General features: G+C 48.8%; 4 protein-coding genes across 5 annotated transcripts; 3 read left to right on the forward strand and 1 right to left on the reverse strand.

Moving 5' to 3' along the window:
• Positions 1–4,387: 4,387 nt before the first annotated feature.
• On the forward strand, positions 4,388–27,965 carry LOC132075970 (hexokinase HKDC1-like). 2 transcript variants are annotated; one of them, XM_059476766.1, is made up of 18 exons: positions 4,388–4,610; positions 8,102–8,264; positions 12,625–12,773; positions 13,230–13,349; positions 14,186–14,281; positions 14,919–15,018; positions 15,626–15,809; positions 17,095–17,250; positions 17,975–18,208; positions 19,567–19,871; positions 20,138–20,286; positions 20,376–20,495; positions 21,911–22,006; positions 22,091–22,190; positions 23,005–23,188; positions 23,868–24,023; positions 26,672–26,905; positions 27,521–27,965. In XM_059476766.1, exons 1-18 carry the CDS (start codon positions 4,548–4,550, stop codon positions 27,663–27,665), a joined length of 2,754 nt encoding a protein of 917 aa, XP_059332749.1. In that variant the 5' UTR covers positions 4,388–4,547; the 3' UTR covers positions 27,666–27,965. The 2 variants fall into 2 exon arrangements, with proteins under 2 accessions (XP_059332749.1, XP_059332750.1); XM_059476767.1 differs by lacking the exon at positions 14,186–14,281.
• A 17,655-nt stretch (positions 27,966–45,620) lies between these two features.
• Positions 45,621–85,328, forward strand: HK1 (hexokinase 1). The gene is made up of 18 exons (XM_059477546.1): positions 45,621–45,781; positions 51,964–52,126; positions 56,872–57,020; positions 61,281–61,400; positions 65,442–65,537; positions 67,300–67,399; positions 67,482–67,665; positions 67,834–67,989; positions 69,615–69,848; positions 73,228–73,532; positions 74,429–74,577; positions 74,678–74,797; positions 75,655–75,750; positions 76,447–76,546; positions 78,633–78,816; positions 80,516–80,671; positions 81,323–81,556; positions 82,223–85,328. The coding sequence occupies exons 1-18, from the start codon at positions 45,719–45,721 to the stop codon at positions 82,365–82,367; spliced, it is 2,754 nt and encodes a 917-aa protein (XP_059333529.1). The 5' UTR covers positions 45,621–45,718; the 3' UTR covers positions 82,368–85,328.
• A 1,392-nt stretch (positions 85,329–86,720) lies between these two features.
• TACR2 (tachykinin receptor 2) lies at positions 86,721–94,838 on the reverse strand. Its single transcript, XM_059477244.1, has 5 exons — positions 94,435–94,838; positions 91,787–91,981; positions 89,205–89,361; positions 88,322–88,518; positions 86,721–86,913 (listed from the first exon to the last, which is right to left on the reverse strand). Exons 1-5 carry the CDS (start codon positions 94,836–94,838, stop codon positions 86,721–86,723), a joined length of 1,146 nt encoding a protein of 381 aa, XP_059333227.1.
• A 7,083-nt stretch (positions 94,839–101,921) lies between these two features.
• TSPAN15 (tetraspanin 15) lies at positions 101,922–120,218 on the forward strand. The gene is made up of 8 exons (XM_059477125.1): positions 101,922–102,056; positions 106,496–106,681; positions 108,398–108,472; positions 110,878–110,973; positions 112,382–112,498; positions 114,788–114,835; positions 116,149–116,265; positions 119,484–120,218. The coding sequence occupies exons 1-8, from the start codon at positions 101,961–101,963 to the stop codon at positions 119,625–119,627; spliced, it is 879 nt and encodes a 292-aa protein (XP_059333108.1). The 5' UTR covers positions 101,922–101,960; the 3' UTR covers positions 119,628–120,218.
• Positions 120,219–139,823: the final 19,605 nt, after the last annotated feature.

Consider the following 139,823-nt stretch of genomic DNA (forward strand, 5'->3'; position numbering starts at 1 on the left):
GTGTGTGTGGCAGTGGCCGTGTGAGTGTTGCGGATTTTCTGCTCTGCAGATGAGTGGTTCAGCTTTGCTTTCCCAGAACAGCAGCACCATTTGCACAGAGTGCAAGCTTGCATTAACCCTTACAGGTGTGTTGTGCTTGCTGCTGTCACACAGCTTGTGTGATGTGGCTTGTGTGGTGGAGTGCTATCAGCTGCTCCCTGGCACTCACTGCAAGGGAAGCAGTAGTTGCTCGAGCCTGAGGCACGTTTTGCCCTCATGTGTTGTCCCACTTACCCCTGGGACTGCGCTTCCCCAGGGTGGATGTGCAAACCACTGTTTGAAACCCCCTGGGCTGTCCACCATGGACAACTCTCATTTTCTCTGGCTTGTGGGAGACCCACACTGATACTGTGCTTTTGTAAGGCTGAATTTGTGCTTTAACCACACAGTAAGCTGAGTGCTAGTGTATATTTTTGAGCAAGGAAAGAGTGTCTGGGACTACAGGGTGTAAGCCAGCCTTGTGTTTCAGCACCAAGCCCTGCAATAAAGAAGCTAAATGGCTATAAGCATTCTTTTTTGTATTTTGCTGAGATTAGCACTTTGCTTAACTCGCTGCTTGTTTCCATAGGGACTCCATAGTAACTGTTGTAGGAGCTCTGAAGTTTATTCAGGCGTTTCCAGGCTGACTTTATGAAAGTTTTCTTTTCTTCTGAGCTAATGGTGTGGCTGTCATTGACTCCCATTAGAATGGCTGCCAGATTGATCCCATGTGCTGCAATCTGGACTGCTGTGGTGCAGTTACCCCAACTACCCATTTTTAACCTGCCTTGTGGGGCTGTGCTGAAGCTTTATTTTTAAGCAACAACCATGCTATTCTCTTGATCTGGGAATCACGTTTGCAAAACTATTTTGGGCGTTCGGATTTCCAGATTCATTTCAGGCATCAAAATTAGAGATGTTTGGAAGTTTATTCATTAATTGTTTATTGCTGTCCTTCAAATGTAAGATGCTGACTGTAACAGCACTGCTTGGTAAAATCCTTCTGTCTTTTAAGCCCAGTATGCTCTGTCCTGTCTGTGCTGTTTCCATCTCTATTCTGGTTTTTCCAGTCAGTCCCCTCAGGTGTTCTGCCTTACTTTGTGTGCTGATGTTGCCCTAGGAGTGGAATATGCAGGAGGAATGGATATGGGGACCCCTTTCTCTCCTGAGCTTTGATGATTTTATGGGAATATAATGGGGGATGAACCTGCTGCTCCTGCAGGGAAGGGGGAATGTGTTCCTAGGGATTGGTTTTGGAATCACTGATGCCTTGTGAAGGTTGACTTTAGAACAGAGGCTGGACAGAGTTAAAGAATAAAGCAGGGATTTATTAAAAGCATCTCCTCAATGGATCCACCTTGGGCAGCACCAGAGCCCAGCCAGGGCTGCACCTGAGATGAACCAAAATGGACACCTGGTCACAGGGTCTCTCACTCTGATCAGTTCTGCTCCATTTGCACCTTGCAGTTCATTGTCCCATTCCAGCTTCAGCCCATGCAGTCCCACCCTGCTTGTTTTTCTCTCTCCAGCCCACGCTGTTTGTGCTCCTGGGCTGAGATTTGGATCATTTGTCCTTGGTGCCCAGCTGGAGCAGGAATTGTTTTGTCTCCCTGCTCTGTGCACAGAGGTCACCATCCCCTGATGTGAAGCCCAGACCCACACAGTAGAGCAGCACAGAATCTGAAAAATATAAAAGCTAAACCCTGAGGCATCATCATAAACTGTAACAAAGAAGGATTTCCCCTGATGACTCACTAGTAACCTTTCCACTGTCTCTTTGTTAACCTGGACACCAAATTTAGCAGCCAGCATTGCTACTGCCTTTGATACCTCACCAAAGATAGGTGAGTTTATCTCACAATAAAATGCTTATTGATGTGGTACCTCTTTCTGGGGGTAACAAGGGCACGTTTAGCTGATGTACTCAAGACTTTTTTGTGAGTTTCCCCATTGTAGCTATGAGCTCCTTTTCTCTGCAGGCCTTTGACTGCAAGGCTGTGGGAGGCAGATGTGCACCAGACTCTTCAGGACTCTCTTCAGGATTCTCCATGGGGTTTGGAGGCACAACTGCAGGAGAAGAACGTACAGAGTGAGGCATTACAATTTTAAACTCTCGTTGGCCCTTGCAAAGCAGGGAGGGAAGGTTTCTGAATGACTTTTATTGGTGCAGGTCTAACAAAAGGGAAAAGCAACATCCCCTCAAGCTTCCAAGCTGCGTGAGGTTGGAGCTGATCTGGGCTGGTTCCCCTGTGCTGGCCAGGATGGGTACAAAGTGGCCGTGACACTTTTGGGTGTTGGGTGCTGTCTGGGTGGAAATGAGATCATGTCTTGTGTTCTCTTGCACAGCAGCCTGCTGGAAGCTGGGAGGCACCGAGGGTGAGTGAGCAGCTGACACTGATTGTGACAGGTCAGGTATTTCACACAGCCTGCTGCCAGCTCAGGAACACCGAGATCTCTGAGACCCTTTTCCAGTCGTGTCCGCCAGAGAAAGAAAGAAAAGAGAGAATGAAAAATAAATCTACTGTATTACAGACACAATGAGCTCTGGATCAAAGGGGGATGGAGCTTGAAAGGTGATGTTTTCAGTTTTGCTGGCCAGAGGGGTTGTGCCTCGGATGGCATGGGTAAACAATGAGGAGAGAGACAGTCCCTTTGGGAGTCAGTGTCTGACTTAACGAGCCAGCAGTTATTGAGAGATGAATAGAGGAGAAGTGAACCGTGCTTTCTGGCTGCTAGTGTGGCTCATTCTCTTCTTTCTTTTCTCTCTCTCTCTCGAAGATCAAAGGCCTAATTTTAGAACAAGCCCTATTTATGGACTGCTCAGCCACTCTGTCTGCTTTACTCTTGTTCTAGAATAATGGAAAATAAATAGAGCTGGCAGGATCTCCCAGTGTCCAGAGCTCATCCCTGATGCAAGGCAGGAGGAGAAAAAAAAGAGAAAGACCTTTCCTAGCAGAGGTTCTGCGTGATTTGTCTGTGCAGAGGGAATTCCCCTCCCTCAGCTCTTTCAGTCTTTCCTCGTGATCAGAAGCTGCAAAAATGTGACCTGTGAGTGCTCCTGATGCTCAGCAGAGCAAACTCCTCCTGATCCCTGCCACAGCTGACAGGACTGGGCAGAGTCCTCTTTGCAGGGCTGCTGCTGAGTTTGAGCTGAGTGTTGGTGTGTGTGCCTCTGGATTATCCTCCTGTAGATGCAGCCCACCACGATCAGTTGTACTTTTTTCTTTTTACAATAGCATGAGATGGTTGGGTCCACTCTAAGCTATGAACTGATGTGGCCAGACATCCTTTCTACTGACTGGCTGCCCCTGCCCTTCTCTGGATCTCTAGACGATTCCTACCACTCACTAGTTCTTTGTGTTTCCTCACATTACTTGGCACTCCCCCTTTCCTCTTCTCCCCCTGCTGTTTTTCTATCTATTGAAATAATTTTTAATTGTTACCTTGTTCTGCAAAATTCAGGGTGACAATTGTCTGCAGTGGCTGTGCTCAGTTCAGCTGAACAGTTACTGGGGGGAAACACATTGTGTGTAGGTGTAGTTTGAGGGTGAGCCTCTCATTACCCCATGAAAATGCCTTTTACTTTCTTCCTCTCCTTTGTGTCAGCATTTCACCGAGTTTCCTTGGGATGATGTTTCCATGGTCCATATCACTTGATGCAGTGACAAAATCCTGGAAACACTGGTGTATTCAGAATGGATTTGAGAGTGATGGTTAAAGGCTGTGTCAGACTCTGATGGTGTAAGGAAGCTGCTCTTGCATCCTTCAGTGGGGCAGTGTGGTACCCACGCTGCTTTCTGCCAGCTAAATCTCTCCCCTCCCCAGGTTTTGCAGCACTGAGGATCTTCGCTGCTCTGGAGCTTTGGGAGAAGGGAGAAGAACCAGCCCAAAACCTCCCTGCTGGGAATTGCACAAGAGGCATTCCAGCTGGGGGCAGGGGTCTGTGTGTCTCTGCTCTTTACACGGCTGAGGCTTAATTGGTACAAAGCTGCAGATAAGGGTGCACTGTGCAGGGCTGGAGTGAAGGTAACTCATGCAGAAGAGCTGAGCAGAGGGAAGAAGTCTCCTGAGCCGTTCAGCTGCCCAGATTGCCGGCAGCCCTGGCCGTGGTGGGAGCCTGTCAGCCCCTGGAACGGAGCAGGAGCGGGGCGGGCTGCGTAGCAACTGCTTTGAGAAGTGGTAACAATTCCCAAGTGGGGCAGTAACAAAATCGATTTTTCTCCCCTTCAGCTTGGCAGCTCTCCAGGTGCCTGCTCTGGCACAATGAAGTGTGTGGCTGGGGAGGGAGGGAGGGACTTCGGGGTGATGTGTGGGGGTGTGATACAAAGAGGCACAAGTTTAATCACTGACCCATCGCACTGCATGGATTTATTTCTGGACTCAATTTCCCAGGAACTCTGCTGTTGCACACGGGGAAAAATGCCTCTGCTGAAGTTTCTCTAGCTCCAGCTTGGTGAATAAAGATCTGTCGCTTTGGAGTTCCTCACAGCAGCTCTGTCACTACTGACTCATCCATCTGCTTCAGGAAAATGTTTGCTGTCCACTTGCTAGCTTTCCATTTCACAAAGCTAAAAGAGGATCAAATAAAGAAGGTAAGTTGCAGCGTTAGCTGGTTGCTATTTTAGGAGCTGTGTTACCCAGATACAGAGGGGTCTGCAGTGAGTAATGCAGACCATATAATGGCATTATCCACTAAAACCATTCAGCCAAATGGGGCAGGAGGTGTTTAGACCTTAAACCACCTGGTGAGTGTGAAAATAGGTCTGGTTAGTGGTTTTCCATGCACAGTCGTAAGTGCTCTCCCAGTAATGGAGCAAATTCTCTGCAGTAAGGGAAAGTGCTTAAGCTTTATCTGGCATGGTGTGGAAGAGCCCAGAGGACAGAAAGGATGACTCTGGCAATGTATCATGAATGATGGGGTTTCTCAAGCTGAGCAGGAATCAGGAGTCAGTCACGTAGCAGGGACAGGGAAAACCCCTGTGGTCTTTGGTCTGGGTCTGCTGAGATTCAGGGGAGATTTCCAGCTGATGCTGGGGTTCCTGTGCCTCCTCTGTGGTTATCCAAAACTGGCTAATCCCTCTGATGTTTACAATTGGAAAAGCTTGAGATGGCTCAGACCTGGAGCTATCAGTACTGGGAATGAGCTGCCTAATGGTTGCTCTTCCCCAGTCTACTTTCACGCCACGCTGAAATGGGTTTTTGGGCTTGTGTCCATCATGAGACCATGTGAGACCTGTAAGCTCCATGGCTCAGAGGTCCTCTGCTTTGTGGACATGTCCCCTCTGTATTCCTGGGGTCCTCACTGAGTGCTGGCAGGTGCCATTGCTGCCAGGCTCCATCCTCTGGTTTCTGGGAAGGTGGGAGCTGGGGCTGTCTGTGGGTGTGGTGGGAGATCCAAGGTCCTGGTGCTTGGATCTGCTTCCATCACCGAGCTCATCAGCAAAGGGAGCAACTCCAGCTTCTCCTGTCTGTGCCCAAGACATGGAGTGGCCTGTTCCAAGGAGGACTTCTTCCATTAATTCTGTTTTGGAGAGAGGCATTCTGAGACAGGTTCTGGTATCTCAACAATCAGATGTCCCTGACTCAGTCCTAGCCCTTTTATCCCTGGGATTTAATGTGATCAGAAAAAGGCCTCACTGCCCCTCCCTTCTATGAGGGGCTATCTCTTATCTAGACAGAGCTATTTCTTCATTCTTTTCACTAAGGAAGAGAAAGACCTTGTGGAGCAGTGCTTGGGTGGAGTGGGCTTTGCGGGGAAACATCCAGCTTGCAGTTGAGTGAGGACAGTGGAGACGAGGGAGCAGAGGAATTCTGGCAAACAGAGCAGAGGAATTCTGGCAAACAGAATTTTGCTGCTCTGGCAAACAGAGCAGAGGAATTCTGGCAAAAAAATTTAAGGCTGCATTAAAAAAAATCAAAAAGTCTTTCTGTAAGGTGCAGACTAGCCCTTCCTGAAGGCAAGAAACCACATGCTCCTCAGACTTCTCTTACAGGCAGCCTAGGGTAGGATTTACAGAACAGAGCTGATTCCTCGCTTATCAGAAAGAAATGTCTTCCCACCTCTCCCTCTCCAGGCTTATTTACTCTGTGGTGGCAAAACCCAGAGCCTCCTGCCATGCAAACAGAGCTGTTTCCATAAATGAGGCAAGGCCCTGTTCCTGTGCCATGGGAGGGGGTGACCAGTTTGGTTTAGCACAGCCTGGCCGTTCCTGTGCTCACCAGTGAATGGTTCTGAGAGCAGGGCCTTGCTCAGGCTGTGAACCAGCAGGATTTCCTGGGCTCTGCCTTATCTGGTTCCTTGGAAAGGACTGTCTGCTCCTGGGGTTGTAGGTAAACAGGGTGGGAATGCAGTGTCTGGGCAGCAGGGAGCTGGTGCAGGTTCTCTGCAAACAGACACGGTAATTTTTATTACTCTTGAGAGCTTTTCCCCCACAGGGGTTTCTGTCACAAGGCCATCTGGGTCTGTGTCAGAGTGCATGAGTGCTGCATGTCTCCAGTCACTGCATTTTCTCCAAAAAATCAGTACAGGTGCATAGGCTAAGATGATGCATCCTACACGGTGGTGGAGCTTCAAAAAACCATTGGAGGAAATCAAATACTTGCACAAACAAGGACTACAAATACAAATCTGAATAACAGCCTTTTCAAGGCACAGCTGTATCCAAAGACAGCTGCTGCTCTGGGACAATTGGATATTGTAGTTTAATATTTTCTCCTCTGTGTGTGTGTTAAGTGAGTGCTGGAGTGACTTTCAGGATCCTGGCTCTTTCTGGTGGGTCATTGCTGACCATCAGTTTAAAATGGCACTGTGAATAGGTGATTAGTTTGTACCTCATAAAAATAGGTAGTAAAATAGTCCAAACTGCAGCAGAGACCAACTTAGCTACAACCTGCATTGCCCTCTGTTTAAACAATGCAGCCTTTTAAATCCAACCATGGTGGGACTTTGTATGTATGTGTCAGTGCCAGCAGTGTGTGCTCCTTAAGGAAAAAACCTTTCACTTTGCCCTGATGAAGCTGTTCATAAACACTGATTAACCTCTCTGCCAGTTTATTTGAGCTGCTTCACAGATATTTGGAATTCTTTTCTATTCAACTGCCTTCTGTTTTGATGTATTCTGTGAGTTACAGACCTTTAACAAAGGGTATTGATTGTACCCAAAAAAATCTGTTTTAGATGTAATCCTAGAATCACAAGAGAATGGAGAGCAGAGCTGGAGTGGGAAAAAGGCTTTGAGTTCCAGCCTGGCATGCCAACAAAGTTAATTGTCTGTGGAGTGAAGCAGTAGCTGAATAGACATTTTTGGGCTGTGGCTGACACGCTTGGGTGCTGATGGCATTTTCTGGAGAGGTCAAATTCTCACCAGATTGACACACTTTGCAGTTCTAGCTCATTGCATCTCTAGCAGGAGAGGGTGGTGTGGAAACAGCTTGTCAGGGTACCAAGCAAATCTCATGGCTTACATAGATTGTCAAGTTACTGAGCCATCAGAAGAGCTGGCCAACTTTTGGGCAGTGATTCACCAAGGCTGCACTAAACATTTCCAAACCAAAGTTTCTTTAGAAGAGTGAATGTCCTGATGATGAGCTTGCTTACAATGACAATCATGAGAACTTCAGCACTGAGGCTGAAAATATCTGGTGGAGTTTGAGGGTCCCCAGGATAAGGGAAGAGATGAGAATCTTGACTCCAAGTTCTCAGAAGGCTGATTTATTATTTTATGATATTATATTAAAAGAAAATGATATACTAAAGAGAGAGAAAGGAGACATCAGAAGGCTAGCAAAGAATGATAATGAAAGCTCATGACTGACTCCTCAGAGTCTGACACAGCTGGACTGGGATTGGTTATTAAGTAAAAACACTTCACATGGAACCAATCAAAGCTGCATCTGTTGGCAAGCAACCTCCAAACCACATTCCAAGCAAGCAGATAATTATTGTCTACATTTCTTTTCTGAGGCCTCTCAGGAGAAAACTCCTGGCAAAAGGATGTTCATAAAATATGTCAGTGACAGAAACTGAAGCGAGCAAGCAGCGCAAGGAGCCTGCATGGCTGAGTGCCCCCCTCCCTCCCTGCAGGTGGACAGGTTCCTGCACCAGCTGCGCCTCCCTGATGATGTCCTGCAGGACGTGGCAGCTCGTTTCCAGGCTGAGATGCTGAAGGGGCTGGCCAGGGACACCAACCCCACGGCAGCAGTGAAGATGCTGCCCTCGTTCGTGCGCTTGCTGCCCGACGGCTCAGGTGAGTCCCTGCCCAGCCCTGCTGCCAGCAGCACAGCACAGCACAGCACAGCACACACACAGGGCAGCCAGGGCACCCACTGAGAAAGTGTGTGCGCTGATACTGAGCCTGGGGATGGGATGGTGGGGAAGATGGAACAGGAAGCCTTATAAATATGATTGCCTGGCAAAAGATTTTGAGAATATGGAAACTGTAAGGGAGACTGAAATGAAAGCAAGCTTTGAGATCCCTCAGTTACTGAACAACTGGAAAACTGTGGTGTGGCTGCCTGCAAGTAATCCCCTTTTGATGGAACAACACCCTCTGCTTGCAGACAGGCCCAAGGGTCAGAGCAGACCCTGCCAGCTTGGCAGAAGGGGCCCAAAGAGGAGTTTTTATGGTTTAAAATGTAACACAGTATGGTAATGTAATGATTCTTATAAGCTGTATGTATATGCTGTAGGATTTGTACATTGTACCAGATTGGTTAGTGAGAATCAGAATATTCAACACAGAAGAAGATTTGTGGTATTGTAACGGGAACCTTACTCTCTTACCCCTTTTACTCTCTTATGCCTTTACTCTTTTACCATTTTACTCTCTCACCCTCTCACCCTCTCTGCCCCTCTCTCCTCTCGGGCCTGCTCCAGCTGTGTCTGGCAGCTCCCAGCAGGGCCCTGCACCCAGGCCCTGTGCAATAAACCCCAAATCCCAGCAGGGCCCTGCACCCAGGCCCTGTGCAATAAACCCCAAATCCCAGCAGGGCCCTGCACCCAGGCCCTGTGCAATAAACCCAATTTCCTGACCTGGCTGCAGAGATCTCTGCTCTCCATCTGTCCCGACCATCCATCCCTGTCACTCCTACACTGGCAGAGTGGTTTTTCCCTTGCAGCAGGTGGATTTTGGCCTGGAGCTGCTTGTTGGAGGAAAGGAGCTGGGACGTGCTCAGGAGCAGCGTCTCCCATCTGTGCTGGCGCAGGCCTTGCTGCAGGAGCTGTGGTGGACATGGCAAGGGCAGCCTCTACAGCCCAGAGCCTGCGGTGCACTCTGTCTGCTGGGGCTCTGGGATGTGTGACCCGGCCTTGGGGCTGCAGGGAGGGCAGGACGCTGCAGTGAAACCCCTCAACCTGCCAAGGGACGGCAGCAGGGCGTCCTCAGAGCTGGGACCCACAAATTCTGCACTGCTTCTGCTAATTCCCCAAAAAGTGATCACTTCTGCCCTTCCCTCCTTGCCTTCTCCATTGGGATAAACTGCTCCTGGATGGGGTCTGCCAGGAACTGCTGTGCTTCTTCAGCTGAGACTTGAACAGAGAAAGTGCAGTGTTGTCCTCTGGGAGGATGTGACATGAGATAGGAACTAAAAGCTCATCTTGTTTGGAGAAGCATGCACATCCAAAATAAACTCCTCAGCTGGCTCCTGGCAGTGCAGGCTGACAGAAAATGGCATTTTCCCCAGGTTTAACCAAGTTAATTTGTGCAGGATTCTGTGTCTCACCAAGATCAGGACTCGGCGTAAACCAGCTGTGCAGAAAGCTGAAATGTTAGCTTTGTACCTTTCCACATGACTTTGTTCCCTCTGATGGTAATTTCCCTGCAATTAAATGAGGAATAACAGCTTTAATGGCATAAAAAAGGCGTTTGAAGGTAAGTGCCTTGAAATGAGGCACGTCTGAGAGAAGCTATACACAAACTGATGGAAGGGGGCACTCTTCCTTTGCTGCTGGCTTTGCCGAAGAGAAACAAGTCCTTTTCTAACCCTTGCAATCTCAGTGTCAGTCACTGGTCCTGGGGTCTCACAGGTCTCAGATGCTGTTTTGGAACAGCAGGGAGCCCCTGGGGCCAGGAGACCTGGAAAATTGCATGTAGGGTCATCAGCAAGAGCTGATGTCCCCCAAGGCCAGGGTTGGATGGTGCTCTCCTGGTCTGTGTGGCCTTTCCTGTGTGCCAAGGACATGCTGCAGCATCAAGCTGGGCTATATCCTACTGACACGCTGCCCACTCCAAGTAGCACACTGATTTTTCTGTTTTTGCCCTCTGGAAAAATCCTTGTTGGTTATTTTGCTGCCAGACTGGCTAAAAATTCCAGCAGGTTTAAACCACTCAAACTTGGATGGTTATTCCTCCATTATTTATTATTATTATTATTGAGTCGTCCTCCTTCTCCTCCTTCTCCTCATTCTTCTTTTATTACTATTACTATTATTATTATCTTAGAGATTTTTTGGTGCCCTCAGTGTTGCTGCCTGAAATGACTCATTTAGAGCATCTTTCATAGTTTAGGGATTAACAGTCTGACTAATGTCACAGTTTACTGAGTAACCCAATCTGCCTCCTCACCTTTGATAGCAGACCATGGTATTACAGGTAGAATTTCCTGCTTCCTTCCCTTTCAGGACCAGATTTCATCATGTTTGGACTGTGGAACAAAGATCATGCAAGGCTAGGCACATACCCCACTGTGTTTTCCTTTTGGGAAGGGCATTTTCCTGTGTGTGGGATAAACAAATTTTATTGTAGCAGCGAGGCCAAGCTGTCCTTCCATCTGAGGTTTGCTGCTGGAGATGTGTGTGTCTGAGCAAGCCTGTGAAACCAAATGGGGCTTTCACAGAAACACCAAAAGAAAAGGAAAAGGATTGTGTTGGTTGGCTTTGGGTGGCAAATTGGCTTTGCCCCACTTGGAACCTGACTTCTGCACTAGAGCTGAGTCTCAACATAGGTCTGCAAATCCTGCATCCTCTACTGGATACAGGCAATGACCTTGTGCCACGCTTCAGGTGATGGTTTGGCAGCCCCTGTGTGCAGGGGGAACAGCCCCAAACTGCCAAACAAACATCGAATTAGCTGTTACACAGCAGGCTGAAAGGAGAGACCTGATCTTGCTGAGGGTTTCTCAGCCCTCCTGATGCTCCCAGGCCCATCCAGGATCAGGATTTGCCATCCTGGGGCAGGAAAGGCTCTGGCAGTGCTGAGGGAGGGCCCTGGGCTGTGGCCATCAGCAAAGCACCTTGTTGAGCCTTTGCTTTTTTTGTTAGGGTCAGGATTAAATGTGGGAGATGGTATTTCTTGTTCAGATTCAGATGTTTGTTAGCTCTTATTTATACTGCAGTTTTATAAACTGTGTGTTCTACAGCACCTCACTGTAATAAACTAAAAATGGAGACCTATCTCTCTCTTTACAAGGCTTTTCAGGGGTAAATGGTCTAATTTAAAATTAGACAGTTTACCCTTAAAAAATAAGAAATGACACTTATATTATTTTTACTTTTAACCTAATAACTAACTATCTGTGGCCCACAATGTGGACTCTTTAATCTAATTACATAATACTGCTTAAACTTGTGAAGAAGGACTAGTTTCTGTTTAAAAACTTCTATCTTGTTTTATGTGTATTCTATCTTGTTTTATATATCTTATTATATTCTAAAACTTTAAGTTTTCTACTATGTGATATTACACACTTCTATTCAAAAATGGAGACCTATCTCTCTCTTTACAAGGCTTTTTAAGGATAAGTGTCTAATTAAGAAATGTCTAATTATTTTTACTTTTGACTTAATAGCTATCTGGGGCCTGCAATGTGGACTTTTTTTTTCTAATTACATAATACTGCTTAAACTTATGAAGAAGAAGGACTGGCTTCTGTTTTAAAACGTCTGTCTTGTTTTATGTATATTCTGTCTTGTTTTATGTATATTCTGTCTTGTTTTATGTATGTTCTATCTTGTTTTAAGTATATTCTATCTATATTGTTTTATACATATTCTATCTTGTTTTATATATCTTACCATATTCTGAAATGTCAAACTGTTTTCGACTATGTGATATTACACACTTCTATTCAAAAATGGAGACCTTTCTCTTTCTTTACAAGGCTTTTTAAGGATAAAGTGTCTAATTAAGAAATGGCACTACAATTATTTTTACTTTTGACTTAATAACTATCTGGGGCCTGCAATGTGGACTTTTTTTTCCTAATTACATAATACTGCTTAAACTTATGAAGAAGAAGGACTGGCTTCTGTTTTAAAACGTCTGTCTTGTTTTATGTATATTCTGTCTTGTTTTATGTATATTCTATCTATATTGTTTTATATCTATTCTATCTTGTTGTATGTATCTTACTATATTTTAAAACCTTAAACTCTAAGTTTTCTACTATGTGATATTACACACTTCTATTCAAACTACACACCCATAACTTCAGTCCTGTTATTTAATTTTGGAAGTCTTCTATACAGCCTTAGGTTAAATGTAGTGTTCTTTTGGGGGCCAGTGCCTGTCAGCACACAAGGTCTCAGATTGCCAGTTTCCAGGGAAGTCCAGCAGCCCCTGGGCCATCCCTGTGGCCATCCCAGTGATGCTGTTGTCCCCTGTGTTGCAGAGAAGGGGGAGTTCCTTGCTGTGGACCTGGGGGGCTCCCAGCTCCGTGCCCACCAGGTGAGGGTGTCTGATGATGGCAAGCAGAGCAGCCAGCTGGAGAGCAAGTTCTACCCCACACCCAAGGAGGTGACCCAGGGCAACGGAGCTGAGGTAGGACACTGCTGCTGCTGCTGCTGCTGCTGTGCTGTTTCTATTTTCTGAAAAATCCTCTTCACCAGGATTTCTTCTCCTGGGAAGATGAGGAGCCTCAGCTTCTCCATGCTTTGCTGCTCTAGAATGTGGTCTGGAGATTGTTTATCCAAACATGTGAATTGTTTTTAATTAATGACCAATCGCCATCAGCTGTGTCGGACTCTGAGGAGTCAGTCACGAGCTTTCCCGATCATCCTCGTTAAACCTTCTGATAGATCCTTTCTTTTTCTTTAGGATAATTTTAGTATATTATATTATAGCATTATAATACAATACAATGTAATATCAGCCTTCTGAGAACATAGAGTCAGATTCTCATCTCTCAGCTCGTCCTAGAAGCCCTCACAAACACCACACTGTGCTGCTGCTGTACCTGCCTGTGGGACACTGCCCAACCGTCCTCTCTTCCTGCAGCTCTTTGATTACATTGCTGACTGCCTGTCAGACTTCATGGAGACCAGAAACCTGAAGCAGAAGAAGTTACCTCTTGGCTTTACGTTTTCTTTTCCATGCAAACAGACCAAGCTGGATGAGGTAAGATGCATAAGAAATGCTCTTGTCGAGCTCAGCTCCTTGCAGAGTCTGGAGAAGCTGCTGAGTGCAGGTGCTGCTCTGTGGCTTTTATCTGGGGTCATGTTTAAATAGCTCTCTGAAGAAGGCAGGGATGACTTTCAGGATTTAACTAGACCTGACTATCCTTCAGTGGTTCATTTCTCATCTCAAGGCAGCAGCATCTTTAGGCTAAAGCTATTCTATTGCTCAGTCAGTACTCAATTCCACAGGAACCATGTGTCCCTGTATTAACACTGTTAGAAAGAGATGTGCACTTCTGTGTCTTGAAACATTTTTATTTTTTTAATCACTCTCAGTTTTTTGTTTGTTTGGTTTTTCTTTTTATTTTTTTTTTATTTACAGTTGATTCTGAATAGGAAATACCTGTAGCCGAGCTGCTTGAAATACTTCTTAGGGAAATAAAAATTATTTTGTGTTCTCTCATTCTAGCCTCTCTTATTTCTAGGGGTCTGTGCTTTGGGCTCCAGTCCTGCAGACGCTTTTTGCTTAATGCTCTTAGGCTGTGATCAGCATAGGAAAGCCACATGTGCTTCAAATGAAGCACAGGGAGACACATTTACAGAATTGGGACTTTATGACTGTACCTTTTTGGCTGTGCTGGTACTGACAGGCACCCCAAGGTAGGATGTGACTTGGAGGTTGGTACTGACAGGCACCCCAAGGTGAGATGTTCTACTCTGACTCATTTTGGCTGAGTTTTAATAATGGACTTCTCCACACACTTCAGTCTTGACTGGCTTTGTGGTTTGTGTGCTAAAATTGGTGTGCTTTTGGGTCACTGCACTGTTTCTTTTCAGGGGGTTCTCCTTGAGTGGACAAAGCACTTCAGGGTCCGAGGAGTGCAGGGCACAGACGTGGTCAGCTCCCTGCACAGGGCCCTCCAGAAGCACCAGGCAAGTCCATTGATGGCAATTTTCAAGGTCAGCAGTAAGAAATTATTAAATCTGCCCTTCAACTAGCCGACAGTCTTTGGATAACACCATATTTTAGTATTTTGGAAAGCCTTGCTTTTCATGTTTGATGTTATTGGTAACACCAGCCAAGAAATACAAAACATCTTTCCATATCTTGATTACTTAGTAGCAAAGAGGAAGCTGCACAGCCTCAATGGAAGGGCTCTCTGCTCGAGTGTGGTGTTGCTGCATGTTGTAGCTGCATTTCTGTGTGTCTTCTGTCCCACCTGGTGGGCTCTGCTCAGGTGGTAGAGGATGTTGTCCTTTCACACAGCACAGTATCACAACACTCACACCAACGATGTGTCACTTTCCTGGCAAATGAGGTGGGATTGGGGAAAAACAAATCCTTCAAGCAAAGAGGCTGGTGAAACACTTGAGAATGCAGAGACATTTGTACCCTCACAGGGCTGTGGGAAGAGTGTTGTAAAAGGAAGCAGCGTCTTCCAACCAAGGAGTTTTCCTGAATGAGGCCTTCAAAGTGCAGCCAGGGAATATGTCTGCATGCTGGTGTTTTATCACAGAGGAGGCTTTCTGAGCTCTTCTCCCCGTTAATCACCCATCTTTCTGCCCTTAGGACATAGATGTTGATGTTTTGGCCCTGGTCAATGACACGGTGGGAACCATGATGACTTGTGGATATGATGACCCGAGCTGTGAAGTTGGACTCATAATTGGTAATTTTTTCTGTTCACCATGAAGGGATTTTCCCCTCTCATTTGTTGAATTACTACAAATTTGAAGTAGGAGGGAGTTTCACAATAGAGGAAAGAGCAGAAAGAAAATGGAAAAAACAATGGTTGGATTTTCCAGCCTGGCTGCCTTCTGTAAAGCAGCTGTTTTTATGCTGATCACATTGCCATCAAATACCACAGTTCCCATTTTGTCTGGGCTCAGTTGTGACCAGCATACTAAACTTTTCTGCTGACTGTATAGAAAATTACTGTGTCTGTCCAGAGAAAGCTGAATTCCCCTCACGTCTGGTAGTTAGTACCAGCTATGCTTTCCACAGTTTCTCCATTTCATGCACTATGATGCCTTTTATTAGGCACACAGAAGTACATTTGAAAGAGAAAAAAATGTTTTTAAACAAGTCAAACCTTAGAATAATTTCAGTTTTTTTCATTCCCTGTGAAATGATGATTTCACGGGTGCAGGTGGCCTATATGAGCATCCTGTGCCACAGGGTTATGTGTTTGTGTTTTCTTCCAAGGACAATATACTGACTTATTCCCAAACAAAAATCACACATGGAACAAACAGTGGTTTGTCCAATACCCACAGGGACTGGCACCAACGCCTGCTACATGGAGGAGATGAGGCACATCAGCCTGGTGGAGGGGGACGAGGGCAGGATGTGCATCAACACCGAGTGGGGGGCCTTTGGGGACGACGGTGCTTTGGACGATCTCCGCACGGAGTTCGATCGGGAGCTGGATCTGGGATCTCTCAACCCTGGAAAACAACTGTAAGTGACTCCCTGTCTGAGCTCCCAGAGTGCTTTTCCAGTGTTTGCCCCTTTGGAACAGGAATTGTGTTAACAGTACCTGAGATGACGTGGTGGTGGTTCTGTGTAATCCAGATCTTTCCCTTCTGGAGAGGGTGAGTGCCTTTCACAGCTCCCTGCTGCAGGCTGTTGTGGTGGGATTTCAGGGTTTATCTCAGAACCCTGGGTCCCTCTGCTGATAATTCCCTCCCAGGTGTGTCAGTCACCTCTCCTTTTCCCTCCCCTCCCCTGGAATTCCAGAAAGGCATCGAGTGATCGGCAGATTCAAAGGATGCCCTCCACCCCTGGGGGCATTGGGCCATCCAGGTGTCCTTTGTCCCTTTGTCCCTCCCCTCCTGTCCCTGCTTGGTGGCTCCCTACCCCTTCCCTGCCCCTCTCCCTGGGGTTAAAGGAGCAGCAACCACGGGCTCAGGGAGTTCTGTTGGAGCTGGTGCTGCATTCAGAGGCCTGTGGGCCAGAATAAAGCTCTGGATCCAAACCCTCCATCAGAACCGACTCCTTTCCTTCACCATCACCTTAAAGCTTCTCCACAGAGGGAAACCTGAGGAGCAGCCCCTGTTATGGGGGGGAGCTCCATCCCAGCACCACCAGAGCTCCTGCAGGCCTGGCCTTGTCTCCATGTGGCCAGCTACAACACCCAGCCAGGCAAAAGTGTCTGTGGGGTGAAACACCACACACCCAGCCAGGCAAAAGTGTCTGTGGGGTGAAACACCACACACCCAGCCAGCCCAAAGTGTCTGTGGGGTGAAACACCACACATCCCACAGCCAAAAGTGTCTGTGGGGTGAAACACCACACACCCAGCCAGCCCAAAGTGTCTGTGGGGTGAAACACCACACATCCCACAGCCAAAAGTGTCTGTGGGGTGAAACACCACACACCCAGCCAGCCCAAAGTGTCTGTGGGGTGAAACACCACACATCCCACAGCCAAAAGTGTCTGTGGGGTGAAACACCACACACCCAGCCGGCCCAAAGTGTCTGTGGGGTGAAACACCACACACCCAGCCGGCCCAAAGTGTCTGTGGGGTGAAACACCACAGTTGCCACTATTTGGTTCAGCACCAAGGGTCAGAGAAGCTCAATATTGTCCTGTACACAATATTGGTAAACTCCAATATAGCAGCCAAGGGATTGCTGCTGCAGCTGCCCATGTGGTGTTAAATCCAGGTGGTTACACTGCTATGATGCTGTGCAGGAAAAGATCTGATGAAGACCTCCTGAATCCTTCCTGTGCTCCATTCCAGGTTTGAGAAGATGATCAGCAGCCTGTATTTGGGGGAACTTGTGCGACTCATTCTCCTAAAGATGACCAAGGAAGGTCTGCTCTTCAATGGGAAAGTGTCAACAGCTCTGCTTACTAAGGGCAAGATTGAAATGAAGCACGTGTCTGCAATGGAAAAGTAAGAACTTGTAATACACTCTTAGCCACTCTCAAAGTTAGTATTCACTGGCACAGCAGTGATAATGAAACTGTAGCTAAAATCTGTGAGGGCTAGGAACAATCCTGAACTGCTTAGCTTGATTTTGCTTTTGCCTAGGACTAAAGTTGACCTTTCTGTTAGTGGGAATTGGTGTAACATAGTTTTAGCAAAGTACCACAGTAGCAGTGTGTTGGTAACCATCCCAGATGCAAGTTGTTCAAATAACCTCTCTGGAGACCTGAGTGTGTGGGACAACTGCTGCAGTTTTCAGCCTCTCTGATGTGGAAATCCTGGGGCTGTGGAGATGTAGTACAGATTATAAATCAGCTGATGGATGACTGCGTGGAAAACTGGGATTCTGATGGTCCTCACTGTCACTCCAGGAATTATTTTCTTTGTTGTATTGAGTAAAACTGTATATCTGTTCTTGTGCTCTCCTTCTTTGGACTGTTTTATCCCGTTCTCTTCTTGACCAGCTGATTGGTGTCACCAAGTGCTGAACCCCAGGAAGTTCAGCATTGAACTCTCTCCCCTGATACTTCTGGGAATGCTGTGGGAGACACATTAAACACATGGTTTATGGGAACCAATTATGATGCTGTCTGATAGGTTGTGTCATGTTCTCCTCTCATTTCTCTTTGAGCCAAGCTATTGATTTGTGAGTTTTTGCATTTGGTGATGAATTCTCTTGTTTTGGGGGCAGGTACAAGGAAGGCCTGAGCAACACAAGAGAGATCCTCGCCGAGCTGAAGCTGTTTCCCTCAGAGGAGGACTGCGTTGCTGTGCAGCACGTCTGCACCATCGTCTCCTTCCGCTCGGCCAACCTGTGCGCCGCCGCGCTGGCCGCCATCCTCACCCGCCTCAGGGACAACAAAAAGCTGCTGAGGATGAGAACCACCGTTGGCATTGATGGGGGGCTCTACAAAACACACCCCAGGTGAGCAGCAAAGAGGATTTGATAACGGCTATGAGCCTCCATCTGCACACGTGTGTCTGGCTTTTCACAGAACTGCTGGTTTTGCTTCAGCTTTGGGGTGAGGTCTAAGTGGCTTTGGTATTGCAAAGCTGTCCCAGGAGCTGTAGAATCTGGAGTGGGGTGGGAGCTGGGGGTGCTCAGCCTGGAGGAAAGGAGACTCAGGGGTGCCCCCATCACTCTCTACAGCTCCCTGAAAGGTGCCTGTGCTCAGGTGGGGCTGGGCTCTTTCTCCAGGCAGCACTGACAGAACCAGAGCACACAGACTCAAGCTGTACCAAGGGAAATATAGGTTGGATATCAGGAAAAGAGTGATAAAGTTCTGGAATGGCTGCCTGGGGAGGTGGAGTCCCCATCCCTGGATGTGCTTAAAAACAGCCTGGATGTGGCACTGGGTGCCATGGTTTAGTTGAGGTGTTAGGCATGGGTTGGACTCCATGATCTTTAAGGTCTCTTCCAACCTCATAAGGGAGGAGGCTCCATCCCACCACCACCAGAGCTCCTGCAGGCCTGGACTTGTCCCCACGTGCCCAGCTGCAACACCCAGCCAGTCCAAAGTGTCTGTGGGGTGAAACACCACACACCCAGCCGGCCAAAAGTGTCTGTGGGGTGAAACACCACACACCCAGCCAGCCAAAGTGTCTGTGGGGTGAAACACCACACACCCAGCCGGCCAAAAGTGTCTGTGGGGTGAAACACCACACACCCAGCCAGCCCAAAGTGTCTGTGGGGTGAAACACCACACACCCAGCCGGCCAAAAGTGTCTGTGGGGTGAAACACTGTGACCGTGTTTGCAGGGGTCCGAGGATAAGGGAAGAGACAAGGATCTGACTCCATGTTTCAGAAGGCTTGATTTATTATTTTATGATATATATTATATTAAAACTATACTAAAAGACTAGAAGAAAGGATTTCACCAGAAGGCTAGCTAAGAAGAATGATAAGGCTAGCTAAAAAGAAAGAATGATAACAAAAGTTTGTCTCAGACAGAGAGTCCGAGCCAGCTGACTGTGATTGGCCATTAATTAGAAACAGCCACATGAGACCAATCCCAGATGCACCTGTTGCATTCCACAGCAGCAGATAACCATTGTTTCCATTTTGTTCCTGAGGCCTCTCAGCTTCTCAGGAGGAAAAATCCTAAGGAAAGGATTTTCCCGAAAATATCATGGCTACAAAACGCCGCAGTGCCGCTGTTTGGTTCAGCACCAAGGTCAGACAAGCCAAGGCACATCCCATACACAATATTGGTGACACCAACAGCAACCCATGCCCCAAAGGGCTGTGAGAGGCTCAGGGAGGGTCTCTGTGTCCCTGCCAGGTACGCCCAGCGGCTGCACAAGGCGCTGAGGAGGCTGGTGCCCACGTGTGACGTGCGGTTCGTGCTGTCGCGGAGCGGCAGCGGCCGCGGGGCCGCCACGGTCACGGCCGTGGCACTCAGGCTGGCAGCCCAGCGCCGCCGCCTCGACGCCGCCCTCGCCCCCTTCCTGCTGCCCCCCAGCACCCTGCAGCAGGTCAGGGACAGCATGAGGGCTGAGCTGGAGTACGGGCTGAAGAGGGAGGCGCAAGGCCAGGCCACGGTGAAGATGCTGCCCACGTACGTGTGCGGGATGCCGGATGGGACAGGTGAGGCTGGCTCATGAGCACCTGCAGGTGCTCAGGAAAGCTGCTTGTCTGTTTTTGGTGGGGAGGAGTATGCTAATTAATCTGGCACATCCCAGGGGATTGATGTTGTCAAACTGGTGCTTCCTGCTGTGTTATCTGTTATCTTCAGCCCCATGCTCAATGGGATAAATGCCATAGGGAACAGCGTGCTAATCATCGGTACGCTGTTCTGACTGGCAAATGTGCTAGGAGAAGCACCAAAATGAAATGCCTTTCTTCTCCTTCAGAGAAAGGAAAGTTCCTTGCCCTTGACCTTGGTGGCACAAATTTCAGGGTTCTGCTGGTCAAAATCAAAAGCGGGAGAAGAAGATCAGTGCAAATGTACAACAAAATCTTTGCCATTCCTTTGGAGATCATGCAAGGGACAGGAGAAGAGGTAATCTGAAATGGATGTTTTACTGATTCAGCCAAGCCCCAGTATATGGCATTACTTATGAAATTTTTATGCCTCTTCTTTCCTTCCAGCTCTTTGACCATATTGTCCAGTGCATAGCAGACTTTCTGGATTATATGGGGATTAAAGGTGCTCGGCTTCCTCTGGGCTTCACCTTCTCCTTCCCCTGCAGGCAAACCAGCATTGACAAGGTAAGGGCTGCAGCAGCTCTGCATCTGCTTGGTGAATGACATCATTTTGGGCAAGGCTGACTTGTGGGTCTGGAGAATTTATTACTTTGCTTTGCAAATCACTTGTGTTTCATGAGAAAATTATTGTCCTGTGTTATCCACCTGCCTATGGGAGGCAGAGCTTTCACTTTTTGTCTCTGGTAAGAGGTGGACATGAACTTGCTTTTGTTTTATAAAGATTTAGCCCTCATGACAGCAAAATGAAGTGCATGTTTTTAATAACCCAGGAACCTCCTTATGCTGCCTTAACTCCTCAATGGCATGAGATAACAAATGGCTCCTTCTGCTTGCTCAGCTACAGTCCCAGGTTGTTTTCCAAGCTGTGCTGCCCAGCTCTGACTGTGTAACTTCTGCACCACATTAGTTTCTTTGTGCTGAGTGGCTGTTGACAGACTTGAGCTTACTTGCTCAGCTTGGAAGAGTTGGCTTTTTGACAGATATAATATATTTTATCTTATCTGAAAAGACTTATGGATTTCCAAGAGGGGCAGGGGATGTTGTGCTGCTTAGTTCTAGTCAAATATGTAAGATACTGGGGAAATGAGAGACTGCTATTTTATTGAATGTTTTAATGTCCTGGTGGGGTTCAAAATAGCTTCTAAAGCTGGAAGTTAGTCTGCTCTGTCTCAATTTCCAGCTCACTGTTGAGAGTGTAGCAACAGGACTTGGCTTTTTGTGGAAACACGAATTCATGTGCTTTCTGAACCTACAGACTAGCATTTAGATCTTGACAAATGATTAGGAAGCAAATTCCAGAGTATTGATGGCAAACTGAGTGAGACACATCTGTGTCCCACAATATGTTGCTCTGTGTGTTTGGTCTTCTGCTGTTGCTAGAACTTGAGGGTGTTTCTTAATATCACCTTTTTCTCCCAGTTATCTTCTATGGGTTTTTTTCCCCCTTTGGACAGACAGTCCAGAGCCACTTAGGAAGTGCAAAGCTAATTACTTCATGTGACCTGGAAAACAACTTCTGTCAGGCCAGGTTGTTGTCTGAAAAGAAATAAATTAGTGTTGCCTGGAGTTGTGTGATCATACCAAATGTCCTTCAGGAAACAGCCCAAAAATTAACAGTAGATTCATTAATGTTTGATGGGTGATTGATGATTTACAACAAAAGCATTTTCCAAATGAGATTTAGAAGGTACTGAGTGCAGTGCCTTGACAAAAAACTGAGTAAACTTGGAGCCACTACCATCAGCAGTGGAGTAACAAAGACACACAAGCACAGCCTGCACCAGACACCCACAGTAACCTGTCCAGGGGAAATATGTCATTTGGGGGAAATAAAAAAAGCCTTGGGGTGGGAGGCAAGAAAAAGCTGATGCTTGCAATGTACAGTCTTCACTCATGGCTTTCTTTCTCTTCTGTTTCAGGGAACACTTGTGGGATGGACAAAAGGATTCAAGGCGACAGACTGTGAGGGGGAAGATGTTGTTGATATGCTGAGAGAGGCCATCAGGAGAAGAAATGTGAGCTGGTTTTTCCTGCTCATTTTGGTGTATTTAAAGCACCCTCACTCTGGCATTCCATGCTGATCGTGACTTGTGTTTCAGGAGTTTGATCTGGACATTGTAGCTGTGGTGAATGACACTGTGGGGACCATGATGACCTGTGGCTATGAGGACCCAAACTGTGAGATTGGCCTTATTGCAGGTACAAGTGGCCAAGTGGCCACTGTGAGAGGGAAGCACCATCTAGAGCTGGGCTTTGGCATCTCTAAACCAGCACCTTTTATTTGAGTTTGATATATTAGAGTATATATATTGATATATTAGTATATATTGATATACTAGTGTATATATTGATATACTAGTATATATTGATATACTAGTGTATATATTGATATACTAGTATATATATTGATATACTAGTATATATATTGATATATTAGTGTATGTATTGATACACCAGTATATATATTGATACACTAGTATATATATTGATATACTAGCGTATATATTGATATACTAGTGTATATATTGATATATTAGAGTATATATTGATATATTAGTATATATATTGATATATTAGTTGCTTGCGGTTCTTGGCAGATTGGTGTGGTGCTCAGCAGGAAACTTAACAACATCTGCAGCAGATAAGTTCCTGAACCTGTTGGATTTTTGATCATCTCTCTGGTGGTGCCTAACAAGTGTATGCAGGGTAAAAGAACACAAGCAGATAGAGCATGAATTCTTGTTTTGACAAGTTACTGTGCAGCCAGGTCACAGACTGTGGGGCAAGTAAATGTTTTTAAAAATCTGAATGAATTCTTGTTGGGCTTTTTAGATGATTCCCCCAATATGTTCCTCCAAGTTTTGATCCAGAAATATATCAAAGCATAGAATCATAAAATGGCCTTTAATTTGAGATGAGGCAAAGAGAACTTTAAGATGAGCACTGCAATCATCTTCCATAAGTTTCTGGTGCTGCTTTTCCAGCTGAAATCTTGTAATTTCTTTCCTTCCAGGAACAGGCACCAATGTTTGCTACATGGAGGACATGAAAAACATAGAAACAGTGGAAGGGAATGAAGGAAAAATGTGCATTAATACAGAATGGGGAGCATTTGGTGACAATGGCTGCATTGACCACATCAGGACAAAATATGACAGAGAAGTAGATGAAGGCTCCCTAAACCCAGGCAAACAGAGGTAAACGTGGTGGTCCTGATGCCAAGAGCCTGATGGAGTCAGTCTTCGAGAGACACTGGCTGCTTTTTAAAATGTGCTTAATGAATGAATAATCAGAAAGGAAATTTTAATATTGCATTTCTTTTGTTGCTTGGTAAGTAACCTAGATATAAAAAAATAAAAACCAAGGGAAAAGGAAAAAAACCAAAGACGTACATTGTTACCACAGCACTGTTTTCAGCTTAAAGCATTACCAAAAGTGCAGCTTTTAAGATTTCCCTGCAAAGTCTAGGTCATGCTTTGTTCCTCCTCTTAGGGTGATTTTTCAAAGGCAAAATACAACTGAAGCTTGTTGGGTAAAGACAATATTGATCAGATGTGACTCTGGTGAATGCATGCTGGGACAGGCAGGAGTTTCTCTTCAGTGTGGACTCTGGCTTTAACACAATATTCTGTTTAATATTGCAAAGGTTTTTTTCCTACTTCTGTTACCATTTGGCATAGGTAAATATATTGTAATTAATGTTTGCACTTGAAGTCTCTGCAACAGATTTTTGATGATTGAAAAATGGAGTTCCATGGCTATTGCTCTGCAAGGTTGGACTGCTTGTTTTGAGTTCATGGGGCATGTACATACTACTTGAGCTAAACAGAGCCATCTCTTTAAATGAACATTTTTATTCTTCTTTTGACCCACCAGGTATGAAAAAATGACCAGTGGAATGTACCTAGGTGAAATAGTAAGGGAAATTTTGATTGACTTAACCAAACAAGGGCTGCTTTTCAGAGGACACATTTCGGAATCACTCAGGAAAAGAGGAATATTTGAAACAAAATTCCTGTCTCAGATTGAGAGGTAAAGCTGTTAGATTTACTTGGTTTAAATCCTTAAAGTCGTCTGGGACACAGTCTTTTGCAAGTGTGGGGAGCCCTTTCCTTCAAGAAGTCAATTAAGTCAGTTACAGTTTTCTTCTTTGTCCATCCCCCACCTCCAGAATAAAAGTTAAAAATAAGAAACTGGGGAAGTCACAGAATTATTGCTGTAATTATATGAATTATCATTTCCTATCTACACAACTGGGTTATCTTGGATGCCTGAGCCATCAAGCTAAGTATTTCTTGTGGGACTTTAGACAGCACTTATTTAAGAAAGCAAGAAGTCAGTGATACATGAGTATGTGCACACCTATATATCTGTATGGTTACAATGTCTATTTGAAACTCTTTCTGCTGTGGAAAGCCTTGAAAGGAGGGTCTCAGGAAAGTAACAGTTGTGCGGCTGAGCTGGCTCTGCTCCCTCATGGCTTTGGGGTTAGGTGGATAATTACAGCTCATGATGCAGCCTAACATGGCAAAGGGCATGGCAGGAGCAGCTGTTCCATCTGAATTCAGTCAGAAACCAGCCTTGAGGGAACTGGGGGGTGTCAGAGCTGAGGTGGGCCCGTTTCCCTTGTTCCCGAGCTGTGTGAGGCGAGGAGCTGTCCCTGAGTGCTCTGTGTGTCCCTGCTGCAGGGTGTCAGAGCTGAGGTGGGCCCGTTTCCCTTGTTCCCGAGCTGTGTCAGGTGAGGAGCTGTCCCTCACTGCTCTGTGTGTCCCTGCTGCAGGGTGTCAGAGCTGAGGTGGGCCCGTTTCCCTTGTTCCCGAGCTGTGTGAGGTGAGGAGCTGTCCCTCACTGCTCTGTGTGTCCCTGCTGCAGGGTGTCAGGGCTGAGGTGGGCCCGTTTCCCTTGTTCCAGAGCTGTGTGAGGTGAGGAGCTGTCCCTCACTGCTCTCTGTGTCCCTGCAGTGACCGGCTGGCCCTGCTGCAGGGTGTCAGGGCTGAGGTGGGCCCGTTTCCCTTGGCCCAGAGCTGTGTGAGGTGAGGAGCTGTCCCTCACTGCTCTGTGTGTCCCTGCTGCAGGGTGTCAGAGCTGAGGTGGGCCTATCCAGAGCTGTGTGAGGTGAGGAGCTGTCCCTCACTGCTCTCTGTGTCCCTGCTGCAGGGTGTCAGAGCTGAGATGGGCCCGTTTCCCTTGTTCCAGAGCTATGTGAGGTGAGGAGCTGTCCCTGAATGCTCTGTGTGTCCCTGCAGTGACCGGCTGGCCCTGCTGCAGGGTGTCAGAGCTGAGGTGGGCCCGTTTCCCTTGTTCCAGAGCTGTGTGAGGTGAGGAGCTGTCCCTCACTGCTCTGTGTGTCCCTGCTGCAGGGTGTCAGAGCTGAGGTGGGCCCATCCAGAGCTGTGTGAGGTGAGGAGCTGTCCCTCACTGCTCTCTGTGTCCCTGCTGCAGGGTGTCAGAGCTGAGGTGGGCCCTTGTTCCAGAGCTGTGTGAGGCGAGGAGCTGTCCCTCACTGCTCTGTGTGTCCCTGCTGCAGGGTGTCAGAGCTGAGGTGGGCCCGTTTCCCTTGTTCCAGAGCTGTGTGAGGTGAGGAGCTGTCCCTCACTGCTCTGTGTGTCCCTGCAGTGACCGGCTGGCCCTGCTGCAGGGTGTCAGAGCTGAGGTGGGCCCGTTTCCCTTGTTCCAGAGCTGTGTCAGGTGAGGAGCTGTCCCTCACTGCTCTGTGTGTCCCTGCTGCAGGGTGTCAGAGCTGAGGTGGGCCCTTGTTCCAGAGCTGTGTGAGGTGAGGAGCTGTCCCTCACTGCTCTGTGTGTCCCTGCTGCAGGGTGTCAGAGCTGAGATGGGCCCGTTTCCCTTGTTCCAGAGCTGTGTGAGGTGAGGAGCTGTCCCTGAATGCTCTGTGTGTCCCTGCAGTGACCGGCTGGCCCTGCTGCAGGGTGTCAGGGCTGAGGTGGGCTCGTTTCCCTTGGCCCAGAGCTGTGTGAGGTGAGGAGCTGTCCCTCACTGCTCTGTGTGTCCCTGCTGCAGGGTGTCAGAGCTGAGGTGGGCCCATCCAGAGCTGTGTGAGGTGAGGAGCTGTCCCTCACTGCTCTCTGTGTCCCTGCTGCAGGGTGTCAGAGCTGAGGTGGGCCCTTGTTCCAGAGCTGTGTGAGGCGAGGAGCTGTCCCTCACTGCTCTGTGTGTCCCTGCTGCAGGGTGTCAGAGCTGAGGTGGGCCCGTTTCCCTTGTTCCAGAGCTGTGTGAGGTGAGGAGCTGTCCCTCACTGCTCTGTGTGTCCTTGCAGTGACCGGCTGGCCCTGCTGCAGGGTGTCAGAGCTGAGGTGGGCCCGTTTCCCTTGTTCCAGAGCTGTGTGAGGTGAGGAGCTGTCCCTCACTGCTCTGTGTGTCCCTGCTGCAGGGTGTCAGAGCTGAGGTGGGCCCGTTTCCCTTGTTCCAGAGCTGTGTGAGGTGAGGAGCTGTCCCTGAGTGCTCTGTGTGTCCCTGCAGTGACCGGCTGGCCCTGCTGCAGGGTGTCAGGGCTGAGGTGGGCCCGTTTCCCTTGTTCCAGAGCTGTGTGAGGCGAGGAGCTGTCCCTCACTGCTCTGTGTGTCCCTGCTGCAGGGTGTCAGAGCTGAGGTGGGCCCGTTTCCCTTGTTCCCGAGCTGTGTGAGGTGAGGAGCTGTCCCTCACTGCTCTCTGTGTCCCTGCAGTGACCGGCTGGCCCTGCTGCAGGTGCGGCGCGTCCTGCAGCACCTGGGGCTGGACAGCACCTGTGAGGACAGCATCATCGTCAAGGAGGTGTGTGCAGCCGTGTCCACCAGGGCTGCCCGGCTCTGCGGGGCAGGGCTGGCTGCTGTCGTGGAGAAGAGGAGGCAGAACCGAGGTGTGGAGCGCCTGCAGATCACTGTTGGGGTGGATGGGACTCTGTACAAGCTCCATCCGCGGTGAGTGCCTCGGTGCCGCTTCCCTTTGCTGTTTGCTTGCTTTCACTGTGAGAACAGACCTGTGCCAGCTTTCTGCTGAGAGGATTAAAAACCTGAGAGGGGGGAAGGATCGAACACCTCTCACTGCATTTTGTCACTTCCATTTCCTAGCCAGAGGATCAAAAATTGTAAAGTCAGCTCCAGTTGCCACTGGGAGGCTCTTTTCTCTGGGAAATATTTATTTTCCTAATACTTATTTTCCAGTGTTTTGGTAGATTTCTACAATATCTGAGTCTCCTAGATGGAAAGCTGTCTTGAGTTTTTGTAGTTGGGTCAGTGTTCTGTGAGCAAGGCCTAGAAACAGCATTAGCTTTTGAGCTGGGAGGAGAGAACCTCCTTCAGGATCTCTGTGGATCTCTCTAAGGTGTGGGCAGTGTGTGGCATCATGCTGAACAAAAGTGAAATGGAGAAATAAAAATTAAAATCTGATTGTGTACAAAAGTTTGCATCTTTCATGAATAGGAGAAAAAGCAAAAGAAAGCAATGGCTGAGGTACCTTGTTTGTAGGTGAAACAAAGATCTCAGATCAGAAAGCAGCTGCTGAAATGTTCTGCTCTTCTCTCCCTTCCCTTTCAGTTTTTCCAGGATCCTGCAGGAAACAGTGAAGGAGCTGGCCCCTCAGTGTGACGTGACTTTCATGCTTTCTGAAGATGGAAGTGGGAAGGGAGCTGCCCTCATTACTGCAGTTGCAAAAAGGTTGCACAAGGTTGGACAGAAGTAGAAAGGAGAGGCCAAGGAACCCCAGCCCTGCCAGGCGTGTGCAGCAGGGGTTTGCTGGGTGGTGGTTCCACAAAGCTTTGCCTACACCAGCACAAAGGTAGCTTTTATTGGGGAGCAGCTGGTTTTGACCAACCAGGATTGTGGATTTTTGGTAACTTGGTGTTTCTGCTCCTCACTAGAATTATGTCTTGGCATGGCACAGCTCTGTACTTCCTGCAGTGCATCTCCAATGCTCGTGGGAGAGTGAAAACAAAACAAAATCAACCCAAATGTGTCTTTTTACAACATCTTAATTAAGCTGCTGCACCACAACTGAGTTTATCACCAGTTTCTTAGGATTCTGTGCTTAGTTTTGCCTTGCCCTGGCTCGAAGAATATTGAGATTCTGATGTTGCATCTCATCTAGTGGAATATTTGTTCAATGCTTCACAGGTTTCACAATAAATTTGGAGGTGAAATAAATGAATGGACTGTGGTCAGTGATGCTCTCCCTGCTGCTGCACTGGTTGCAAGTGTAATGCAACACTTCCCTGAGGACAGGAGGCACGTTTAATTGATGAATGTAAAGGAAAAAAATGTGATTCCACACAAGATCAGTGTGTGCCAAAATATGTCAGGGCATCTGAGTCACATAAAGCTAAACCAATGCTGCATGGATGCTGACTGTGATTCTTTGGATCCTGAAGGACACAGAGAATGTAGAAGGAGCTACAGAGTTTGCAGTGTCTGTGTCAGGGCTACACAGAGGGTATCAAACAGGCCACCAAAATAGTGTGTAGAGGGGAAAAAAAAATCACCTAAATTTCTGAAAGTCTCCTCTTTGTTTTCCCTCTGTTATCTTCTTGCCTGTTCCTGAGAGAATTGTTTCCATTTTGTGAAAAGGAAGTTTTTCCTTGGTTTTCATTTTCTGTTGCCTGCCTGTTTGTAGTCTGTTTGTAAATAAATTTGTGTTGTTGTGAGCCTTTGCTCCTCTGTCCAGTGCATCTTCTGAGTTGTGGGAAGAGCATGCAGGCAAGTGGGAGCTTTCTTAAACCTAAACCTTTAAACCCAAACCTTCTTTTAAATCTAAATGTGTTTGTGTACTCAGCAGCACTGCAGTGATTGTGAAGGGGGTTTGTGGATGGAGCTCATGGCCTTGTGTGACCAAATGTCCCTGACCTGATCCACCCAGGAAAAACCAAAACAATAATGTGGGACAGAGAAGCTGCAAATCTGTGTCCTGCCTGTTGTCTCTTCTCAAATATTCCTGTAGCACTTTTAATCCTCTCTTTGTGGGTATTTGCTTCCTCGTGGGCTGGCAGCAGAAAGTGGGGCCAAGAAATGTGCTTGGAGCCTAGTTAGGTCAAAAGTGACTGTGGTGCAGGGGGATGAGCAGTTGGGCTTATGTAATGATCTGTAACAAGGCTGCTGCTGGGTTTAAATTTAGCAATCCCAAATCCAAAATTGGAAGCTACATCAGACTTTTGCTGTTTTGTAGCTTTTAAAAAAAAACCCCAAAATGTGTCAACAGCTCTGTGTCTGTGTTGGAGTTACTGGACGGGTAGAAGATACCTACAAATAATTTCACTTCTGAAGGGATTCCTCATAGTGCATAGCTCACTGTACCAAGTTGTTATCTCCTATTACATTTATTGTTTTTCTCCTTTTGTCAAGAAACTTAGTATTTTACTTTATATTTCAGAATCCACAGAGCTGCAGAAACCAAAGTTTCCTGTGTAATAAGGGCAGTGATCTGGAGCGGAAGTTTGTTGCTGGTAACAAACAAGTTAAATCTGGAGGGTCTGGGTGTAGAAGAAAAAAAATAATCAGATATTGAGTCTATGTGAGGCCTAGAATAGCTATTCTAGGCCATTTTAGGCCCCAAAGGGAGAAACAGGTATTTTGGCACCTGAAATCCTGTACTATCTCTGTGGTTTTGGGCCTTTTTGGGGGAGTGGATTCTGCACAAGTGCATCTGTGAATGAGGTATGTGCCTGTATCTGAAATGAGGTGATACCCCAGGATGGCCATGTGAGCATGGTGCAGAACACACTTTGTACTTTTATTTTAAAGCCTGTTCCGCACAACTGGAATGCAGATCTGTAACAAAACAAGGTGAACCTCTCACAAATAGAAAGAAATCCTATTTGCTTTGATTTTTTTTAGTCTTTTTGGGAAGTTAAATATTCACACAATTTCACCTTACACCTCAGCTGCAGTTATTCCTTTTCCTGCAGTAGATTAGGCCCACATAATGATATTTTTTTTACATGTGCAGTTTGTTTTTTCCCCAGTGAGTCTGTGGGTGTCGTGGAATCCAACCACAAGGAGCTGAAACTGCTCCCCAAGTGCTCAGCAGCTCTTGCTGAGCTCCCTGAGGCCCAGCCTTGGTGCTCCTGCCTTTGCAGTTTGGGGCTGCACATCTGGGCAGGGAGGGTGGCAAAGAGCAAAGCTTGGCTGGGCAGCCCTGGGGAAGGGCAGGATTTGCCGCTGTGGGATCTTGGCAGGAATACAGCCTTCATTTGTGTCTTGGTTTGAACAGACAGGTGGAGCCTCCCTTGAAATGGAAAATGCAAACCCCCTCCCTCTGAATTATTATAATGTTGAAATTAGGGGGGTCTTGGGCAAAGATACGGGAGTAGGAATAACAGTTCAATTAAAAATACAAACGCAATAGTACAGAACACCTCTGCCAGGGTCAGAACAGTCCCCTGTGTGTCAGGGTGGTGTCCCAGCCCCATCGCTTGGGGGCTCAGCCCTCCTGCAGTGCCAGCTGTGGTTCTGCAGCTGCAGATGGGCCTGGGCTCCCTCTGGCCATGCAGGGCAGCACAAAGCTGCTTCTCTGGCAATGCACGGGGCAAAGGCTGCTGGGGTGCCCCAAAGCTCAGACTGGATCCAGGTAGGAATGCTTGAAACCTCAGATTGTATCCAGGTAGGAGTGCTTGGCTCCTCCCCATGGATTCAGATTAAACCTCTGGCTCACAATAAAAGTATTAAATTATTAAATGTAACACAGCATATCCTGTGCTGAACAGGACGTGCTGCAGTTCAATACGTGACATGGTTAGCCAATATAAAATAAAATGGAATTGTTCCAGTTTCACATCTTAGATTTTTGGTTTTCTACTTTTATTTTTCTACTGCTTCCTGGATAGCTGTGTGATGCTTCATTTCCACCTGCCTTCCCTCCAGTTAATATATTTAGTGCTTGAATTTATCAATTTACTTGTGATGCTTCTTGAAGGCATGAACATCTTTTTTCACATCTAGGTGACACATGTAATCTGGAGAGTTGAAAGATCTTCAAATCACAGGTATGATGTGGTACAATGACAGAAGTATTACTGAGAGAAGGAAATAAGGTTTGTGCCTTTCAGAAATTCTCAGCAGGTTGTTGCAGTTACCTTTTCATCCATGGGGGAAAAATAATCCTAAATATTTTGTTTTGCCAGAGAGAGACATGTTTTTGGGGCTGCAGGTTTGGACTTGACTCATAGGCTTGGACCCTTGACTCATAACCCATAACAGAAAATGCAGTGGCAGCTCAGTGGTGACATACTCCCTTTGTCACTGACAAAGTTCAAAAGTAAATATAGGATCATGTGGAAATCCTTCAGAAATCCTGATTAGCATGATCTCATTCTTGAGAAGTCAATATTATATGGGATTAGCAGATTAGTGTAAAGGAATTTGAGGCTGACATGTAGGTAATACCAAAATGAAAGTATTGTTCCTTCCATCTTCTTTGATTTGTTTGTTTGTGCTTGGCGAAATCAACTGGCTTGGGTTTGAGGTCACCACAGGAATTAGGTGGTGAATGTTGTCCTGTTCTAGGTAAACTTGCAGGTTCTCTAGAAAGAACCACCACTGCCTTGACCTGTCACTGCAGGCTGATCTAGAGCATCTCTCAGCAGCTCTCAAGGGATAAATACATATATAAATACATATATAAATATAATACATACATATATAAATACATATATAAATATAATACATACATGTAAAGTCAGCAGCTTCTCAAGGGATAAATACATATATAGATATAAAATAATAATTATATATTTATTAATATAATAAAGTAAATAAGAATATATAGATATAAAATAATAATATAATTATATTTTATAATATTATAGAGATAATATAATATAATATAATATAATATAATATAATATAATATAATATAATATAATATAATATAATATAATATAATATAATATAATATAATATAATATAATATAATATAATATAATATAATATAATATAATATAATATAATATAATATATTCCTGCACACAGGTGGCCTGTTGAGGTGAGAGGAGGAAGGGAAGATATCTTCTTTGTCCCAGCACTGAATCCACTCTGTAAAGCAGATGTGGAAAGCAAGATATAAAACCACCAAAATTTTAATTAATGTTTTCCTTTCTCTCGTTGATACTATCACCTTGCAGGTGCACACTGAAGGTACTGCAAACGCAATGGGTCATGTCTGTCTGAGAAGGGAATGCCAAAATAATTTTGATTTGGTTGTGTGCTTTTTTAACACCCTCCAGATGCCAGCCCCATCCCTGCTGAGCATTACACTCATCTGTGTAAATGATGACAAAAACCAAACCAAAAAAGACCCCAAAAAACCAACAAAACCCAAAAGAGATGGGGAGAGACTGAGTCCGTTTCACTGCCACTATATTTTATTTTATATTTTATTTTATTTTATTTTATTTTATTTTGCTCTTTTGCTGGAAAGGAGAAAGGCTGTTTGGAGAAGAGGGGAGAGATGTGTAAAGAGTATGGCACATCAACAGCTAAAGATTCCCCATAAATTTGTTACTGCATATCAGAAAAACTTAAAAAGTAAGCGTTAATAGTGGAGAAAGGGAATGACAGCAGGGCAAGGTGTGAAACTTTAAGAGCTGGTAATTAAAAGGACAATTCAAGGGCATTAATCGAGTAAAGTGTGAAAAATGCCAATCAGTTGTTTTTAAAATTTTAAAAGTTTAATGATGATAAAATGGTTATAAAAATAGCAATATAATTAGAGTGATAATAATTTGGACAATTTGGATTAGGACAATATGAGGCGATAAGAACAAAGAGTTAGGGACAGTGTGGGTACCTCTTTCTGGGCAGGACAAACCTGAAAAAGGCCCCACGTTAACAGAGAATTAACCCTTAAAAGCAACAGCCTGTTGCATATTCATTCACCTCATCCATGATGCATAAATTCCATTCAAGCACAGGATTCTGTCTGGGCACTGTCAGCTTCTTCCTCCGAATCCTGACTGAGTCTTCAGGGCTGAGCAAGGCAGGAAGAAGTTCATTTCTTCTGATAATGGAGCAATAAATGCTGTTTCTCTGAGAGATTTGGACGTTCTGTGGCTGCTATCTGGTGCAAGTACCTCATTCCTTTCTTAAAAAAAAATATCCCACATACAAAGTTCCTATTTTAACTACAAAAGTTCCCTCTGAACTGCAAAACTGCATTTACCATACTATTAAAATGTTAATCCAGCACTACTAATCAACACAACAAAATACATATAGTAGGTATCTGCATAGAGCCATGTAACACGCACTTTTCACAGCAGGCATTCCCCCCGGGGCTCACCTGGGGCAGCAGCCACAAAAAAAGGATTGGGATGGAAGTGGTTAATGGAGCAGAAGCGCTGGGATGGACAAGCTGGGCCTGGAGGGAGCTCTGAGCAGCAGGAGGAGAAAAGGGGTGCTGGGAAGGCAGGGAGGCTGTGAGCAGGCAAACAAGGAAGGTGCTTTCCCTTTCCAGCAGGGAACACTCCAAAGTGGAAAGTTACGGACGCTGATTTGGGAGCAGCAGGTGATTCTGGAAACAAATGGGATAAATACTGGCATGAGAAAGAAAAAAAAAAAAAAAACAAGGTTGAAATGCCTGAATTGCACATCTGCTGTGGCCAGCAGTTCTGCAGGAAATGCACTGAGACCAGAGAGAGTCGAGGAAACTGGGCATGAACAGGGCTCCCAGTGAAGCCCAATGGGAGCTGAGGGCCTGGGCAGTGCCTGTGGTAACTGCTGGGAATTTGGCTGAGAATTTGGCTGAGAATTTGGCTGAGAATTTAGCTGAGAATTTGGCTGGGAATTTGGCATCCTTCCCCTGGCTCTCCCATGATGTATCTGTGTTTAACACGGGCCCAAGGCTGGCTGTGCTGAAGGATTTGTAAAGGTGTTTTGTGCTCTGAGCTCAGAAATTCTGCTGCAGCCTTTTCTGTTGCTTTCAAGTGTGTGTTTTCAGGGCAAGGTCTAAAAAGGGTTTTCAGAGCTGTAGGTCTAAAGCTCAGTGTGTTGGTCTGAAATTTGAATAATTGCATGGTCATTAAATTTTGCACAAAAAGGAATTGACTCTAAAAGCAGCTGATATGTTATCATGATTAGAGCAATAGCAATGCCTTCTTTCATCACAATGAAGTTACATTGTTAGGGAGCATAATTGACATTTTTTATTGAAAGATTAAGAAGAACTTGTTTACGGCTTGCAAACAAAGAGGTTTTAATTCAACAAACTGCAGCAGGAATAAGCAGTAAGTGGCATTTTCATCTGCTGGCCGGCTAGAGCTTCAGCTGCAGAATGCTGTGGACAGAGAAGTGTGAAGGAATTTGCAGCTCAATATCTGCACCAGAAAGCTGACGGGGAGAAACCTTGAGTGCAAAGGAACAAAGGGCTGGAGTTAATATTGGCACCTTTGGGGAGGACACCACGGACTCTGGAGAGCAGCTTCATGCCACCTGTCGTGCAAGGTATGGCATTTCTGAGGATGCTTTTGCCATGGAACCCTCGGGGTGACACCTGGCTGCTCAGCTGGCTGCTGAAGTAGGTATCTGGGTTGTTTTTGTTTCCCTGGGTTCATTGCTTCATGGTCCAACGGGCTCAGGAGCTGAGTGGTGCTGGCATTTCAAAGTGGCATGTTGTGATTGGAAGGGGCTGCTGTGGAAGGGTTTGGAAAGCAGAGCCAAATGAAGCACCACCGCCATTCGACTGCAGAGAGGCTCTTGTGCTTCCCAAATCTATTTAGGATCCTGTTTGGAACAACAACAAACAAATCCTAAACAAATATGTTTAGGACCCTGTGCTGGTGGTTGTGTCTTTGTACTTTCCAGACTGCTCTCCAGATAAAGCCAAGGGTATGTGAAATGTTTTGGTTTTTTTTAAAGCAAATTCCTCTTGTGCACTTGGAAGTCGTTTGGATTTTTTGTCCCAGCTCTGGTCAAAGTTTAAGAGCCCAAGCCAAAGCTGTTGTTCTGAATGTGGAACCAGTCCCCTGGGGGCACTTGGGGGGCTGACAAATCCCAGCAGCCAGGGCAGCATCATTGCATGATGGATGAGCCACATGAAATGACCCAGCTGGGAGGGGAGGGAAGGGGCTGGCCGTGCCCAGCATCTCACCTGTGCCACACCTGAAACCTGCCTGCCAACCTGAAAGGGCAGCACCTGATACAGAGGGCAGCTGGTGGAACAGCTGAGGGCGTTTTCTGGGTCTGAATGTTGACTGGTAGCCACAGGCTGTTGTTGCTGTCATCTGCCCAAAGCAAGGTTATAGATAAAACTTGTGATTAAAACATGTGTTTGTATCGATGCCAAATGTCAGAGTAGAAATATCCTGCAGGCAGACAGGGGTGCCCATGGGTCTGTCAGTGCTGGGTCAGTCCCAGACAGACTCTGCAGCTGTCAGAGGAGCCAGCAGGGATGAGCTGCAGTGGCCCAAGATACAGGGGCTCTTGTGAGGAAACGTCTGCTTTCCTGAAAATTGTGTGTTCTTCAAGAAAGGAAGGGAGAGACAAGCAGGGTGGGGTTATCTCTTGCTGCAGTGAGGGCTGGGACCACAGCTGAAATCTGGGGGCAGAGCTGTTCATCAGGAAGTCAGTACAGCTGAGTTCCCCGTTTAAAGCACTGAGATTACAAGAAAAGCTGATTTTTCATATTATTATTTACTATTATTATTTATAGTGTTATTTTTTATTATTTTTTTATATTAGGAAAATATCCATTACCCATCTTTTGCAGCTATGTGGTGAAGCCAGACTTTCAGGTTTCCTACCAGGAATGGGTCAGGGGGATGGAGAAACGTGTTCAATTAAAACAAGAACCTGCTTTCTGACACATACACAAGTCCTTTATTGAAATTTGTTTATTGCACCTGTGCGTGGCAGGAATCTCAGGGCACCCTGGGGCTGTGTGAGGGGCAGTGCCAGCTGCCATGTTCCCTGTTCCCACCATTCTTCTGGGTCACACCTGTGCTCCACAGCCCATATGTCCCCAATTTCCTCTCTTTCTTGGGGTGATTTTAGCCGATTTTAGCGCGTGCACCTGCTGTATCCCAGCTCTGGAGGGGTTTTTAAGAGAGCAGAGCAGCCTGCGGGGTGTGTGGCTTTCAGAGACATCCTGAGGCTGTGCAAACCTACAATTTTGCCTCTCTCTCTTTGCTGGCAGTGCCCTGTGACGGCCATGTGACAGAACAAGGGGTGCTCCTGCTATGGCCACAGGGGAAGAGCCCAGTGCTGTGGGTGTCCCTGGCTCCTGCTGCTCCCCACAGTGCCAGGTGAGTGCCTGCTTTACACCCCTGCTGGGGAGAGAATATTGGCTGCCCCTGGAGGGTCTGACTGCTGAATATTGACTGCACCTCGCACTGGGGCTTGCTGGAAAAGGAGCACAAGCCTGAGGCCTTGGCACCTCTGTGCTTGTGACACAAACTGATTTTTTGCTACCATCAAATGCTGGATGAAGGAGAAATGTGCATTTTTATGGAAACTGGCCTCTTAGGCTGGGTTGAGAGGGGTCACCTTGCCTGGTGTTGGTGGAAAGCCACAGAAGAGGGGCAGGTTGTGCTCTCTGTGCTGAAAGGATGAGCTCTTGGTTATGGATTCACTGCTCACAGAGCAAAGGTGTGTGAAAAATGCCAATCAGTGTAAAAAAAATTTAAAAGTTTAATAGTAATAAAATGGCTATAAAAAGAGCAATTGTTAGAGCAATAATTAGAGTGATAATAATTTGGATAATTTGGATTAGGACAATATGAGACAATAAAAACAAAGAGTTAGGGACAGTTTGGGTACCTCTTTCTGGGCAGGACAAACCTGAAAAAGGAGCCACATTAACAGAGGATTAACCCTTAAAAGCAACAGCCTGTTGCATATTCATTCACCTCATCCATGGTGCATAAATTCCATTCAAGCACAGGATTCTGTCTGGGCAGTGACAGCTTCTTCCTCTGGATCCTGACTGAGTCTTCAGGGCTGAGTGAGGCAGGAAGAACTCGATAATGGAGCAATAAATTCTCTTTCTCTGAGAGATTTGGGTGTCCTGTGGCTGCTATCTGGTGCCAGTCCTTTCTTTACAAAAAGTATCCCACATAGCATAGTTTCTATTTTAACATTGTGTTATAGCCTAAAACTGTATTTAACACACTACTTAAGAAAATGAATACAGCATAACTTTCTAACACAACACGTATAATATTAATTTGAATATTTGTGAGAAGCTAATCATAAAATAGGCATTTTTCCCAGGTGCACTGCTGTTAAATGGCATTTTAACAACAGTTTGAGGTTTGGCCCCTGCCATTCAGACCTGCCTGGGACAGTGCACAGACGCCAGTGAATGTCCCTGCTGAGGGTCTCTGCTTCTCCCAGGGCTGAAGGACTGCTTTGGTTTTGAGCATTACACAGTGGGTGTGTTAGAGCTAAACTTTGGCAAATGAGCTCAATGACCTGTGAGGAGCTGAAAGCAGATTTAGGAAAACTGTCTCTATAGAGTACAGTAAATTAGATTATATTTTCCTTTGTTTAAATCATTGCCTTATCACTTAAGCGAGTTGCTGGTTATGCAGCCATCCCTTTACTGGTGTTGAACTGCTTCTTCTGAAAATAACATTTGAATCCAACAACTGAAAATACTTTAAACTTGCCTCTTTTGAAATTTTAAACCAGTATGCACTCTATATTTTGCCCCTTTTTCCAGCATAATTTCTTTTAGCATTGTTCACCAGCAGTGGACATTTAGTAGATACAAGAAATCTGCACTTGTGGTCATTTCAGTTTGCTGGCATCAAGAGATGTTTTATGAAATGAAACAAAGGTTTCACCTTCTGGTCAGGAAAGGCAGTTCATTGAGTTTGTTGATATATTTCTGTTTGCATATAAATATGTGTGTGTATGGTGTGATTCATAGGTATATGAGCTGCAATAATGACTTACTAGCAACGCACTATAAAAAAATGCTTCCTTGACCCAGCAGTTCTCACTTCAATGGAAAAAAAATGTTCAACTGGTGCAGGGCCCAAGCTGAGTCAGAAAACTGGAATTGTTATTGCTTTCCTTTGCAGAGATGTAAAATCAATTTTATTTCTGACGCTGGAGAGAAGGAAGGTGCAGTGGTGAATATCTAGGACAGGAAGGGAAAAAAGCAAGAGATCAGTTTGGTTGGATTGCACTTGTGTTTCCCCTTGGTGTGTAAGGGAAGAGCAGAGTGAGTGACTTGCATGCCAAGTGCCAAGGGATGCCAGCAGCTGGACCTGAGCTGGAAAACCTCAGAGGGGCGGAAAGCAGCACAGAGTAGCTCTGCTGGGCAACACAGGAGCTGGAGTTTGGGTTTTGTGGTGGTGAGGCTCCAGGGAGCAGTTTCCTCTTTTCCCCACACGTGTGCAGATGTGGGAAGTCCTTTGCAGCATTGCTCAGGCAACCCATAGCTTTTGGAAGCAGCAGTTAACTAAATTTGCAGTAATTGGGTTTGTCCCCAGCTTAATGAACCTTGCAATCACTAAGAGGCTGAGAAAGAATCATCATCCAGACCTTCCAAATAATGGGGCTTAATGGTAAGCCATGAGGTTGGGGCTTGTGTTTATCTGGTTTCTTGGTTCCTTTTTGGGGGGGTCATGTTCTTTGCACCCCTCTGATGCTGAAGAACAGCAGCTGGTTCAAAGAAATAAAAGCCAACACAGCTGGCTGATGCTCAGGGATGGGGAATTGAGGCACAGAGCATCTCCATCTGCCCCAGGAGTGTTCCCATGTGAATCAGCAAGCATTCCTTCTTTGATGGATGTTTCCTTCTCCACTGTCCTCTCTTCTATGGCCAGAGTTGAGAGTCCAGACCTGGCTGTTTGTGATCCTTAGCTGCTTAGTGCACACCTTACAGAAGTACTGCCTGGTCTTTGGAGAGATTTCAGCCTGGAAACCCTCAGGTGTGCAGTGTCTTCAGCCTCAGATGCTCAGTGTGATTTCAGCCTGGAAACCCTCAGGTGTGCAGTGTCTTCAGCCCCAAATGCTCAGTGTGATTTCAGCCTGGAAACCCACCGGTGTGCAGTGTCTTCAGCCCCAAATGCTCAGTGTGATTTCAGCTTAGAAACCCTCAGGTGTGCAGTGTCTTCAGTCCCAAATGCTCAGTGTGATTTCAGCTTAGAAACCCTCAGGTGTGCAGTGTCTTCAGCCCCAAATGCTCAGTGTGATTTCAGCTTAGAAACCCTCAGGTGTGCAGTGTCTTCAGCCCCAAATGCTCAGTGTGATTTCAGCTTAGAAACCCTCAGGTGTGCAGTGTCTTCAGCCCTAAATGCTCAGTGTGATTTCAGCCTGGAAACCCTCAGGTGTGCAGTGTCTTCAGCCCCAAATGCTCAGTGTGATTTCAGCCTGGAAACCCTCAGGTGTGCAGTGTCTTCAGCCCTAAATGCTCAGTGTGATTTCAGCCTGGAAAACCTCAGGTGTGCAGTGTCTTCAGCCCCAAATGCTCAGTGTGATTTCAGCCTGGAAACCCACCGGTGTGCAGTGTCTTCAGCCCCAAATGCCCAGTGTGATTTCAGCTTAGAAACCCTCAGGTGTGCAGTGTCTTCAGGCCTAAATGCTCAGTGTAATTTCAGCCTGGAAACCCTCAGGTGTGCAGTGTCTTCAGCCCTAAATGCTCAGTGTGATTTCAGCCTGGAAACCCTCAGGTGTGCAGTGTCTTCAGCCCCAAATGCTCAGTGTGATTTCAGCTTAGAAACCCACAGGTGTGCAGTGTCTTCAGCCTCAGATGCTCAGTGTGATTTCAGCCTGGAAACCCTCAGGTGTGCAGTGTCTTCAGCCCTAAATGCTCAGTGTGATTTCAGCCTGGAAAACTTCAGGTGTGCAGTGTCTTCAGCCCCAAATGCTCAGTGTGATTTCAGCCTGGAAACCCTCAGGTGTGCAGTGTCTTCAGCCCCAAATGCTCAGTGTGATTTCAGCCTGGAAACCCTCAGGTGTGCAGTGTCTTCAGCCCCAAATGCTCAGTGTGATTTCAGCTTAGAAACCCACAGGTGTGCAGTGTCTTCAGCCTCAGATGCTCAGTGTGATTTCAGCCTGGAAACCCTCAGGTGTGCAGTGTCTTCAGCCCCAAATGCTCAGTGTGATTTCAGCCTGGAAACCCTCAGGTGTGCAGTGTCTTCAGCCCCAAATGCTCAGTGTGATTTCAGCCTGGAAACCCACCGGTGTGCAGTGTCTTCAGCCCCAAATGCCCAGTGTGATTTCAGCTTAGAAACCCTCAGGTGTGCAGTGTCTTCAGGCCTAAATGCTCAGTGTAATTTCAGCCTGGAAACCCTCAGGTGTGCAGTGTCTTCAGCCCTAAATGCTCAGTGTGATTTCAGCCTGGAAACCCTCAGGTGTGCAGTGTCTTCAGCCCCAAATACTCAGTGTGATTTCAGCTTAGAAACCCACAGGTGTGCAGTGTCTTCAGCCCCAAATGCTCAGTGTGATTTCAGCCTGGAAACCCTCAGGTGTGCAGTGTCTTCAGCCCCAAATGCTCAGTGTGATTTCAGCCTGGAAACCCACCGGTGTGCAGTGTCTTCAGCCCCAAATGCCCAGTGTGATTTCAGCTTAGAAACCCTCAGGTGTGCAGTGTCTTCAGGCCTAAATGCTCAGTGTAATTTCAGCCTGGAAACCCTCAGGTGTGCAGTGTCTTCAGCCCTAAATGCTCAGTGTGATTTCAGCCTGGAAACCCTCAGGTGTGCAGTGTCTTCAGCCCCAAATACTCAGTGTGATTTCAGCTTAGAAACCCACAGGTGTGCAGTGTCTTCAGCCTCAGATGCTCAGTGTGATTTCAGCCTGGAAACCCTCAGGTGTGCAGTGTCTTCAGCCTCAGATGCTCAGTGTGATTTCAGCCTGGAAACCCTCAGGTGTGCAGTGTCTTCAGCCTCAGATGCTCAGTGTGATTTCAGCTTAGAAACCCTCAGGTGTGCAGTGTCTTCAGCCCTCAAATGCCCAGTGTGGTGAGCAGTGCTAAAACCTTTCCAAAGGTGGGGAGTGTTATCCATGCCTTGATGAAGGGATGGGACTATTGGGCTCAGAAGGATTTATTGCTCAGATAAACATCAGCCTCAGAGGTGTGGGATTTCAGAGCAGTAAGAAGTCAGCCACAGCTCAGAGTAGTCACAAGTTTCTTTTTTGCAAGGCAATATGTAACATTCCAATCCAATGGAAAGTTGCAACAAAGTTTATTTTGTTTTTCTAACCTATCACCTTTACCTAATTCTGCTGCACTGCGTACATTTTTATCCACTGGGCTACTACTACATGTAAACACACATGTTTCTATTACAACTTCTAAACTCTTAGCTTACTCTATACAATTACATTACTACCCTATCAAACCCTTCAGTATCTTACTCAATATTTTCTCACTTATTTAAGGCATATTCTTATTTACAACTATAGAAACATGAGTTTATAGTATTTTGACTTAATGTTTGTGTACTTTTATTTGTGCATCAAGCCAAGCTTCTCCCAAGGCTGCAAATCAAACCCTTCAGTGTCTGTGGAAGTTTTTATCTTTCCATTTCCTACAGGGACTTCATTAAAAAGTAGCTCCCCCTTCCCCTGGAGCATTTCCAGAAGATTGGGCCAACCCACTTGTTAGTCTTCCTGCCTTCAACATCTTTTGGAAACACACTCCTGGAATGCTGTACCAGGAGCACAAAACTCACTTTTTTAAAGTGTGCAGTGCTCTGTCCGCACACGGAATGGCCTTTCCCATGCATGGAATGAGCTCCCCTCAAGGCATTCCTAGCTAATCTGAGTTTTCCATAGGGAAAGCATGAGAGAAAGCGTCCTGTGTGGTAGTGCCTGCTTGCTGTGCCCCTGGCAAGGTGAAACTGCATATCATGTGGTTAAACTTGTTCCACTGAATTGCTTATCAAACTGATTTATCTGCTGCTTTTAGATCTTCTTGGTAGCTTCTGCATTAAGTTCAGCACAAAGAAATGGTGATTTCATCTGTGCAAGTATTTGGTTTCTTACCCTGGAATGGGAGATTTCCCTCCTCAGTCAGAACTGCCCGGCAGGAACTGGGAACTTAGTGTTTGTTAGAGATGCTGCTTTCTTTCACTTTGCTTTGAGGATTATGAAAGGAAAACACAATGTGCGAGAAAAGGGGATCGAGCATTTTTCAGACATCTAAAAAAAAACCCCAGCAAACACACCTACAACTTTATTTTTTTCTTACAAAGTAGGAAGCATCTATCAGCTGCGTACATCAAAACTACGTGATAAGATTTAAACAAAAAAATCCCCTCATTGTACAGTTCAATCAGAATGCAGACTTTTATAGAGCAGTGAACATTTAATGAAGAAATTGGCAAAGTGGGGGGAAAAAAATAATCTTACCCACATCCAGGAGAGCTGATTCACAGAATTACTTCAGTCAGCTGAGACACTTGGGCAGTGTTAAGTGGGGCCAACAAGATTAGAGCTCAATGAAAATAGCTGCAAGTCATCAGGTGTCACGTTCAGCCTCCAGTAATTTGTCTGAAAGGACAGTGCCTTTCAGAACAGCCTGCTGGGTGCCTGGCAGAGCGCGGAGATGCTGGTAATTAATTGGCTGCTGGATTGATCCCTTCCAGTGAAGCAGAGGGGAGAGCCCAGGGCTGGGTGCTGCGGCAGCAGAGACTCACAGCAGTGCAGAGCTGGCTGCCTCTCCCTGGAGCCTGTGCTTCTGTCAAGTCCATTCCTCCTGAGTGCCATCCTCAACAACTGAAGACAAACCCGATTATTTGCAATTCTTGTTTAACCATCTCTTGATTGCTTTTGACTTTGTCACATTAACCCCCTTCTGCACCAGTCTAGACTTAATTATTTAATTTATTTGGGGTACTGTGATGTGTGCAGGTTTTATTTTCATTGCACAGAACCGAGTGCGAATCATAGGATATCCTTGTCTGGTGATGTTTTGAACTTACTTTTTGCTTCTTGTAGCTTAAAGGAAATCCAAGACTGTTGTTTCTGAGTTTGGATATATGTTCCAATACAAATGACCAGGGAGCCAAAGGCCACTTTAGTGATCTATGACATTCTGAATTCACTCCCAAGTTTTGGCAGACAAAAAAACCAAACGTCCTTCTCTTGCGTATCCTTGCAACAGGGTGTCATATTAAAGAGAAGACCACTGTGAGTATTTTAGCTGTCTGATTCAAATTCCTTGAGAGCCAGAGGGGATGCTTTGAATTCCTTTTATTTGGTCAAAGATTGGTTGAAAACCACTCAAGTTTGCGTCCAGGTGTTTTAAATGAGCAAGCATTCCTGCAGCCAGAAAACTGAGGGGGGTATTGTGCATGTGGGTGGTGTTTGGGGTCTCTGAGCAGCAGGAGATAGATAGTAGCACTTGTAAACCACACAGAGGCAGCTCCAGCGACACAAATCCTGCGGGAACTGAGAAGTATCAGGCAGCATTCAGACCAAAAAGAGCGAAATCTGTCTCACCTAGTGAAGCAAAAGCTGTGAATGTGTAGGGTTACCTCCAGAGTATTTATAGAAAGCCAGCACCCGCGAGTGAGGAGAGTGGTTTCAGATGAAAGACAGGGCTTAGCAGATGACAGATGGATTGAAAGCAGGAGCAAGCCAGGCTGGGAATTAAAGATAGCTTCTGACCAGGAGCGTGACTGAGCAGGGAATTACATCTGCCGGAGAGCTCGGCCAGTCTGTGCTGGGGATTGGTGCCACCGCTGGACACTGGGACGATTCACTGAGCCCCACGTCCCTGTGGCACCCCCGGGCTCCAGCTGTGAGCTCCAGCTGTGCCGTGGCAGGGCCCTGTGCCTGCAGCAGGCAGCCTGGCTGCCCTGGGGAGCACGGCAAGGGAATGAGCAGGAGGAACACGTGCAGAGCGGTGAAATGCCTGCTGGAAATCTCTCTGAGCCTGGAGCCAGAGAAGGAAACCCTGCCCACCCTGCCCGCAGTGACCAGGGCAGTCTGCAGGAGCATGTGCCTGCCAAAGCAGCTCTTGATTTTGGCCAGTGGAGCCATTTAATTAAAGCAGCACTGAAAAGGAAGCCGGAAATGCAAGAGGCAGATTTTTAATCACTTATAGTGTGGCAGGCAATCTACATGCAAATCACACCTACTCCTTTGCACGGGTGTGTGTTTCCTGTCCCTGTGGAAGGACAAGGTGCTGACATGAGTCACTTGACAAAGGCATTTAGCTGTTTTCGGACGGCCCCTGTGTCACTTTGTGAAAAATGCATGTATTTTATGATTGGCTTTTCACAAATATTCAAATGAATATTACATGTGTTGTGTTAGAAAGTAATGCTGTATTAGTTCTCTTAAGTAGTGTGTTCGATACAGTTTTAGGTTATAAAAAATGTTAAAATAGAAACTATGCTATGTAGGATACTTTTTTTAAAGAAAGGACTCGCAGTGAGATAGCAGCCGCAGGACACCTGAATCTTTCAGAGAAAAAGAATTTATTGCCCTCTTATCAGAAGAAATGAACTTCTTCCCACTGTTAGGATTCAGAGGAAGAAGTTGACGATGACCAGACAGAATCCTGTGTTTGAATGGAATTTATGCACCATGGATGAGGTGTATGAATATGCAACAGGCTGTTGTTTTTAAGGGTCAATCCTTTGTTAACGGGGGTCCTTTTTCAGGCTTATGCTGCCCAGAAAAAGGTACCCAGACTGTCTGTAACTCTTTGTTTCTATTGGCTCGTATTGTCCTAATTCAAGTTGTCCAAATTATTATTACTCTAATTATATTACTATTTTTATAACCATTTTATTGCTATTGTATTTTAAAATTTTAAAGACAAGTGATTGGCGTTTTTCACAACTTTGTGTGAGGGCCCCTCAGAGCCCTCATGGTGGTGGATATCTCCTTGGGGTGCAGGGGAATGCGTAAACATGGCAAAGTTGTGGGGAGGAGGAGCCGTCTCCATTGGTGTATTATCGTGGGATCACAGGATGTCCTGAGCTGGAAGGGATGCGCAGGACCAGAGGGGGATCCCTGTAACAATCACCACAGCACACCCTGTGCCCCTTAGGCCTGACCCCACCGTGCCAGGGCATCCAATCTTTCCTCACACCTCCCCAGGGAAGGAGACTCCACCGCTCCCTGGGCAGCCCATTCCAATGCCGAATCACCCTTTTCCTAAAGAAACTCCTCCTCGTGCCCAACCCAAACCCTCCTGGCACAGCTCAAAGCTGTGTCCTCCTGTCCTGCCTCATGCCCTCGTGGCCACAGTCTCCTGCCAGAGAGTGACCAGAGGTACCCTGAGCCTCCTCCGGGCTCAACACCCGGCTTCCCAGCCACTCCTGGTCAGATCTGTGCTCCAGACCCTTCCCCGGCTCCGCTGCCTTTCTCTGGACACGTTCCAGCGCCTTCCCGAATCCAGGGGCCCAGAACTGGGCACAGCACTCGAGGTGCGCTGAGCACGGCGGAGAATCACCGCCCTGCTCCTGGCTCTGATTCCTCCATCCTCTGCTTCCTCACGCTGTCCCTGGCACAGGCCACCATGTCACCGGCCTTGGCCACCAAGAGGGGCTTTTTGTTTCCTTTTTTCCCTCAGGGAAGCCCTCAGCCGCCCGCCTCCATGGCGGCTGTGGCGCCCCTCAGGGTGAAGCGGGGCGTTGCCCTCCTCCTCCTCCTCCTCCTCCTGCAGCAGGCCGGGCACAGCTCGCAGCCGCCGGGCGGGGCCGGGCCGGGCCCAGGAGGAGGAGGAGGAGGAGGAGGAGGAGGAGGAAGGGGCGGCGCTCGGCTGGGCTGGGCCGGGCTCGGCGCGGCCATCCCCGGGCCCCGCATCGCTGCGTGCGCGGAGCCGCCGCTGCAGCCGGCAGGATGATCGCCGCCCAGCTCCTGGCCTACTACTTCACGGAGCTGAAGGAGGACCAGGTCAAAAAGGTCAGATGGGCATCCCCCCGCCGAGGGCCGCCCCCCGCCCACGCCTCTTGGTTTTTTAAATTTTTTTAATTTTAAATGTTTTAAAAAAATGTTTTGATTTTTTTTTTCCGCCCGCGCGATGGTTTCGTTGCCTTGTCCCCAGAGCCACCCGGCTGCGGGAGGAAGGAGGGATAACCCCGGGTTTAAACTCTCCAGAGCATCGCCGGTGGGGATGGCAGCGGGGTGCCGGTGATGGATGCACAGCGGCCGGTCCAGCAGGACCTGGGGGCTTTGGCAGTGAGGGATGGGGATGTGATGGCTTTTCATGGTGTTCCTCGGCACCAGCATCCCCGGAAAGGGAATTTCTCCTTCTTTCCGAGGATGCCTGGGAGCATCCCCACTCGAGCAGGCGAGGAGCAGGCAGTTTTTGAATTAAGTGCCGCAGGAGGATCGGAATTCACAGGAAATGGTTGTCGGCTGTGCTCAAAAAGAAGCATTTCTATAGGCTTCTTTTCCTCCAGCATTACGGGGTTGCTGCCGTGTGGTTGGCACAGCGCTGGGGTCGAGCACTGCCACAAGGAAAAGGGAGCGGGGCTTAGGATAAATAAAAACATGGCAGTTAGGTCCAATATCCGAGCATATTGCAGAGCTGTAGGGAGCGGGAAGCCTGGGGCTCGGATGTGGGGACACGAATGGGGGTAATAATTGCAAATGTCGGTGTGTCGGGCTGACGTCAGGAAAGCGAGGCTTCCCCTCTGCCACCTCCTCAGGCGTGCGTGTGACCCACCTGGGCGTGTGGGCGTCCCTAAAATATTCCGGGAAAGCCTCAACGGCGGCATTAGTAGTACTGATCTGTAGTGTTCCTGGGGCTTGAGCATCTCCCCAGCAGGAGGAGAGCGCCGCAGCCATCCCTGTGGGCTGCTGGCTGTGCCTGGGCTGGCCTCAGCTCCAGTGTGTGGGTGACCCACCCTGCCCCACTCGAGACGGGCTCAGTCTCCCTCGGAGAAAACCCAGCAGAGCTCCCCGTGGTTTCCACGTCTCCTTCCCTGCTTTGGGGCTTTTGGGGGCTCTCATGAGGAGCCAGAGGCTCAGCCTGCAGCCCTGCACCTCTTCTCCTATTGCCTCTCCTGTTGCCAGGCCCGCTGTGCTCCTTTTCCTGCAGGATTTGTGAGTGCTGCTGCTGGTGCCAGGCGTGCCTGCCCGGCCAGGGCCTTCCTTCTCCGTCTCGCTGTGCGTGTTATATTTAGAAGGCCAAGATAAGCAGGAGTGTGTGTGGTGGTGAGGGCGGCAGAAAGGCTGTGGGGAAGGCACAGAGAAACTGCGGTGTTCTGGGGGTTATTTATTGCAGGCTGGTTTGGCACCGTGGGGCTGCTATTGTCTGGCAGTATGGGAAACCATTCGGCCAGGGAGCTGTAAAGCATTCTTATGGATCAAGCTGGTTTTGTCTGGATGAGCGAAGAAAGAAGGAAAACCCAGTCAAAAAAAAAGCAGGCTGCTGCTTTTAGAGGCCGCAAGACATCTTTTCCTGTTTGTGTCCTTTTGGAGCGGATATTGAGCCTCCTCGGTCGTGGCTGTCCTGTGGGGAGGATGCCTGTGGCAGCTGGTGGGCTCCATTCCCTGCTTCCCCGTGGGGCAAAAGTGCTCCTGCTCCACCTCAGCGTGCTGCTGTGGGGTCTGTGCTCCATCAGTGTGCTGCTCCCAGGGATACGTGCAGGCACGGCTTCATTTCAGGTCCCTCCCTCTGCTCCGGCTTCCGGGAGAGCAGCACTTTCTGCTGCTGGTACGTGCCAGTGGCTCCGGGCTGCCGAGCAAGGCGTGGTCCCTGCTCTCCCCGTGGGGCTCCTGGGAGCCAGGCTGCCCCTCTGCTCTGCCACGGCCTGGTGGCACGGCGGGCAGGTCACCTTCAGGATGCTGCTGTGGGTCGCAGGAGGGCTGGGAGGGGGTTAAAAGTACTGACAAGCCAAAGCTGAGCTTTCTTCTTCACTTGTGACCTTCTTTTCCTTTTTTTTTTTTTTTTAAATTCCCATCTCTGAAATGCTCTGCAGCTGCCTTTCCACGGTGGAAACCCTGTGGAGGGGCATGGATGGGGCCGGTGGTTTCAGACCCTGCATCTAAGAGCTAGTGCTTCTCTACTGGCTCTGCTGTGTTTGTGTGTACCCCCTTGATTTTTTTTTTTTTTTTTTTAAATCGTCATTATTGGAATGTTTTTCAAGATGAGTCCTGGCAGGGTGGAGGTGTAGAGTTGGAGGAAGGGGTTGCTCATAGTGGCCCCTGCAAGGAGGGAGTGTTTTCCAGTGAAACCACTCAGAATTGGCACTTCCATGCTGCTGGGCACTGTGCCATGCCCTGTGCTGTATGAGTACGCATGTGGTCCAAGCAGCTTAAGTCATCCAGATGTTTTTGCAGACACCTGTCACCTGAACGTTTGTGGCATTGTGGCGACAGAGCAGGAGCTCAGCACCCTGGCTCAGACAGGGCGCTTGGCCCAAACTCAGCTGTGGCCCCCGTTGCTCTGCAGGGCCGGTTCCCTTCCTGAGGGGCGAGGGAAACACAGAGCGTACCTGTGCCGCTGCCCCGTGTGGGGAGAGCTTTGTACAGCTTTGCAAAGCTGCCTTTTGTTCCCAGCAGGCTCGTACCTGCCCCGGCACAGGGAGCCTGCAGGTGTTGCCTGGTTTCTGTCTGTCAGGGGAACAATATGTTTTTGTTGCCTTACCTGAGCGAAGGAAAAGATCTTGCCATTCAGGAAGGAGGACGTGTGGATGTTTAACCTTGAAAAAAACGTGTTGGAATGTAGTATAAAATGTAACAACTAGTATCCAGAAGAGCCCTGTGTTGGTGACCCGCCCCTACAAAGGCTTTTTAGGAACCGATCTGATAAATCATCAGTAAGCGCAAACAATTTCCAAATGTCTAAACTACTTGTTTTAACCTGCTTTGGCTCCTGATGAATCTTCCTCATGCTGAAAGGAGTATGATTAGCTCTGCAGAAAAATGTTTTCGTGGTGAAGGGTTTTGGCATGAAGGTAAAATAGGTGCTGATGATTTCTGAAATTGTTCTGGGTGTGCTCTCTTCTTGGATGCCACTGACTGCTGTCAGTGTCTGGGGATGGAGGCGTGTGTTTAAGGAATGGCCTTTAAGCTTAAGCTAAAGGCACGGCCTGTTTAATATGTAATTATTCACGACTGCTGCAGTGGCTGGATTTTCAGAAACTTCTTTTCCCCGAGTACAAACTGCGACCGGGAAAAATTATGTGAATGTGGTTCAGACGATGAAATCCTACTTTTAAAAAATTGCTCACAGATTCTGTCTCCGGTTTGTTTTGGTCTCTTTTGAGAAAAAGACCAAAAAAAAGTGCCTGAGCTCTTAGAGGAGGACTCCCATAGTGGCGGTGCGGGAAGATGCCCTTCCTCAGGGGGTGACTCTGGGGTGGCAGCTAAATAAAGGAGTGTTTCTGCTCCTTGTCTGGAATCGTTCCTGCCCTCTGCCATCCCCTGGCAAGGAAGGGCTGGTACCTGTCTCCCACGGGAGCCTCGGTGGGGCTGCTCCTGTGCGTCCTGGGCAGCCTTTCCACAGCTTGCCCCGGCTGAGCTTTGCTTTGTGATCGGCTTTGATTGCCGGCAGAGCAGGGAGTTATTAAACCTGCACGCCATAATCCAGCCTCCAGCCCCGCCTGCCTCGGGTTATTTATGGCTATTTGCCGGGAGTTCTCCCTTGGAGGGCTGCGCTGACTCCCTTGCTGCCACACTGCTGGAATGACCAACCCTCCTCCCGCCGGGGAGAATAAAAACCTCGCTTTCTTCCCGCTATTTTATGTTTTTGGTTTTCCGTGGTTTTGAAGCCGTGCCACGTAGGAGTGACTGTTGTCCCTCGGTGTCCCCGCCCCGGGAGTCTCGGCGGTGCAGATGGATGGCCCGGGCGCCGTGCAGAGCCGGGCAGGGGATGCTCCCTGCGGGGAGCGTCCAGCCCAATTATGTAAGGGCGCTGGCCGCGCTCATTGGTCTCTCACGGCAGCAGAAAGAGCCCTCCCTCCCTTTTGCCTCGCTGCTGAGGGCAGCGCAGGGGCAGAGGTGGGGAGAATGGGCTCGTCAGTCCTGACTGTGCAAACGCCACAACCTGCGCTCACAGCAGCGCTTTCGGTGAGCGGGAACCCTTCCGCCCTGCTTTTGGGAGGAGGATGCAGCGCTGGGGCTTTGTAGAGGGGTGTATGAGTCTGACTGCGAGCGGTGTTTACTGTAGCTTTCACTGGGAGAGCTGGGGAATCGTCCCTCTGAGCGGCAGCGTGGGCTGCTGGAAGCTCAGCCTGAAAAAGAGGTTGGTTCCTCCCCTCCTTTTTAAAGGGAGTATCCTCATGCTCTGACATCATGGCTTTACACACTCTGCTAAAAAAAAACGTGGCAGGGTTTGCCATGAGCGAGAGACCTTCTTGCTTAGCCAGACTCCAGCCTCTGCGTCCATCCCCACGGCGTTTGGGGCTGCAGAGAGGGCACGTCCCATCCATCCAGGATTTTATTCTTGGAGTGGAAGGATGCCCGTGGCTGGCTGTGGTTGTTGCTGTGACACAGCAGGGACGTGGGGATGCTGCCCTGGGGTCTTGCATTCGGCCTCTGTTGCAGAGAACCTGAGCTCAGCTCTTCTGGCCTTCAGCTGTACGCCTGCACCGTCACGTCACCGCTTCGTGGGGAAAATGCACGGTCTCGTTTCACCGTGGTGTTATCAATCACGGCATTGTTCCCCTGCAAGCCACGACGCTGAAAGGTTCACGGCTTGTGCAGCCTCTGGCTGTGTCCCCTGTGGTCCCCAGCCCTGTGCTTGGGGACCAGGCTGGATGCTGTGCCCAGCAGCGCTCTCCATGCCTTCTGCCTGCCTGTGTATATAAGTGCTGGGTCATGGCAGGAGGGTGCCTGGCTCAGGGAGATGCTGTCTTTGGGGAGACCTTGAGTAGGGTGGGCAGGAGTGCTTTCTGTATGAGCAATTAGATTGGTGCTGCTTTTATGGTCAGCTGGGGGTTTAATGAGATTTTGATTGCATTTCCTTTGTGAAGGGCATTATTCATCACTTCCCGTCTCAAAGTCCCTGGTATATGGAGTGCCTGTGTGCCTGTGTTTTACATAAAGTGGTTTTTTGTGGCCTTGGTCTTGTAAGACACAAATGCCAGCTTGGAGATGAGCTGCTCTCAGGGCTTCCAGAGCAGCCAAGGAGACACAGGGAGCCTTGGCACAGAGCTGGCCTGGGGTTTAAAATGAGGTGGCTTTTCCAGTTTTGCTGAGGACAGAAAACATGGGCAGGGTTGTTTTGTTTTTTTTTCTTTTGTCTTGCTAAGCTGCAAGCAAAAGGGATCCCAAAGGTGTGGCTTCGATCAGAGCCACTTGTGGAACCAAATTTCCAAGGCAGGTAAAGAAACAAGGCAAGAATAGACTGGCAACTGAGGCAAAAAGGGTGGGTGGTGTGTTTGGCAAGAACCCCTCCAGGCCATGTTGTATTTTTCAGGCATCAAAGCATCTCTCAGTCTTCCTGACAGTGAAGGTGGTTGTAATATTATGGAAAGCAATATTGTTGGAAAACTAGAAGTGCCTCCTTTTTCCAAGGAGGTAAAGCAAGCTCCTGTCATTGGAAGCTGCAAGGGAGAAGTCAACAACTTTTGATGTTTTGTCATGAGGAGGAAGGTGCCACCTGCTCACAGTCAAGTTCTGTCTTTGCAGACCCTCTGTTCGTTGTAGCTTTGGAATGGGATAGGGAGAGTGGTCTCTCATCAAAATAATTTCTCAGCGTGTGATGTAGCCCCAAAACCACTGTGGCGAGTCATTGCCAGTGTGAGGCTTTAAGCACAAAGCACCCCTGACACCCACATCTCCCCAGCTGGGACAAGGTGCCAAAAGAGGGATTTTTAGCTCCAGCCGTTCAGCTCATGGACAGTCAGGAGAGCTGAGAAGTGGGGCAAGGGCTGGAGGTGGTGGTGGAAAGATGGTTTTGTGTGGGAGTGAGGAGGCAAATCGATGTGGGGCTGCCATGGGATGACAGTAGGATGGAGCTCACCTCGGGAGGCCTTGGACTCGTACGTTCTGTGTGATTTTGAGTCAGAAAATAAGGCATGAGGCTGTGTCCTGAGCTTGGCCAGAGCCCTGGGGCCGTGCTGGGGCTGCAGCAGCCTTGCAGTGAAAGAGAGGGCAGCCCTTGATGCCGGGGTGCTGTGTGTCCCCCCCAGATTGACAAGTACCTCTACGCCATGCGGCTCTCGGACGAAACGCTGCTGGACGTCATGGCTCGCTTCAGGAGGGAGATGAAGAACGGCCTCTCCAGGGATTTCAACCCCACAGCCACTGTGAAGATGCTTCCCACCTTCGTGAGGTCCATTCCTGACGGCTCAGGTAAGCAGCTGAGGGCGTGTTCTCCGTAGTCAGCACATTTGTTGGAAATGCACAATGTCCTACCAAGAACAAGAGGGATTTGCTTCCTGGCGAGCCCAGACAGCATCTCGAGGGCAGCCTCCCCTCTGTGTGCAGGTCTGTTCCCACTGATTTTGTGATTCCTTTGTCAAAGGCACTTTGGTGCCAATGGAAGGGCCCTTCCCGGCAGTCATTCGCTATCCCTCAGTACATTTACTCTGAGACCTGTCTGCCGGCAGTCAGTACTTCACACAGATGATTTTTGATTCATGCAGTTCACACTCACATGACCTAGAGTCCTAAATACAGTGGCTTTTAGTGATGTGCTGTTTCCTTTAACGTCTCCCCTTCTTATTTTTTCCCCAGTGGAACTGTGAACCATTACAGGCTGAATTTGAGTTTCCTGGCATTAATTTTGCATTTTGTAGCTTCCTCTTCTAGACTGCCTTGGTGGAAAACTCACAGAACTTGAGGAGGATGTAGCGTGTGGCTGCAAAGCTGCTGCTCTGTTGTGCTAAGCTTTTTCCATCTGGATGCAGGACTTGTTTTTTCCATGCCCACTGTACCAGATAAAAGTGGCACAAACTGCTATCAGACACCAAAAAGGTGTTATGTTGGTAATTGAGAACAAGATTGCCTCTGCTACTTAAAAATTACTATGTGTTTTAAAAAAATACCATATGTAGAGCATCTAAATGTATTTATAAACATTATATAATAGTGTTTATTATTTAGTAGTAACACTGGGTTTCCCTCTCATGTAGCATAAGCTGGTTAACTAATGTGGTGCCTACCACAAATTAACTAGTTTGGTGCCTACCTGTGTGCAGAGATTGCAAGACCTGCATAACAGAGTTATTACCTATTTTGAGGCTTTTTTGTTTGTTTGTTTGTTTGAGTTAAAATCGAGAATTTATTGGTGAAAGAACATGAGGCCAGGTGCTTTGTGTAAATTGGTGCTGCTGTCTGGCAGGTGGAATTCTTTGATAGCTTTGCTTTGGTGTTGCTTTCTGCCATCTCAAGCTTTTAGTTGAGATGTGACTTGCTGCCTGAGGAAAACCAAAGGGAGAATCTGTTTGAATCCTCTGTTTCCCTTAATTTAGCACTGCTGGCTGTTATGTTGAAATGTTGTGTTGGAATTTGCAGCCTGTTGAGAAAACCAGAAGCTGCCACACACACAGCTGGGTCACAGGCAGAGGCTGCACTCAGGGTTTGCACACGAGGTGACTTGAGGGCTTTTGTGTGGAATCCCAGCATTTCTACTGGGCTCCAAAATCCCTGTTTTTTCATTGATTTGAGTTCATTTGAGTAGTGCCTTGTCCCCAGTTCCCTGCTTGGTCAGGCACTGCTCAGCACCAAACCCGAGCTGCTTGCAGTGAGTCCAATGACTTTGAAAACTGTTCCATTGTACAGTCTGGGAAGATGAGAGGTGGCCCAGGAAAAGGAGGATCTGCACATGGCCAGGAGAGGTGTGAGAGGTTGAATCTGGCAAGATGAGAGGTGGCCCAGGAAAAGGAGGATCTGCACATGGCCAGGAGAGGTGTGAGAGGTTGAATCTGGCAAGATGAGAGGTGGCCCAGGAGAAGGAGGATCTGCACATGTCCAGAGAAGTGTGAGAGGTTTCTGAGCCCTGCTGTGAGCAGCGAGCAGCCCTGGCCGTGTGCAGGCGTGTCCGTGTGTCAGGGCGTTCGTTTCAGATCATGCATTACACACTTCCTTAACAAAGAACCTGGTGTGTTGTGCCCAGGGCACTCAGTTCCTGCTCCTGAGCCTGCCTGGCTCCTGCCAGCCTCTCCGGGCTGGGCACGCTGCTGGCAGTGCTTTGCAGCACGGGTCAGAGCAAGGCAGTGCCTTGCCCAGTTCTATAGCGATCTGTGTGTGTGTGTGGGGGCGGCTGGAGCCCCTTTGGATGGGTGTTAGAAATCAGGCAGAGCCATCCCGTTCTGTCCCTGAAAGGGCACGTTCTGAGGCCAGGTATGAGCAGTGTTTGCTCTGGGGGGGTGTTGTGGCGTTCCCTGCCCTGACTCACCCCCATGTGCCTGGCACAGCCGTGGCACAGGTGCTGCCAGGGCAGGTGCACAGCCCCTTCCCTCTCCCTCCCAAAGCTGCTGGGGGGCCCTCAGGGAGGTGGCTGCGTTGATGTGCCCAAAGATGGCAATTTGTGCCTTCAGCTGTCCCTCCGTGAAAGCCAGAGGCTGAAAGCCTGCCCTTTTCTCTGGCCTGTCTCTAATTACTGCCTTGTAAGCTCTTTCCTCTGAGTCCAATTATTATTATGGGAGCTGACTATTCAGAAAAATACTGTTGTTTAGTTTCAGATCTGTGCTTGTGTTCTTTTTCAACAAGGAGTTTGTGAGCAATAATTCTAGAGACTCTGGAGGTGTTGATGTTAGCAGATTTTTCCCCCCTTTCATTCAGAGTTGTTTAATTTACAAAAGCCGTGAGGTTTTTCAGTCCCCAGTGCCCAGAATGGTACCTCAAGCTAATTCAAAATGCTTTCAAAGTCCAGATAAATTCACAGCAGGTTTGATTGGGCCTTGGTGTTACAAAGCACAGATTAAATGCTGCTACTTGGGTTTAATTCCACAAGTGCACTAAGAGAAAACTCTAGTTGCATTCAGAAAGCTTTACACTCTAGTTCAGAGACCTTTTAAAGGGTGAAGGATGATTCTTAATAATTTTTTGCCTTGCAATGAGCTTGATGGTGCTGGAAATCAAGCACCCTAACCCGTTAATTTATTTACAAGGAAGGTATTTCAGAAGTGTAGTGTTTGTTTGAGGTAAACACTAAAAAGGGCCAGCTGGTCCAGTGTTGATTTTCCCATTAGTTCTTGGGGGTAATGGCCTGCACTCAACAGATGATACCCATAAGATAAAGCTTATTTGGGTATTTGGCCTAATGAGAAACTTGTGCTCGGTGTTTGACTTCCAGACTGGCTGCGGTGAAGTGGGTTATGCATTTTTTACGCTGAGCCAAATAAAGGGAGCTGCATCTCCATTTTGTGTGTGCTCATGCTTTAAGTGACATTTGTACTGGTGCAAAGCAGTGTTTAAAGCCACACTGCTCAAAAACAGGTAGGGAAGCACTGCAAGATCTGTTTTGCCAAACTCAGCTTGCCCATGTCTTGGGCAGCAAGAAGGACAAGTTGCATTGCAGTGCAGTGAAATTTGGAGATGTATTAGAAGCTGTGGGCTCCCACTGTAATTTTGCTGTGTTTTTCTGTATGGAGTTTATTGTTCTTTGTGGTTTCTCACATGACAGTGTTTTGTTTCTGTGTTACACCGCAACCTTGGAAATCCAAAGGGACATTTGCAGTGTGTTTTTGCCTCTCTTGTTCTGTTTCTGTTTAAGATCCTGTCCTGAGGGACACCTCGTGCAGTTCATCTGCTTTGCTGACTGGGATGAGGCTCCCAGAGGTGCAGGGGGTGATGAGGAGGAGCAGCTCACTAGGTCAGACTTTAGGAGTTTTGACATGAGATTGGACAGAACAATCTCAGAGGCAAGAATGGCTCTGGAAATGCTCGTGGATAAATTGCATACCTGGAATTTTCATGACAGCCTGGGGTCAGAAGGCTCTGGGAGCTGAGTGTGTTTGAGATAACACGTCACAACAATCTCCCCAGCTGCTTGAGCTTCTTCCACTTTGAATTTAGTTGGAAGTGGAAAAACAGCAATGTTAGGAATGGCCTTCACAATGTCACAGCTGATGAGCAAGATGATGAGAAAACTGCCTTTGCTCTGCTGCCCTCTGAGCAGCCTCAGCGAGCGTGGGGATGCCGTGCACAGACACAGATCCTTGCCAAGAGCCCTGGTGATTATCTGCAGCCTGGACACGCACTCCTGTGTGAGAAAGCTCTGCTCTCTGCTTCCCTACACGTTATCTTTTGGCAGACTTTGGCAATCCCTGTCTTTGCTCCCTCTTCTGTAGGGCACGAGATAGCACAGCAGGTCAGGCAAATATGTTTGCCTTGCTCTCCAGGGGTGCCAGAGGTGCCATTCCTCTGATAGCCAGCCCACGTGCCTGCAGTCTGTGACATTGCAGGCTGCTGGATTGGCTTCAGCTCTCTCCAGCACAGGGGGAGAGGGAGGTGTACCCCAATTGTTTCCTCCTGGGCAGATATTAGGAGCTCTGTGCAAGGCATCACAACTTCTGAGTAACTCCTGCAGCAGTACAGGGCTGGTTTTTTAAGCTGTCCTTTCTCTGACTTCTCTTACCTGTCTGCAGTTTGCAGTGAATCTCAGCCTTTCTGGACATGAGATTAGGGGTGGTTCCTCCTTTCATTACATCTGTGTGTAATTTGTTGATTTTAGAGGAGCCACCATCCGCTGTTACTTGCCAAAATGACACAGGTTTAGTTACAGCAAAAGGCTGCTCGTCAGTGGTCTGGCATCCCTTCATTTTACCGTCTCTTCTTTCAACATCTCTTTTGGGTCTCTCCTGAGATCTTTGCTCTGCCATCTTCATCATGAGATCTGGATACGGACTGTTCACTGTTTTGAATTCAACTTCTATGCTGTTGCCTGTGTGTCAGTGGTGGTTGGCTTTGCCATTGCACCAGTTAGGGAATTTAGGGAATCAGACTGATGGAATCAGGTTCACGTGGATGCCCTGCAGCTGCCACTGTAGGGACTGGACATTTGCTTCAGTGCTGCACTTAACCAAGCTTGGTGTTTCCCAGATTTGTGTTGCATGTGATTTTTAATCGCTCGTGTCTTGTTTTCCACATAGAGAAAGGAGATTTCATTGCACTGGATCTTGGTGGCTCCTACTTCCGAATCCTTCGGGTGAAGGTTTCGCATGAGAAAAAGCAGACGGTGCAGATGGAGAGTGAAATCTACAACACCCCAGAGGACATCATGCACGGGAGTGGGACACGGGTAAGCGCCTCTTCCTTGGCACATCTCTCTGGAGATTAGCTCCTTGGGTTTTAGAAAATCCCACAAGACTGAGCTTAGCTTTGTAACAGCTGCACCTACAGCATGCAGACTGCACCTCAGTGTCAGCACTGAAAAGGAGTAAGCAGTGTGACAGAGCATGCGTGGGTGCTGCAAAGCTGTCATCCCATGGGGGACTTCTGGATAAGAGAGGGAAAAAATGGCTTGGAAATAAAAATTCTGGCTTTTATCGTCAACTTACTTTGCATTAGTACAAATGGAGAGCAGGAAAACAACTTAGCCTTTGTAAGCAATGAGCATGACCAGCCCTGCAATTGTAGTGTTGGATGAGGGGTAGGAATCACCATGACAGCCACATCTCTGTGCTGGCAGTCTGAGCAACTCAGCATTCATGAAAAGTACAAGTACACTGAAAAAATTACGGTACAGGAAGCTGATAGAATGTGTTGGCACAGCTTCACTTAAGTTTTGTTGAGTAATTGAAAGGGTTTTTTTTTCGGTCTTCCTTGTTCCAAGAGTAGAAAATATTTGTATCGATTCACTTGGATTTCAAATTGAGCTCTTTGAAAGTATTTTTTTTTTTTATGATCAGGAAGTGGATTACACTGGCAGATTTGTCTCCGTGTCAGCCTAAGGCAAAACAAGTAATTTTCACTGTTGGAAACAACAAGGTTTCTACACTTTTTATTAGAATGAGGTGCTGTTCAGGAGTGTGAGACCTGCAGGAAACGTAAAGCTTGTTTCAGAAGAACAAGCAAAATAGGAGAGAAAGAAAAATTATGGGAACAGCATTTTTACCTTTCATATATTTTCTGTAGTCACCTTAATACCTTTATTGTCTGTGTGTAATAAGTGAGTGCAGCAGTGAGTGTAAGATGGCACTCATGGCTTGTCAGTAGAACTGATAAAAGCATTGCTGTCATATCTGAACCACAGCGGTGAAATGACCTTCTTGCAAGGACTCTTCCTAACCTCATTGCTTTGTTTTTGGGCCAGAAGGTCGTGCAGTGGCTTTCCCACAGGGTGGTTCTGGAGCTGAGCTGAGCTGCCTGTGGCTGCCAGGGGCAGGGGAGCTGGGTGGGCTGCTCAGAGGCAGGGTGGCAGCAGGGGCTGTTTGTTTGTCCATGGATGGGTGTCAGGAGCTGGAGGCTGACAGGAGCTGCAGGCTGGCTTTAGGGGATTCTGATAAGGGTGGTAAGGAGAAGCTAGGATGGGAGACATCAGGTCTGCTTTCTTTCCATGTCTTTGTCGTGTCTGTGTTTTAATTTTTCAATATCCAGAGGCCATTTGGCTGCTGGGAAGGAGCAGCGTGGAGCTCAGGCTGATAGGCTTTGTCATAGCTTTTAGGCTGAAAGAAAGGCAAGCAAGGCTTCTGCTGAGCCCATGGGCACAGTATTGAAGTGCCAGGAAAACGAGAGCAGAACTTGGAAGCATTATCAGAACAGCAGCTGGGTTTGAAGTTGTTCTGTGGTGATGTCCAGTGCTTGCTGTGTGCCCTCAGAGGGAAGCGTGGGGGATGCCCAGGGGGCAGACAGGCAGCTGATGATTTGGTTTGTGGCTGATGCCTATCCTTGAGGTTTTCTGACATGTCCGAGCCAGATTTGTGGAATACTTGGACTGAGCAGCCTGTGTAGGGTAGGCTGCTAATGATTCCCAGCAAGCTGTGTCATTAACTTTGCTGAGTTACACTCCTAAAGCTTAGTGCCTAATCAGCTTATTGAAAGATTGTGATTTATGGCTTCACCTCTCACTAACATGGTTCATTTTGGTATTTTCTACTTCACGGCATTCAAACTTCCAGTTTTGTCCATCTGTCAGGCATGGGCTCGCAGTTTTGCCAGTCACAGACAGTTTCCCATTGAAGTCAAGGGTAAAACTCTGATTCACTTCAGCAGTGTAGTAGCAGGTCTAAAATTTGTAGGAGTCCTGTCTCCTGTGTCAGCTCAGTGAATGGGAATGTACCTGAGACTTGATTTTGGTGTTGCTTTTTGTGTTCTGCCACCACTGCAGGTAACTTATGGATTTGTGGCTGTTCTCTGGATCTGAAACTGTGGTTTCCTTGCTCCTTAAAGCATCCCCACTGAGGGGCTTGGGTCTGAGCTTGGATCTCCAGTTGCTTGTCCAAGTCTCCTGTCTGCTGGCCAAATGCATCCTTGTGGAAACCTCTTGGAGCCCAAGAGGCAGCTCCTTGGTCAGGGGAATTAAGGCTGATCTGTTGCTCAGGGTCTCAGGCTGTATTGCCTCAGGTCTATAAATCAGACTGATCCTTTCCTCTTGGCTGTGGCATTCTCTCTGTCCATAATTTTGACATATGATAAAATATTTGGCTCACACTGTTCCCTACTGCAAATCTGTGGGTAAAAGAAGATTTTGATTTTTTCCTCAGTGCACCTTCCCTACTTTAATGAAATTTTACTGGATTTTTGTAATGTTGCCTCTACTGTCCAGTCAGAGTCATTTGGCACTGGTGAGGTTTGAATGTTAATGTGGGCATGGACACACACTTTAGTCTCCTCAGGAAAAAATATGAGTGTCAGTGGTAGCAAAGCCAATAAATGCCTGTCTTTTTTTCTGCTTTTGAGCCATGCCATCCCTCTCTGGTTTATGAACAGCAGAAGCACAGCCAGGCCCTGCATCAGACCCTGTAGTCCTGGAAGCAGTTGAAAGTTTAGTAGGATTGAGTATTCAGCAAGATACTTTCAGATGGGAAGCATAATCAAAACACAGACTCCTGCTGTTTCTGTGTTCCTCATGGAGAAGTTGCCATATTTTATTATGTAAATGTAGTTATTTTCCTAGTTCCTCTGTCCCTCATCTGGACAGCTGAAGATTGTCTTCCAGAAGTGCAGCAGAGTGCATTGCATTCCCAAGTTGTTTCTCTGCGTGGGCTCGGGAAAATGTCTTTGATTTGCCCAGGGCAATGAATGGCAACATTCTCCCTGGGAAACCGCTGTACTTTTCCTTAATCAAATCTGACCTCATTTAAGGCATGACTTTAAGGTGTTCAGTTTAATTGTAACATTACACACACTGTTTCTTGACCTGCTTTGAAGGACAGAATATTCCTGTTCATCCTTTGTAATTGCTGCAGTCTGTCTGTAGTACATTCCTGTCTCTCCAAGACTCTCAATTGTTCTTAATAAAGCTGTGTGGGCTAATTGGAACCAACAGATGTCTTTGTGCACTCCCTCCCAGTTATCCCCAGTCTTCTAGGCAGATTACCTCCTCTCATCCCACCAATGCTGTAGACAGGATTTGTTTCATTTTCTTTGGGTTTTTGTTTTTCAGGGAGTTAAAATGTGAGGCCCAGTTATATCCTGGGGCAGGCAGTGACTTGTTAATAGCTTGCCATCCATCTGTGGCATGGGTCAGTTGAAGGCATGTCTGGCTTTCTGGTGCTGGTAAATAGAAACCCGTGGTTTTGTTGTCTCAATTGCTCAGGCTTGATTTCAGCTTTGAGCATAGCAGTCTACCTGAGGGGTTTTCCAGGTGCTTTGTGCCTGCCTGGTTCCTGGCCTGGCTGACAGGGACACAGAGTGCCATGGTCACAGGTGCCATCTGGGTGGGAGTTGGTACCCACAAGCCTGGTGCAGGCTGCCTGCATAGTTCAACCTTTCAAAAAATGCAGAAAATATCCCCATTTTGGGTTGTTTCTCAGAACATGGGAAATATTTAGATGAATCCCTTGGGTTTCCTTTTTGTTTGCTTATTGTGTGCTTTGGGAATAGATTTGAGATGATGTTCTTTTGGGTGGCTCCTGCAAAGTGCTGGGTTCTCTGCTCTCAGCAATGCTTGAGTGAAGCAGATGTCTTCTCTACATCACTGTAAAAGTGCTCAACCTCCTCTGGGACTGGATCCCAAATGTTCTTTGGACTGGCTCCTTCCTGTTATAGAGAGGTTAAAAGAGCATTTCTGTTCTCATCAGATGTTAAGTGGAAGGGTTACAGCAGGCTTGAGAGCCACGAGCCTCTTGTTTTAGGAAGTGTTTTTATATGGGTGTAAAAGATGCCTGCAGAATTAGGTGTGTAAAAGGACAGTGCATTTCATAATGTATTAATTATTAAGGTGTTAATATGCCCTGCTTGAGAGTACTTTCATAGCTATGCCATTTATACATCTTTTAAAATCTGGAGAGCTGTTTTCCTCTTTCCCCTTACTCAGAGCAGTTTTCATATGAAGTTTGAAACATTTTCTCCCCGAAGCTGTATCTCTAATCACGGTGGTTTTATATTTTTCTTACAGCTTTTTGATCATGTTGCTGAATGCCTGGGAGACTTTATGGAGAAACAACAAATCAAAGACAAGAAACTGCCAGTCGGGTTTACATTTTCCTTCCCCTGTCGACAATCCAAGCTAGATGAGGTAAGAAGATTCACAATTTTCTTAATACACAGAAGAGCTGCCATGTCATTAAAGCAGTATCCCAGACAGGTCTCGTTTTGGGGATAAATGAGTATTATCTTTCACTGTCAGACTGTGTTTGTGTTTATGTTTCTGCCTGAAAGAGCCGGGTGACAAAAGAGGAGGAGACAGCCAATGTTTTGTGCTGAGCTCCTCAGTGTTACTGCTTACCAGGGCAAGGATGGGATAACCAGCCTGTGCAGTGACTGCAGAGATTCCCATGGCAAGGACGGGATAACCAGCCTGTGCAGTGACTGCTGACATTCCCAGGGCAAGGATGGGATAACCAGCCTGTGCAGTGACTGCAGAGATTCCCAGGGCAAGGATGGGATAACCAGCCTGTGCACTGACTGCTGAGATTCCCAGGGCAAGGATGGGATAACCAGCCTGTGCACTGGCTGCTGACATTCCCAGGGCAAGGATGGGATAACCAGCCTGTGCAGTGACTGCTGAGATTCCCATGGCAAGGATGGGATAACCAGCCTGTGCACTGGCTGCTGACATTCCCAGGGCAAGGATGGGATAACCAGCCTGTGCACTGGCTGCTGAGATTCCCAGGGCAAGGATGGGATAACCAGCCTGTGCACTGGCTGCTGACATTCCCATGGCAAGGATGGGATAACCAGCCTGTGCAGTGACTGCAGAGATTCCCAGGGCAAGGATGGGATAACCAGCCTGTGCAGTGACTGCTGACATTCCCAGGGCAAGGATGGGATAACCAGCCTGTGCAGTGACTGCTGACATTCCCAGGGCAAGGATGGGATAACCAGCCTGTGCAGTGACTGCAGAGATTCCCATGGCAAGGATGGGATAACCAGCCTGTGCAGTGACTGCAGAGATTCCCAGGGCAAGGATGGGATAACCAGCCTGTGCACTGACTGCAGAGATTCCCATGGCAAGGATGGGATAACCAGCCTGTGCACTGGCTGCAGAGATTCCCATGGCAAGGATGGGATAACCAGCCTGTGCACTGGCTGCTGACATTCCCATGGCAAGGATGGGATAACCAGCCTGTGCAGTGACTGCTGACATTCCCAGGGCAAGGATGGGATAACCAGCCTGTGCACTGACTGCAGAGATTCCCATGGCAAGGATGGGATAACCAGCCTGTGCAGTGACTGCTGAGATTCCCATGGCAAGGATGGGATAACCAGCCTGTGCACTGGCTGCTGACATTCCCAGGGCAAGGATGGGATAACCAGCCTGTGCACTGGCTGCTGAGATTCCCATGGCAAGGATGGGATAACCAGCCTGTGCACTGACTGCTGAGATTCCCATGGCAAGGATGGGATAACCAGCCTGTGCAGTGACTGCTGAGATTCCCAGGGCAAGGATGGGATAACCAGCCTGTGCACTGGCTGCTGACATTCCCAGGGCAAGGATGGGATAACCAGCCTGTGCACTGGCTGGTGACATTCCCATGGCAAGGATGGGATAACCAGCCTGTGCACTGGCTGCTGACATTCCCATGGCAAGGATGCTGTGGTGTTTTCCTCCTTTTGCTCCTTGTACCACAAATGAGTCAGCAGGCTCCTGGTACAGCATTGGTACAGCATTGCCATGGCAACGGTGTAGCAAAGAGCGCAGGAAAAGTTAAATCTGCACAAAACACACAGAGGTTGCCCTGTTAAAGCGTGACCTGCTTTTCCAGCTTGCAGCTCTCTAGGTTAGCCTGGTGCAACAGCCCCCCAGATGCTGGTGCTGAGGAGGGCAGGTGGGGCCATGATTTTCATTACATTTCATACTTGGGCAGTGCTGAGAGCTGAACCACGGGTGCTGACTAACTGAGGGTCTGAAAGCAGTTCAGAGCAGAGAGCTGCCTTTACCTGCATCAGTCAGAGGAGATGAGTTGATCCTGGGGCAGCTCTCCCACCTGGCTGTGGTGCATGGTGAGGCTCCTGACCACAGCAGAGCCGTGCTGGGGTTGTGGTTGTGAAGTTGAGTTGTCCTTGGGAAGGTTTGTTTGCTGCATGATGAAGGGTGCTTGTTTGTGGGCTGGTTTGCTCCAGCCAGCTGGGATGGAGTCCTGCTCGTGTGGGACAGGGGCAGGCAGCATGTGGGGGGCCATGGGGACACCCGAGCAGTGCCAGAGTGGAGTGGGGTAGTCACAAGGCAAGGGAGGGTTCCTCTTGAAGAGAAATCCTACACAACAAAAAAAATTATTGACAGTCTTGCTGATGTGTTTTGAGTGTTTGAAAAATGTTTTCTCTGGATTCTGTGGGCCAGGTTTGTTCTTGGAATGCTGCTTCTGTGAGGCTGTGCTAGCCTGGGTGCTGTTTCCTTGTGCTTGGGGAGCAGGAGGAGGCAAGGTGGTCCCTGTTTGCTCCAAGGGTGATAAGATGGGCACTGCATGGTTGGGCCCCACTCAACCCTGCTGCATTCCAAGGGCTCCTTCCTGCTGCCAAGGCTTTGCTGGGGAAGGAGAAATTCCTTCCAGCACAGCAGCCAGTCACGCTGGGAGGAGCTGCTCTTTGCCAGTGTGGTTTGACCAGTTCCTTATAAGAAGTTTAGTGAAACAAGGTGCCCTTTTTGCCCATGAAGGCTGTGCCAGCTTTGCCCACAGTTTCCCTGCACAGCAGCACGGGGCTTTGCTGGGTTTCTAAATGGTGCCCACAAGGGCAGCACATTGGCAAAACTTGCACAAACTGGGTTTGTGGTCAAGGGGTAGGAGAATATCTCCTGGTCTGGAAGGAGCTGCCCTGACCCTCTGTTCCCTGTAGCTGTCTCAGTTTGGAGGGAAAATTTGATTTTTAAGCTGAGATATGGGCAAACATACACTTGCGCAGTGGCTGCTTGTGCCTACAGGCTTCAGCTTTTCTGGTTTTTAGCTGCTTGGACTCCTGTTGTGGCAGATGTGAATATTGTGGTGGGTATGGAAAGCTGAGCTGGTTTGAGTTGTCCTTCTGTCAGTTGATTACTGTCAATACTCTTTTCTTTCTTTTATTATTATTTACCTGTGCACTGAATGCTCTGATTCAGGCAGGAATTATGCAAATAGCAAAAAATCAGTGTAGTCGTTACCTTGGGGGATTTGCAGGCTCCTCATGATGGTTTGCAGGCAAGGAATTCAATACCAGGATTTCCTTTTTTATCTGTGCTGTAAAGTAGGGACATGCATTGTTACATCTCCAGTATTTTCATTTGCCTCAACCCATAAGCACAATCCCGCAGTTAAACAAGCCCAGACAGATGGGAGCCCAGGCAGTGAATGTGCAGCAGCCTGATCCCCACTGCAGCTGAATCCTGGACATGCCAGCATCACATCCCTGCTCTGTAGTCAGTCCTGTACAGTCAGCTTTTTCTGAAAGCGCTCTATTTCCATGGCCCAAAAGGATTAAATGGTTTTCCAAGAAAAACTGTCGAGGAGTAGCAGGGAGAAGAGTAGGCTGAAAATACAAAATGCAAACACACCATTTTCTAGCAAGGGATGGGGGAAAAGAATTTTCCATCTTTCATCTCACTGTAATTAGGCTCTAAGATCACCAATTGTTAGAGGTCTGTCACAGACATCTTTTCTGGAAAACCCTTTCCTTAGGATTTTTCCTCCTAAGAGAAGCTGAGAGGCCTCAGGAACAAAATGTGAACATTGATTATCTGCTGCTGTGGAATGCAACAGGTGCATCTGTGATTGGCCCATGTTGGTTGTTTCTAATTAATGGCCAATCACAGTCAGCTGGCTCAGACTCTCTGTCCGACATACAAGCCTTTGTTATCATTCCATTCCTTTTCTATTCTTAGCTAGCCTTCTGATGAAATCCTTTTTTCTATTATTTTAGTATAATTTTAATATAATTTATATCATAAAATAACAAATCAGCCTTCTGAACCACGGAGTCAGAGCCTCATCTCTTCCCTCATCCTCGGACCCCTGTGAACACAGTCACAGAGGTCATGTGAGAAAAGAGACCTGAAGATTCATTTGAGGTATAAAATCTTGTTTTTAAGGAAAAAGAAAAAATCAGTGTGTGTCTTATGTTGAATGTTGCTGTGTTGTTTTCTCAGGGTTTCCTGATAACCTGGACGAAGCGCTTCAAAGCGAGCGGAGTGGAGGGGGCAGACGTCGTGAGGCTGCTCAACAAGGCCATCAAGAAACGCGGGGTAAATTGCACTTCTTTTTCTCTTTTAGCTGCATCTCAGCTTTGTCAGGGACCTCTCTTCATGCCACTCGCTTGAGCAGGTGGTCTGAGTGGTGGTGGAACTCTGCTTCCCTGCATGAAAGTGCGTGGGTTTGCTGGAGAAACGAGGCGGCGCCAGAGCCGCCGTGTGGAAGCCGTGATTTTCCTCACAGCACTGAGCTGAGTTGCTGCTCAGTGGATTTTTGCTGGCAACCTTCAGTGATTTTATCACTCTTCAGAAACTGAAGAAGTGCTGTGTGGCAGTGCTGTGGCTTTTCAGTGATACCGACACTAAGTCCCATTCCTGAGAAACTTGTTTCTCCTTTTCTCCTGGACTCAGCTGAGCTGTGCACCTGCTGTGCGTGGGAGCAGGAGAGGAGCTGAGCTGAGGAGAAGGGGATTTCAGGCTCAGCAGGCTCTTGCTCCCTGCAAGTTTCTCTGTGTTGACTTTATAGAGAGTCAAGGTGACCAGGTTGCTGATTTAAACAAATAAAAAGGCACTGAGCGTGAGAGGGAATGAATTTGGGTTTGCATGATGCTTGCAGCCTGGTCATATGCTGATTACTCAGCATCCAAAAATTCACTGGAAAGTGTGAAGTATTTGCTTTCTTTGGGCAGTTGTGGACTCAAGCAAACCTGAGTTTTGCCCTCTCCAAACAACATTACAGGAGTCAGTTACTATCATTAGACTTGGCAGAATCTCACACACGGAAGGACCTGGAAAGAAATGGCTGCATGTAATTTATTTAATTACATTATTTTAGTATGAAAATCTTCACTTGAAATAAAGCACATTGATGGTTGAAGTAAACCTATAAGAAATATTTTCTAGATTGATGCCTCAAGCAACTGCTTCAAACCATTCCATGATATTTCAGTGCAAAGTTCCTTCTCTCTCATGTATAGGCCTTTTCTTTCCTGCCTGTGTGCTTATGTGAGAGCAGGCCTGTGCTCTCTAGAGTGATCCTGGTGCTGTTTTATTGCTTGCATTCGTCTGCTCTCACTGCCTTCTTGGCTACGTGGGATGGGGAGCTGGCAGACAGAACAGGGAATATTTTAAAAGATGAGCTGTGGTATTCAGACAGATTATTTGTCTCCTGTTCCCTGTGAGACTCTTTGCTGAAAGGAAACCGGTGAGGAACAGGAGCAGCGTTTTCCAGAGCAGCCCTGTGGCCCAAGCTGTTGGAATTTGAAATGTAGGGAATTCTCAGAACTTTGGGCCTGACAGCCAAAGTTTAGAATTAAACACAGGATTTGATCTGAGACCTTGGGAAAAGCTTCCAAACTTAGGTGCTAGAAGCAAGAATGTGGATTTATAGTTTGAAGCAGAAACACTTTAAGCTAAGTGAAAGAAAGTTGAGAGTTTTAGAGTTTATAAAAGATATAAAAATGAAAGTAGCTACAAGGGTAAGCAAGAAGTTTAGAATGCAGTAATGTAGGTTTGTGTGTTATAATACGATTGACAAAGAAAGCTTACACTGTAGCATGAGTCCATAAGATGACATATTTAAGGATTGAGTCAGAAACATATATAGTGTTTTATTAGTCAATAAATCCTTAAAAGATCTTGTAACTAGGAGTCTTGTGACCTTCTGAACCACGCAGTAAAGATGTGAGCCAAACTCACCCTTCCTACCTACGTAGAAGATAAAAAAATAAACCGCACCATCAAAAGCAACTCAGAGCTCCTGTCTGTAACTCACTGAGAACTCTTTGCAAAATGCCCGTGCCCTGTTGCTCCCCAGGACTACGATGCGGACATCATGGCAGTGGTGAACGACACCGTGGGCACCATGATGACCTGTGGCTTTGACGACCAGCGCTGCGAAGTCGGCCTCATCATCGGTAACGCTCGGGGCGGGCGCGGGCTGCTCTGCCTCTGCCCCTGCCCGGCCTGCTCAGCACCTCCTGCTCTGCTTCCCCCCAGGCACGGGCACCAACGCCTGCTACATGGAGGAGATGAGGCACATTGACCTGGTGGAGGGGGACGAGGGCAGGATGTGCATCAACACCGAGTGGGGGGCCTTCGGGGACGACGGCTCGCTGGAAGACATCAGGACCGAGTTCGATCGGGAGATTGACCGCGGGTCCCTGAATCCTGGCAAGCAGCTGTGAGTCATCTGTGGACGTGTGTTTTCTGTTCTGTGCCCCATTTCCCTCTTGTGTTAGCAATTCTGCCGCTCAGTAAAGCCTTGCCTGTGGTGAGGCAAAGCTCTGGCTGGGCTCTGCTTCCCAGTGTTGCCCGTGGATTCGTGGGTGACTGCTGTCCTCTCCTGCAGGTTTGAGAAGATGGTCAGTGGGCTGTACATGGGGGAGCTGGTAAGGCTCATCCTGGTGAAGATGGCCAAGGAGGGGCTGCTCTTTGAGGGGAGAATCACCCCTGAGCTTCTCACCAAAGGGAAGTTTGAGACAAAACATGTTTCTGCCATTGAAAAGTGAGTAATGTATCCCTTTTCACTCCTGGGGCTTCACAGTGACTCTGAATGTTAATTTTCCTGCTCTTGTTGCTTTGTGTGCTGCATTGGGGATATCTGCCATTCTCTACTGCCTGCACAGAGCTGGCATGTGGGGACCCCCAGCAGACAGTCTGTGCCCTCCTCCCCGAGATTTCTCCCTTCTGTGTTGGGAGGAACTCTAAAGTCTGCCAGTCCACGCAGCTTTCAGGGTACGAGCTGCAGTACCTCTCTCACTGCTCACAGAGCTGCCACCCTGCAGCTAAACATGGCAGTGAGTTGGCTTAGTGCCTCCTAGCAAATGCTTGTGCTGCTCCTTGCTGTATCCCTGGGACTGCTGGGCAGGAGGAAAACAAGTGTGACAAGGCAGAGCATTCAGTCTCGTAGGCAGGGCCGGGTGCTGCACGGTGACCTCTGAGCTATGTGCCAGTTGGTTTCTTAGAGCGTCATCACCCCTTTGCTCAGTGCTCACAGGCTCTTCCCCCCTGTGTTTTTAAAATTCACATCACTGGGATAGTTTATACATAGTCATTGGGCTGGATTTTCTTTTTGAAATGGCAAGTAAGACTCCAAGAGAACAGCCAGTAACTTCTATAATGCCTGTTCCTCCTGCCACAGTTTATTCCTCTCCTTGCAGACCACGTTATCTGAACAGCTTTTCATTAAATTTTAGCTTTTAATTTGTTTTAACCACAGAGGTCTGTGTTGTGGACCAAAGTATTGTTGAACAGCAGTGAGAAAAAATGCAATTATTGAGAAATTCAGTAACAAAGAGGAAAAATTTGCCCTGAAATCCCACCTTACTTCCTGAAGAGGCACTTTGGTTATAAGTGGGGGGTACATGCCTGTACAGCTTCAAATTTCTAGCTGGTGCTAGCAAGATGCAAGAGTCCTTAAAAAGATGTATGGAGTGCACTTAGGGATGACAAGATATATATCCATTTTATTTTTGTGTGGGAAATGGCTGAGCTGGACAAGGAGAAGTTTGGCCAGAAGATTTGCTCTCAGGCTGGATGCTAATGAGGAAAAATAAAATGTAAGAGGCAGAGATTCATTGGGGTTGTAAAAGCCTGAAAAGAGACCCGTTAGGATGAAATTGCTTCGGCAACCTTTGCTTAGGGTTTTGTCTTTCACACTGGGCTTAATTTATCCAGGCATGCAAAGGAATGAGTGTGGGATTAGGTGTGCTGAACTGTGGGGCTGCTGCTTCATGCTCAAGAGAAGCCATTTGCAGTTTCAAGCATCACTGTAATGAAAAAACACTTGAATTCCTCCAGGTCCTCCCCGTGGTGTGGCTGCCGTGGTACCTGGGATTGGATTGTTTGTAGGTGGCACGTGGTACCTGGTACCTGCAGTGTTTGTAGGTGGCATGTTTGCACCAGGAAAACACGTGGCTTTAGCGGAAGCAGCTTTAATGGAAAGCTTTTCCATCTGTGAATGAATGCATGTTCCAAGCCTCATGGAGCGTTCTAGTCCAGATCTCTAGGAAATGTTCTTTCTGACTTTCTCAAACCCCAGGCAGGCAGGCAGGGACACCCATGTTTGGAGGTCCCCCACAGTCCTGCAGCCCAGCACACACCCACTGAGGAGTGCCCTTTGCTTTGCAGGAGCAAAGAAGGTCTGAACAAAGCCAAAGAGATCCTGACCAGGCTGGGGGTGGAGCCGTCCCCCGAGGACTGCATCGCTGTGCAGCACGTGTGCACCATCGTGTCCTTCCGCTCCGCCAACCTGGTGGCCTCCACGCTGGGGGCCATCCTCAACCAGCTGAGGGACAACAAGGGCGTGGGCCGCCTGCGCACCACCGTGGGCGTGGATGGCTCCCTCTACAAGATGCACCCACAGTGAGTGCTGCTCTCCTGCTGCTGGCACTTCAGCTGCCACGGGCTCTGCTTTGCAAAGGGGTCGTCCCTGGGCATCACCCAGCTGGGCTCTGCTTTGCCTGTTGTACCAGGGCATCACCCAGGTGGGCTCTGCTTTGCCTGTTGTACCAGGGCATCACCCAGCCAGGCTCTGCTTTGCCTGTTGTACCAGGATATCACCCAGCCAGGCTCTGCTTTGCCTGTTGTACCAGGATATCACCCAGCCAGGCTCTGCTTTGCAAAGGGGTCATCCCAGGGCATCACCCAGGTGGGCTGTGGTTTGCCTGTTGTACCAGGGTCACCCAGCCAGGCTCTGGTTTGCCTGTTGTCCCAGAGCATCACCCAGGGGTCTCTGGTTTGCCTGTTGTCCCAGGGCATCACCCAGGGGTCTCTGGTTTGCCTGTTGTCCCAGGGCATCACCCAGGGGTCTCTGGTTTGCCTGTTGTCCCAGAGCATCACCCAGGGGTCTCTGGTTTGCCTGTTGTACCAGGGCATCACCCAGGTGGGCTCTGGTTTGCCTGTTGTCCCAGAGCATCACCCAGCCAGGCTCTGCTTTGCCTGTTGTCCCAGGGCATCACCCAGGTGGGCTCTGGTTTGCCTGTTGTCCCAGGGCATCACCCAGGCAGGCTCTGCTTTGCCTGTTGTACCAGAGCATCACCCAGGGGTCTCTGGCTTGCCTGTTGTCCCAGGGCATCACCCAGGGGTCTCTGGTTTGCCTGTTGTCCCAGGGCATCACCCAGGGGTCTCTGGTTTGCCTGTTGTCCCAGGGCATCACCCAGGTGGGCTCTGGTTTGCCTGTTGTCCCAGGGCATCACCCAGGTGGGCTCTGGTTTGCCTGTTGTACCAGAGCATCACCCAGGGGTCTCTGGTTTGCCTGTTGTCCCAGGGCATCACCCAGCCAGGCTCTGGTTTGCCTGTTGTCCCAGGGCATCACCCAGGGGTCTCTGGTTTGCCTGTTGTCCCAGGGCATCACCCAGGGGTCTCTGGTTTGCCTGTGGTCCCAGGGCATCACCCAGGGGTCTCTGGCTTGCCTGTTGTCCCAGGGCATCACCCAGGTGGGCTCTGGTTTGCCTGTTGTCCCAGGGCATCACCCAGCCAGGCTCTGGTTTGCCTGTTGTCCCAGGGCATCACCCAGGGGTCTCTGGTTTGCCTGTTGTCCCAGGGCATCACCCAGCCAGGCTCTGGTTTGCCTGTTGTCCCAGAGCATCACCCAGGTGGGCTGTGAGATGATGAACCCAAACTGTGGGCACGAGGGTCCAGGTCTGAGCTGGGGAGCTTGTTGGAAAGGAGAGAGGTCTTTTAGGTGAAGAAAAGAAGCAAAAACCCTGAGTGACTGAGTACTGCAAAGTCAGGGAAAACAGCAGTGATCTGAGATAGCTTAAGGTATCACCAAGAGACCTCTTGGGAGGAGAGGAGCGTTTGTTTGTACAAAATACTACTTTGTGCCCATTGATTGGGCTGTGAGGACACCTGCATTAATTCACCTTCACCTCCATTTCCAGTTCAATTCCCATTCCTAACCCTATTTTTGCCAGTCTTTTCTCAAGATACACTTGGAAACCGGGATGGGGAAATAGCGCTTAGATTTCTGTGGCCTTTAAAAAACTGGTTTTGTCCTGTTTTCCCCATCTTGAAAGTTACACTTTTAGTGAAACAGCTGTATAGATTTATGTAGAAATCAGAAAATTATATTCATGGGGAAACCTCTGAAAGGAGAATTATGCTTAGTGTTTCATTTTCAGTTTCTCATTGTTTGTTGAAAAAGCTATTTTCCTGTGTTAAAGAAAACCATAGAACAAAAAAGTTTCCAAGAGTGCTGTTCTGACTAGCTTTTCCAGCTTGGGCAAGGTCTGGGGATTGTTAAGATAATGAACATGGACAATTTTGGTTTCTTAACTGTTTCCCACACCATCTAAACCAGTGAGTTCAGGAGAGAACCCCAGCAGGGGGAATTGGAGCAGCATTGCAGCCAGGGAGTTTCTCCATCCAGGACTGGGTTCAGGGGATGAGACTGATGCTCTCCCCTGCTTTTTGCTGGCTTTGCTTAGAAATCTGGGAGGAAGGAGGGAGGAGGAAATTAGAAATTCAGGAGGAAGGAGAAGTGGGGAAGAACTGCACTTCCCTGGCAGTTTTCCTACTTGAGAGGCTGTAGTTAGTCTGAGCGTAGTGAGTTTGCCCACTCCCCTTGCCTTGGGTTGGTGTTGGCAGTGCAGATTTGGGGGGCATGCAGCACAGATTTTGGTGGGAAGGGCAGCACAAATTTTTGGGGGGAAGGGCAGTGAAAATTTTGGGGGGTGGCACCGCAGGTTTTGCAGGGAAGGACAGTGCAGATTTTGGGGGGGAGCAGTGCAGATTTTAAGGGGGATGCAGTACAGATTTGGGGGGGGATGCAGTACAGATTTAGGGGCATGGGCAGTGCAGATTTTGGGATTTTGGGGGGGAATGCAGCGCAGATTTTGGTGGGGCAGCAGTGCAGATTTTGGGGGGGATGCACCGCAGATTTTGGGGTGTGGGCGGTGCAGATTTAGGGCCTGGGCAGTGCAGTTTCTGGGGGGGTGCCGCTCAGATTTAGGGCCTGGGCAGTGCAGATTCAGGGCCTGGGTAGTGCAGATTCGGGGGTGGATGCAGCACAGATTTAGGGCCTGGGCAGTGCACATTTAGGGCCTGGGCAGTGCACATTTAGGGCCTGGGCAGTGCACATTTAGGGCCTGGGCAGTGTAGATTCAGGGCCTGGGCAATGCAGATTCTGGGGGTGGATGCAGCTCCGATTCAGGGCCTGGGCAGTGCAGATTCAGGGCCTGGGCAGTGCAGATTCCGGGGGGGATGCAGCTCAGATTTAGGGATTGGGCAGGGCAGATTCAGGGCCTGGGCAGCGCAGATTCGGGGGTGGATGCAGCTCCGATTTAGGGCCTGGGCAGCGCAGATTCAGGGCCTGGGCAGTGCTGATCCTGGGGGCGATGCAGCTCCGATTTAGGGCCTGGGCAGTGCTGATCCTGGGGGGACGCAGCTCCGATTTAGGGCCTGGGCAGTGCAGATTCAGGGCCTGGGCAGTGCTGATCCTGGGGGGATGCAGCTCAGATTTAGGGCCTGGCAGTGCTGATCCTGGGGGGATGCAGCTCCGATTTAGGGCCTGGGCAGTGCAGTTTCGGGGGGGCATGCAGCTCAGATTCAGGGCCTGGGCAGTGCAGATTCAGGGCCTGGGCAGTGCTGATTCGGGGGGGCATGCAGCTCCGATTCAGGGCCTGGGCAGTGCAGATTCAGGGCCTGGCAGTGCTGATCCCGGGGGCGATGCACCTCCGATTTAGGGCCGGGCAGTGCCGAGGCCGGCCTCGCAGCCTCCCCTCCCCTCCCCTGGCCGCAGGTACGCCCGGCGCTTGCACAAGACCACGCGGCGCCTGGTGCCCGACTCGGAGGTGCGGTTCCTGCTGTCGGAGAGCGGCAGCGGCAAGGGCGCGGCCATGGTGACGGCCGTGGCGTACCGGCTGGCCGAGCAGCACCGCCTCATCGACGAGACCCTGGCCGAGTTCAAGCTCACCCACGAGCAGCTGCTGCAGGTGAAGAAGAGGATGAGGGCGGAGATGGAGGCGGGGCTGAAGAAGAAGACTCACGACACGGCCAAAGTGAAGATGCTGCCCACCTTTGTGCGCAGCACGCCCGATGGGACAGGTAGAGCGCGCCCTCGCTGCGGTGGGGATGATGGCTTGGTTACGGCCCCAAAGCGGGCTCCAAGTGCGGGGTTTGGCAAAGCTGAGCAGATGTGGTGCAAGCAAAGAGGAGCCTGAGCTGTGCAAAGGAGGAGATCTCAGTGCTGGCCCGTGTGCTGGTTGCTGGCAGCCTGATGCTGTGTCCTTGCCTCAGGGTGCAAGCACAGTCACAGCTTGAGGGGGAAAACCACAGCTGGGATGTCGCAGACATCTTTTATGGAAAACCCTTTCCTTAGGATTTTTCCTCCTGAGAAGCTGAGAGGCCTCAAGAACAAAACGTAAACATTGATTATCTGCTGCTGTGGAATGCAACAGGTGCATCTGTGATTGGATGTTTCTAATTAATGGCCAATCACAGTCAGCTGGCTCATACAGAAAGCTGAGCCACAAATCCTTTGTTATCATTCCTTCCTATTCTATTCTTAGCTAGCCTTCTGATGGAAACCTTTCTTCTATTCTTTTAGTATAGTTTTAATGTAATATATATAATAAAATAATAAATCAGCCTTCTGAACCATGGAGTCAGATCCTCGTCTCTTCCCTCAATCCCAAAACCCCTGTGAGCGCTGTCACACTGTGATCATAAACCCAAACTCAAAGTACCCATTCCTTGGGTGCTTTGCATTTCAGGGTGGCTGGCCAAATTTCAGCTCTCTCTCAGGGAACAGTTGTGTAAGTCCTTTTTCCCTTGTTGATTTAAAGGAAAACAAAATAATCAGAGCAACATCTGAAGTTCTCCTTTGATGAAGATCTTCCCAATTGAGTTTTTAGGAGATTTTCTATCAAAATACTTTGAGAGAAGCATTTCTTCAGATGTTACTTATGGTTCTTCAAATATGCACACATATTCTTTTACAGAGAATGGAGACTTTCTGGCACTTGACCTCGGAGGGACAAACTTTAGAGTTTTGCTGGTGAAAATCCGCAGTGGTAAAAGGAGGACAGTGGAGATGCACAACAAGATCTATGCCATTCCCATAGAGGTGATGCAGGGAACAGGAGAAGAGGTATTTGTGCTTCTCTTTGGCTGCACTGCTGCTTTTAAAATAACTCCTTAAGAGCACATAACATGTGCAACTTCAAATATTATGACTTTTCTCTTCAAAGCTGTTTGATCACATCGTTACCTGCATTTCTGACTTCCTGGATTATATGGGGATTAAAGGAGCACGTCTTCCTCTTGGCTTCACCTTTTCCTTCCCCTGCAAGCAGACCAGTCTGGATGCTGTAAGTTCCTTAGTACCTCTTCAATCTGCTTCTGTGCCTATGCCAGACCTGGTTTCTGTGCCTTCATGCCACCCACGTGACACTTACAGGAAGGTCACACAAGGGGAAGGTTCCTGTGCTGACCCTGACCAGTACAGCTGCTCCTATAAATAGTCCCTTTAAGGGTGGCAATGCAAATGCTGCCCGTGGCTGTGACAGATAAGAGCATTTAAATTTTCCGTGGTGGTCATAGCCCTTTTTTAAGGCATTATGTTTTTTCCAGCTGTGTAAACCTGCTGGTCTGGGCCACTTCCCTGGTTCTGCAGGCAGTAAGCAAAAGTCCATCCCTGCTGCCAGTGCCTACTCCCAGAAGATCTTGTCTCACTGGATGGAGTGGTTGCACCAGAATCCATGGGCTGTGTCACCCTAAGGGTGACAGTGTGGCCTGCAGCACACCCCTGACGAATGGACTTGTGTTCTTTGCACTTTTGTGTTCAATTTCTTCACTGCCACATCCTTACACCAACCTCTGCAGCTGTTAATAGTTTCCTGTGTGCTTAGCTGGGGTTTCCTTCAAGAAAGACACATTTTCTATAACACTTCTTTGGGTTTTTGAGTTTGTTGTTCCTGTCTCCTCTTTTTTTATTTATTTTTTTTTTGTTTGTTTTTTGCATTGCTCTGGAAATTTAGAGCCCAATCACAATTAGTTGTTTTAGATACAAATTTGATATACTGAGGAGATAGTCCTTTTCACAGAAACTCTTCTGTAAAACATAACATTAAAGTGATGCTTTACAGAAGAGTTTGGGTATTTGAGATATTAAGTGTACAGAATAACGTCTGAGTCCTACTTGATAACCTCTTTTCTTGCTTTATAGGGTATCCTTCTCAATTGGACAAAAGGCTTCAAAGCTACAGACTGTGAGGGAGAAGATGTGGTATATTTACTTAGGGAAGGAATTAAAAGAAGAGAGGTGATTTTTCTTTCTCTTTTCTCCTCATTCTGCTCCTCTCCAGACTTGACAGACCTTGTGGGTCAGGCTGGCTCCCTCTCACAGGATCTGTGTGCCTTGTAGACAGGGACTGTGCCTCCTGTCTTGCACAGAAGATTGTTCTTCCCCAGAGGCTTCTGACTTGCCACATTTGCCAGAACTTTCAAGGCTTCTTTCAAACTCTGTGGCAATTTCCACATGCATGGAGAAAGGAGTTTTGGAAATTATGACTGTAGGAATGCACCTTGGTGCACCCTGAAGGACAGTTTTCTCCTCCTCTTCTTGATCTTGAAAAAGCCTCAACCACTTTAGCCAAAACTTTCTAGGAAGGGAAGAAAAACAGCCTGAGAAAGGTGTTAATTTTGCACAGATTTTATCAGCCAGTGAAAGGAAGTCTTAAAAGCTTTGTTACTGGAATTGCTACACAATTGCTGTGATAGTGAATGTTTATACCATGTGCCTGTGTAAAAGATATGTGCTTAAACATACTTAAGCCAGGGATAAATTTCATTCTGAAGACAGGTAGAGCACGTACCTTGGCTGCCTGCTGGTACATTAGGTTCCTGTTTTTGCATGTGTGAAATGAGGCTGGTGATTTCAGTTGTTTTCACTACATCATCCCCTTTGGTGGGAGGGACTCACTGCTATTTTCTCACTGCTGTTTTCTCTCTCCCAAAGGAATTTGACTTGGATGTGGTGGCTGTGGTGAATGACACCGTGGGCACAATGATGACTTGTGCTTATGAAGATCCAAACTGTGAAATTGGGCTCATTGTGGGTACGTGTTAGAGCTGCTTTTTATCAAACAGCACATCCACGCATCTGCCTGTGTTCTCATGGAGGCATCCCTGTGGTTAACTCAAAATAAAGCTAGGATTCCTAGGAGTAAAAGAGAGCAAAATTCAACAGCCAGCTTAGTTCTGTCCACAATCAGTCGAGGTGAGCATCACAGCACAATAAATCCTGCCTGTTTTATCTGATAAAGGCACAGGGGGAGAGGGGAGGAGAGCAAATATGGGCTCAGGGAGCCTCAGCAGCTCCTGTTAGTTTAGCCTGTCAGAGTGTCCCTGCTGGGTGCTCTGGTGCCCCACAGCTTTCCTCAAGCCAGTGCTTGTCAATATAGGACATAAAATAACATGAAACACACTGCTGTTTTCAAGGTGAAAAAGGGAAGTTTATTTTCTGACTCTAACATTTATAGATTTTCAAAAGTGGCAGTGGGTTGGAGGGTGACAGTGCTACCTCTCCAATGACACTGGACAAACCAACAGTCTATCAAATTTTTCCTCTTCTCTAAAAGAATGCAAAACTGTAAGTTATTTACAAAAAGTATGTGAAAAAAATTTGTTACAAGAATGCAAAAATCAGAACGCTTAGAAAATCCTAAAAAATCAGGGTGACAAGTGGTGTCTCAGAATAAAGCTGCGGAGTGCAGCCACAATTCCCAGATGGCATGTGCTGGAGAGCTGTGCCAGCCTGGGCACAGTGACACACAGCTCCCTTCCCAGCAGTGAGGCAGCTGAAGGAATTCCATGGGCTGCTGCCTTTGCAGATGCCACGCTTGGGCAGCCTGAGTCATGGGGCAGTGTGGATTCCCAGAGCTCTCCAGAGGAGTGGGAAGGAAGGGGACAAGGCGCCTGCAAGCTTTAGGAGTGCTCTGAGTTGGGAGGTGGCTTGTAGGAAAATAACCCCCCCCAGTTTCTCCTGCAGACAGCTGGAAAGCCTCCAGGATGCGTCAGCAGGGCGCAGTGTGGGCAGGAGGCCGTGCCTGAGCAGCTCCACGGTGGCTGTTTGCAGGAAGGACAGCGCGTCCTTGGGCTGCTCACAGCCTGCCTGGGGACTGTCCTCTGCAGCCCTGCCGTGCAGCCAGCGTGTCTGTGTGCAGGGCAGGGTGTCAGCGCCCGGGCACCTCTGGGATAGTGGCAATGAGAGAGCTCCCTCTGCCCTGCCTGGCTCACGGCACCCCAGGGAGCCTGGCCGCTGGTGGCAATCTGCACCGGGGTTGGTCTGGTTTGCTCCTGCACACCCAGACATTCCCCCTGCCAAAGCCTGTGCTGGGGCTCGGCTCTCCTGCAGCAGGGGAGTGCTGTGGGAGGATCTATTTTAGCTCAGACTGTATTGATGTAATTCCCTGAAAGCATGGCAAAGGAAAACAGACATGCTGGAGCAACTGGTGTATCATCTGGGATGCAGGATTTAATGAGAGTTTAAGTGACTTCAAGAGAACTTTTGCCCTGGTAGCAGCTAAAGCCTCTCTTCACTAATAAAGCTTTTCTTCCTAAAGACCTCTGTGTACATGGAGCACTTTGCCACACTCCTTAGGATCCTCTATGAAGAAATATCAGACATGGCCTCATCTCAACATGGAAGTAACCTTCCTGCTGGAGAAAATGAGCAATTAAAATCAGAAAACCCCCCAAGCAATCAGCTGGTAAAACCCCTGCTGCCTCAGAACTTGCTGAGGTTTCCAGTTCAGCATATTTCCCCCTGAATTCTCTCGGTGTGTGGGCTTTGTGGAAGGTGTTCCCAATTGCAAAACCCAGCTGAAGTGCTGGGCTCAGAAGCATGTGAGGTTTTGTGTGCTGAAAGGGCTGTCCTGCTCTTCCTCCCTGCAGTGGCCTGGGTGAGCTTCCTCTCTGAGCCACCCTGAGCAATGCACCACAGGAGTCATGTTCTCCTTCAGTTTAGGGCTGCTGAAGAGTCACGATTTGGGTTTTCTTTGTGGTGTTTCAAATGATGATTCAACTACTTCCTTCAGAAAAAAACACATTCAAGATCCCCCAGAAGGTTTGTCAGGGCTGTGGTGCTGGGTTTAGTGTTGTTTTGTTACAACCCAAGATAACCTGAGCATGTGTTTGTTTCAGGAACGGGCAGCAATGCCTGTTACATGGAGGAGATGAGGAACATCGAGATGGTGGATGGTGAGCAGGGCAGGATGTGTGTGAACACGGAGTGGGGAGCCTTCGGGGACAACGGCTGCCTGGACGACATCAGGACAATCTATGACAAAGCAGTGGATGACTTCTCCCTGAACGCTGGCAAGCAGAGGTACTGCAGCACAAATGGGTGCTGGGCCTGTCAGCCAGGCTGCCCTAAGTGCTTTTGAGGCACAACTGGGTTTGTACCAGCTGAGAAAGGAGAGGGTGAGAGTGGAAAATTACTGCAGTCCTGCTATCCTGTGGGGTCTCCCCTTTCTGTGCTTTTCCTGGACAATGGTTTTTTTTTTACTTATTTGCTGCCATAGGACTCCACAGAAATGCTTTTGGTGAGGACTTCAAAAGTCTTGGAATTATGGAGAGACCCTTTTTCTCATCCTGTGCTGTATAGAGGGGGATAAGATGGCTAGTCATTCTTTTACCCTGGGTCTCAGGTTAATCTATTTTAGCTGAGCTCTTTGTAGAGGGCTGTTCCTGTGGCAGTCCTGAACTTACACCAGCTGGCATGGTTAAAGCTTGGAGCTGCTCACTGTAAAGCAGTCAGGAGCTCTCGGGCAGTTGCAGCCAGCTCTTATTTCAGACAATTTTCTGGATGGGATAGGTCATGTCAGAGGGCATGCCTTTCTTGCTTCTGGAGTTTGGTCCCTTTTTGGGGCTCAGCTTTGTTTGGGCAAGTGCTTCCCCGTCCCCTTCAAGAAAAACTTGGCAAGGAGGTGAACCCAGTACCCAGCGCTGCTAAAACTGGGCTGAGACTGTTGCTTGCTAGGACTACAAACTTCCATCATTTCTTTGCAGCAGTGCTTTGATGCCAGGAGCTTTTAAAAAAGATTTTGTGACTAGAGTAAATCTTCCCACAAAAGCCTGAGGAATACAGACAAGCTGGCAAGTCCCACGGGAAGCTCTTTAGAAGCTGAGGCTCAAACAGACCCAGAGGGGCAGACGTGGAGCGAGCCTGGTGCAGCAGCAGAGTTGGCATGGAGTAAGCAGCCAAAGGCAGTACTGGAGACTGCCAGGGGAATAATTTATTCCAGAGATAGTCAGGCACTCAGGAGGGAGGACACTTGCTGGGTACAAGCTTGAGAGAGCTCAGGGTATTAAATGGACTGCGTGGCCTGCTTCCAGCAGGATGGCGTGCTGGACTCTGCTCAGGCCAGGGCACAAACCCTGCTGTGGAGCTTCAGGAGGTGAAATAAAGGATGCATCACTGAATGCCCTTCTCAGGAAATTGGGCTGTTCAGTTCTTGTTGGTAGGGACACAATTTACAGACCCCAAAATGCTCCATTCAAACCAGGAGGGGAGGGAGAGCAAAACACAGCTGAGACCTCCAGACAGAAAAAGTGCAGTGGCTCCATGCAGCAAAATTGCAGGGAAACCACAAGGTACAGTCACTGCAAATGCAGTGTTTTTAGGGGAGTCCTGTGCAAGATAAAGGATGGGAAAAACCATGTCCAGCCTGTTCACAGAACCACTGACCTGCAAGTTGGCAAATTTGTGGTCCAGGGTTGGTTTTGTTCTTCAGTTAATTCAATCACCTGGTTTCCAGTAGGCAACCAGTTGTCCCAAAACTGTCTTGAACCCCTCTCAGCCCCCAACTCTGCACACAGGACCCAAGTTTCCCACTTGCAGCCTTGCCTCAGGATAGAGAGGGGAAATCTCTTCCACCTGCAGACAGGATAAGGAATGTCCCAGGAGCGACGCTTGGCCCTGGTACCTGCAGCCCTCTGTGCACAGGACACCTGGCTGATAATGATGCTGCCCTTGCAAACATGGGCAGGCTCCCTCTGAGCTGGACTGCTGTCTTTCCTTGCAGGTATGAGAAAATGATCAGTGGGATGTACCTGGGGGAAATAGTGCGCAATATTTTGATCGACTTCACCAAGCGGGGTTTCCTGTTCCGAGGCCAGATTTCAGAGACACTGAAGACCAGGCATATCTTTGAAACCAAGTTCCTTTCTCAGATTGAGAGGTAAGAGCACTGTAGGGGAGGTGAAATAGTGTAGTAGTGTTCATCTGGTGACACTGCTGGATGGGAGGGAGAGCTGGGGAGCATTGCTTGCTTCTCTGGAGAGAATTTGGGTTTCAGCCTGTGTATGTGCGGGAGGATTCTTTACAATATCAACTGAATTTCTAGCAATGCTCACTTCCAAAGGGAAGGGCTGTCAAGGGTTCCCTCATGCTATCATTTTATTTCCTTGTTTGAGAATCAAGCCATTTTCCTAAGCCCCTTGTGTGTGTTTAGCTGCAGTTGTGGAATTGAATGAGCACTAGCTGAGTGAGCACTGCTTACTGGGTGTTTTTGTGCTGTTATTGCTCGGACTCTAGATTTTAAAGCAATCTCTGAGGCTTCACAGGGGAAAAAAACCCAAGGTCATTGTTAAAAATATTTTCCTGGAATGCCCCATGGTAAGAAAAGAGAAGGGGAGGCAGTGCAGAGCTGGACTTGGAGCCTGTGTTGCCGCTTGCACTGCAGCACAGTGCAGGGGTGACTGAATTTGCCTTCCCTGGGATCACTTGTGCTGTCAGGAGAGGCTGCTGCCTGGGGTGGGTGCACCATCCGTGCTGTGGGGTTTATAGCATGACTGAGGGAAAGCTGCAACACGGTGTTCTCCTCCCACAGTGACAGGTTAGCCCTGCTGCAGGTGAGAACCATCCTCCAGCAGCTGGGGCTCAACAGCACCTGCGACGACAGCATCATCGTCAAGACGGTCTGCGGGGCGGTGTCGAGGCGAGCAGCCCAGCTCTGTGGGGCTGGAATGGCTGCCATTGTAGATAAAATTAGGGAGAACAGAGGCTTGGAGCGCCTGGAGATAACGGTTGGTGTGGATGGAACTCTCTACAAACTCCACCCACAGTGAGTGTTTGCCTTCTCGGGTTTTCTTTGTGCCTTGCGTGTACGTCCTTCCTCCTGATGCTCCCAACTGGACTCTCTCGCTTGCTGGGATAAGAGCCAGGGGAAAAAATGTCTTAATCAGGGGGCTCAGGGCTTTCTGAAGGGCAGTGAGAGGATCAAGAGTGACTTGTGAGAGATTCTTGGGGTGGTGACAAACTGAAGGGGACACAGCTTGCCGAGTGAGTTGGACGCTGTGTAGCAAGGGAAGGATCTCTTGGCTCTGGACAGGCAATGACAGAGCAGTGCTGAAATGCCTGGTGCCTCTTTGGAGGATGCTTTTGTTCAGTGTCCAGCGGAGAAGAGCTGCTGCAGAGCAATGCAGGTGAGGGCAGGAGCAGAAGAGAACTAGTGTGCATGAAGGAAGATGGGTGGGAAGGAGAGGACTTATGTGGTCTGTTCTTTTCCCGTTGCTGTGGATTAGTGATCCTAGTTAACCTCACACAGACAGGTGGGGCTGGGATGCAAATGCTTTTTCCCTTTAACTCCTACTGCTCCCAGGCTTCAAATCCACCCTGGTTTCCAACATTTTACTTCTTAGCCTGATTAAAGGGGACGCAAGTGCCTGTGGCAGTGCCCTGCACTTGCTGCAGGACTTTCCTCACCCACTGCCCTTGTTTGCTTTCCCAGCTTCTCGAGGATCATGCACCAAACAGTCAAAGAGCTGGCGCCCAACTGCGACGTGACCTTCCTGCTGTCGGAGGACGGCAGCGGGAAAGGGGCAGCGCTCATCACAGCCGTGGGATGCAGGCTCCGTGAGGCTGAGCAGAACTGAACTCCACACCCCTGGCCTCAATTCTGTCTTGTGTTTCTCATAAAGCAGCGACTGGCATAGTCAGAACTGGTAAAAAACTCAGAACTCGCTGCTTTATCGGGGGAAAAAATTATTACAACTAATGACATAAAAAAAAAAAAATAGGATACAAGATAGAATGTGTGCTCTTAATAATATCTCCTGTTTCTGGACCCCAATCTGCATGTTTCTTACTCACCTTGTCAGTACCTCCCCCATCTGTAGGTCATGGAAAAAAAAAACAGTCTATAATTTCTGCAGTTGTCAAAAATCAGTTGTTGTCTGAGACGAAATTGCCCCCAAGTGATGTGCGTTGAGAGCTCCCGTTGCATCGTACCAAACGTGTTCTTTGCAGCATCCCTGTTAAGCACACTGCCAGCACGCTGACCACCAGACCTGGGTGTTGATGCTTTTAAGTGAAGGGGAAGCAACAGTTCCCTCCTGCATTATCTACCTGCTGTTGTTTCGTCTCAAGCGGTTGTGAAAACATTTTGGTGTGTCGGCACCGTGCACGCACGTAACTCTGTAGTGGGACTTGACACCGCGACTTACTCGCTTCCTTGATGCCTCCTGTCATGGTGAAAGTAAACACCCTTGTCCCACAGACCTGGTTCCACCGGTATTCCCCATTGCTTCTGTGAGTAGTGTTGTGTTCCTGGGCGAAATCCGTCACGTTTCGGCGAGAAATCCCTAAAGAGTGGTTGGTGACTGGGGTAATCCAAATCTCCAGACCTGCCAGTTCGATAGATCTGTGCTCCCTACACGGCTGTGCTGTGTTCTTCTGTCAAAGGGTTCTTACAGAAAACAGTTCCTGTCTCTTCTTGTTAGTCTAGGTCGGGGCACTGCAGCTGCCCTTGCACCAAACCTGCAGCTCAGCCGCGTCCCCCGGATGCGCCTGCTTCCGTCTCTCGCCTTAAATGGGTATTTGCTTCCACACAGAGCTTTAATCTGTAATGCTGTCCAGCAGCCACTCAGAACACAGACATCCAGCCAGAGGTAGTGCGCAGAAAGGAAGGGAAGGTTGTGTTTTGATCTTGCCTTGGAGGACCCGGGTGCGTGAACAACCCAAAAAGCCAAAATTGGGTGCAGCTTATTCCAAGGACGAAGGCAACAGCAGATCATTTACACGTGGTGTACCCTGTCCTCTGTCCAGTCAATGCCATTATTATATTTGCATTATTGTATTTCCATCACTTAAATTGAGAAGCAGTTAGGAAGGTACATCTTGAGTAACATTTGTAAGTCACGCCACTTTCTGCAAAGAGGGAGACCACACAGTTAGTCCTTAATTCCCACTCTTCTACCAAAAATGAATCTGAGATGTCCGCATGGTTTTCCCTGCTGCCTTTTACTGCAGAAAGTAGATGGAAATTTGCAGGCTGCTCTTCTCTGCTCTCGTTCCACTCCCTAAGATTTGGATTGCCCCTACCTATCGATAACATTTCAATATGCATTATGGTGCACTGCGAGTGAATGTTGTAAAGTAACCTGTAAGTCACAAACAGTCATTGCAGCTTTAAGTGTGTGTCTACCTGAGAAATTGCATGCCTAACTGGTTTTGCAAAGGTAGAGGGTCTTTTTACTTTGCACACTAGTAGCTCCGGTACTAGTGTTACGTGATACTTGTGAAAATATTAAACTTTTTTGATGTGCGTTAACTGGTGTTTAGTGGTTCTTTCTGGAAGAGGTGCCGTTGGCTGGTGGCTTAGTGCTTTGGGAAGAGCTATTGTGTAGGGAGAGCTGCAACCTAATCCCAGTGGTGCCTGTGTTTTGTGTGTGTGTTTTTATTCCCGGGCATTCGGGGTCAGATTCACACAGGTCCCCGTGCCTCGTGTTTCCTAGCGTAGTTCAGCAGAGGCACAGCGCTGACAGCGCCCAAATCTTAGGGGCCCCTGGGTGCCCCTGCCTTGTGCAGGGGGATGTGTGCTGCAGGAAAGCCGTGGGGTGCTGCACTGAGGGCGGCGTGGTGTCACCAGGCTGTGAGCTCCCTGTGTGTGTAGGGTTAACGCCGGCTCAGCGCCGCTGTCAGGCGCTCTGCAGCCCTGGCTGGCACAGCCTGCGATGGAGCTGTGCTGCATGGAAGCCCCTTTTGCGAACACTAAAGCTGTGCTTCTCCAATAACACGTTTTATGTTGCAGCCTGAATAGTCTCTGACAGCCTTGATGTGCAGCTATGACCCCAAACAGGAGGCAGAAGAAGGTGAGAAAGGTTTTTGGGCGCAGGGGACACGTTGCATTTGGATTGCTTGGAGGTTTGCGGATCTTGTGCCTGCCGCCGGCAGCGCTGTAGGGGTGGTGTGAGCCGTGCCTGGGACCTGGCTCTGCAGCTCTTTGGCACCCGAGGGCCAGGCTCAGAGCAGGATACAGGGTGAGGGAGAAGCGGAACTTAAACTTGGTCTCAGGGTGACTGTGGATTTTGGAGATGCTGGCATAGGTCGTTTTGTTTATTGGATCCAGCTCATAACAAATAGGGAGTGAGTTTGTGTTTCTAACTTTTCCTACCGTGGGCCATAGTTGATGTGCTTGGTAAGACACGGCAGTTCTTTTCCAAAGGGAGACATGGTGGGATTTCCATTTCCAGACTACTTCTTACCCCTAGGAAACTGTTCCAAGTGAATCACAAGCTATAACTGTCTGAAGAAATGTCTCCAATGTTATACAATCAATGACTGAGATGTCTTTCTTAAAGCTTTTAGGCTTGGTGAATAAAATCACAGTCCTCTTAACTGTTAAGCTGTAATTACTGCAATATGAACACAAAAATCTTATATTTCCTGGGGAAAAGACCATTTGCATACCACTGTTGTAATGTCATCTGCTCCTTACTCCTCTGGGGTTCTCTCAGAAGCCTTTTGAATGAGTTTTAAAACAAGCAGACCTTGTTTTGTTTTGTTTTCTTAAGAAAATAGCAGAAGGCAAAATAAAGTGTTTCTGAACTTCTGAACCCCGTTCTGTGCTTTTTGTTCATTCCTTTGCCATAAAAATGAGATTTTTCAAGTGTTTTTCTTTACTGACTGCAGGGACTGCCTTGCTCCTCAGAGCACAAGTGAACATGCAGGGGAGGGAATTATTGCTGACCTGGATGTCTTTACAGCTGTGTGGTATTTAACCCTGTCTGTATTTATTAATGGAGAATTGCATGGATTTACCATGGGGCATGCCTCACGTATCACAGGAATAATGTGGCCTGCTGTGTGACAAGGGCTTTCAGGTTTGGCTTTCACAGAGCAAAGGAGAATATTTCAAATAACTGGATCTTGTCAACATCACAGGAGCTTTTTAATTGATAAGGTATGGATCTGTGATACTATTTACAAACCTGTCAGGAGAGGTGAAGGTGCTAACTTGCACCATTATTAAATGCTGCATTACTTTTACATAATGTTTACATTTCAGCTTCTCCTGGTTTGTGTGCCTGCACATAATGCCTCAGGCTGGGAAGATGACATATTCCAGCTTTTATTTTCATACCTGGGAAGAGCAGTGAGGATAAATATGGGGTAAGTCTGGAGAGGGAAGGTGAAGGGACTGTCTGGGACAAGACAGCGACGGAGCGCTGCTGTTAGGGCTAAAAGGACGTAAAGAAGGTGGATTCTGAGTGGATCCATGAGCCCTGACCAAGCCAGTGGCCATCCCTGGCTACTGACTCTTCTGAGAGCCTCGCTCTCCAAATTAGGCACCACAATTAATGTGAAGGAGAAATCACTTGAGCATGGTTTAATAGGAAACCAACATCATGTTTTGGGACAAGGTTATAGAAATCTAATGACAACATCTTAAGGAACTGTTTCTGCTGGTGAAACTGCCGGCATGAAAATCCCAGAATGCAGAGAATGTTGAGGGCAGGCTGGATTTTTCAGTCTGGATGTGTTGGTGTTTGCCTCTGTTGTAAACAGGCTTTGGTGCACAGTGCCTTGGGGTGCTGAGCCCTGGCACTTGGCTGCCCACACAGCCCTGGGTCCATCCCAGCTGGGCCACATGAGCCCCAGCCTTTCTGCTCCATCAACCCTTTCCTGACTTCAGGTGTCCTGGTGGAACAGAAATCAGGAGATCACAGTGTAGAAGAGAAGAATTTATATTCTCCTGATTGGCACTGCCTCAGATCTGCTTTGCTGAGTTTTTGGCCTCTGTATTGCAGTTGTTGATGTAAGGGAGGGCTAAACTTGTATCTGCAGCTTGGACCTACATAGATAGAAGTGTTATCAACATGCTGCCTTCAATGCTGATGGCATCTAAAGAAGTCCTGTAGGAAATAGCTGCTCCAGAGAAAAAGAGCTTCTGCAGATCTGCTGCCTTGCTTGGTGTATGGGACGGAGCCAGAACCAGGAGCAGGAAATCAGAGTGTTAATTGGGTGAGGGTAAAGGATGTCTTCTCTTTCTCATTCAGCTGACTTTCTGTGTTGAAACTCGTTCTTGACTTCCTGAGGGTTGTCTGGTAGAGAGATGGGGACATGAGTTTAAGTTTGTCTTTCTCAGTTGCTTTTATGCAGGGACACCAGCGGAAGGCCAGCTTGAATCCAGAGCGAAACCTGGCAGAGGGAGAAAAGCAATTAAATGGTGAAATGATCTTTGTAATTGTGCAGGGAGTGAACAAACTCATGGCTTGGTTCTTCCTGCGAATGGCTATGAAATAAATATTTCTACTAAAATCAAAGGAATGAGGTGAAAAGCTAAATGCATGAGAGCATGGAGGGAGGTGCACTGGGAGTTTCTGATCAGATTTCCCTGTATTTTAAGTTAGCATACATGATCAGTGAAATGGCAGGAGTTTGCTGTGAGACACAGATTTCCCTGTATTTTAAGTTAGCATACATGATCAGTGAAATGGCAGGAGTTTGCTGTGAGACACAGATTTCCCTGTATTTTAAGTTAACATACATGATCAGTGAAATGGCTGGGAGTTTGATGTGAGACACAGATTTCCCTGTATTTTAAGTTAACATACATGATCAGTGAAATGGCTGGGAGTTTGATGTGAGACACAGATTTCTCTGTATTTTAAGTTAACATACATGATCAGTGAAATGGCTGGGAGTTTGATGTGAGACACAGATTTCCCTGTATTTTAAGTTAACATACATGATCAGTGAAATGGCTGGGAGTTTGATGTGAGACACAGATTTCTCTGTATTTTAAGTTAACATACATGATCAGTGAAATGGCTGGGAGTTTGATGTGAGACACAGATTTCCCTGTATTTTAAGTTAACATACATGATCAGTGAAATGGCTGGGAGTTTGATGTGAGACACAGATTTCCCTGTATTTTAAGTTAACATACATGATCAGTGAAATGGCTGGGAGTTTGATGTGAGACACAGATTTCCCTGTATTTTAAGTTAACATACATGATCAGTGAAATGGCTGGGAGTTTGATGTGCTCAGTAGATGGTGCTGGCTGTGCTGGTAACTGCATTTGTGAGACACAGAACAGCCAAGGATAATACAAGTGTTTACCCACTGGGAGCTTTTAAAAAAACACGATTAATAATTAATAAATTAAGAGGAAGCTGTCTGCTTTCTGAGAGAGGAGGGGGAGGACATGTTTGTGTGCTCCATGCTAAAAACAGTTTGGGTGAATGGGCTGCAGCACTCTCCTTGTGCCAGCTCACAGGAGCAAGCCTTGCAGCATCACTGTGGAGTTAAACACTGCCTGCTGCAGCCCCAGTGGCACTGCACTGATAATCATTTATTGCCTTTGGAGCTCTCAGCGAGCCTGGAGAGGGCTGGGGGCGTTGTGGATGTGGGATTTAGCACGGAGATCAGCCAGATCAGCTCCCCGCACTGTGCAGCACAGAGCGAGAGGGACATCTCTTGGCACGCTGGGGATGTGCTCCCCCAGTGCTCCCTCGTGTGACACCTCCCCATGGCACCTCCACAGGTGGTGCTCCAGAGATTTTTGCATTTTCAGGCTGGGATTTCAGCTTTCCCTGCTCACCTCTGGTTCAGGCAGCAGTAGATGATGGGGTTGTACATTGTGGAGCTCATGGCAAGGAGGAAGACTGCCAGATACACCTGCTGGATGTACTTCTGCTGGTAGATGTCTTCCTTGAAGCTGCCCAGGATGAAGTAGACGTGATAGGGCAGCCAGCAGACAGCAAAAATGATCACCACTACCACCATGGTCTTCACAAACTAGGGAAAACAAAGCCAGGGGGTTATTCCTTGGGGCTCTGGGTGATGGGGCCTGCTGGGGCAGTGGGAGCCTGGAATGTAGGCCCAAAGTGCAGAGCATGGAATGTAGGCCTGGAATGCTGTGGGAAGGAAACCTGGACTGCTGTGGCAAAGAAACCTGGACTGCTGTGGCAAAGAAACCTGGAATGCTGTGGGAAGGAAACCTGGACTGCTGTGGGAAGGGAAAGAAGCAAGCCCTGGTGATGCAAACTGGGAGCAGGGAGGGAGGGAGGGAGTGCCCTGGTGATGGGAACAGGGCAGGGAGTTAAAGCAAACCCTTCCCAGGGCACAGGAACTGCTTGTGGCTGCACCAGCAGGTGTGCAGGGAAAGGAGATCTCTGCTCTTACACTGAGACTGCTTCATCCTGCCCAGAGTTTCACCCTGGTTTATCCTGTGTGGATTCTCTTCACTCTCTGCTGGCAGCCAGCCTGCTGCTGTCAGCCTTTCTTCCTTGCAGGCTGCCTGGTGCATGCCATCACCATTTTTTTCATTTTGGGCATTTTGGGTGCCTTTACCCTGGACCCAAAATATTGTGTCAACATTTCAAGTCCAATCCCACAAGACTCTGTATGGAACACAAGTTTGGAACTGCAGCCAGCAAGGGTTGGTGTGCTGGGAGTAATGATACTTGAGTTTCACTTCTGACCTTTTTTTTGGCGTTGACTTGGTGCTCGTAGTGGACTCTGTTCAGGTGGCTGCCTGGAGCTGTGCTGCTCCACAGAGTGACTCCTATAATGCTGTACGCCACAAACATCACCATCAGAGGCAGTAAATAGATCAGCACAATCACAGCAATGTGGTACCTGAAAGAGAAGAACAAGCAGTTTTCACAGTCTGTTTTCTGGCTCCTGCAGAGTTCTTTCAGAAACTGTGTTTTGGATATGTGTGCTGGCTCCCATTAGTGAAACCACAAAGAGGAAACTTTGCCTGTAATTATTGTTACAGGGATTTCTGTAAGCAGCACAATCTCGTCTCTCTGGTGGTGCGATGAGGGGTCCTTGGGCTGGATTCCCTGCTCCTTTAAGGCAGAGTAACATCACTGATCTTTTGGCAGAGGGTTGCACTCCAGAGCCCCCTGCACTGAGCTTTGCTATCCCCCTGCAGCCAGGACAGAGAGAGGGAGAGAGATGGTGGTAAAAGCACAACCCTTAAATCACAGCTAAGGGGAAGGAATAGCCCAGAAACTACAGAGTAACTCCATGAATGCAGCAGGGGGAAAAAGCCAGATCTGGGACTGTGAAAGGCATCTGGCTGCTAACAGGGTGCACAAAATGCAGATAGTGAGGGAGGGGTGTTGCCTGTGTTTGTGTAGCTGGCTGTTTGTATTTGTGTGAGCACACGCAGTTAATGTACCACCGCCATAATTCCTTTATCAAAGGAATTATATGTATATATTATATATACCACCAGCAGGGCACTCAGGCTCTGCTCCAGCTGAAAGCACTGACATCCCCTCAGCTGCATTTTAACCTCAGCCCTTTCCAGCTCTCTGTGCCACCCCACAGACTCCTGCGGGCTCCCTCCCCTGGGGGCTGATCAGTTTGAGCAAGCACCATTTATGGGAAGGGAACAACCTGCCCAGTCCCTCAGAGCAGCTGCCAAATGAACATAAACACAGGGAAAAGCAGGATTGGGCAGCAGGGCTCTGGCATACGCTGCTGGGGGGTGCAAATGGTCTTTGTCAGTCTGAGCAGGCTCAAGTTAACCTGTCACTAGGAAATAAAAAAAAAACCTCTGTGGTTAAGGTTCTTTGCTCTGGTTAATCTTCTATATCCTTTATATCCAGCATTTTTCAGGCACTGGCAGTCAGTAGTGCATTTGTTTGTGGTTTAAAAAAATTATTATTATTATTAGTTTTACTTCTTTCTGTCATAATCATGCACATCTTTCCTGCAGAAGAGGAATTTCCTATGTTCTGAAGTCTAGAAATCTTGAGAGGTGGGTTCATTCAACTGCAAAGGATTCAGAGGACACACAGTCAGCACAGGAACCCAGCTCTCAATTTTTTTTCACATTAGTGTGAAAATCAGTTAATTTGGTAAAACCTGAGTTGAGGAGGCACCCAGAGAGGAAGAGTGAGCAGGGAAAATGTCCCAGGTGCATGGACCCTTCACAGTGGGGTTTGGTTTGGAAAACTGTTTGCACTTTGGCAATCGATTTGTTCCTTTTCCTCAGTTCTTCCATTGCTAGTTTGTATAAATAAGTTTTGTTTGATAAATTTCTCCAAGGTTCATGGTGTGCTCTGAGTGATGAGTAATCCCAGCAGGCCCCCTGAATGCAGGGTACGCCTGTTTCATCTGTTTGAACAATCTTGCTTTCAGGCAGGAGGAAATAATCTCAGGAACCCTCAGGAGTGCAGATGTGTGCCCAGATAAATATACCTATAAAACCTTGGGATGTTTGAAAGATACTGCTCTCAGGTTTTACTTTCCTTTTACCCCACAAAGAGCAGAATAATTTTTAACTAATTACGTGGCTTCTCAGCATTAAAGATACCCAGTTTCCTCCTGCCTGACAGAGGAAGAAAATCCAGAACCTCTGAAACCAGGATTTACCGATTGTTCAGAGACTTTTTGCACTGGATTCTCTTAAATTCCCCAAGCCCTGTATTGTCACAGACATCTTTAATGAAAAATCCTTTCCTTAGGATTTTTTCCTCCTGAGAATCTGAGAGGCCTCAGGAACAAAATGTAAGCAATGGTTATCTGCTGCTGTGGAATGCAACAGGTGCATCTGGGATTGGGCTCATGTGGTTGTTTCTGATTAATGGCCAATCACAGTCAGCTGGCTCGGACTGTCTTAGTCACTCAAAAGCTTTTGTTATCGTTCTTTTTCTATTCTTAGCTTAGCCAGCCTTCTGATGAAACCTTTTCTTCTATTCTTTTAGTATAGTTTTAATGTAATATATATAATAAAATAGTAAATCAGCCTTCTGAAACATGGAGTCAGATCCTCTTCCCTCATCCTCAGACCCCTGTGAACACAATCACACTGTATGTAGGATTTCTGGACATTATAACCAGTTCTCAAAGCAGGGGAGGGTGGCAGGTTCAGGATTGCCCATAGCCACCATCACCTGGCAGCTTTTTGCACACTGAATTTAGATGGGCTGCCCCAGCCCCACATTCTGCTGCTCTCTCCCTGCACTCCCCACAGCAGCAGCTTGGAGCTGAAATGATTTTCCTGGCTAACTCTAGGCTGAATTGGGAGTCTGATGGTGCCTCTTACGCCAGCTGGTGCTTGGATCCCACATCATCAGGCCAGACCACGATGCACTTCACGGTGCCATTGTCCATGGTGATCTCAGCATAGAAGCACTGGGGGAAGGCCAGCCCGAATGCCACCAGCCAGATGATGCCAATGATGACCCTGGTGCTCCCAGCAGACAGCCTGGGCTTGAAGGGGTGGATGATGGCCACGTACCTGCAACACACAGGTGCAGAGCTTTTGTTATGTATGGTGAGATTGGCAATCTGCACAACAAACCCAGCAGCAAGTGTAAAAACGCACCAGGAGTCAGTGGGCTTTGTTAATACAGACATTTTGACAGGTTCCAGGCTGTAAATAATAAGGAGCTAAATCCCTTCTGGAGAGAATGATTGCAAGTCTTAGGGCAGGATTTATGGAACCCAGGTGGATGGATGCTGCTGGTGTGAGGAGGAAGCTGCCCTTTATGTCTTCTGCAGACAGGCTTTGCAAGCATCCCCCTTATGGAATTTTTCATTCTATCCCAGAATGGTTTGGGGTTGGAAGGCACCTTAAAGATTATAAAAATCCCCAACCATGGGCAGGACACCTTCCACTGTCCTAGGTCGCTCCACACCCTGTCCAACCTGGCCTTGAATACTTCCATGGATGAGTAGCCCCAGCTCCTCTGGACACCCTGTTCCAGGCCTCACCTCCCTCACAGGGGAAGGATTTCTTCCCAATATCCCATCTGACCCTTCACTCCATCAGTGTGAAGCCATTCCCCCCTTCCTGTCACTCCAGGCCCCTGTAAAAAGCATTCTCGCTCTTTTATCTAAATTATTTTTGCAAGTGCCTTACCAAAAAAAGCCCAGCCAAAGATGCTTTTCCCTCCTAACTATGTCCATCTCTGATGCTTCATATTAGCACAAGAGCAGACTGGGCTCTTGATTATCCTTTACCCTGATTTTTTCCCCACTGATTTTGGGCTGTGGGAAATCCTCTGTGGCTGCCTGAGCACTTGTGCTTGCAGAGGAGGGAAGGGCTGCCCCTTTCACCCACACCTGCTCAGAGCCCTCAGGCACATCTGACTATTGGATTACTCAGCAGCTCTCTGGTTTTAAGTTTCCCGTGTGGAAATGCACGGTGTTGTAAGGAGTACACAATCAATTATGCATTTCTTGTCGCGCTGTCCCCATTCTTTGTCGTGGCTGCAACAAAGGCAAAGCAGAGAGGAAAATGCCCATTGCCTCCTGGTTTCCATAGGGAAAATCTGACAAGCTGTGCTGTTTCTTGGCCAGGCTGTTGGTAGGGAGCTCTGCCCAGTGAGCAGTCCAGGGCTTTATTTAGCTATAAAATTCTCGTGTCACCTCGCTTTTCTTCAGCTTGCCATAGGCAGTGTCACACAGTGCTGCAGCCTGCTCAGGGAGGAATCCACCGGTGGGTGTTCTCCAGAGCAGGCAAAACAAGCTGGATTTTGGAGCCTCTGGTGCACTTTCCAAGCAGGCCATAGGAGACTGTGCTGAGCAGAGTGTGAAAGTGGAGCTGATCGATAGAGCACTGAGTGGGAGCAGCTGCTCTGGGAACGGGGAAATGGAGTGATGGAGCGATCCCAAACCCAGCAGTGAGAAATATCACCAGGGCCTTTTCCGTGCCGGGCAAATGACTTAGAGCCATCGCTCCTCAGCCTCCTTCCTTAAAATAAACCACTTCAGAAGGTGTTGTTTTTATAGAAGTTAAACACTGAGGCTGGAGTGGACACAAGTTCTCTTAACAATAAATGGAAGCGTCGAGTTTCCAGGATCTATTTTAAGGACAACCAAAGAATAGCTAAATATGGTTTGCAGAGAGGTGCCAAGTCCTCTTTCTGATCTGTGCCATGTGACCAAAGAGATTTTGGCTATATAGGTGCTTTCACCACAAACCCCTAAGGAGCAAGAGTAAGAAGATGTGACAACAGGCTGAAACAGCTTTTTAAAAATATTCTTTGTCAGAAAACATGTATAAAATAGCAACAACCCTTGATTTACAGCCAGGAGCAGCAAAAGAGTAATTAAAACTGAGCTGCTATTTGTTCTAAATAGGGATTTGCAGTCAGACACAGTCAGACTCCAGAAATTAAAGCTTAAGTAAAAGTGACTCGGCAGTTGGAAGCGAATTTTATGAAAATAGCCAATTGCCCCAGAAGTCAAACAGAATCACTGTAATTGCTTCTCTCCCTCTCAGAATAAGTCATTCTAATGAACCAGGGGAGCAGACTCTGCCATTTCTAATCTAATTCCCATTATTTCTGCTGGTTTGCTGGACTCACAGCAGGATTAGGGCTGCTGATAGTTTCAGCAGCCTGCAGCATATTCTCCTTTTTCCAGATATATCAGTCTCATGGTTTAAAACAACCCAACAAAGCCACAGAAGAGTTTTCAGGATGATTGGGAAGCAATTTATGATCAACAATGTGGGAACAACAAAAACACCAGCCAGATCCACTCGTTACAGATTCAGGTGTGATTCAGACCCGGGATAAAAACCAGAGGATCATGCCACAATTAGCATCAAACCCCACAGCCTGGCACTCCTTCCACTTTGCTGATAAGGCACCCGACAGAGTGGGGGCCAAACTGCTGCAATGATATTTTTCCATCACTTACAGGGGATCTTTTGGGACCTCACCTTCTCCACTCGCCTCTTACCTCTCTGCAGCCACGGCTGTCATGGAGTAAATGCTCACAAACACTGCAGTGATGGGGAACCAGTTCTGAAACCTGCAGAACTCCTCACCAAAGTACCAGACGTTGTGGCTGGCGTAGATAAAGTTGAAGATGGTGTTGAAGGCGGACATCAGCAGGTCCGAGAGGGCCAAGTTGACGATGAAGTAATTGGTGGCCGTCCTCATCCTCCTGTGAGCCAGGATAATCCAGATGATGGTGGCGTTGCCCAGGATGGATGTGACGACGATGAAGGAGTAGGTGATGGCCCACAGAGCAATCCTCCAGCCTGGCTGGCTGAACTGGGTTGCTGCTGTCCAGTTGCTGCCATTCTCCGGGGAGCCGGCCTGCGAAACGTTGCTGGCGTTAAAAACGGCAAACACGCCCATGGCTTTCACTTCTTGTGAGTGGGAAAGAAAATCTCCTGGCACCTGCTCATTTCCTTGCCGTGGATGCTGGTGTGTGAATTTCCGTGCATTTAGGCAAGTGCTGTTAAAAGGCCACGGGGATGAGCTGTCTCGTGTCCTCTCCTCCTGTGTTCCGAGTGATGCAGTGCAGTTCCAGGAGGAGATGAGCCATGCCAAGGGCCTCCTCCTTCTTCCCTGGCATTTTAACCTGTGCTTGAAGAACAAAAAGCTGAAGAAAACTCACTTCTTCAAGTTTCTTTTTTCCTCTAAAAAAGGAAGAAATAAAAAGGGAAAGGAAGATGTTTTCCAGGCCAGCGGCAAGCGATGTCTTCCTTTAGATTGCTTTTAGGGACAAGAGAACATAAATGGAATCCAAAACCCACTTCAATCCAAGTAGAAACTCTGTGTCAGGGCAGCAGTTTTAGGTGTCTGAATCCCCTGCAGTGGGACTGAGGAGCTTTGCTGTTCTTTCCCTGCGCAACTATTCAGCACGAGGCAGGAGTTGCACTGGGACAAAATCTCAACAGGTTTTAAGGGGACTTTGAAAGGAGGTGGAGTCTCTTGCAGGGGAGAGCTAAGCAACCAATTTGACATCAAATTAAGTGTGGCAAAGTGGTATGTGAAGCTTCCCCCCTTGCTGCACTCAGTTTTGAGCAATGGCCACGCTGCTCTGTCAGGATTTTACAGGTTTACATGCGGGGATAGTTAATGCTCCAGTTTCACCAGTCCTGAAATCCTCAAGTTTCCAGGACCCTGCCTGAATTCCCGTGAGCTCTCACAGCAAGAGAGACACTGCATTTGATACAATTCAGCAAGATCCTTCCTTTTGGATGGCTGCATCTCCTTCCCCAGTGTGAAAAATGCATGTATGTTATGATTGGCTTTTCACAAATATTAATATGAATATTATATGTGTTGTGTTAGAAAGTAATGCTGTATTAATTCTCTTAAGTACTGTGTTAAATATAGTTTTAGGTTATAAAAAATTGTTAAAATAGAAACTATGCTATGTAAGATGCTTTGTTTAAAAGAAAGGGCTTGCAGTGAGATAGCAGCCCCGGGACACCTGAATCTTTCAGAGAAAGAGAATTTATTGCTCTCTTATCAGAAGAAACGAACTTCTCCCCACCTCGAAGGTGCTGTTAGGATTAGAGGGAAGAAGTTGATGAAGACCAGACAGAATCTTGTGTTTGAATGGAATTTATGCATCATGTATGAGGTGTATGAATATACAACAGGCTGTTGCTTTTAAGGGTCAATCCTCTGTTAACGTGGGGCCTTTTTCGGGCTTGTGCTGCCCAGAAAAAGGTACCCGGACTGTCTGTAACTCTTTGTTTTTATTGTCTCATATTGTCCTAATTCAATTTGTCCAAATTGTTATTACTCTAATTGCGTTACTATTCTTTTTAACCATTTTATTGCTAATAAACTTCTAAAAATTTTAAAAACAAGCGACTGGCGTTTTTCACACCCAGTGTGTGTGCTGTGGGAACCTGGTCACCTCATGCAGGCAGAAATTTGGGGTAGGAAGGAGGAGCCCCTGGCTCTGCTGTGAGCACAGCATTCCTGCTCGTTGTCAGCTTAAAGCAGAACAGAAATGACACTCGGGGCTGAGGTTTCCAAGAGCACTTGGCACTGCCCCATGTGCTGAAGGGGTTGCAGGTATGAAGAGCTGCCTGCAGTGCTGGGGTGGCAGTGCTTTTCCAGCTCCGGCAGGCTCTCCTGCCAGTGTTTATCAGCTGATAAACACTGCTCTCTCAGGGCGGTGTTTATCAGCTCAGGATCCTTTGCACCAGCTCAGCACGGAACCTTTCCTTGCTTCATTAATTTCTGGAGGCAGCCTTGAGTTAACCCATCACCTAACCAGCTCCTTCAAGCAGGTTTTCTCTGTTGCAATACTCTGCTTTTTGTGAGAAATGGGTATTTTCTGGTTGGCTTTTCACAAATACTCAAATGAATGTTATATGTATTATGTTAGAAAGTTACGCTGTATTAATTCTCTTAACTAGTGTGTTAAATATAGTTTTAGGTTATAACATAAGGTTAAAATAGAAACCATGCTAGGTAAGATACTTTTTTTTTTTTAAGAAAGGACTTGCACCAACATAGCAGCCACAGGACACCCAAATCTCTCAGAGAAAGAGAATTTATTGCTCCATTATCGAGTTCTTCCCGCCTTGCTCAGCCCTGAAGACTCAGTCAGGATTCAGAGGAAGAAGCTGTCACTGCCCAGACAGAATCCTGTGTTTGAATGGAATTTATGCATCATGGATGAGGTGTATGAATATGCAACAGGCTGTTGCTTTTAAGGGTTAATCCTCTGTTAACGTGGGGCCTTTTTAGGGTTTATTTTGCCCAGAAAAGGTACCTGGACTGCTCATAACTCTTTGCTTCTATTGTGTCATATTGTCCTAATCCAAATTGTCCAAATTTTATTAATGTAATTATATCACTATTTTTATAACCATTTTATTACTACTAAACTTTTAAAGTTTTAAAAACAAGTGATTGGCGTTTTCCACACTTTTCAAGCAATCAATACCTGTAGTCCTGCATGTCATGTCTGTTCCTCTTCCCTGCAGGTAATCCCTCTCTCTTCCCTACTCAGAAACTGAAAATGCTCGCTTGTACACATCTTCCAGAGTGCATTGCAAAGCTCTTCCAGGTGCTTCTTCCCAGTCTTGCGCCTCATTAAGCAGCTCAGGGACCTTCCACTTGCTGTACGCAGTTCAGGAGGGCTGCTCATGACTTGCAATACCAATTCGACAGCTAATAATGTCTTTTTTTTTTTTTTTTTTTTTTTTTTTTAATGTGCTTTCTGAAATCCCTGCAAAATTTGAAGGAGAACAGGAGCAAAAACCTCCCCACATTTCACTGGGAGTGCAGCAAAGTGGTTTACCAGTTACAGAAAGCAGAACGGAAGCAAGTGCTCATAAAAAGGGCTGCGCTCACTGACCCTGCAGTGGGGAGGCTGTAACCTCTCTTGGCTGGCTTTGAAGACATTGAAGGTGCTCAGGTTTCTTAGGAACCCTCTTGTGACCCATCCGCCCTGGTTCCTGATCAGTTGCTCAGGTGATAATCGAGGAGCAGCCACCCTTTGGCCAACATTTCGTGGCAGAGCCAGGAGGGATTTGCCTTCCTGCATCCACACCCACTCCTTTTATTCCTGTGCTGGTTGAGCATTGACAAGGTTATCCTCCTGGAGCCTGGCCAGCCCTTTAGTGTGTGCTGTCAGCCTTTGGGCTTGGAAACTGCAGCAATTTTTGACACAGGCTGGCTCCAGGCTCCTCAGGGAAGTCACATTCGGGTAAAACCTGCCTCAGCAGTCAGTGGTTTTGGGGTTACACCAGAGAAAGGGATTACCTGGGAGCAGGGGCTTTGGGTTTGGCTGGTTTCACTGTTGTTTTTATTGTGGGCAGGATTATTGTTACAGTGCTGAGTCACCAGCCCCAGGTCTGAGCAAAGGGTGAGAGATGCAAACAAAGCATGTGGGTCCGCAGGGTCAGGAAGGGAGATCGAGGGGGGTTTTGTGCTTTGGAAACATAATTCAAGGTAATAATGCACGCAGTGCAGGCTTTAATTGTGCTGCAAGCTGGGCTCTGCTGCTGGAGGAAGAACCTTTGTCCAGGAGGGCCATGAGCATCCACCTGGGCTGGGGCAAAGTGCAGCTCCCTGTGCCCGAGCTGGGCTGGGAGCAAGCAGCAGAATGGCCTCGGGAAGCCCTGAAGAACTTTGGGGCTTTCTGACATCGGTGCAGGGTTCACTGCTTGCTGCAGAGCTCCCAAAGCCCTGGGGCAAATGCTCTGCAGGCCGTGGCTCTTGGTGTCCTCAGGACAGCCCCTGGCCATGAGGGAGGAAACGTGGAAGTTACTGGTGCTTAATAGTGCGAAAAATGCCAATCACTTGGTTTTTAAACTTTTAAAAGTTTAATGATGATAAAATGGTTATAAAAATAGCAATATAATTAGAGTAATAAAAATTTGGACAATTGGGATTAGGACAATATGAGACAATAGAGTTACAGACAGTCACGGCACCTTTTTCTGGGCAAAATAAACCCGAAAAATGCCCCATGTTAACAGAGGATTAACCCTTAAAAGCAACAGCCTGTTGCATATTCATACACCTCATCCATGATGCATAAATTCCATTCAAGCACAGGATTCTGTCTGGGCAGTGTCAGCTTCTTCCTCTGCATCCTGACTGAGTCTTCAGGGCTGAGCGAGGCAGGAAGAACTCGATAATGGAGCAATAAATTCTCTTTCTCTGAGAGATTTGGGTGTCCTGTGGCTGCTATGTTGGTGCGAGTCCTTTCTTTAAAAAAAGTATCTTACCTAGCATGTTTTCTATTTTAACATTACGTTGTAACCTAAAACTATATTTAACACACTACTTAAGAAAATGAATACAGCACAACTTTCTAACACAACACATATAATATTCATTTGAATATTTGTGAAAAGCCAGTCATAAAATACGCATTTTTCACAATATGAACAAAACCACTGCCAGTTGTGCTGTTGGATGGTCCCAGGAGCAGATACTGTAATGAACAACCTGCCAGGCTCTTTGTTGGAAACTGCAGCCCTGTGCTGCACTGGGCTCAGGGGAGGAGAACCCAACCCTGATGGACCCTTAGGCAAAATCTTTAACCACCATTTGCTGCCCAACTACAACTGTGTCCAGAGATCTTGCCACTTGCATAGACCAAGTCTGGGATTCAGGAAAAGAAAGGGATTGCCCAGTTCTGGTCGTGCAGGTTCAAAACAGGAACCTGTTCTGATGCACTGACTCAGTTCTGAGGGAAAACAACAGGAAAACAGACACTCCTTTACTCAGCTTCCCCGTCCAGCAGGATGTGCCCTGAAATTTCATGTGCAGGGATCAGCACAAGGGACCAGGTGAGGTGTTAAAAAATCAAACCAGAGCAATTAATTTAATTAAACAGTCAAACAAGGAAGATGCCTAAGTGACAAGAACATGCTCGGATGTGAATGACACCCCTGAGACATGGGGACCATGTGACAGACACTAATTCCCAGCAGCTCCATGTGATGGGATTTCCAGCTGCACGCCATTGCTGAGCGTCAGGGATGTTTGCACATCTCCCTGAAAATCGAGGCTGTTGATATTCCAGAGGATGACTGCTCCAGGACATTGTATTCCTGTCAGAAGCATCAGAGGTGAAGAGCTGTTCTGTTGCTGGGAGTGTCCTGGGCTGGATTGTTTTCCAGAAGCAGGATGTGGTAGCACTGCAGGCAATAGCAATAGTACTTTTTATAACAGAATTATCCAGGGATATTTTTTAGCCTTCAGAAACGAGACTTTGGTACATTGTGTGACCCAAAGAAACGATGTGTGACAATGTTTACACAGCTCTCACAGGCAGCTCAGAGGTTTCCCAGTCTCTTTGCTGGGTGACTTAGGGATAAACGCTGCCCCACTTCATCTCCCCTGACAGCAGACACTGATTTCAATGCCATCTGTCTCTGCTCGGGCCAGCCTCAAACAACCCACTCTGTGGCAGTGTCTGCCGCTCTGAATGGGGCTGTTCTCCCCGGGGGTAAATAGCCCTTTGTGGGACAGGAGAGCAGCACGGCGGGCTGCAAAGGGCTGATTGCATCCCGGAGGCAGCGATGGAATTCACAGTTCATGATCCAGCTCGGAGCCGGCAGGATGGGGATGGGGATGGGGATGGACACAGGCACAGCCCACGGCCAGTGCACCGCGCTGTTGTTATGGGCAGGACCCGACTGTCACAGCATCCTTCATGGAAAATCCTTTCCTTAGGGTTCTTCCTCCTGAGAAGCTGAGAGGCCTCAGGAACAAAATGTAAACAATGGTTATCTGCTGCTGTGGAATGCAACAGGTGCATCTGGGATTGGTCTCATGTGGTTGTTTCTAATTAATGGCCAATCACAGTCAGCTGGCTCGGACTCTCTGTCCGAGACACAAACCTTTGTTATCATTCCATTCCTCTTCTATTCTTAGCTAGCCTTCTGATGAAATCCTTCTTTCTATTCTTTTAGTATAGTTTGAATAAAATCTATATCATAAAATAATAAATCAGGCTTCTGAAACATGGAGTCAGGTCCTCGTCTCTTCCCTCATCCTCGGACCCCTGTGAACACGGTCACACCTGACCCTCCCTGCGTGTGCAATGGCCTGGGTGACACGGAGAGGGGGAAATGCCCTGGGATGCTTCCTCATCCTGGTGAAGGGAGCAGGGATCCTGCTGATGGACCCTGGAGCAGGGATCCTGCTGATGGACCCCGGCGCAGGGATTGTGCTCTGCCAGTTTTGGGATGCTCCACCAAAAAAGCCTTCCCAGGGGCGGATTTTTGTCCCGGCTGTTCCAATGGCCATGGCAGAGCTCTGGGGATGCGGGTAGTGCTGCCAGATTCCTGTGGGAGCAGCCGGATCTGATTCTCCTGAGGGGAAAAGCCCGAGAGAGAGAGGAGAGAGAGCGGCCAGGGGTGTGCTCGCCGAGGGAAGGGAAGGGAAGGGAAGGGAAGGGAAGGGAAGGGAAGGGAAGGGAAGGGAAGGGAAGGGAAGGGAAGGGAAGGGAAGGGAAGGGAAGGGAAGGGAAGGGAAGGGAAGGGAAGGGGGCATAGAGAAAGAGAAATGAAAGAAAGAGAAACAGAGAAAAGAAAGAGAGAGAAAGAAAAGAAAAGAAAAGAAAAGAAAAGAAAAGAAAAGAAAAGAAAAGAAAAGAAAAGAAAAGAAAAGAAAAGAAAAGAAAAGAAAAGAAAAGAAAAGAAAAAAGGGGGGGGGGGAAAGAAAAAAAAATAAAGACGACGGGCGAAGGCGCAGCTCCGCAGCCGCTCCCGCGCTTCGCTCCAGCCTCTCCCGCTGTCGCTCCCGGTGCCGGAAGCGCTGGCGGGGCCCGCCCGTCGGGGCGGCCCTCGGGCCCGGCAGGGGGAGGGCGGCTGAGGGGCGGCGGGCCCGGGAGAGGCGGAGGAGGGCGGCTGAGGGGCGGCGGGCCCGGGAAGGGGCGGAGAAGGGCCGCTGAGGGGCGGCGGGCCCGGGAAGGGGCGGAGGAGGGCCGCTGAGGGGCGGAGGGCCGCTGAGGGGCGGCGGCGGGCCCGGCAGGTGCCGCGGAGGATGGCGGCGGGGGACCCGGAGCAGGCGCGGTACTGCGGGCGGCTCTCGTACCTGTGCCTCAAGCTGAGCCTCATCACCTACTCCACCACCTTCTGGGTGAGCAGGGGCCGCTCCGGCAGTGCGGGGGTGTTCCGCGGCTGTCACACCGGGAGTGTCACACCACGGCCGTGACACCCTGCCGAGGGACGGACGGACTGGTTCTGGCGGATGGCTTGGGAGTTTGGCAGGTGGAGACGGTTCGGGTGCGCAGGGAACGCGGCTCTGCCTGCGGGGCGGGTGGGCAATGGAGCCTTTGCCCACACGGAGCCTTTGCCCACACGGAGCCTTTGCCCACAGCGTGTCTCCCCGCTGTGTGGGGATGTCCTGAGCTCGGCAGGGTGAGGCTGCCAGGCTGGACAGGCACAGGTGGGTGGCACCTGCTGTCCTCATCCAGGTGAAGCCAGAGAGTCCCAGGTGGTGGGACCAGGCTGTGGGCACTGAGTTCTGAGGTGTGGTAAATCCACAGCAGGCACCCCCCGGGCTGGAGGAGCCCTTGGGGCCCTTTGCAAGTGGGTCGGTCTTTCTCTCTCTTCCTTCCTTCCTTCCTTCCTTCCTTCCTTCCTTCCTTCCTTCCTTCCTTCCTTCCTTCCTTCCTTCCTTCCTTCCTTCCTTCCTTCCTTCCTTCCTTCCTTCCTTCCTTCCTTCCTTCCTTCCTTCCTTCCTTCCTTCCTTCCTTCCTTCCTTCCTTCCTTCCTTCCTTCCTTCCTTCCTTCCTTCCTTCCTTCCTTCCTTCCTTCCTTCCTTCCTTCCTTCCTTCCTTCCTTCCTTTTCTCTCTTTTTCCTTCTTCCCTTCCCTCCCTCCCTCCCTCTTTTCTCTCTCTCTTCCTCTTTCTTTGATTTTTACAGGTGCTTTTTTCAGGCTCTGGGATACTGGAAGATGCTGGCTCCAGGTGGTGCTGGTGTCAGAGGTGCTCAGGCAGGGGTTTTTCTATCTGGCTTTTTCACTGGAAGCGCTGCTCGAGTTCTAGTTTGGCTGGTCTGTTTTTGTCTGACATGGTGTTTACCAGCTGGGAGCATGAGGATTTTTTTTTTTTTTTTTGCTTTGCTGCGTGGGAGAAGAGGCTTAGATCCACCAGGTTTGATAGAGAGTGTCAGATTCACCCTGGGATTTAATGAACAAAGACTGAAATGCAAAGAGTTCGGGTGCAATTCAGGCGGTTTGGGATCTCGGATATCTTTTGTCTGTCTTAGCAGACAAACCAACCCTTGGGTTCAGACTCCTGATGCTCCCTGTGTTCCTCCACAGCTATTCTGCCGTTGTGGGTTTCAGGAAAAGGGAAATTCAAATTTATTTATTTAATTCTGTGTTATTTTTCAGGCCCTTTTTTGCAGCATGTCCCTCGCAGAGGTCCGTGCTCGTTGTCTGCCCTGCGTTTTCAGCCGGCAGCAGGGCCCTGGCTGGTGGGATGTAAACATTCCTCTGGGGGCACAGAAAGGGCCCTTCTGAATCCATCCCCGGAGCACAAAGCCCCTTTCAGGCAGCGCGAGGATTTTATTTACTCTTTGTAGTCGCTGGCTCTGGATTCTCAATGCTCTGCCCTGGTTTATAAACCAGAGCTTCCATTTGTTGGCCGGGGGTGATGGTTTGCCCTGGCAGGGGGGAGGATGGGGGCTGGCAGGGGGACAAGGAGGGATGGGGAAGCACAGGGGGGTGTTTTGGTGCTGGGCATCGTCCTGCTGGTGCTGTGTGAGGCATGTGGGCATTTCCTTTTGTGGCGGCTCAGCCAAGCAGATCTCATCAGCTGGAAATGTCACTTCTCAGCACTGCTGACTCTGTTGGTTTGGGTTTGGGTTTTTACCCAGTGTAAATGGAAGTAAAGCTGTGGGAGCGTTGGTTTTCTTGAGCGTTGGGTGGTTTGTGGTGTTGTGCTGCTGTTTGGGGTTTGACCCGCTGGATGCTGAGTTCATTCGGTTCCCTCCCTGCTGCTGCAGTTCCTCTGGTACCTCACGGGTGATGGAGTGCCAGATCTGAGTCCCCAGGATGGCTTTAAACCCCCAGGAATTAAACACCAGCCTTATCCAAAGCAGAAAGGAAATTAAAGCATTGCCGGGATTGCCGGGGGGGGGGTGTTTACTACAGACCTTGTGGTTTCCCCTGTCACCCTGGGCTTTTTAAAAACTGCTGTCACTGTAACTCTTCCAGACAACTCTGGAGAAGGTGAATGGGGCTGTCATGTAATTTGGGGTGAATGGGGCTGTTGTGTAATTTGGGGTGAATGGGGCTGTCATGTAATTTGGGGTGAATGGGGCTGCCATGTAAGTTTCTTGCCCAGCTGAAACAAAATCCAGCGTTTTAAACAGAAGCTGAGCTTCATTTAAGAGGAAGAACCGCAAACACAGGGTTAAAGCTTCTGCTAATAAATGAATTCTTCTCCTTTCTCTCGGGAAAGCAGCTCCTGTGTGTGCAGAAGCCCCAGAGAGAAATCCCCTGGTGTTTGCTGGAGGATGCTCGCTCGATGTGAGTCAGGGCAGTCGGTGTTTCCTGAGCTCACGGCTGGAATTGCCAGGCTGGAGCTGCTGTGAGGGATGCAGGATTTTGTAAACAGCCCCTGGTTCCTGAGGGAAATGTTGTGTCCCCAGCCCAGGCGCAGGATGGGATGGATGGATTTGCTGGGTTTGCACAGCTCCTTGCCACCAAGGTCGAAAAGGTTGAAAACAATTTTATTAAATACCTAAGGCAATAGAAGATAATGAAAGCATAAGTCTTGGAGGGTGTGGGGGCACAGATGGAAGTGAAAATGGATGAGGATATGTCTATATAAAGATGCTCTATGTATTTATGTATCTTAAGTTCTTAAAGTAGGAAGTATCTTGTATTTTACTCCCAGGGACCTTTTAGTCAAAATCCCCCTGAAATTTAATGCTTTGATGAGAAAACTGTGGTTAAGAAAAAGACATTTCAGTACAAAGTTCTGGTCTTGAAACAACACTTTTCTGAAATTCTGATAATCCCCATCAAGCTTTAATACCTGTGGCTTCCATCCAGTGTTTATTTTTTTTTTTTTTTACTTTTTAAACAAGGAGTCTACCAGGCAAGAGTTATTGCTGGTAATGGCACTTCAGTGTTTGCAGGAGAATCTGGTTTTGGGGTTGCTCTCAATTTGCTCAAATTTTGAGTTGCTTTTTAAATAGCTTCAGTATATTTCTTTTTCATTGGTGAACCCTTCTGAGAATTTTCTCTCTTTCAATGACAAACTGGTGGCATTCCCTACATATTGTCCTTTGGTGTCATTATTCATTTCCATAGAAAATCAGGAACTTCCAGTAAGTTTCTATTCATTTTAAGCTATCCCATAATTAAAGAAGTATTTCAGCTGTTTGGCTCACGAGCTGGTAACTCACACTGTGAGTCCCTCTGGCCCTTTGTGTGGGATGTACTGTGTCACATCCAAAATGAAGAAGCGAAATTAAAAATTCGGAGGTATAATTGAGAAGCCTTGTTGTGCAGAGAGCAGACTCGTGTTTCCTGTGGCAACGTCAGGTCAGGAAAGAGGAGTGTTGTTTATCACATAGCCACAATGATTGATTTGTGTCTGGTCCCTTCCCTGATGATGTGTCTGGCTGCTGGAGCCGGCAGCAAAGTTTTTCCACTGCAATTTTTGTAATTAGCTATTGTGGGCTATTTTTAATTTTAATAAATTCAGCATAATTCAAAGTGATTTGCAGCACGCTGCAGTTTTAATACCAAATGATTTAGAATTAACTAATTATTTTGACTGAAATATCTTTACCTTGTTAAATGAAATATGTCCCTTCCTATTACTAAATGTTTTAAACTTATCTGATTATTTTGATTGAAATGTCTTTACCTTGTTAAATGAAATTTGTCCCTTCCTATTTCACTTGTCAGCTTTATCAGGTAATTGCTCAAGGAAGTGATATAATTTCAAACTTGGCTGTTTGTTTTTTGGTTTTTTTTTTTTTTTTTCAAGTTTTTAATCTGGTGCCTTTCTCCTGCTAGGAAATATCTGACTGTATTTACTGAGCCCAAATACAGCAGGAGTTAATATGAAGGGACAGACAGGCTGTTTGCAGACCAGCCTGGAAACTGGTTCTGTTAGAAGCACATAAATATTTCTGTATATTTATACACACAGAGAGAAGGACAGACAAACACAGAACGGAGAGTCATTAATGCCATGGCAGTTGCTCATATATGTAATATACGTGATCTCAGATGGGTAATAAATTACATTTCAGCCACTGATGTATATTTTGATAAGTTTAACTACCAGAATGTTAAAACATGATGAAATATATTTTTGAAGTGAACAACTTTCATTTTTTTTTCCAACTCAGCTCTTTTTCTTCTTTAGTCTTTGAGAGTTTTTAATTTTTTTTTTAATCCAAACTTCTGCTTTGGGTGTTTCATTGTTTATAATGAGTCCTGAAGTGAGCAGTGGCAGGTTCCTGTGTACTCACAGCCTGTCATCTCTGTGTTTACTGGCAGAAAAAACAACATGTTATTGATGTTAAACAATCTGTTTCTCTTCCAGGTGATCGGAGCCCTCGTCCTCGCCGTTGGGATTTATGCAGAAATTGAAAGACAGAAGTACAAAACTCTAGAAAGTGCCTTTCTAGCCCCAGCAATTATTTTAATACTTCTGGGCATTGTAATGTTCCTGGTGTCCTTTGTGGGTGTACTGGCTTCCCTGAGAGACAATTTATGCCTCCTGCAAGCAGTAAGTGTTGGAATTTTTATTCCTAGTTTCTGAGGCTCGTTGCTTTTGCTTTCCACTGTCCTCTGAATTCACACCCAGAATTATGCCTGCACTGAAAAATATTCTAATGAGGTTTCTTTTTTAAAAGTTTTAATTGAATCTCAGTTCAGGTGTTATGGAAAACGAGCAGGAATGTGAGATATTATCAGTCACTTGTGCAAACTGAGCTGCTGACGTGCCTGTTGATGCTGGGTGTCAGGAAGCAGCTCAGGGGAAAAGCCCTGGCTCAGTGGCCAGAGTCTGTCTGCCCTCCCTGGGCAGTGCAGTGCAGAGGGGAGATGCAGAAATGTGTGTTCAGAGTGAGACCTGCAGCTTTCAGAGGGGGAAATGAAAGGGACAGGGTTTTTCTCCCCAGTGCCTCTGGAAAGGTGGATTTTAGGGAAATTCCTGTGGTTGCAGACGGAAGCTGCACATGTGACTAATTAAAATGAAGGTGTGCAAACTTCATTTCCACCTGCACAGAGTCACACAGGGTTTGGGCTGAAGGAACCTTTTAAAGGCCACCTGGTCTGAGCCCCTTGCAGTGAGCAGGGTCACCAGACCAGGCTGCTCAAAACCCGACCAAGCCTGGCCTTGTCACATCAGTAACAAAATGCTAAATTCCTGGTTTGTTTTGGAGGGCAAGGCCAGAAATAACCATGGATTTTGAAGTTATACTGGAATTTTACCGAGAGCCTCTCCTCAGGCTTCTTCCCCACTGAGCATGGTGGTGTGTTGGATGCCAGGAACATTTTCTGTTCCCATCCTGTAGGCAAACCCAGCTGGGCACTGAACAAAGCAGTCCCTGATGCCAGCTTCCCAGGCAGATTCCAGATTTAGCAGGAGAAAAGACACCTGTCTGGTGAATTCCTGACCCTGAGCACACAGGAGCAGCTTTCAGGGGAGAGCACGAGGGATTATTTTCAGACAAGGGATCTGGAAACTTTGCTCCTGATGAAGCTCATTGTTACACGGCAGACCTAAATTCACCCAACACCTGTCTTTTATGCCTGAAGGGTTGGAAAAACATTTCAAATACTGGCATGCAGCAGCTCTCTCACAGTGCAATGTGTTTTTTTAAAATATTTTTCACATTTTGCACGTGCTTTGATGGGCAGTCATGGATGCACACGTGGTTGTGTGTGAGTGCACTTGTGAGCACGTGCACATACACAGGCAAATAAATGTGGGAAACAACACATTAAAAGCTACTAAGCCTGGAATTTTGCTTTGATTTAGCACTGGCAGTGTAGAAGAAGGTGGTTTGGATTATCTTAAGGTGTGCTGCTGCTTTATCCACTAATTGAAAGCTAACAGGTGAGTACTGGTTTTGTAGGAAGCATAAAAACATGAAGTGTGGTTTGTTTTCAGCAGCCCATCAATGTGCTTCTCTGGGATGCTGGTGTGGAAAGGAATATCTTGGCAGGATAATTTCATCTAATGGTTTTGAGTCAGTTCAGAGCAGAAAAATATTGTGCTTGCCAATTGGGCAAAACCCAGAATAATTTAAGTGAGGAAAAAAGGCTTTCTCCTGACATTGACAGTTTCATAAGAACAAACCTATAATATTATATTTTCCTTTAAAATGCCATGCTGAAAGCCAAGTCTGTTGGCAATAGAATGCTAGACTCGAAGGAACTAATTGCAAGAGTAATTGGAGTTCTGGCTAATGACTCACTTGCACTTGTTTTCCTGCAGTTCATGTACATCCTTGGAATCTGCCTGCTGATCGAGCTGACAGGTGGAGTGGTGGCCCTGATCTTCAGGAACCAGGTGAGCTGCTTGCTTCAGGTGCTGGCAGGATTGAGCTCTGCTAAACAACAGCTGCTGGCTTGGCTTGGAAAAACAGGTGCCTGCTAAGGAAGGCAGGAGCCTCCCCTGAACTGGAGAATGTAAACCCTCCCTTCCTCAGAATTGTTATGAATTTTAAATTAAGGGGCTCTCAGGCAAAAATATGGGAGCAATAATAACAGTTCTTTAATAGGGAAGAAAATAAAAGGATAAAATAAACAATGCAGTACAGTAGAACAACACTGCCAGAGTCAGAACCCAACCTGACACCCTGTGGGTCAGGGTGTTGGTGGCAGTGCCATTGGAAATGTGGCTGCAGCCCTCCTGCAGTGTCAGGGGTGGTTCTGTTGGAGCAGGGGGATCTGTAGAGAAGGATGTATTCTTCCTCTGAAGATCCAGTGGAAGGAGAGGCAGCTGCTGTTCCTCTGGGGAATCCAGTGGAGAAGCTGTGCTGGTGTTCCAGAATCTCCAGATTATATCTGGGTAGCAATGCTTGGCTCCTCCCTCTGGATTATATCTGGGTAGCAATGCTTGGCTCCTCCCCCTGGATTATATCTGGGTAGCAATGCTTGGCTGCTCCCCCTGGATTATATCTGGGTGGCAATGCTTGGCTCCTCCCTCTGGATTATATCTGGGTAGCAATGCTTGGCTCCTCCCCCTGGATTATATCTGGGTAGCAATGCTTGGCTCCTCCCTCTGGATTATATCTGGGTGGCAATGCTTGGCTCCTCCCTCTGGATTATATCTGGGTAGCAATGCTTGGCTCCTCCCTCTGGATTATATCTGGGTAGCAATGCTTGGCTCCTCCCTCTGGATTATATCTGGGCAGCAATGCTTGGCTCCTCCCCCTGGATTATATCTGGGTAGCAATGCTTGGCTCCTCCCCCTGGATTATATCTGGGTGGCAATGCTTGGCTCCTCCCTCTGGATTATATCTGGGTAGCAATGCTTGGCTCCTCCCCCTGGATTATATCTGGGCAGCAATGCTTGGCTCCTCCCCCTGGGCTCACATCTCCCAGTGGGATGTTATAGTTCTTATCAGCCATGCAGTGACATTCAGTGGCCTCTTATCAGCAGGTGTTCCCCTCCCAGGGAGGAGTGGTTGTGGAAGAGATAAGGAAATGCTTTTCAGGGCTCAGCCATGGGGTTTGCCACCGTTCTGGAGAGGAATTCCAGGTTAAGGAGCTTGGAGGAAATCTGGTGGCTACAAATGTGCAATACAGGCAGGATGAGTTTCCAGCTCTCGGTGGAGGACAAAATGCCTTCTTCTGTTTGGCCATCTGGGTCTGGCTGCTGATTTGGGACGTTTCCAGATGGATTTGGAGGCTGTTGTTTTTTAATGGCCCAAATGTTTTGCCTCAGTGAAAGGACAGCCCTTCCCTGCCCACATCCATAAGCAACATAACAAATTTATACAGGAGACTCCATCATTGACAAGCATGCTATAGCTGTTTTCGACCCTTGATTTTTCTGCACAGAAAGCAGCAGACTATTCTGTTAGAAATGCTTTAAAACATAAATGTTTTCACTATGGCAAATACTAGATGCCTTTGCTTTGATTTATAGCAGGACAGCTACACTTAGGGACAGCTTTCTTCCCTTGGTTTTCAAGGTTAGTGGAGAAGTTTGGGTCAGTATGGGGGGAACAAGAAAGTATTTATGGAAGCTTACTGTGGTAGCCTCTATGTATGTCCTATTTGTTTTGCATGTCATGTGCATTTTCCCCATTTCTTTCTCTACTTCCTTTTCAAATCTGTAGAGTCTAAATGAAGTTTTTGACCAGCTAGGAGGGTCCTGTATTATTTCTCATCATTGATGTGATAATCCTTTTTGTCCTGGTTACTTTGTGGGTGTTGCAGTTTGTAATACTGAGAAGATGAGTGGGTGTATTTCAGGTTTTCTGAGCTGCAAGGCTTTAACTTTGTCATTTCAGCAGCTGGATTGAAAGGAAAGTTGTTACATTCTGGTAGTGGTTGGTCCCTGGTTTTGCTGTGCTGAGATTGTGCTGGATCTTAAAAACTAAATACTCTTTTTATTTTCTCTCATCTTCTGAGCTTTAAAAACACTTTGTTGATTTAACTTTAGTATGCCATGCTGAGGAGACACCATTTTACATCTGCTGCCGCCTCACTGCCGTATTTCTCAAAACAACCACTGTAAAACATACAAACACACCTTTTTTTCCACTCCATCTGGGGCAAAGCTCTCTATCTGGCAATTATGGACTCTTTGGAAAATCAAATTAATGGAAAATTCACTGAAAATAAAATTCCTGGAAGGTGGTGACATTGGTTACACTTGTCACTTTAAGCTGCTCTTCTAACTCTGTTCCAGCCCATGTGCCCATTGTGCAACCCATGGATCTTGTTTTTCCTTTTGCTTTCTAGACAATCAAATTTTTGAATGATAACATTAGAAGAGGAATCGAGAATTACTATGATGATTTAGACTTCAAGAACATCATGGATTCTGTTCAAAAGCAGGTTTGTTGTTTTGTTTTTTACCCCTTGGACTAACTGAGCTTTGAGTTTTTCCAGTGGCGTGCCAATCAGGTTATTACTGATGAGGGGGATGAGATTTTGTCTGTCATCTCTCATGGTGTTGCTGCTGAGGTCAGGGCTCATGCAGCATTCCAGCTGGATTTAAAACCATTTAAATGGTTTCAAAACTTAAAACCCTCTCACATCACTGCAAAAAGAGAGGCCCAAAATGCAGCTTTTGCCTTGGCAGGTGCAATTCTAATGCTCAGGGTCAGATCCTACAAACCTGTGGGTTTATAGAGGCCCCACAGCTGGATTGAGACAAATTCAGGCTAAATTCCAGCCATGCCTGGCACTCAGTGCTTCTGCTGGCTGGTGCAGGAGGTTGAGAAGCATCTTGGTGACAGGAGGCACTGGAAAAAGAGAAATAAAGATAAATGAGGTGGCATTCAGGCTGCCACAGTTGTGTGGCTGCTGGAGGGCATGCACAGAGCTGTGGGAAACACCACTGGAAGAGCATTTACCTGTCATTAAAATCCAGAAACTGTGCTGAGCCCAGCTGGGCATTACTTAATGGCACGTGGCATTGACTCACAGCCTTTTTAAATGTTATTTTTTAATAAGGCTGATCTGTTGAAATGTTTATTGGGTTATTGAGGAGCTCTGCCATGCAGCTCAGAGGCTGCAGAAGAAGCAACAAGTGTTCAGCAAGGTGATGTCAGGGCCCATGTGAGATGTCTGTGACCATGCCAAGTAATGGTAATTTAAAAAATTGACTTAGGAAGTGCTCCATATGTTCTAGGACATCGTTATGGAGATGGCAGCCTGCTTTGGAAAACAAAGTTAGCATGGAAAGTCTGTCAGAAGCAGAGCATCCTGAGGAAATTTTGTCATTAGGCTTCATCATGCTTTAAATTTTCCATGCACTGCCCAAAATGATGGCTGTGTTCATGTTAGTGATTAAATGAGCTCCTCCTTTCCCCTTGGTTTAAATTATAAAGGGAATATTTATATTAAGTCAGTGTAAACTTAGAGTACTTGTTTGCCAGCTTTCAGTTCTTCTAAATTACACCCACAATGTTTTGGTGAGATGAATTTATGCCTTGGAGCAATGTTTTTGTCTGTTAGATCCAGTTGGAAATGTGGTTGGAACCCTTAAAACAACTGCAGAGGTAGATTGCAGGTCAATGTAAAAGCACTGCTGAATGATGGCCAGAGCTGGAAATAGAATTTTTTGCGAGCTCAGGGATTTTAAAATTGTTTTATTCTCACTTTGTTTTCGAAGAGTTTAAGGTAGAAATTTTGTTTTCCTTTTCCTTTTGGAATCGTAGAACCGATAGGGTTGGAGAAGACCTTAAAGATCATTGAGTTTTGTGTCTTTTTTAAATTTTATTTTTGTTTTTCTCTCCAGTTCAAGTGCTGTGGTGGGGAGGACTATAGAGATTGGTCCCAGAACGTGTACCACAACTGTGAGGCTCCAGGACCACTGGCTTGTGGGGTGCCCTACACTTGCTGCATCAGGAACAAGGTGAGTCCTGGCGCTTTGTTCACCCAAAAAGGAGCTGATTTCAGGAAACCTGGGGCAAGAAGTGAAGGAAAATGGGTCCTTTCCTCCCCTGATGGATCTGTGGGGCTTGGCAGCTTGAAAGGGAGGAAATAATGGATTAGATGTGGTGGCTGTGGGCCGTTTCAGTGACCCACCTCCCAGAGGATCCCAACAGGGATGTTGGGAGCTCCACTAATCTCGTGGCTCACCTGAACCAGAGCTGTTTAAAATTCACTTTTGTTGGTGTTTTCCCCAGGGTTTGCTGCTCCAGCTTTGCCAGGCAGCCTGGGCCCTGGTGGCTTCCATGGCTGGGGGGTCAGAGTGGATCAAAAACCACTCAGAATGACCTTGTCATCTCCAGAATAACCCAAAAATGTGACCTCAGGGCGAGGGCATGCTTGTGGGCACAGTTTTGTCCCAGGCTATCCTTGAAAACCACCTGCCTGTAAAACCCTGGAGGGACTGCAGTCTGCACCTAACTGGTGCTGGCAGCACCAGGAGCAGGGGTTGATTTTCATGCAAATGTGTTTTAATTGATTCTGTAATTCACTGTTCTTCTTCTGAGGGATGCGTGTAATGCTGAATTTGATAAAGAGCAATTCCTCAACTACCCAGTACAGGCAGCCCCTGCCTCTCTGGGGTTTGGTCTCCAGTCTGATCATGAGATAAAGAGATTTGGTGTGCGTAAGAGCAGAGTTTGTGATGGATATTCTGCTGCTGCCTCATTTGGGCTGCCCTTTCAACCTCTGCCTTGAGCATGGCTGTTTAATTTAAAAAAAGGGAAAAAGAGATGCAGTGGTTGTGTCAGTAATCCTGCTGGGTGTTGCTGAGAAATGTCTGTCATGGGAAGCTGTTTATTGCGTGTGCACACTCATTTTTGGTGTGTGGGAATGGCTCTGTTTAAATCTGTGATGAGCTTTGATTTAGTCTCACAAACCAAACCTGAACATCATGCTTTGAGTCTGAGCTGCTTTAGAATAAGAACCTGCAGCTGGATGGAGCAGAACAGCTCAGGATCTTTCCTTCAGGAAAAGGGAAAGCACTGAAATAAAAACTTCTCCAGGGAAAAACAGGGAGTATATTCACTGCCAGCTGGGGAAGGGAGGGTTAGCTGCGTGCATCCCATGAAGTGTGAAGCTCAGGGAAGTTGAAGGAAGGCAGGAGAAGCCCCAGGTGGAAGTGTGGTCCCTGCATGGTGAGGGCTGGTGGCCCTGAGCAGGAGATGCTGGTGCTGAGCCCTGTGTGGAGCCAGTGCCAGGGCTGTGCATGGCTGCCCCGGGAAAAATCAACCAGAACGTGCATCAGTCTTGCTGTGTTTGACAAATCCTTCCAAATACAGGCTGGTTTCTGTCCTGGGAAGCTGCAGATATGGTTTGTGATTACTCATGGGCTTTGTAGTCATGGAAAACTCCAGCTCATGTGGGTGCCTGGGTGCTGATCCTCTGTGAAAGCCTCCTGCCAGCAGCAGCCAGTGCTGGGCTCTAAAGGAGCTATCTTCATGCCAAATTGTTTATTAAACACTTACACTAGTGGAGCAGATAGAAATTACTCCCAAATGCTTACAGTCCTGTTTCCAATGCACTTATCTCCCCGTGTGCATTTGCTTATGCCACGACATCCTGGATGATTTTCGTTTTCGTGATTTCCAGGTTGGCTTTTCCAGGCTTTCAAGGTAGAGCCTTGGAAACCACAGAAGGCATTACATGGCTGCAGAAAATGTGTTAGTAGTCTGTGGTGAATGCAAGCACTCAGTCTCATTTTAACTAATTTTAAAAAATATGAGTTTTATATTCATGTATATAATGGTATTGTATGGATATTGTAATGAATTTAGTGTTGTAAACAGCACTCATAGTATTGGAAGTTATTTGGAACTGAAAATATTTCTGAGCTTAAATTTGTCATCAATTTGGCACGAAGGCTGTGTTAACCCCTGGTTTTAGTAATAAGGTGTGTTAAGTTCTTGAGGCTCTAAAAGGAAATCCAGCTGTTCATTCTGTGGGAGCAGCTGTGTCACACAGCTCTGTCACAGCCTGGTTTGGATGCTGGTGCCACCCTGCTTTTGTTGGATAGCAATGGCTCAAATTGTCAGTGACACGCTGACAATACTCATTGCTCTAAAATCCTGTGGAGCTCTGACTAAATCTGACTGTTGGGCTGGGAAATAACCCTGTCATTGCTTTTCTGTGAGCTGGGTGAACACAGGGTAAAAATAATATTTCTGTGATTTTAGTTTCCTGCTGCGGTTCATATTTGTTGTTTTCTTTTCAGACAGACATTATCAACACTATGTGTGGATACAAAACCATTGACCAAGAGGTAACGTAGCCAGTGCCCACCCTGGCATGGCAGAGGGTGCTGCTTCTTGTTTTGTCTGTTATAAAAGTGTTTTCTGTGTGCTTTCATCTGCCAGGCAGTTAAATTGGCAATTTAAATGGTTCTTTTTTCCTGGAGTAATTTCCATATGTGAGAAAAACCTCACCTTGTTTGATTTTTGTATCTTCCCTTCTTTTCATTTTCCTTGATTCCTTGTTTGTTGACAACTTCCCCAAGCTAATCGCACAATTAATGCACAAAAAGCTGCTCTCAAAATTTGAAGCAGTGACTTGAGCTGGGGAAAGCTTTTAGTACTTAAAAAACAAAGTTTCTCACTGAGTAAAATCGGCATTGATAAAAGGTGTTGTTAGGTATTTTATACCCCAGGAGTGGGTGTTTTATTTTAAGCCTGTGGTGGCACACCTGGAGGAGCATTGGGGTTTCCCTGGCTGCCTCCTCCTTCACCCTCCCCTTTGGGAACGGCCCCAGAGGCTCCCGAGGAGGGACTGCCAGCTCAGGGCAGTAATTGCAGAGTGATTAGGAGGGGAAATCGGTAATTGGATCTGCCCTGAGTTCTGCGCTGCTGGGAGGAGGCAGGGCAGGGGCTGCTCTGGAAATCTCCTCTCCCCAGCTCGTTTGAGGCGCTTGGAGCACAATGCCAGCCCGGGCTGTTGGTTTTTGGGATTACTGGTTATCTTTAAACGCAGCTTGTCTTCATTCAGGTTCGTTGATTTGTGGCTTAATCACCTGAACGCTGCAGCCAGGCTCCAACGCGAGCACTCCACCTTCTGCTTAACCTCACCCCATTCACTGCTCAGGGCCCTCTGCAGCCTCAAGCGCTTTTGTATTATGGGCTGGGGTCAGGGAGCAGCACAGCTTGCAGCACTGAATCCCAAATCCTCTTGTTCCTGTCCTTTTTTGGGTCTTTTTGCAAACAATTTATGTTTTTCCACTGATGCGTTTTCAACTTGGGAGCAGAGATGAAAGCTAAAGAGAGACCTCTCTGCTTGCCAAGTGGTCTTAAAGGAGGATTGGGTGCATTTCTTGTTGAAAAATAGCTGCAACAAGCAGGTTTAAGACAATGAAGTTAATTATTTGGGTGTAGAATAACTTTTAAGAAATGGAGTGATTTGTTGAGGAGTGGAGCAGCTTAGCTTAACAGCAGATGGAAGAGTTACTGATGAGGTTTTGGTTAAACTCAGTGGGTTTGAAGGGGTGGGAGGGCAGACCACATCTGGCTCCCAGAGTTTTGAGGTGCCGCAGGTATCTCGCAGCAGTGCAGCTCCTGCTGAGCCCTGCCCCTGGTGTTTTTGCAGCGCTTGAGCGTCCAGCATGTCATCCACGTCCGCGGCTGCACCAACGCCGTGCTCATCTGGTTCCTGGACAACTACAGCATCATGGCCGGGGTGCTGCTGGGCATCCTGCTGCCCCAGGTAAGGGGGAGCACCTGGGTTGTGGGCATGTGGAATCCCATTTCACCATAAGCATGGTTTTCTTTTTGAGTTTAATGTAACTGATAAGCTGGGGTGGCTTTCTGGTCATTTAGTGGCTTTGCTGTTGGAGAGTTTGGTGAGGCAATTCTCTTTAATGTAACTGATAAGCTGGGGTGGCATTCCGACATTTGAATCAAACATCTCATTTGTCAGCATGTGCAATCCCGTTTTACCATAATCATAAATTTATTTTCAAATTCAGTGTAACTGATAAGCTGAGGTGGTATTCTGGCTTTTGAATCATTTGTCAGAATGTGAAATCCCATTTGACCATAATCATAATTTTCATTTTGAATTTAATGTAACTAATAATCTGGGGTGGCATTCTGGCACTTGAACCAAAATCTCATTTTTCCGAAATCCCATTTTACCATAATCATAAATTTATTTTCAAGTTTAATGTAACTGATAAGCTGAAGGAGGCATTCTGGCATTTGAATCATTTGTCAGTATGTGAGATCCCATTTGACCATAATCATAATTTTCTTTTTGAATTCAATGTAACTGATAAGCTGTGGGTGGCATTCTGGCATTTGAACCAAAATCTCCTTTGTCAGAAATCCCATTTGACCATAATAATAATTTTCTTTTTGAATTTAACTGATAAGCTGGGATGGTATTCTGGTCATTTCATAGCATCACTGTTGGAGGGTTTGGTGAGGCAATTCTCTTTAATGTAACTGATAAGCTGGGGTGGCATTCTGGCACTTGAATCAAATCAAATCAAAATCTCATTTGTCAGTATGTGAAATCCCATTTTACCATAACCATGGTTTTCTTTTTGAATTTAATGTAACTGATAAGCTGAGGTGGCATTCTGGCATTTGAATCAAACATCTCATTTGTCAGCATGTGAAATCCCATTTTACCATAATCATAAATTTATTTTCAAATTCAGTGTAACTGATAAGCTGAGGTGGTATTCTGGCTTTTGAATCATTTGTCAGTATGTGAGATCCCATTTGACCATAATCACGGTTTTCTTTTTGAATTTAATGTAACTGATAAGATGGGGTTGCATTCTGGCATTTGAATCAAAAATCTCATTTGTCAGTATGTGAAATCCTGTTGAATTTTGAATTTAATGTAAGTGATAAAAAAAATTATACTCAAAAACATAATAAATCCATAATTAGTTAATTAGTCCATCTTTAAAATACTACAAACAAAGCTACAATTTTAAACAATAATAAAATATTTAAAATCCCTGTCACATAATCCCATTGTTTTGTGGAGCTAAATAAAACTCCACAACTTTGTGAAAGTTGTAAAGCTGGTATGTTTATTACAGCACTGGACACACGTGGAGATTCCTCTCCCTAGAAGACATGTGCATCTCTAGGAAATCTGGATTTTTTTAAATCTCTCTCTCAAATCCATATGCTGCAGTTTCACAATAGGTTTTTACATACTCATTTTTACGAATTTTGCATGGTATTTGCTGCTAATTCTTTTTTATCAGAAAGAATTCTTAGGTCAGGTTCACCTGTTCTCACAGCAGCCTCTCTGTCTCTCTGTCTTCCTCTCTTTATCTCTATTTTTGGCTGAAGTAGTTTTTCTGAGCTTAGGCTTTTTATGAGAACAGGCAGTCAGACTAAACAGCTGTGTTTTCAAACTGTAGACATAACTCAAAGATGTGCATTTCACTTAAATCAAAATGGATTTCTACTCTGGAAAATTTCTGCTCTCTCTCACCGTCATCAACCCAAAAATAATAAAAAGAGCTAACCCTCACAACCTCTAAACACAAATCCTAAAATGCATTACATGAAAATACCTGTATACAAACAATTTCTATATACAACAAACCCAATAAAAAAAAAACATAAAACAAAAAATTTAACCCTTAAAAAAATAACAATAAAAATAAAATAACTTCTTAAATAATGTAAAGACTATAAATCCAAACTTAGTACCATGTATGTGATGGTGTTCACAGGAGTCTCAGGATGAGGGAAGAGACAGGATCTGACTCCATGGTTCACAAGGCTGATTTATTATTTTATGATATATATTATATTAAAACTATACTAAAAGAATAGAAGAAAGGATTCCATCAGAAGGCTTGCAAGGAAAGGAATGGAATGATAACAAATTTTGTGACTCTGTGGGTCCGAGCCAGCTGGGCTGTGATTGGCCATTAATTAGAAACAACCAACATGGACCAATCCCAGATGCACCTGTTGCATTCCACAGCAGCAGATAACCATTGTTTTTCTTTTCCTCTGAGGCTTCTCAGGAGGAAAAATCCTAAGGACTTTTCATAAAACATGTCTGTGACATCTCACCATCATCAACCACAAAATAATTAAAAAAGCTAACCCTCACAACTCTAAACACAAATTCTGAGAAGTATTACATGAAAATACCTATATAGAAACAATCTCTGTATACAACAAACCCAATACAAAACCATAACACAAAAAATTCAACACTTAAAAAAAATGACGATAGTGGAAATTATCTTCTCAAATAATGTAAATACTATAAATCCAAATTTAGTACCATGTATGTGGTGGTGCTCACAGGGGTCCCAGGACGAGGGAAGAGAAGAGAATCTTGACTCCATGTTTCAGAAGGCTGATTTATTATATTATGATATATATTATATTAAAACTATACTAAAAGAATAGAAGAAAGGATTTCATCAGAAGGCTTGCAAGGAAAGGAATGGAATAGGATGATAACAAAAGCTTGTGACTCTCAGAGAGCCCGAGCCAGCTGACTGTGATTGGCCATTAATTAGAAACAACCACATGAGACCAATCCCAGATGCACCCGTTGTATTCCACAGCAGCAGATAATTATTATTTTTTCTTTTCCTCTGAGGCCTCTCAGCTTCTCAGGAGGAAAAATCCTAAGGAAAGGATTTTCCGGAAAGGATTTTCCATAAAACATGTCTGTGACATCTCAACCAAAAAATAATACAAATTTAACCCTCACAACTCTAAACACAAATTCTAAGAAGTGTTACATGAAAATACTTATATACAAATGATCTCTATATGCAACAAACCCAATATAAAACCATAACACGAAAAATGAAATGCGTAAAGAAACAACAATAGCGAAAATTGTCTTCTCAAGTGACGTAAAGCTATAAATCCACAGTTGACACCATGTGTGATGTAAGAATCCCCTTTTTGGTTCCCTGGCAGTTCCTGGGCGTGCTGCTGACGCTGCTGTACGTGACCAGGGTGGAGGACATCATCTCGGAGCACAAGCTGGGCCAGAGCCTCTTTGGGGCCGCTCCTGCCCCCGACCTGGCCGGCGCCGGCTGCTGCATGTGCTACCCCGGCTGATGGGCACCCCAGGGTGCTGGGGCCGCCAGCCGGCCCTGGGGACAGCCAGCACGCAGAGAGGGCCATCGATTCCTCCGAGTGACTGCTGGGAGCTGGCACAGCCAGGGCGCTGGAGAGGAGCCGGGCTTCCATGTACAGGAGCTCTCTTTGCGTCCCTGGATGTCAGATTTGAGTGTTTGTGCTTCTCCAGCTTTGTTCCTTACTCCTTCCGGAGAGATTTCTTGCTGATCCACACGGGGAACGTGAAAGCTGTGTTTAATAGTGGGGTTTTATGCTAATCACGATGAATTTACTGACAGTAATGGATGTGATGCCGATCGCTTTCATTGCTCAGTGCCTTTCAAAATGCCAGTGTCAAATCAGTCAGGTAATGCTTGATCTATTTTTTAATGCAGTTTATTACTGTGTGGCTTTTGTACAAACTTACAAGATGTTTGAGTCTTGGACGTACTGTATTTTTCCCCTTTAGTAAATTAACTAGGTGATTTATGACTTTATATTTTTTTGGAGTTCTTGTATGTCGAGATGTTCCTAAGATTTACTGTTGAAATAAAACCAATGAGTCGTTTTTTCTTAAAAAAAACCCAAAAACATGTGGGTTTTGTTTATAAAATGATGTCTCTTTGCTGCTTTTTGTTATTGCGGTTTTGGGTTTTTTTTTATTTTCTTGTCCTGGACATTTTTTTTCCTGCTTTCTTCAAAACCCAGCATTTGCTGCTTAACTCCCTGCCTTCACCAAGAATTTCTGAGCAAACTTCGTGCATTTCCAGGAGCAAAAAAAAGGATTCACCCAGTTCCTGTATGGTTTTTAGGGACAGATCCCAGTGCAGCAGGGGCAGTGCCAGGTCCACAGCACACTCTAGTGGCTACTACTTACATATTTAATTGCTTCTTTTCACCCAAAATTTCCTGGTCTCTGCCTCGAATCATGTGTTCTGGTAAGTTAAAAAGCAAGGTGTGTTTTAAGGGCGGGTTGGTGTACAAGGAGAAGGGAGGAGGAGCAGCTTGGGAGGACGGGAAAGTTGAAGCTGGAGCTGGTTTGTAGCAGGGACTGGGCTGGGAAGGTGGGAATGACATAGAAGAGAAATTGATGACAAAATTAAGGGGGTTTTATTTTAATAAATTTATTTAATTAATTGTTTAAATAATTTATTATTTATCAAAATTATTAATAATAATTTATTAATAATTTATTATTAAATTAATTATTTATTTTAATAAATGTAAATGTAGGGGTGCTGTAAAATATGAGATAGCCCAGAATCCAGGAGGTGGCACAAGTGTGGTTAAACCTCAGGTGGTTTAAATGAAACGGGGAGAGTGTTTTGGGATACAGGAGAGCATTTATCCCTTACAAAGATTTGTGGGCTGAACTGAATTTTCAGCCATCCTTCACGGTGTTTGGGTGGGAGCAATGTCAACCTGACAATCACAAAGTGAACCCTGTGTGATTTTGCTTAATAAATGATTGATTCGGAAACTCCTGACCCTTCCCATTCCCTAGGACCTGAGGGAATTAACTCTTGGCTCCCAGGCCATGGGGACTGGAGGGAAGGATGGTGCCTCTGGGAGGTGAGAGATGCAGCAATTCCCCGCTCAGCTGCCTTCCCAGAGAGCTGATGAGAAAATTGTCTTCAGGTGGGTGAAGAACGCTGATCTGATTTAATCCCCGTGCTCCTGGCAGGGGTCTCACAGATGCATTCTTAACCTGATTTAAGGAAATGCTCCTTGGCTGCTCCCTGAAAGGCTGAGACAGCTCCACAAAATCCCAGAACTGTGGGTTATTCTCTGTGTGTGCTCTGACAGCTGTGAGCTGCCCATGGTTCATGCTCCGTGTGTTCCTGCTTTCCATCTGGGCTCAGAAAAAGAGATTTACCTCTCCGTTTTGTGAGGCACAGCACCTGGGTGAGCTGGGTGCCCGTGCACAGGATGTGAAAATAATAAATAAATAAAAACCAATAGAAATCTTTAATTAACAGAGCAGTCTCCCTCTGGTGGCGCGGGTGCCGCAGGGCATCATTAAATCCCCGCTGGCTGGGAATGAGATGCCTGCACCCACACACATGCAGGGTTTCTCCAGAGGCCCTTTGCCCGGCTCTGCCTCCAGAAGCTCCTGTGGGCAGGCACAGCTCCCAAGGAAATCCCTGAGGTGATCATCACCTGCTCCTGTGACACTCGGGGCACAGCTGCTGCTCACAGCTTCACCTGCGTTCCTCGGAGCTGGGATGAGCTGCTTTCCCCCCGATGGGGAAAAATACCAGCGTTTAAGATGGAAAAACTATTCAACCAGAAGTTGGTTTGTAGATTTGTGCTCCTAAAGGTCTTTCCTTCACTAGGGCTTCCTGGCATTCAGAGCAAAGGCAGCTGTTAAATGCCCTCAGGAAAGTGGGAGTCTGGGCATTTCTTCTTCCTGCTCCTTTGCAGGAGGTACCTTTTCTTTCCCCGTGGAATGTTTGTCCTGCTGGGAGAGGAGAGGTGGGCAAGTGCAAATTCCCAGGGCCCGGTGCTGGTTGCTGGGGAAGGTGGAGCAGATGTGCAAACCCTGGCTGGATGAGCTGGGGAACGTGGTCCTCTGGAGAAATGGCCAGATCCGTGGTGGAAGGGGAGAAGATGCAGGTGAGGAACCTCTGTGTGGGTTCTGAAAGCATTGTCCCTCCTGATCACAGGAGCACGGGGCCTGCAGGAAGGGTCCCTCAGCCCAAGGCCATTGCTCAGGCAGAGGTGGTCCCCAGCTGGTGGTCTCCAGCTTCCCATCATTTGGTGTTTCCTACAAGAGTGTGAGTTCTCCAGGAAAGGGAGGTGGAATATCCACACTCCATCTCTGGGCTTTGCTCACTTCCCAGCCAGCTGTCAGCTTATTTCTGTACAAAATGGGAATAATGGATCTGTGCTGCTGAAAGCACCTGGTGGGGATGAGGTCTGTGGGATGAAGTCTCTGGGATGAGATCTCTGGGGAATGATGCCTGTAAGGGATGAGGTCTCTAGGGGAGGGGGTTTCTGGGGATGAGATCTCTGGGGGATGAGGTCTCTGGGATTAGGTTTCTAAGGGATGACATCTATAAGGGATGAGGTCTCTGGGGAATGAGTTCTCTAGGGATGAGGTCTCTGGGGATGAAGTCTCTGGGGATAAGGTTTTTAGGGGATGAGGCTTCTAAGGGATGAGGTCTCTGGGGATGAGGTCTCTAGGGGTGAGGTCTCTGGGGGTGAGGTCTCTGGGGATGGAGTTTCTAGGGGATGAGGTCTCTGGAATGAGGTGTCCAGGGATGAGGTCTCTAGGGGACTAGGTCTCTAGGGAATGAGGTCTTTGGGATGAGGTCTCTAGGGATGAGGTCTCTAGGGATGAGATCTCTGGGGAATGATGTCTCTAAGGGATGAGGTCTCTGGAATGAGGCCTCTGGGGGATGAGGTCTCTAAGGATGAGGTCTCTAGGGGTGAGGTTTCTAAGGGATGAGATCTCTAAGGATGAGGTTTCTAAGGGATGAGGTCTCTGGAATGGGGTCTCTATGGAATGAGGTCTCCAAGAGATGAGGTTTCTAAGGGATGAGGTCTCTGGGGGATGAGATCTTTGGGGATGAGGTGTCTCAAGGATGAGGTCTCTGGGGATGAAGCCTCAAGGGGATGAGGTCTCTGGGGGATGAGATCTCCAGGGATGAGGTCTCCAGGGATGAGGTCTCTGGGGATGAAGCCTCAAGGGGATGAGGCCTCTAGGGATGAGGTCTCTGTGATGAGGTCTCCAGGGATGAGGTCTCCAGGGATGAGGTCTCTGGGGAATGAGATCTCTGGGGAATGATGTCTCTAAGGGATGATGTCTCTAAGGGATGAGGTCTTTGGGGATGAGCTCTCTGTGCCTGCACACGTGTGTGCCACGGGGCCATCCCCAGGCACATCCCACAGCACCAGGCTGGCTGGGATGTGCTGTTTGAGCCCCCCAAGAGGAGCAGGCCCCTTGCCCAGCAGTGCAAGGAGAGGTTCCCCGCAGCCCCCCTGCCAGCCCTGCCGCTGCCAGCCCAGCCCTGTCACCCTGCGAGCGGGGCGGGATGTGGCCCTGCCGCCCCCGGCCCGGTGACAGCAGCGGCGGCACGCCAGCCCCCCGCCCCAATTACGCTGGGGTGTCGCCGAGGACATTGAAAAGCAAGGAGGAGAGCTGTGAAGAGGGTCATTTCAGTGGCTCTTTCTCTCTTCTTTTTTTTCCTCCCCCCCGAGAAGGAAGTTAGAAAAGCAGAGCCCTCAAAGCCGCATTGAAAGGGTGACAGAGACGGGATAAAGCGTAAGACCGAGGGAAGGAATCTCAGAGCACTCGCCACGGTGTTTTAATGATCTGTTAACAATTGCCCCTTTCAGGGGAGAACATATGGTAGATGGTTTGCTTTTTTTTTTTTTTTTAAAAAAAAAAAAAAAGGACAAAAAAGGAAAAAAGAAATTACTTCAGAAACTTAAATGATGGTGGAAAACGGTGGGGATTGCGGTGAAGAGCTGGGGGAGGGAGGTGCGGAGGGGATGTCGGATGATGGGAGGGTGTCACATAGTGTACCCCCGAGCACGGGGGCTTTGCTGGAGCCAGGGACCCCAAAAACCACCGGGACCTGCCGGGGGCACCGGGGCTGGGTGCCTGCCAAGGAAGGACAATGATAAACCCGGGAATGCTGAATGGACAGGGGCTGGAACATCCCTCCCTCCCCCAGGCCAGCTGCGGGCAGGGCTGCGCTGCTCCCTCCTGCAGCTGGGGCAGATGGTGACAGTGCTGTGCACGGTGACAATGCCCCGCACGGTGACAATGCTCTGCTGCACGCAGGTGGCCGGGGCTCCGAGCTCTCCCTGCTGTTACCTGCCCTGAGACCACTGCCTTCCTCCCACTGCACCAGTTTAAATCGTGCCCCACCGAAATCACACCCACAGGTGTCTTGCTGCAGCTAAACTCCAGTTTGGGTGCCGATACACTGATTTATTTTATTTTTTAATTTGCAAATACATGATTTTTTTTTTTTTTTTACGGAGATGCAGGGGGCTCAGCTCTACAGAGGTCCTGGCACTGTGGGGCTGTGCTGCTTGAACCTGCCCAGGTTATTGCACACCTGGGCCTGGGGAAGCAGATGGTCCCGTCTGGATGGAAAACCCTCTCCCGCTCAGCGCCGCGGCAGGGCAGGGCAGGAGGAGGCTCCCATTGAAAGGCTGGGAGCTCGGCAGATGGAGCCCTGTGCTGCGGGAAGGGCTGCGGGGGCAGATGGGCAGGAACGGCTGGGAATGCTGCAGTGGGGACACCGGGCTCCGGGAGAGAGGGGTGGGAGCGAGGGGATGGAAAAACAGGGAAAATGGCAAGGGAATGGAAAGCTGGGGAAGGGAGCAAGGGAATGGAAAGCTGGGGAAACTGGCAAGGGAGAAAGGGGATGGAAAGCTGGGGAAACTAGCAAGGGAATGGAAAGCTGGGGAAGGGAGCAAGGGAATGGAAAGCTGGGGAAACTGGCAAGGGAGAAAGGGGATGGAAAGCTGGGGAAGGGAGCAAGGGAATGGAAAACTGGGGAAACTGGCAAGGGAATGGAAAGCTGGGGAAGGGAGCAAGGGAATGGAAAGCTGGGGACACCGGGCAAGGGAGAAAGGGGATGGAAAGCTGGGGAAACTATCAAGGGAATGGAAAGCTGGGGAAGGGAGCAAGGGAATGGAAAACTGGGGAAACTGGCAAGGGAATGGAAAACTGGGGAAACTGGCAAGGGAGCAAGGGAATGGAAAATCAGGGAAAATAGCAAGGAAATGGAAAACTGGGGAACTAGCAAGGGAGCAAGGGAATGGAAAAGTGGGAAACTAGCAAGGGAGCAAGGGAATGGAAAAATAGGGAAAGTAGCAAGGAAAAACTAGGGAATGGAAAACTGGGGAAACTAGCAAGGGAGCAAGGGAATGGAAAGCTGGGGAAAGCAGCAAGGAAAAACTAGGGAATGGAAAAATAGGGAAACTAGCAAGGGAATGGAAAACTGGGGAGACTAGCAAGGGAATGGAAAGCTGGGGAGACTAGCAAAGAAAAACTAGAAATGGAAAACTGGGGAAACTAGCAAGGGTGCAAGAGAAAGGAAAACCAGCAAAGGAGCAAGGGAATGAAAAATTAGGGAAACTAGCAAGGGTATGGAAAACTGGGGAGACTAGCAAGGAAACACTAGGGAATGGAAAACTGGGGAAAATAGCAAGGGAGCAAGAGAAAGGAAAACTAGCAAGGGAGCAAGGGAATGGAAAAATAGGGAAACTAGCAAGGAAAAACTAGGGAATGGAAAACTGGGGAAATTAGCAAGGGAGCAAGGGAGCAAGGGAATGGAAAGCTGGGGAAAGTAGCAAGGAAAAACTAGGGAATGGAAAACTGGGAAGACTAGAAAGGGACAAAAGGAATGGAAAATGAGGGAAACTCACAAGGTCTCGGAGTTTGGTTGTCAATTGCTGCCCCCCAGATGTGCAGGGTGTCTCTGCTTCAGCCTGCGCAACTGAAGAACGAGTCTGGACTCTTCACTTTTTGGTCTTGAGGCTGTTTATTAATTCTTATCTGTAAAATTTTCTTTCCGCCCAGCCGAGGTCTGCTCAGCAGGGCAGCCACAGGCACTCTCTGTGTTGTCCTTTTACACTGCAAACTACCTATAACATATTTACACTTAATTCCCAATACCCATCACCTGTGTTAGACAGTGAGCTTCTGCTCTAAACCAATCCCAAAGTGCCAGCATCACAGCAGAAAAGGGAGAACAAGAAGAAGAAGGAGAAAGGCTGGACACGCCCAAGTTCCTCCATCTTGTCCCCAAAACCCCCGTACCAAAAATCCTAAAATCTACATTTTCACCCTGTGATCATTTTGTTATTACGCCATTCAAACCTGTGTGACTTTCAGGTCCTCATACAAAGCTGGTAACTTGCTCCAGGGGTCACAATCAAATCCCCAGGTGTTCTGGGCAGCGTGCCAGGGTGTCTGAGCCCCCCAACAGGGGTCCCAGCAACTCTGGACACCCAGAGGGATGCACTGAGTTCTGACAGCAAGGGAGCAGGGGAATGGAAAACCAGCAAGGGTGAAGCTCTGCAGAGGGGTGGGTGGTGTGTGAGTCCATCAGGGCACCTCTGCCCCTTCTCCAGGTTGGACAGGCTGTTTATTTCCTTTCCAACTCCTGGTTTTTAGTGACTTTTTTGCTTCTCAAAAGCCAGCGCTGGTGGATCCTGGTGTGATCAAAGCCTGACCAGTGGAGCCTCTAAACCAAGAGAGGTAAGCACATCTTTCACCATTTTTGGAGGCCATTAGGGCCACGCGTCTGTTTGATGGGGAGTGAGGAATTTCAGGGAGAGCCCACACGACCAGCTTGCTGTGCCTCGAACCCCATCGTGCATCCAAATGCCAGAAGTCACCTTTTTGTCCTCACAGGAATGAGGGGCTGGGCAGCAAGGTGGCACTCCGGGCTCAGCATTGCCATGGCCTGCAATCATTCACTGATGGCCAAAGGAGGGTGGGTGCAGATGGGCACTGAAGCCTCAGGTCTGTGTTGCCCAAGTGGGTTCTGGATTCTGTCAGAGCTCACCAAAACTTGGTGTGAAACTTAAAGAACTTGGAAAAGCCAAGTGAAGGAGATGTGTAACCCACCCTGTCTGCCCAGGCTGGCAACAGGGTGGAGGAGAAACCCATTTTTCAGGGAAACGGGGAGGGGAGCAAGGCTGGCAGAGCTGGGAATGACAGGAGGAGGAAGGCTGGCTCCCAGAGAAGTGAGGACCACCCTTCTCCGCCTGGGGAGATGCTTGGATGGCTGAATAAAACCTTTAAGGTAACAGGTTTCACAGGACACACCTGCAAGCATCACAGACTGACCCTCGTGTACTTGGCATTTGTTCCATGGTATTTCTCTTCCTTTCCTCTCTCCTATCCAGAGATAATCCAGGTTTTTACTCCGCTAAAGACTGCTGCATTCTGATCCAGAATGGCTCAGAAGAGCTGCCTGCTCTCGCAGCCTGTTGCAGCCAGCTCCTGTCTGGCTGTTTTGAGGGCACACAAGCATGGAGAGAGGTTTATTGTACACTGAAAGCGAAAGCCCCAGCGAAACTCTTGGGCTTTCTATCAGGGCTTCTCCTTTTCCAGTGAAGTGACAGCATCCCTCACCCCAGGGCTTATTTATCCTCGCACAGAATCAAAGAGCTAAGGAATGATTGGGATGGAAGGAATATTGGAGATCACCTAGCTCCACTCCCCCTGCCGTGGGCAGGGATGCCACACACTGTCCCAGGCTGCTCCATGCGTCCAGGCTGCTCCAAGCCCTGTCCAGCCTGGCTTTGGGCACTTCCAGGGATGGGGCAGCCCCAGCCCCTCTGGGCAGCCTGTGCCAGGTCCTCACGTCCCTCATGGCGAGGAATTCCGTCCCAATATCCCATCCATCCCTGCCCTCTCCCAGTTTGAAGCCATTGTCCCCCTTGTCCTGTCACTCCACGCTGTCCCCGGTCCCTCTCCAGCTCTCTTGGAGCCCCTTAGGCCCTGCAAGGGGCTCTGAGGTCTCCCCAGAGCCTTTCCTTCCCCAGCCCTCTCCGGCCGTCCCGTAGCCGAGGTTCTCCCAGCCCCTGGAGCGCTTTCGTGTCCCCAGGGGACACTTTGATGCGACAACAGCCGCTGAGGGCCGGTCACATCTGGAGCTCCCAGGGCTCATTCGCCCACGGAACGGACAGAGCGCGCTCTGCGGCGTCCAGGGCAGCGCTCGGAGGTTCTGCACGGCTCCCCGAGGCTGCTCCTGCCGTCCCTGCGGGCATTCCCGGGGCCCGCCCATCCATCCATCCATCCATCCATCCATCCATCCATCCATCCATCCATCCCTCCCTCCCTCCCTCCCTCCCTCCCTCCCTCCCGTGCGCTCCACTCCATCGGGCGGCTCCGGGGGACGCGCTCCTCTTGCCGTGCTCGCCTTTCCTCTCCTCACTGTTTATATATATATATATATATATATATATATATATATATATATAATTCTTTCTGCGCCCCTTCACCTCCCACTCCTGCAGGAAAAGGAAGGAGCGGGGGGAGCAAGGGAGAAATATTGTTTGAACTGACAAAGGGGGGCATCTGGCGCACCTTGCGTCTGGCATCTGCGCTCCTTGTGTCCCCAGCACCGGGGCCAGGGCCGGGAGGGGCCGGCGTGCATCTGTTGGGCGCCACAACAAAGTCACAAAACAGGAGACGCTGCCCTCTCAAAGGGGCGCGGGGCTCGCAGGTATAATGCCCCGAATAGGTAGGGCCGGGGCCGCAGCTGCTCCGCCGGCCCGCCCGACATATGGCAGCGCAAATCACGGTTCCTCCTGAGCGGCCGGGCCGGAGGCAGCGGGGCAGGACGGCGAGGGCTCGGTGCCGGTGCCTGCGGCCCCGGTGCCGGTGCTTGCGCCGTGCGCTCCCCGCCGCAGCCCCGGCCCCGCGGGCGCGCACCGCCGGCTCGGAGCGGCCGGAGCCCCCCGGGCCCTGCGGGCACCCCCAGCACCCCGAGGGGCGCCGGCCTCGTCTGCCCTCCCCTCTGCCGAGCAAACAGCCCCCGGAGCGCGGGCGGCAGGGCTGCGGCCGAGCCCCGGCTCGCCAAACGCCGCCGACGCCTGGCAGGCGAGGGATGCGCCGCGGCCGCGCTGGTTACCATATGTTTTCAATAAAATAAGACAAATAGGGCCGGGAGATAGGGATTGCAGTAAAGCTGTTGTAAAGCAGCATAAAGCAGGCCAATGTAAACGGCAGCAGGGCCCCTCCTGGAAGGTTCGTTGGGTGCCAGCTCCGCGCCGGGCGGCCCGGCCAGGTGTGAGCGGGAGCCCGCAGCGGTGCCCCCGCGGGTTTTTATCACGTTCGTGGTAATATGGTGCTTGTTATGCTAACTATGAGTAAACATGCCCGGCCGGGCTTTGTGGCGACGGGAGGGAGTTATCGGAAAGTGGCAGTGGGAAGGTGATTTAACAATAAAGTTGTCTTGTTTGCCAGCAGGTGATGTCTGCCCCCAGCCCCGTGATTAATGCTTCCCAAAGTACTCCACTTTACAATCTCTTGTAATTATTTATTAAACGAAATCTATTTATTATTATTTTAGCAAACAGCGGTACCAGGTGGGGCTTTCTTTTCCTCTTCAGCTTTTGTTTGAAGGACGTTTGAAGTGGGCAGTCTGAGACTTGGAAACTCGCTCGCCAGATTTTTTTGTCATCCAATTGCACAGGCACAAAAAAAAAAAAAAGAAAACCCCAACCCCTCCGGGCCCTTCCTATTCATCCTGCGCTGCCCTCCGAGCCGCCCCTCGAGAAGGGGCGCCCGAGCCGCCGCGGTGGCCGCCCCCCCTCGGCAGCCTCCCCCGCCGGGGCCGCCCGCCCGCCGCACCGCGCTCCGGGCCAGAGGCGCGCACGGCCCCACACGGCCGGCACCGCCCGCCGGGGCTGCCCCGTGGGGCCGGGGAGCGGCCCGGGCTCGGGGAGCCGCCCCCCGCCCCGCCGCGGCCCGCCGGGGCCGCTCCGGCCGCTGCGGCCCCGGGATGCCCGAGCGGGCTCCGCCGCGCCGCCTTGGTGAGGGACGGGGGGACTCCGGCCCCGCCGGGGCTGCGCCCGCCCGGCCGCCCTGCCCGCAGCCCCGGGGGCGTCGGGCCGTGCAGGGGAGCCCGGCTGCGCTCCTGCCGGTGCCTCGCCCTCCGCCGGGGAAAGGCGCCCCGGGCCCGGGCCGCTCTCCGCCCCGCCGCGGCCGGTGCGCAAAAATCCCCGGCACGTTTTGCGCACCGAGCTCCCGCGGCAGCGCCGCCGCTCCCGGGCCCAGCGCCGGGCCCCACGGGGCCGGGGCGGCCTCGGGCATCGGGAGAGTCCTTCCCCCGCGGGATCCAGCCCCCGTTTCCCTTGTGGGAGCGAAGCCACGGCGCGAGTGGGGCTGGAGAACGGCGCTCGGTGCCCTCCGGTGCTGGCGCTCGCCGCCCGCAGCTCGGCCGGTCGGGGCGCGGGGGGCGCGGGGATGTTCCCGGCGCTGCAGGGCCAGGAGAAGGGTGACGGTGAAATATCGATTCAACGGGAGGCGTCTGGAACATCGGAGGGGATGTTCCGGGAGTGCCCCGCAGCGCCGGAGCAGCGGGAACGGGTTGTGGCTGTGCCGAGGGGAGCGGAGCCGGAACGGTGCCCGCTGCACCCTCGCGTCTGGCACCGGCTGAGACACCGCCTGGCCCGGCGGCGCCTTCCCAGCCACTCCGGGGTCCGGGGGTTCCCCGCGTTCCGCAGTCGAGTGCCGGGGAGCCCTCTGTCACCGCTGGGCCCCTGCACCCGCCCCGAGCCCCGCTGCACCCCGGAGAGCGCGGCCTTGGGGCAGCCCCCGAGCGGCAGGGGCAGGGCCGGGGGTCCCGTCCCGGGGAGGGCTGGCGGGCGGCGCCGGGGGTCCCGCTGTGGAAGGCGGCGAGGTCTCTCGCGGCGTGTCCGGGGCAGAGGCGGTGCCGCAGCCGGCACGCTCCCGTCGGGCTGATAAGATAAAAGCGTGCCAAGGGGTGGGTGCGGGCGGGGGGGCGCACACGCCGCCCGGCCGGGAAATCCCCATTGTGCGCCGGCCCTATATATAGGGGCTGCACGGCGGTCGTGTGCCGGCGGCACAAGCTCCCTGCCCGCACTCGAGCAGCGCGGGGCGCGCAGCCGGAGCCGCTCTCCTGCCCCGCAGCCTCGGCCCGGCTCGGCTCGCACAGACAGGGCACAGACAGGGCTCTCCCGGGCCGCCCGACGCGGGGCTGCCTTCTCAGCATGGCCCCGCAGAGCGACCGCTCTCCGGACGAAGGGCAGCCGTACTTCGGAGGCGCGGAGGATCCGTCCCCGGGCACCGGCGGGGCCTCCCCGGGCAGCCGGGGCGCCTCGCCCGCCCGCCCCGCGCCGGCCCCGCGGGACGCGGCCCGCAGGAAGGGGAAGGCGCGGCGGGGCCGCGGCAAGGCGCGCAGCGAGGGCTCGCTCAGCAAGCAGAAGAGGAGCCGGCGCATGAAGGCGAACGACCGCGAGAGAAACCGCATGCACCACCTCAACTCCGCGCTGGACGCTCTCCGCAGCGTCCTGCCCACCTTCCCCGACGACGCCAAGCTCACCAAGATCGAGACGCTGCGCTTCGCGCACAACTACATCTGGGCGCTCACGCAGAGCCTGCGCCTGGCCGAGCAGGGCCTGCCCGAGCCCCCCGCGCCGCCGCCGCCCCCCGGGGCCGCCCCCGGCGCCTGGGACTCGCCGTGCCCCGCGGCCCCGCCGCCCGCCGCCCCGCGCCGCGGCCCCGCCGCCTTCCCCGCCTTCCTGTGAGCCCCCACAGGGCCGGGGGCGGCGGGACCCCCGCCCCGCCCCGTCCCCGGACAGAAACAAATCACGGTTTTGTACTCGTTAACGGTAAATTATATTAATTTGTCGCTATCGGTATTTATTGATTGTATTTCGTAACAGATGTGTATTTTGTATATAAGAGTATTTTCAGCGGCGGTCGCCCAGCTGTCTGCGCCCGCAGCTATATTTTGAGTTGTTCTGAAGAAAAAGAAGAGGAAAAATAAAGCGTGTCGCGGCCCAGACCTGTGCGAGGCCGTGTTTTTATCGCCGAGGGCTGTCTGAGAGTTTCAAAAGGAGGGAGGGCAGCGCCGGACCGCGGGGCTCCCTCGGTGCCCGGTGAGGGGTCGCTCCCCTCGGGGAAGGAGCGGCGATGGAGAGCGGGGTCCCGGGAGTGTGCCCGTCCAGGCCCACGCTGGGATTTAAACCCGGCTCTCCCTGCAGGTGCCTTTCCCCGCAGAGCTGCTGCCGCTCCCGTCTCCAGGTGAGCTCGGCCCGGTGCGGGGCTCTTTAAGGACGCGGCGCTGGTGCCCGCGGTCAGAGCCACCCCATCCCTCCCCTGGATGAGTTTAGCCGGGCCCGGGGGCAGCAGCCGGAACGTGAAGCTCTGAACAGGGGCAGGGGGAGCGCTGGAGATGGGAAAGGCGCTGCCACGGTGAGAAGAGAGCCCGCATGAATTCCATCAGCCCTCTCCTGCCGGGACTCAATTTGTAGCGGGTGGATTTACGGCCAGGCCGCCTCCCCGCCCCGCGCTGCCCCGCCGGGGCGGCCGCCGCCAGACAAAGCGGCCCGCGGGGCCAGAAGCGCATTGTGATGCTAATTGTTCCCAGCGGAGCCCGCTCGCCCGCGGCAAAGGGACGCTATTGAGGCAATTTGTAGAACAAAAGAAATTTGGTTACTGCAAACAGAGCTGCACGCACAAACACCTCTCCCCCCCGTCACGCAACAACCTCCCCTTCCCGCACCGCAACCAAAGCGGCGGAACCCGAGCGGGGACGGCAGCCCGGGCTCCCCGTGCCGCCCATGGGGGGACAACCACGGGGAGCCCCTTCTTGCCCCTCTGTCCCCTTCCTGCGCGCTGTCCGGGCTCCCTGGGATGCGGGTGGGAGCGCTGGGTGCGGGTGGATGCGCTGGGTGCGGGTGGGAGCGCTGGGGGTGGATGGGAGCGCTGGGTGCGGGTGGATGCGCTGGGTGAGGATGGATGTGCTGGGTGAGGATGGATGCCCTGGGTGAGGATGGATGCGCTTGGGCGCGGGTGGATGCGCTGGGTGAGGATGGGAGCGCTGGGTGAGGGTGGATGTGCTGGGTGAGGGTGGATGTGCTGGGTGAGGGTGGATGTGCTGGGTGAGGATGGATGCGCTGGGTGAGGATGGATGCGCTGGGTGCGGTGGGAGCGCTGGGTGCGGATCGGACGCGCTGGGTGCGGGTGGATGCCCTGGATGAAGACGGATGCCCTGCGTGCGGGTGGACGCGCTGGGTGCGGGTGGATGCCCTGCGTGCGGGTGGACGCGCTGGGTGCGGGTGGATGCCCTGCGTGCGGGTGGACGCGCTGGGTGCGGGTGGATGCCCTGGGTGAAGATGGATGCGCTGGGTGCGGGTGGATGCCCTGGGTGAAGATGGATGCCCTGCGTGCGGGTGGACGCGCTGGGTGCGGGTGGATGCCCTGCGTGCGGGGGGAGCGCGGAGCGATGCCCGCCGCAGCCCCGGTCCCCGGGCCCCGGCCCGCACCGGGCTCTGGCCATGGTGCTGAAGGCACGGCGCCCTCGAGGAGGCTCAGCCCGGCCCGGGGGATGCGGAGCCGCTCGCGATGTGCCTCTCTCGGGAGTTCTGGGGTGCTGTCCGCTCAGGAAGGGAGAGGCCGGCACGGCCCTGGTGCTAAGCAGACGCTGCAGGTCACAGAACACGCGGGGCTCGGTGGATTTTGGAGAAGCAGCGATCTCTTACTGGTGCACTCGATCCAGCCTCCTTCAGCAAGGAGGTGTCCCCCACGCCCGGTGCCAGTGCTGGCAGGCAAGGTGAGCAGATCTCACTTTCCACGTGAGCTTTTTTGGAGATCTGCACGTTCTGCTGCCCCCTGGGAGCCGTCCAGCTGTGCAGAGCCCCCTCCTTTGCCTGATCGCTGCTTTGGGAAGAAACACGGGCCGTGGGGTGTTACAGACATCTTCTATGGAAAATCCTTTCCTTAGGATTTTTCCTCCTCAGAGGCTGGGAGGCCTCAGGAACAAAATGCAAACAATGGTTATCTGCTGCTGTGGAGTGCAACAGGTGCATCTGGGATTGGTCTCATGTGGTTGTTTCTAATTAATGGCCAATCACAGTCAGCTGGCTCAGGCTCTCTGTCCGAGACACAACCTTTGTTATCATTCTTTTGTTTTCTATTCTCAGCTAGCCTTCTGATGAAATCCTTTCTTCTATTCTTTTAGTACAGTTTTAATGCAACATATACCATAAAATAATGAATCAGCCTTCTGAACCATGGAGTCAGATCCTCCTCTCTTCCCATTCCGAAAACCCCTGTGAACACGGTGACAGTGGGGCAGGGCTGGGGCTCGGAAAGGGCCCTGCGTGCCCATCCCCGCGTGTGCTCACAGCCCTGACCGTGATCTATCTGTGTCGGAGATCAGATAGGCACAGTGAAAGACCCAACAGCACCCCTGCCCCTTCCCCCCGTTCCTGGCTGAATTGCGCATTGTTTTCCTGCTCTAACAGTCTGCAAAGTGCTCCAAGGCCTCCGTGTGTGGCCGCAGGCGAAACACCGTCATTATTTGGGCGATAAAATCATTTAATGTTTTCCCTGCCGGTGCACCTCCACTCCATATCTCCCCACAGGAGGTGTCACGTTGCCCTCACTGTCTGCACGCACCGTGGCACTGAGGAGGATCACAACACTCTCACCCATGGGCAAAAGAAGCATTTTTGCAAAAAATGGCAAAAGAGACCCCAGGGTGGACATGGGCAAGGAAAGGAGCAAGAAGAGCACGACAGGTATTGCAAAAGTTCACAAAGACGTCTGTGCCGCTGTGTTTTCAGAAAGGGGTCACTAGAGTGGGGTTTGCTGCATTGCTGATTCTTTTTTCTGGAGACTTGGGATGCTTCTGGTCTTGCAGCCGTGGGGCTGTGGGCTGGGGGTGGATGGAAGGGGAGGGGGGCCAGATTTACTACCTCTGGAGAACTAGTGACTTCTTTAGGGGCTTGAATGCGGTTTTTTTTTCCTTTGCCTCCACATTATTAGGTTAATCATTGCTTGAACCGGTTGCTATGGTTTTAGCAAACCCATGGAAACTTGATAATGAAGACTGAAAGACTCCTTTTCCATTTATCTTTTCTCCATGTTTAGTGCATGATGGTCTCATTTCTCTTGGCGGGGCTGTCCCAGTGCCAGTGCCCGGCTTTTACAGCCACGGCTGCTGCGGTGGCCTCGGGGCTTTCTGGTGTGGGGCAAACAGGTGGCTGCTGGCACCGGGGCTGTTTCAGGGGCTCGGCCTTGTGCCCTCACATATTTGCAGGCAACAGGATGAAAACCGGCTTAACCCGAGCCCTGCTCGCTGAAATCCCCACGCCAGGTGAACTCAGATTTTATTTCTGCAGCCAGGGAAGAATGCCTCACCACGAGCTGATGTTCTCATGCACTCAGTATTCAGTTTTAGGTCTCCTTCAGTCTAAACATCAGTTGGACTCCATGATTTTAAAGGTCTTTTCCAACTTTAACAATTCCCCAGTTGTGTGATTCTTTGAATATGTGATATTATAATTTATTACAGGAGTAAGGAGGTTTTATACCTGTCTCACTCTGAATCTCCCCTCTCCTCTGTGGCTTTACAGGTGCTCAGCAAACCCTGGCTGTGGAGTCTCCTACAACTGTCTCACCACTGCTCTGCTCTAGCCAAGGTTAAAACGGGGGGTTGAGGACACCAAACAGCTGAAAACAGAGGCTGTAAATTATCTGCACGGCTCAGAGAGGCCAGGCTCATTGTCAGGGCCAGGGAAGGGGAAACACCCCGCTCCTTTCCTCAGCAACGCACTCATCCCCCTCCTGCTCGCTCCTGCTCGGCTCCCCCGTGTCCGAAGGCTTGCCAAGAAAACCAAGGTGGTTGCCAGAATCCCAGGGCAATTCCTTTGACCCCAGCCTCCACTCCGCGCCCTAAAGAAGCCTTTAAGTGAGTTGCTTCCTGCCCTCTCACATTGTGCGCCCCTGACACCGCAGGCAGGTTCCGAGGAGGAGGAGGAGGAGGAGGAGGCTGCAGAGCGCTGCCCGTCCCTTCCATGGCTCTGCCAGCAGAGCAGAGACTCCAGCTCCTCCAGGGTGCCAGGGACATGCCAGGGTGCCCCAGCAGTGCTCCTGGGCCTGGGCAGGGTGCTGGGTGCCAGGGGAGGGTGCTGGGTGCCAGGGCAGGATTTTGAGTGCCAGGGCAGGATTTTGAGTGCCAGGGCACAATGCTGGGTGCCAGGGCAGGTGCTGGGTGCCAGGGGAGGGTGCTGGGTGCCAGGGCAGGTGCTGGGTGCCAGGGCACAATGCTGGGTTCCAGGGCAGGGTGCTGGGTGCCAGGGCAGGTGCTGGGTGCCAGGGCACAATGCTGGGTGCCAGGGCAGGTGCTGGGTGCCAGGGGAGGGTGCTGGGTGCCAGGGCAGGTGCTGGGTGCCAGGGCAGGGTGCTGGGTGACAGGGCAGGTGCTGGGTGCCAGGGCAGGATTTTGGGTGCCAGGGCAGGGTGCTGGGTGCCAGGGCAGGACGCTGGGTTCCAGGGCAGGGTGCTGGGTTCCAGGGCAGGGTGCTGGGTGCCAGGGCAGGTGCTGGGTGCCAGGGCACAATGCTGGGTGCTAGGGCAGGTGCTGGGTGCCAGGGCAGGGTGCTGGGTGCCAGGGCAGGATTTTGGGCTGCGGCTGCACTGCCCGCACGTTTCGGGGTAGCCGTGCCTGCCGGCAGAGAAAAGGCGAAGAATCGGGATTCTTTCACATGATCAGCCTTCAAAAGTCTGCCTTTGCCCCCCCTCCTCCCGGCTATAATGACAATCCAAAGAGTTCCTGATAGGGTTTTAAAAGATGCTTATTCATTCACCGTCCACCAAGCATGAAAATCCAGCTCATTTGTTCATTTGTAGCCATTCTTCGCCCAAACGACCCCACAGGGGCTGGAGCCTGTTGCCGAAAACTTGTCACTCACACTTTTAACTTCTTTTTGTTGTACTTCTCTTTATTTCATTCTTCTGGGTCTCCACCTCCGCCACCACCCCACCCTCTCCTCCGGTCACAAAGGCAAGTCTGGGAAGCTCTTTAAAGCTGCAGTGCCCCCTTTTAAAAATCAATACAAAAAAAAAAAAAAAAAAAAAAAAAGAGCAATGGCTGAAAGGAGATCCCCAGTTTGTGTAAGGAAGGGGGAAACTCCATCCTGTCTGCGCAGCACGGACAGGGAGAGCAGGAGGGAGTGTGGTGCTGGGTGCCAGCACCCCTAAGCCACCTCAAGCCTGGCCTGGGCTTCATGTGGCACCCTCACCGAAAGAATTGGGCTTTTCTGTGCCAAGGGAAACCTAACCTGAGGGTTCAAGGGGCTCTTAAGGAGAGGCCAAAAGCATCGAGCAAGCAGGGAGCATCCTGAGGAGCCCCCAGTGCCATGGCCTCTGCTCTGCTCAGAGCATGGGCTGGTGTGACAGCCCCGCTTTCCAGCAGGACTGCTCTGCACTGCCCAGCACACGTGGAAAGGGTAAATCAGAGCTCACTCACACTTTGAGCTGGGCAGGTGCTATGTGCTTGTGGATCCAAGCCCTCGGCTGCCCAGCTGGGCTCTGCTCAGACTGTTCAGTGATGCTCTTCCTTCCCATCACAGAGGTGTGTGATACCACCCCCAGCATCCCTGTCCATTCCATCCCTTTGGTGGCTTTTATGGCAAAAGTTCAGTGGTGCCTTTGCTTGGGTCACTGTGCCTCCCATTCTCTTGCCTGGAACGTCCCTAGAAAACCCTGGGACAAGCAGGAGGGTGAGTTTTCCCACTAGGAGCTCCCTGTCCCTGTGAGCTCTGTGCACCCCATAGAGGTGTTTGCTGGGCCACTGGGGACGGCAGAATTCTGGGGGTGAGACACTTGGAATCACCTCAGCCACCCCATCGTGGATCCTGCCTGGTCAAAATATGGGGCTGCTCTCCCTTCTGTGTGAGGGACAAACGAGTTCTGTGTGCTCAATGGTCCCCCTGATATTTCTGCCTGCATTTAGCCCTCGAAGCCAGGGGTTGTGCAGCTGCAGCCATGAAGAATCGCCGCCTTTTGTTGTCGTTTCAGCCAGAGCTGTGAGGAGGCTTCACCTCCTTTTCCCGGGGCCTCAGATGGGATTTGGCCTGGACTTTGTGCAGCCCTGGGGAATCCCACCTCCACCTTCAGCCTGAAGGATGGAACGTGGGCTGCTCTCCCAGGTTCAGCTTGTTATTTCAGATTGAAACGCAGGGAAATGGTCTCTCCCCTCCTTCCCACCCCGTGCTCACGAGGGGAGTTCATTTCCTCTCCTCCTCAAGCCTGCAGCACGCACATTTCAGTGGGAAGAGTTGCCACCAATATGCCCTGGTCTAAAGGGTGCTCCCCTCTCCGGGGCAGGGGCACAGCACGAGGTGAAGGGGAAAGAGGAACCTGTCCTGTCATCTCCCAGGTACCAATCCATCATCCCAAACCTGCTGCTCCCTCCCTGTTTGAGGCACAGCCTGCAGGACAGGGCCGAGATTAATGGGGCAGGTGCTGGTGCCCAGAGCTGCCTGCAGCCCTGATAAGGTGGGAGCAGAGATAGCGCTGGGTCAATACTCAGCGCTGGCCACCTGGAGCTGCGGCTGGAGCCCCCGGAGGGGCTGCAGGGAGGACAGGGCACACACGGGGGCTCGCGGGGCACGCACAGCTGCTGTGGCTCAGCACAGCCCCTCGCCCCTGCTCCGGGACGGACCCCGGGCCTCCCCCAGCCATCTGCTCCCCCTGCCCGTCAGCTTTCCCCACACAGCAGCTCCTGGGGCAAAGCCAAGGTTCCGGCCTCCCCCGCCGTTAATAATTCCCGAGGGATCGCAGCACTGCCATTCGTCACCCTTCCTCCAAACCCAGCTGTTATTTATGAGCGTGCCCCCCTGCCTTTCCCAGCGCTCTGCTGTGCCCTCCCTGCGTGCCCCAGCACCCCCACATTCGGGCAAGGAGGGGTTTGCACCCCATCAATCCTGCCCTGAGGCACCCAGAGCTCGGAGATAAATGGCACTGCTGGCTGCAGGCATTCAGACAGGGCAAAAGGCACCTGTTGCTGGAAAAACTGCAACAGGTTATCCAAACCCTTTTGTGGTTTGAAAAATAATAATTTATTATTTTTATGTGTAATAAACCCCGATGCGGATCATTCCCACCTCCTCCCGGGATTTTGGTTTTGCTGGATGTTTTGTGGTGGGTGGGTGCCAAATTTTATTAATATTTTCTTTGAGGAGCAGCACGATTCTGGCTGCAGGTTGCTCACCCCTGCCCTCGGAATCCGTAGCTGTGAGGACATGTCCCTGCCTTGCCCAGCACACTTGGGGGCACTTTATCTCAGTGACCTGGGACAGCGACAGATGGGACGCTGGGGGTGCAAATAGCAACACTGTAAATCCAATTTTGGAGTGCACTTGCCATCCTGCAGCACGACAGGATGAATCTTTGGGACATTCACTATCCCAGGGGGAATCTTTGGGAGATTCACTGTCCCAGGGGGAATCTTTGGTTCATTCACTATCCCAGGAGGAATCTTTTGGAGATTTGCTGTCCCAGGAGGAATCTTTGGGACATTCACTATCCCAGGGGGAATCTTTGGGAGATTCACTGTCCCAGGAGGAATCTTTGGGAGATTCACTATCCCAGGAGGAATCTTTTGGAGATTCACTGTCCCAGGAGGAATCTTTGGGACATTCACTATCCCAGGGGGAATCTTTTGGAGATTCACTGTC

Source organism: Ammospiza nelsoni, chromosome 8 (genome assembly GCF_027579445.1).
Source record: "Ammospiza nelsoni isolate bAmmNel1 chromosome 8, bAmmNel1.pri, whole genome shotgun sequence".
Taxonomy (NCBI): domain Eukaryota; kingdom Metazoa; phylum Chordata; class Aves; order Passeriformes; family Passerellidae; genus Ammospiza; species Ammospiza nelsoni.

Bases quoted from the DNA above. Each gene is read 5' to 3' on its own strand.
- LOC132075970 (XM_059476766.1), top strand. From the start codon at position 4,548: ATGTTTGCTGTCCACTTGCTAGCTTTCCATTTCACAAAGCTAAAAGAG. The intron at 4,611-8,101 runs GTAAGTTGCAGC...CCCTCCCTGCAG, and splicing joins AAGAGGATCAAATAAAGAAG to GTGGACAGGTTCCTGCACCA. The intron at 15,810-17,094 runs GTAAGTGACTCC...GCTCCATTCCAG, and splicing joins CTCAACCCTGGAAAACAACT to GTTTGAGAAGATGATCAGCA.
- HK1 (XM_059477546.1), top strand. From the start codon at position 45,719: ATGATCGCCGCCCAGCTCCTGGCCTACTACTTCACGGAGCTGAAGGAG. The intron at 61,401-65,441 runs GTAAGAAGATTC...TTGTTTTCTCAG, and splicing joins GACAATCCAAGCTAGATGAG to GGTTTCCTGATAACCTGGAC. The intron at 67,990-69,614 runs GTGAGTAATGTA...TTTGCTTTGCAG, and splicing joins CATGTTTCTGCCATTGAAAA to GAGCAAAGAAGGTCTGAACA.
- TACR2 (XM_059477244.1), bottom strand. From the start codon at position 94,838: ATGGGCGTGTTTGCCGTTTTTAACGCCAGCAACGTTTCGCAGGCCGGC. The intron at 89,362-91,786 runs GTAAGAGGCACC...CTTCTCTTTCAG, and splicing joins GGATCCAAGCACCAGCTGGC to GTACCACATTGCTGTGATTG. The intron at 86,914-88,321 runs GTGAGCAGGGAA...TCCCTCTGCCAG, and splicing joins TACTGCTGCCTGAACCAGAG to GTTTCGCTCTGGATTCAAGC.
- TSPAN15 (XM_059477125.1), top strand. From the start codon at position 101,961: ATGGCGGCGGGGGACCCGGAGCAGGCGCGGTACTGCGGGCGGCTCTCG. The intron at 110,974-112,381 runs GTTTGTTGTTTT...TTTTCTCTCCAG, and splicing joins TGGATTCTGTTCAAAAGCAG to TTCAAGTGCTGTGGTGGGGA. The intron at 116,266-119,483 runs GTAAGGGGGAGC...GTTCCCTGGCAG, and splicing joins TGGGCATCCTGCTGCCCCAG to TTCCTGGGCGTGCTGCTGAC.